The sequence below is a fragment of the Macaca thibetana genome, chromosome 8 (assembly GCF_024542745.1).
Source record: "Macaca thibetana thibetana isolate TM-01 chromosome 8, ASM2454274v1, whole genome shotgun sequence".
Lineage (NCBI taxonomy): Eukaryota > Metazoa > Chordata > Mammalia > Primates > Cercopithecidae > Macaca > Macaca thibetana.
Window position 1 is genome coordinate 103,430,561 of NC_065585.1, and position 132,939 is coordinate 103,563,499.

Below are 132,939 nucleotides of genomic sequence, written 5' to 3' on the forward strand. Positions count from 1 at the left end.
GTCTTGGAAATGAAATTCCAAAATTCATATGCTGATGGCTTTTGGAGGTCATGTCTTATGGGTGGTAATTATGATTAGATGAGGTCATCAAGGTGGATTCTCCATGACGGTATTAGTGGCTTTATAAGAAGGAGTAGGGACCGGAACTACTGTGTTTGCTCTGTCTCACAATTTGATGTCTCCTGCCATGTCATGATGCACAGAAAGGACCTCACCAGATGCCAGCCTCATATTCTCGGACTTCTCAAGCCTCCAGCACCATGAGTTCAATAAACCTCTCTTATTCATTACCCAGTCTGTGGTATTCTGTTATAGCAACAGAAAACAGTTTAAACTAGGTATGCTTTAATTTCTTACTTTTTAATGTTTTAAACTTTTGGTTTTTGCTGTGTGGTTACCGTGAGGCCTACATAAAACATCATCTAGTTATAATAGCCTATTTTAAGCGCTTAACTTTGATTTGAATTAAACTTAACTTTGATTGCATAAAAACCCTACCTTTTTATTCCCCCTACATGTGTTTTGATGCCACAGTTTACATCCTTTTATATTGTGTTCCTCTTAACAAATTATTATAGCCATTTTTTTGTAGGTTTTCTCTTTTAACCTTCTTAATAAAGAGATAATTTACATACCACCATTGCTGTATTACAGTATTCTGAATTTGACTGCATACTTACTCTTATCAGTGAGTTTTATACATCTCTGTGTTTTTATATTACTAATTAGTCTCTTTATCTTTTCATCCTGAGGAATTTCCTTTAGTATTTCTTATAAGGGTGGGCTAGTGGTGATAAACTCATTCAGGTTTGCTTGTATGGTAAAGTCTTTATCTCTTCTTTATTTCTGAAGTATAGCTTTGCCTAGTGAAGTATTCCTAGTTGACAGGTTTTTGTTTTTTTGTTTTATTGTTTTTTGTTTTTTGTTTTTTTTTTCTTTCTGGCAGTGCTATGAACATATCATCTCACTATTTTCCTGGCCTGCTGCTGAGAAATCTGATATGTAACGTGAATTTCTTTTGTATGTGATGTGCTTCCTTTCTCTTGCTATTTTTTGGATCTTCTCATCTTTAATTTTTGACAGTTTGATTACAGTAAGTCTTGATTTAGTATTGTTTGGATTGGATTTGACTGGATAATCTTGAGTTTCATCTACTTTGATATTTACATCTTTCTTTAAATTTGGAAAGTATTTGTCATTATTTATTTAAATAAGCTCTTTCCCCCTCCATTTCTGTGTTTTATGAGCATACCCTTAATACTTTCTTGAACCATCGTTATACTAGATTTGATAACACATTCACAATCATAAGCTGAGGACAAACTGGAAGATTATGTTTTCCTAATGCAGAGACTACCACTATAATTTTTCAAACTAGAACATGGAAAGAAAGTAATTCAAAAAGCAGGGAAGAATTTCAGATCCTGGGAAACTATAAAATGATCTAGTCTAACACAGACTCACAATATGAGGAGCAGAGAAAATAAGATAGGGAAAATATATAAAGAGAAAATATTTGAGACTTTGAAAAATGGATAAAGGATATAAATTCACAAACCCAAAAAACACTTCACATTCTGCGATAACCAACATAAAGGAATTGCACATCTAGGTATATCATAATCAAACTGCTGACAACCAAAGATAAAGAGAAATTATTTAAAACAAGCACAGAAAAAAATTTGGGAGGGAACGACATGAAGAATGATGTTAGACGTAACAGAAGGCGAAGTCTAGTTCTCATTAGAAGCAATGGAAGGCAAAAATCACTGGAATGAAATGCTTAAGTTACTGCGAAAAAAATACCTGTCAATGTAGAATGTTATACCCATCAGGAATACACTTCAGAAATGAAGACAAAATTGAAAACAATTTTTATAAGCTAAGAGCAGAGAGAATTTATCTGTATAAATATAAACCTGTAAAAATTGAGACTGAAATTATTTAAGTAAATAAAATAGTAATATAATATTTCGTGATAGAGATGTAGATATAGTAATAAATCCCATACAATGAAATATTCAACACTAAAAGGAAATGAGCTATCAAGTCATGAAAAAAAGTAAAGGAACCTTAAATTTCTTTTCGATTTTGTTTTTTTGAGATGGAGTCTCATTCTGTCGCCCAGGCTGGAGTGTTGGCATGATCTCGGCTCACTGCAACCTCTGCCTCCCGGGTTCAAGCGATTCTCCTACCTCAGCCTCCCACGTAGCTGGGATTACAGGTGCCCACCACCACGCCTGGCTAATTTTTGTATTTTTAGTAGAGAGGGGGTTTCACCATTTTGGCCAGACTGGTCTCAAACTCCTGACCTCAAGTGATTCTCCCACTTCAGCCTCCCAGAGTGGTGGGATTACAGGTGTGAGCCACTGCGCCTGGCCAGGAACCTTAAATTTCTAAGTGAAAGGAGCCAAAATGAAAAGGCTATAGTACTGGTGATTCCATTATTACATTCTGGAAGAGGTAAAATTATGGAAACAGTAAAAAACATCAGTGGTTGGCAGGGAGTCAGAGAGAAAAGAGGGATAAATAATTGCAACACAGAGCAAGGAAACAATTTTGATTGGCACTATAATGATAGATGCACATCATTACACATTTGTCAAAACTCATAGAATGTGCAACACAATTAATGTAAGCTATGGATTTGGTTGTTAAGGATGTGTCCATGTGTACAATGTTCATGGATTGTAACAAATGTACCATACAGATGTAGGATGTTGACAATGGGAGATGCTGTGCGTGTGGAGTTAAGGATATGTGACAACTCTCTTTTCCACTGGGTATTTTTCTGAACCTAGAACAGCCCTAAAAAAAGCCTATTAATTGTACATATATGTATATATGTAAAATATGTGGCTATAAAAGTAAATTAAATTGAATTATCTTGTTGCAATATTCTTACTTTGTTTATTATGGGTATGTGGAATGCAATATGTTGAAGATATATAATATAATCTCTAAACACTAAAAAACCCCAAAAGAACAAATAGATATTTAAAAATTAAAGAGACCAGGTGAAATTAAATTTAAAGCAGCTTCCATTATTCAAAACAGGTAAGAAAGTGAAAATAAAAGACGAGACAACCAGTAGGAAAACAATAGAAAACTACTAGTAGGTGAGAGACATAAACTTAACATGTCCGTAATTACTGTAAGGAAACGGACCTAATACTTCAATTAAAGTCAAGATCATCAGACTGAATTTAAAAGTCTATATGTTATTTATACACAAATGCACATGCACAAACTTTAAGGACATGCCTTTAAAGTGAAATATTTTTGTAAAATATCCCAAGCAAATTCTAATCATTAAAAACTATCTGGCTATGGAAGTGTTAGATAAAATAAACTTAATGGCAAAAAGTCAGCATGGGCAAAGAGTGGCATTATAATGACACAAGTTCACTTCATCAGAAAGACAAAACATCCCTAAGTGAGTTTTTTAAAAAATTTATCTCCAAAATACGATAATTAAAAATTGATAAAACACAAAGGAAAAATAGAAAAGGATTTTTAGTTGGACATAATAAAAGAACAAGCATACAAAAGAATTAATAAGGATATAAGATATTTGAAAATGTATTATCCAACTTGATCTAGTTGACATTTAAAGAATAATATAATCCACAACTAAATAGTCTGCATTCTTTTACAGTTTGCATTAATTCGAAACATTCAATGTAATGAGCCATCTAATGGGCAATGAATTTTCTCTTAGTGAATTGCAATGGCTTGAAATTATTTAGGATACAATCTATGATCACAATTGGATTGAGTTAGACATCAATAAAAAAAGTAAGACATGCTCAAATATGTGGCATTTAAATAACACCACTAGACATGTGGGGCAAAAAAAAAAATCATGAAGAAAAGTAGAAAACATTTAGAATTGAATATTAATGAAAGTAAAGTATATCAAAATAAAGTATAAGCATACAATGGTGAAGTTAAAGCAATGAATAGATAGAAATTTGGAAATAGGTGGAGATTAGTTTAAAGACATAGGTTACAAAGAAGAAATGTTTAAAATAAATAATATAAACTTCCAACCGTAGAAGCTAGAAAAAGAACATTACGCCCAAAGTAGAAAAAAGGAAAAGAACACAAGAACAAAAATCAACAAAGCAGAAAACATACAATAGAAAAAGTAAAGAAATCCAAAATTGAGTTCCTGTAAAACTTAATAAAAATGATAAATTCCAAGAACTATTTACCCCGCATAAAGAGAAACATCACAAATTGTCAATATTTAGAATGAAAGAAGAGAGATGTCGGCAAGTGCTACAGAACTTAAAAAGTTGCTAGAGGAGAGGAAGGTATTAAGAACAACTTTTGTCAATAATTTAACAACCCTGAATAAACGGACAAATTCCTTCAGAAACATGGCTTTCTCAAAGCATGATTAAAAAAGTAAATAAGTCTTCTCACAAAGAAAACTCCAGGTCATAGTCACTGTATTTCTAAATGCTAAGAAACACTAAAATAATAAATATTCACAGCATTACACTATTTCAAAGAGTAAAGGAAGAGATAACAATTCTTAATTTCTTTTATGAGGGCAGCATGTCTCTGAAACAAAAATTGGTAAGTTCATTACAATGAAAGAACATTACAGAGAAATATCTTTACTAATATGAATGCAAAAATGCAAAACAAAATAGTAGAAAATCAAACCCACAAAATGTAAAAGGGTGGGACATCATGGCCAAATATGGTATATTCCAAGAGTGCAAGTTTAACACTGGAAAATCGATAATTTTATCATATTAACAAAAAATGGAGAAAACTATATGATCACATCATTTATGCAGAAAAGGCATTTGATAAAATTCAACATCTGTGATAAAATAGGTACCATTGAAAACCTCATCACATTTGGAATAAAATAAAATTTCTGAATAAGACTAATTTATATCTACAAAACTCTATTAAAAGTGAAAAAGCAAGCCCCGGTACACAAGATATTTGCAATCATTATATCCAACAAAGGAATCACATCTTAACTTCATCAACAGATTGTACATTCAGTTAAAAAGAGACAAGGCTACCTAATGAGAAATCAGACTGAAGTCTCAAAAAGGCTCTTACCAAAGAAGCTACATAAATTAGCAATAAACAGATCAAATTGTGCTGAAGTTCATTAACCACCATGAAAATGAAAATTGAAACGGAAATAACTAAAATGAAGGACAGAGAGAGGAGGAAAACAAGCGTAGGCATTGATGTGTAGGAAGTGGAATTTTCATACACTTCTGGTGGGAGCATAAATTAGTACAGTCTTAGAAAACTTGTCGGAAGTATCTACCAACACATACCCTGTGATGCGACAACTTCACTCCAGAAATATACCCAGTAGAAATCCTTACTTATTACACCAAAAGGCATGTAGAAGAATATTTGTAGTTAAATATTATTTTTAATAGCTGGAACAATAAACAAACCAAATATTCATTAATAGTAAAATGGAAAAACAAGTGGTGTTATATTTATTGAATCTGTAATATACACCGGTGAGGATAAAACAGAACTATTGCTTTGTATGAACCTTACAATCATCCGATTAAAAGAACCAAAAAGGATGAGTTCATGTCCTTTGTAGGGACATGGATGAAGCTGGAAACCATAATTCTGAGCAAACTATGGCAAGGACAGAAAACCAAACACCGCATGTTGTCACTCACAGGTGGGAATTGAACAATGAGAACACTTGGACACAGGGCGGGGAACACCACATACAGGGGTCTGTCGTCGGATGGGGGAAGAGGAGAGGGATAGCATTAGGAGATACACCTAATGTAAATGATGAGTTAATGGGTGCAGCAAACCAACATGGCACATGTATACATATGTAACAAATCTGCACGTTGTGCGCATGTACCCTAGAACTTAAAGAATAAAAAGTAAAAAATTAAAAAAAAAAAAAGAAATTTGTATCTTTTAAAGAATTTTCTGTTCATCTAAAAAAAAAAACCCAATGAAAGAGTACACAGTGATTGTTTCTACTTGCAAAAAGTTCGAAAACAGACAAAACTTATCTTTGGTTGTTTAGAAGTCGTGGTTGTGAGGTGGGAATCTGGGGATTTGGGTGGTTCTTTTTTTCATTTCTTCATCGTGGTACTAATTACACTGTTTTTTTTTTTTTCACTTGAATATTAATTGACCTGTGAACCTATGATTTATTATATACTTTTTCATTTTTTGTTTTGTTTTGTTTTGACGGAGTTTCGCTCTGTCGCCCAGGCTGGAGTGCAGTGGTAGGATCTCTGCTCACTGCAACCTCCGCCTCCCAGGTTCAAGCTATTCTCCTGCCTCAGCTTCCCGAGTAGCTGGGATTACAGGTGCCTGCCACCACGCCCAGTTAATTTTTTTTTTTTTTTTTTTTTTTGTATTTTTAGTAGGGACGGGGTTTCTCCATGTTGGGGAAACTGGTCTCGAGCTCCTGATACGTGTTTATATACATTCAATTAAAATTTTACTTAAGAAGTGTTTATGAATCTTCTTGTTCCTCAGCTGTTGGAAGTGATTTTGTTGTCGTTGTTGCCTTAATTAGGCATCACGTCCCCTGGAGTGCTTATCCTGCAAGAGGCAGGGCCCGGGAGTTCGCATGTTCCACAGCGCACCGCACCCAACCTCAGCCCACCTGGGCTCTCCCAGCCTCCTGCCTCTTCCAGCTGCGTAGCCGGGGCGTCATCTCGCGCTCCCAACAGCCCTGTAACCACCAACTGCCATTACTCCGGCTGGGACCCAGGACTTCAAGCCATGTGGCGCGTCCTGTTTCTGCTCAGCGGGCTCGGCGGGCTGTGGATGGACAGTAGTAAGTAGAAAAACTCCTTCTTTAGCCTTTTGGGACCCTCGGCGCTACTCCCCCTTTGCCTCCAAGTTACACTGGACATCCCTGGGAGGATGCTTTCCTGTGAGGTTTCCAACTCGGCAACTCCAAGCTCATCCCCAACATTGCCGCCTTCCCCAACCAAAATCCATAGAGAATAAGGGCTCTCCCACACGTCCTGGAAACCTAGGAAAGATGGGAGGTCCCAGGCCTTAAGAGGATGCTCCAAAATTGTAGTTTCAGATCCTGCTTTGCATTTTTCACGACAGTGAAGGTTGAGACCCAACTTCTGTACTCTCTAGCTGAAGAGTCCAGAGTGAGGGGCTTGAACCTATTGACCCAAGGTTACCAGAACCTACTTACAGGGCAATACTCCTAAAGCAATATACCTACTTCTTTTTTTAAAAAAAAAAAAAAAAATATGGCTGGGCGCGGTGGCTCACGCCTGTAATCCCAGCACTTTGGGAGGCCGAGGAAGGCGGATCACGAGGTCAGGAGATCGAGACCATCCTGGCTAACACAGTGAAACCCCCCCCCCTACTAAAAATATAAAAAATTAGCCAGGGGTGGTGGTGCGTGCCTGTAGTGCCAGCTGCTCGGGAGGCTGAGGCAGGGGAATCGCTTGAATCCGGGAGGCTGAGGTTGCAGTGAAGGGAGATTGTGCCACTGCACTCCAGCCTGGGCGACAGAGACTTCGTCTCAAAAAAAATAAAAAATAAAATAAAAAATAAAAACATTTAAAAAGCCAGAAAAAAAACCTCCTTGTAATTTTAGAAAGAAATGGGAAGATAATAAAACTGAGAAGCAGCGTATAGAATAGAGATTAGAGATATAGATGAAAAACTCATAAAAGAAGCTCTGAAATGATGGGTATTGTTCTAATAAAACATTTTGCACATTTTGCAGATTTTGATAGTTTACCTGTGCAAATTACAGTTCCGGAGAAAATACGGTCAATAATAAAGGAAGAAATTGAATCGCAGGTAATGAATCACTAACATTATTTACAAATTAAAAATCATGTAAATATTTTATTTCTAAGAAGTTAATCTGCCATTTTCCATTCATGCACACCTGTTGAATTTTATATTTATACCCAATTTTTATTAATACCCAATTTTCCCTGAATGGAAAAGTCCTTTTGTAAATGAACCAGGATCAACAATGTTTCACAGAAATAATGGTGCAGTGATGCTGGATATCAAAGCCCCAAGTCCATTTTCTGAATCTGTCTTCCTCTTGGATGTCTTTGAATAATCATTGGCTTGATTGTTCTAGAGATTCTGTTCTCACTCACCGTTCAGGCTGTATTTGGAGGAATTTTTTTGTCATTGTTGCGAAGTAAGCCTCGGCTTGCTTATATGGGATGATGATCACTTGAATTAGTGATGTTATATTAATGATTTTTTAGCCCTGATTGAAATATGTTAATGATTAGGACTCTTTATGTTATTTTAGATTATTTTAGTTCAGAATTATTATTCTCTTTTTAAAATTAGAATTTAAAAGCTTCTTGTCATTTTCACTAAGTTCTAGAATCCATTTCTGAAGTGGAATGTGGTTTCTTGAGACATCAATTTTTTTCTTTTTTGGTTTAGCAGATGCTTGGTAATTTAAATGCAAATATTTCCTTAGCATGTATCCATTTGTCATCCTAATACAGACATTATAGCTTAAGATGGTATATAAAACATTTTTAAATGAATGCATATCTATTAATAAAATAAATCATTTAAATAGAAAATAAGGAATGAGGCTTTTATGAAAGATTTTTAATGTAAAAGAATTATGGGGATGTTAATCATATTAGAAAATAAGCAGAGAATCTATCTGGAGACAAGTATTTCAAACAAGAATTACTTGATTGTTATAAGATAGTGATTTGCAATAAGTAAAAAAAAAATGCCCATTTTCAACTGTCAAATTCATGAGAAAAAAAATTGTCTATTTTGTTAATATCTGTATTCTTCTTGCCTAGAACAGTGCCAGATATAAAGAAACGAATTAATAGTATTTTTTAAAGCAATGAGGCTATTATGCTAATTCAACAAACACTATAAAAGTAATATGAAAATATATATTTTAAATTATTACAGTTAATAAAGACTAAAAGCCGTAAGAACATTCAACCTAAAATTACTAGATTTTAAAAATAACTGAATGCAACTTCTAAAAGTGGAAAATGCAATATGAAAATATAAAAGTCAGGGATTTAAAGTAGAACAGAGACACCTAAAGAAATGAAATGCAACATATGAAAGGCTAAGAGAAAAGGACAGAATTAGAAGCTTAAGCATAGAGTGATTGGCATTCCTGAAATAGGGGGAAAAAGAAGAAGAGGTAATAGTAAACATATTTTAACTGAGAAATGACTTTAAAAAGTTGAATCTTCAGAACAATTGTCCCAAATCCAAAACAGAGTTTATTTCTTGAAGTCCTAACCCCTGATGCCTCAGAACGTAAGCATATTTGGAGGCAGACCCATAAAGAGGTAATTAAATTAAAATGAGTTTACTAGAATAGAATGGGCTCTAATATCATATAACTGGTGTCCTTGTAAAGAACAAGGAATCTGAGCATAGACGCATGTGGATATGAAGACACCAGGAGAACAGGAAAAAGTACTCCACAAAGTCTAACATCCTTTCTTGATTAAAAACACTCAACAGTTTAGGTGTAGAAGGAAGGTACCTGAATATAATTAAGGACAGTTATGAAAAACCCATAGTCAACATCATAATTAGTGGAAAGGAACTAAAACCTCTTTTTTTTTTTTTTTTAACGGAACCTCACCCGGTTGCCCAGGCTGGAGCGCAATGGCGCCATCTTGGCTCACTGCAACCTCCGCCTCCAGGGTTCAAGAAATTCCCCTGCCTCAGCCTCCCGAGTATCTGGGATTACAGGTACACGCCACCACGCCGGGCTAATTTTTTCTATATTTTTGTAGAGACGGGGTTTCACCATGTTGGTCAGGCTGGTCTCAAACTCCTGACCTCATGATCCGCCTGCCTCAGCCTCCCAAAGTGCTGGGATTATAGGTGTGAACCGCTGCGCCGGACCAAAGCTTTTTCTTTAAGATGTGGTGCAAGACAAGGATTCCCACTCTCAACATAGTACTGATATCAAGGACAGAGAAAAAGATATAAACAGTATCCAAAATCAGAAGGAAGTAAAATATCTTTATTAGCACATGACATGATCCCATATATAGAAAACCCCAGACTCCACCATAAAACTGTTAGATCAAACAGATGAATTCAATAAAGTTGCAGGACATAAAATCAACACACACATTTCAAAATGAAAAAATAAGAAAGTATATACATTATTTTATTCATTATTTTGATTATGAAATCTAGAGTCAAATGCCATTCAAATAAATCAGCATTGAATTCTAATTTTTTCTCCTTTTATTAAATGAATGTGTTTTAGAATGTAATTATCATGAATGTAAAATGGTGGTTATCCTTTCTAACATTTTTCTCATTTTCTTTGTATTTTTACTGTGCTCTCCTGCCAGGTATCCTACAAAATTGTAATTGAAGGGAAACCATACACTGCAAATTTAATGCAAAAGTAGGTAATCATCATTATTCTATCAATTCTCTTTGTTCTACTTATAATTTTTGTTTGAAATTGTCCAAAATGTAATTTTGCATTTGAAAATATTTCTAGCTACTTGCCATTCATTCGTTCCTTACCATATGATTTAAGCCTATATGACACGTACCTAGAACTTGAATTCAGAGTGTATGTGCCCCTCTTTCTTGTTCCCAGTAGCACCAGATTTTTATTTGGTTATCCAAGAGGTTTCATAGAGGATGAATTTTGATAATTTTCTATCTCTCATAAAAAATATATATGGCTTGTTTTTAAGTTCTCTTATATTCAAGGTATATTTCAAAGAACATAGCAGATTGCTGGATGTTGTGAATCATGACACATTTTTTAATTAGTTTACATACTTTATCACAACTTATTAAGGACTTAAAATTAAATAAAATTTGTAATTAGCCAAATTCAATCTCAGATCAGTTGATGAATTTGGGGAAAACAAGCACAATATACAGAGAAATAAAGAAAAGTGAAAATTGAAATGATTCTTCAAGTGATAAGAACAGACTTCTACAAATTATCAAAAGCAGAATCCTGCAAGTGAAGTTACCAAATCAATACAAAAATAAAAAATACATCCGTATCATTTCTAGAATCCATAGCTACAATCTTTTTATACATCATAAATTTTGGAAAATGTTTTCTATTTATAAGATGGACGGTACTAGTTTGAAGAAATACCATTAAAAAAAGACTCAAAATTACTTTTTTCTGAAGAAAAAAAAGTGCTGCCTTCTGCAAGAAATACGTAGAGCAAACCCAGGTAGAATCTCACCAACAGCTGTTACTTTAGAATGCCAAGTGATGAGACTGAGAGCAAGTCAGTGACCAGTAATAAGGCCTCCTCTGAACTTACTTTCTGCATCACAGATAACAGTATTTATAAATGTTTAATATAGATCAAAATATGTAAAGTGTAATTAGACATATAAGAATATCTGAATTAAAATATAGCCATAACAGTAGATTTCTTAATCTCTTTTTTCTATTAGAAAAAATGTATAGAATATACAGTACAATTTATGGTGATGTAATGGATAAATCACATACTGTGTACCTCACAAATAATGTCATTATTTTCTTGCACACAAGCGGTGAAAAGGTACTTAAGAAAAAAAATCACACACTAAAATAAAAAAATCTTTTGAATAGTAACCATATCCTCAATGACTAGCATAATAAAATTAGAAAGTAATTACAAAGCCGTCATCAGAGAATCACCAGATATTTGTAAATTCAAGAGCAGTTGCCAAAAAACTCTTGGCTCAAAAACATTCAAAACATTATTGTAAAATATCAATAAGCAGCAAGAAATAGAATATTACAAATCAGACATTTTAGAAATGAATAACCAAATGTATAATAAAAGTAAAATTCAAAGCTTTCATTGTTTTTACATTTTACCTGCATCAGATAAGAATAAGGTGTATAATATTATGGGATGGGACAACATAAAGTGTTGTTGGGCTGCCCACGCTGGTGGAGTACTGAAGCCTTTAGTGGCTACTGTTATTGGTCTACCTCAAGCCCTGTCAGTCCCTACCCAGAGTATCCTGGTAACTAGTTAGTTTCAGGCATGGTCAACAGTTTATAGATGCTCAGGGTGATAGCAATATTTACTTTCAAAAGACAATGAGGTCTGGACTGTGTGCAGAGCTAGCACCAAACTGTATCTTTTCCTAGCAACATGACCATCTCCGAGGGCTTTCAAATATACAAAATAAGGACACCAGGAACCAATTTTATGACACTGCACAAGGTATTCTTGAGAAACCTGAGGAGAGATCCAGATTAGTAGGATATTTAGAGTAACACCAAAGCCAATGTGTACTTCTGATATCTTTTAAGATGCTGTGGTTTGTCTATGACGTGCTAGTCATTGATCTCTTTTTGTTTATATCTCTCAGGACTCTGAATTTACAGTTTGAGAATTAACATCCTTGCATCAATTATGGAGAGTCTCATCAATTTTTAAGTTTAATTGTTTCTTTTTCTCACTCTAGTAACCTTTTCTGGGATGCTACTGAATATACATTGGGACCCCTTAATATAAATTTTAGTGAATCATTATTTTGTTCTCTAAAGTTAGCCGTTTTTGACTCACTTATCTATCACATATTTCTATGTACTCATTCACATTTCCTGTTATTCCTGATTTTGTGCTTTATTCTGGAAGATTTCCATTTCACTCTTTATGTATGTCTAGTCTACTCTTCAAGAATATTTTTTTTTTTTTTTTTTTTTTTTGAGACGGAGTCTCGCTGTGTCTCCCAGGCTGGAGTGCAGTGGCGTGATCTCGGCTCACTGCAAGCTCCGCCTCCCGGGTTCACGCCATTCTCCCGCCTCAGCCTCCCAAGTAGCTGAGACTACAGGCGCCCGCCACCACGCCCGGCTAGTTTTTTTTTGTATTTTTAGTAGAGACGGGGTTTCACCATGTTAGCCAGGATAGTCTCGATCTCCTGCCCTCGTGATCCACCCGCCTCGGCCTCCCAAAGTGCTGGGATTACAGGCTTGAGCCACCGCGCCCGGCCAAATATTTTTCAATGACTATGTTTTTCATGGTTAGGATTTCTGTACACAGTGACATATTTGTGCTTTGTAAATATTTTATAGCTTTTTATCTCTGTCTTTTATCCATTTCAACATTAAAACTTCTTTATTCTTAAGTTTCACAGTTTACTTGATTATTGCTATTTTTCTACATGATTTCTCCCAGCTTTCAAGCTTTGGACTTTTCCATATGTTTGGAACCATCGCTGATGAGCTCCTTTGAGTGAACCTTATTTTCTACCATCCTCTAATCTTTTTTGTGTTGTGGAGGCCTCTCTTTGGGAGTGGTTTTATGGATGCTTCTACTTGGTTCCTGCCACGACAATTAACACGACAATTAACTGGGTCAAAAGTTTACAGTTTATCAGTTCAGGATTTCAGTGATAATAGGGCTGCTTGGAATCCATTTCCCGTCTGCCTGAGATATAGTTTAGGGTTTTCATTTCTGCACGTGATGCTATTTCTGCCTCAGTCGGTATGGGGTAGCATCCTTTTGTCCAGGGTCTGTATACAGCAGGTGTCTTAGTCTGTTTGGGCTGCTATAACAAAATATTAATACCATAGACTGGGTAGCCTATAAACAAAAGAGATTTATTTCTTACAGTTCTAGACACTGGGAAGTCCAAGATTGAGGCACTGGCAGATTCAGTGTCTGGTGAAGGCTCATTTCCTGGTTCTGAATGGCTGCTCCATGCTGTGCCCTCACACAGTGGAAGGAGCAGGTCAATTCTCTGAGGTCTCTTTCACAAGGACACGAATTCCATTCAGAAGGGTTCCAGCCTTGTGACCTGATCATCTCCCTAAAGTACCACCTCCTAAAACCGTCACATTGGTGATTAGGTTTCAAAATATAAATTCTGGGATGAAACAAATGCTGAGATGATAGAAGCAGGTATTGATTGGCCGGGCGCGGTGGCTCAAGCCTGTAATCCCAGCACTTTGGGAGGCCGAGGCGGGCGGATCACAAGGTCAGGAGATCGAGACCACAGTGAAACCCCGTCTCTACTAAAAATACAAAAAAAAATTAGCCGGGCGCGGTGGCGGGCGCCTGTAGTCCCAGCTACTCAGGAGGCTGAGGCAGGAGAATGGCGTGAACCCAGGAGGCGGAGCTTGCAGTGAGCCGAGATCGCGCCACTGCACTCCAGCCTGGGCGACAGCGTGAGACTCCGTCTCAAAAAAAAAAAAAAAAAAAAAAAAAAAAGAAGCAGGTATTGATTTTTTTTTTTTTTTTCGTTTCTATCAGCAACTTGGAGAGGAAATTTCTAGCTCTATTCCTTTCATTTAAAGGCTCACATCAATGTGTTCTGATGCTGGGCACTATTGTCTCAAATAATGTGTTCTCATGCTAATGACCAGAGGACATTAAACCACCTATTCTTAAGGTATGGTTCTGATTCAGAATCCATCTTACTTTGCACAGCTTCACCTGCTCACTCTTTCAGCTGTGGTACCAGCCTTTGTTTCTATTGCTTTGATCATTCCCATTAACCCTATAATATAATAGAATCAGGAAATATTTTGGCAAAGGGGAGATAGTAAATATTTTAGACTCTGAGCTTTATATACTCTCTTGCAACTACCTGCTGTTGTAAAAGCAGCCATAAACAGTTTGCAAATGATGGGTGTGGTTATTTTGCAAAACCACTCTATTTTCAAAAACCGTCTATCAGCTGGATTTGACCTATGGGCCAGTTTATTACCCCATTATTTACAGTGTAGTCCTGTATTTGAAAATTATTATTGTTCATCAGTCATTTCAATATCAAGAGTGGCAATGGAAACTGGGAAATAGGTCTCCTTTCTGTCACAAAATCACTGTCAATTATCTTTAAAAATTTTTAATGTTCATTGCATAATAAATTGGCATAAATTAAAATATAAAATATGTTTATGCAGTTAAGTAAGTGTCATGAAGTGAATATTTATGTAACCCTCTGACTTTACACATATATTGACTGCACTCAAGAAGTTGTGCTGTTTATCATTTCCTGTAATAGCCCCTCAGTCCTTCTCACTACTTTTCTGGATTGTTGTGATATCCATTTTCCTGATTTTATTTATGATTTATTATCCTAGCTAATGTGGTTTCATTTTGTCTGTTTTCTAGCTCTAAATAAATGAATTATAATGATTTTTCTAGTTTCAGTCACTCAAAATAATGTTTGTGAGGTTTTTCAATGTTGTTGCAAGAATTCCAATTTATTCATTTTTATTACTGTATAGCATCCAATTTCATGATTATACAACAATTTATATCATCTTATGTTGAACATTTTGTTTCTGTCTAGTTTGTATATTAAAATATATATTATTTTGGACATATGCACAATATTTTGTAGCACATATGACTAATAGCATACTGATGGGTTAAGCTACATGCATTTTCATAATTACCATACGTTTCCTCCAAAGCATTATACTAATTTACACACCCCTCTGAATTATATATTCTATTAATAGTGGTAGATGTTTTAAGTTTTAAGTTTATAATTATATACTTATGTCCTACTGTGATTTAATATGTATTTCTCCAACTGTAAATAATTTCTCTAACTTTTTAAATACAGCAGTTAGCCATATGGAATTTCTCCCCTGTGAAGTGCCTGTGTAAGACATTTGTTCTTTGTCAAAAGATATTTCTAATCTGACCTTTTCTCTCCCTGTGTTTTCACACTTATGGTATTTGGCAAAGATAATTCTTCCATTATGGTAAGTTATATTTGTATCTTGTATAAATCCTTTCTTATTCAAAGACCATGACTAAATCTTATATAATCCTCTAAAATATTTTTAGTTTTGCCTTTCACATTCGGGTCTTTTTTGAAACAGAAATTGGCTTTTGAATATGCTGTAAGGTAGACAACCAATTTAGTTTTTCTGTATGATTTTTCAAATGTTTCAAGAGCTTTATCGAATCTTCTGTCTTTCTGTACATGTCTTCTGTGTGACGATGGTTATATATTATACATTTATATATGGTTTTATCTGTTTCCAGGCTCTTGATTAAACTTTTTGGTCTATTTGTCTGTTTATGATAAATCTTGATAGCCTAAATATAAAGCCTTTTCACCTTTTTCCTCATCATAGATGCTTTGGCAATTATTTTTCTTTCAAATTAGCATTCAGTGGACCCAGCACAATAAAAAAAAAATGATATTTCTTCACTCCACTGTAATGTAATCTTTTTTATAAATTAAATGACTGTATATAAAGGAGTCTCTGGATTCTTTGTTCTCTTCTCTTTACGTAAATGCTCATTCTTAAACCCTGTCTATTTATCTGTCCAAATGTCATAGTTTTAACTACTATGACTTTATAACAGGTGTTTATAACCAAACTTGTCCTTCAGTTTTAAGGTGTGCTTACTCTTCTTGATTGTTTAAATTTTCATGTGATTTTGGAAACATTATTTTTTCTGTTTGATCTTTTGTTTTATATTCCTCTTTTTTCTTCATTGCCTGTATCTGATTGAATCTACTAATTTATATTACACATTATTCCTCAATTAAATTCTTTGTGATACATTCTTTTACTCTTCTTTTAGTAGTTCTCTATGTTAACATATCAACTCTTGAGTAATTGAATCTATTACAAATTATTCCTACTACAAATTACCATATGTTTTTAGATCCTTAAATCTCTAACTCCCTTTACCCTCTGCTTCCCCTTCATTATTTTTTTACACATCACAAGCCTGTATATTTTTACATTTCCATGAAGTATTACTATTTTTTATAAAGTCAGTATTCATTTTAATTTAACCAAAATTTACCAATTCTGGTGCTCTTTAGTCCTCCCTACATTTCTGTGCTTCTATCTGGAGCTAATTTTGATATATCTCAGGAATTCTTAATATATTTCTATTATAAGACTGCTTGTTTTAAATAATATGTGTTTTTTTTTGTCTTTATATCTTTATTTAATTATATTCCTCTCCTTCCAGTTATATAAAGGTCTAATTGACAGAAAAAATTATATATGTTAACAGTTTGCTACATATTTTTAGATATGTATAGATCATGAAATGATTAAGCTAATTAATATATCCATCACTTCAAATACTTACCTTTTTTGAGGTTGAGAATACTTGAGATCTAATTTCTTAGCAATTTTCAAGTATAAAACATTACTAACTACACTCAACTTGTGTGCAAAAACTCTCCAGAACTTATTACTTCTAACTGAAACTTTATTCTCTTTAACCATCATCTCCCATTTCCCCACTCTTAGCCCTTAAAAGCCATCATTCTACTCTCTGCTTCTATGAGTTTGAATTTTTTAGACTCTCCATATAAATGAGATCAGGTAATATTTTTCTTTCTGAACCTGGCTTATTCTGCTTCACATAATGCCCTCCAGATTCATCCAGCCTGTAACAAATGAAAGAATTTCTTTTGTTTTTATGACTGTCTACTATTCCATTATGCATATATACCACATTTTCTTTATCCATTTGTCCATTGACGGACACTTAAGCTTGATTCCATATCTTGACTGTTGTGAGTGCTACTGCAATAAACCTGGGAGATGTTTATTACAGATATCTCTTCAACATACTAGTTTTATTTGCTTTGGATATACGCCCAGTAGAGGGATTGCTGAATCATACACTAGTTCTATTTTTAGCATTTTGAGAAACCTCCTTATTATTTTCCATGATAGTTATACAATTTACATTTCCACCAACATCGTGTAAGTATTCCCGTTTCTCCACGTCTTTGCCAACACTTGTTATCTTCTGTCTTTTTGATGATAGCCAATTAAACAGGAGTAAGCTGTTATCCCATTGTGGTTTTGATATACATTTTTCTGATGATTAGTGATAATGAGAATTTTTTCATATACCTTTTGGCCATATGTGTGTCTTCTTCTGAGAAAGTCTATTTAGGTATTTTGCTCATTTTCAATTTTTTTTTTTTTTTTTTTTTTTTGCTATTGAGTTGTTTGTGTTCCTATGCATTTTGGATTTTGACCCCTTATTAGATGCGTAGTTGGCAAATCTTTTCTCCCATCCTTTAGGTTGTCTCTTCGTGGTGTTGATTGTTTCTTTTGCTGTACAGAAGCTTTTAAATCTTATGTACTCCCATTTGTCTAATTTTTATCTAATTTTGTTTTTGTTACCTGTGCTTTGGTAGTCATATCCAAAAAATCATTGCCCAGACCAATGTCAAGTTTTTCCTCTTTGCTTTCTTATAGTAGTTTTAGCATCACAACGATTATAGTTAAGTTTTAATCCATTTCGAGTTTTTTAATATGGTGTGTTATAGGATGCAATTTTGTTTTTCTGCATGTGGGTGTCCAGTTTTCTTTATGGGATTTCATTGAAGAGACTGTCCTTTCCCCATTGTGTCTTCTTAACATTTGTCAAACACCAACTGACTGTAAATTCGTTATTTTATTTCTCTTACATCTATATTGATCCATTGGCCTATATATCTATTTTTATACCAGTACCATGCTCTTTTGGTTACTATGGCTATACAGTATAGTTTGAAGTCAGGTAGTATGATGCCTCTAGCTGTGTTCATTTTGATCAAGATCGTTTTGGCTATTCAGACAAATTTAAGGAGGTAAAAGATCTGTACACTGGAAACTATAAAACATTGTTAAAAGAAATGAAGGAAAACAACAAATAAACTGAAAGATATACCATGTTCATGAACTGGAAAAATAAATATTGTTAAAGTGTCCATAATACCCAAAGAAATCTACAGATTCAGTGTAAACCCTCTCAAAATTCTAAAGACATTTTTCACAGAAATGGAAATAAAAAACGATGCTAAAATTCATATGAAACAACTTAACTATATTCTTACAAATTTTTGCTGGAATAAATGTTAAGATGTCTTTGAAAAAGATGTCCTTTGCCTTTTAAATAATCATTACATTGTTTTCTGGCTTTTTTTTTTTTCTTTTCTATTGATGAATTAGCTGGATTATTTGTTAATTTGTTTATTAAGAATTATTTGTTTCTTCAAAAGCAACATCCTTTATTCTTTTTTTTTTTTTTTTGAGACGGAGTCTTGCTCTATCGCCCAGGCTGGAGTGCAGTGGCCGGATCTCAGCTCACTACAAGCTCTGCCTCCTGGGTTCACGCCATTCTCCTGCCTCAGCCTCCCGAGTAGCGGGGACTACAGGCGCCCGCCACCTCGCCCGGCTAGATTTTTGTATTTTTTAGTAGAGACGGGGTTTCACCGTGTTAGCCAGGATGATCTGGATCTCCTGACCTCGTGATCCGCCCGTCTCGGCCTCCCAAACTGCTGGGATTACAGGCTTGAGCCACCACGCCCGGCCACATCCTTTTTTCTTGAAACTTTAAAGGTCTTTAAAGTTTATCTGGGTTTTTGTTAGTCTTTTGTTTTTCTTTTGATGATATGTTTATATCTGACTTTTATTTCCCTTTATCCTACTTGATTTACATACAGGTTTTTTGATACTGTGTCATCAATTTTGAAAAAAAAAATGCTCTGATCTTCAGAGATTAGCTTAATTTTTTATGTAACTTTAGCAAACAATACTAATGCTTGGGGTGCATTAGTATTAGTAACAACATAGATACAAATCTCTGAGTTTATATTATTGTCAAATGAGATGAATAATTATATAATAAATACATAGAGTAGAAAGAATGTGAGAAAGTAATATATGCTTGAGCAAAAACTATAAAGTTAGAATATGGTTCATTTAAATATCCTATGCTTTGGTGATTGAACTAGTTGACATTTTAAATAAAATTTTCAAGATAAATCTCATTGGGAAGTTGATGTATAAGCAAAGACTTGAAGTAGATGGAGAACAATGAACTATGTTGAAGAACTTTCCAGGAATAAAATGGTACAAATATCCCGAGGTCCAACGTTGCCTGTTGTGTTTGGAAAACAGCTAGGAGGACGGAGTAACGATAGAGTAAGTGAAGTCTAAGATGTTTGAGTAAAATTTCGAACAAAATCCATACATTTAGAAAATATCCCTCTGTTTCTCTTGCTCTTTCTGTGTCAACCTATGTATCTATAATTAATAAAATAAATTTTTCAAAACAAAAAGTTAAGAAACAAATTTTTTTCATTTTATCTTCATTTTACAGAAATTTTTTATCCCATAATTTTAGAGTTTACAGTTATAATGGCACAGGAATTATGAAACCACTTGACCAAGATTTTCAGGTATGTTTTTTTTATGATCTCTTTTATTTTTGTCATGTGAGTTTCTATGATCACCTTATTTAGTGTCCACATATTAAGAGTCTAAAGGGTTGGGTCATGGCTTTGTGGCATAAGTTTAATGTTTTCCTGTTGATGATGTATACTGATGTACTGAGTTAGCCCTATCAAACAGATGATTAACCAAAAAGACATGATTGTAATGTTTCTAAACTACTTAGAAACATGCTAAGGGCTTATGTACCTTAGGTGATAGGCATTAAATATGTTGTGAAATATGTAAAATGAAAAACCATGACTTGTATCAGGAAAGCTAAATCTGAAGAGAAAATAAGAATCGAATCTTCTTTGAACTATGTTCAAGGACGAAATAAGTACACATGAAATTTCACACATGTTTAGGAGTATACTAAATTTTCATCTATTTAGAACATGTAGAGCTTAATTTAATATTATCTACAGTTTGTTATAAAAATAGTAAAGAAGAGTGAATAAAATTGCCGAGATTGCTCATGCCCAAAAAATCATGTTTTTTAACCTCAGCTCTGCTCTACTAATTGCTGTTGTGTTTTCCATTTGCATTCCTGATTTTTATATAGCGACTCAATCAAGTGTTTTGAAAGTAAAGCATTTTTAGAAAGGCTGGGATTTCAACAGAAGAAATAATAGATAATGGTCAGTTGCTTTAAGTTTTGCACAAGAGAGTACACAACTCCATGAGTCAGTTAGAGAGTAGTCTATACAAATATATAACTAAGATAATGTTACACAGTGTTATATACACACACATACATATATGTGTGTGCGTATGTCTGTTTGTGTTTGCATAAATGAGAGAGAGGAGAGAAAGAAGACAGAGTGAGGATCCAAGACAGGGGCACAGGAGATCACAATATCCCACACCTGTATTTTGCATCATTCTTCCATATATAACTCTGCTTCCTACCTCCCAAGAGGTAACCATGAAAGATAAATGTACAGTTAAAAAAAAAGCAAGAATGCTACAGAGCATTCAAAGCATCAACAATCTGAATGTGGTAAGTAGTTGCATGTTGATCTCAAATGTAGTAAAAATATGCTGCCGTGAAAATAAATTACGTTTGCCAAGGTTGCAGGCCTACCTCTTTCCTAGGAAAAAGCTCATTAAATTCGGTTGGGAACAGGTGTATTTATTGGATTATTTATTTTTCTTAAGTCCACACATGATTCCCATTCCTAAAGTCATATTATCTTGATAAATAAAGACTTATCTACAAAAGAAAAAATAATCAGCCAACTAGATGAGAAAAGAGTTTGTTCCCTGCATCCAGAGTAGGACACGTGTAAGCCATTCATCATTGTCCTGGATTTTGTCATCTCTCCAGGACAAACAGATAGTCATCATAATTAAAAGGCAAAATTGCCAGGATGCTTAAACAATCTAAAATGTGTGTGCACATAAAAACAGACCTCAGGTCGGGTGTGGTGAGTCACACCTGTAATCCCAGCACTTTGGGAGACCCAGGTGGGCGGATCATGAGGTCAAGAGATGGAGACCATCCTGATCAAAATGGTGAAACCTCGTTTCTACTAAAAATACGAAAATTAGCTGGGCGTGGTGCCATGTACTTGTAGTCCCAGCTACTCAGGAGGCTGAGGCAGGAGAATCACTTGAACCTGGGAGGAGGAGATTGCAGTGAGCTGAGATTGCGCCACTGCACTCTTGCCTGGCGACAGAGTAAGATTCAGTCTCAAAAAAAAAAAGAAAAAATCAAAAAACAAAACAAAACATAAAAAACAGATCTCAAATCCTCAAATTATCAAAGGCAGCAATTGACGGAAATGAAAGAAATAGACAAATAATAAATTATATTTGAAGATTTAAAATTTCTCTTCCAATAATTAATGAAGTAGAAACTTTGTAAACTTCTAAATGAAGTAGAAAGAAATTCAACACATATATCAAATATATACACATACTTTTCAAGTGCAAATGTAATATTGAGCAAGAAGATATTATAGTGAAGGCAAACAATGCAAAACTGACAATGATAAAAATAAAAAATAAAAATAAACTGGGAAAGGATATTGGGTAATAAGTGAAGCTTTTTGATTCTTCCATGAAAATTTTATCCTATGTGGCTTAAAAATGACTTATTCATTCATTTCTAAGTTTCTCAATGACATCATATGTTTAAGGTTGATGTAACTTCCTGATTATTCCACAGATTTAGAAATATTATCAACATGGGCATTATAAGCCACATTTAGAAAGAAGGAGATAAAAGCTGTGGAATGTTCAAGATGTTTTTACCTTCATTATATAAAGTTTGAAGTACACCCCAATTGGTGGTAAAAATAAAAGCATAAATATTTTCACATAAAATTTTAAATAAGGTGGAAATAGAAATACAATGTATTGAGTCGATGAAGTATGGTATTTGGAAAGTGTTACAAACTAAGATTTTAGGTATCATAGTAGAAAAATGAACTATAAAGCAAAGGTCAATACAAATTCTAGGTGAAATTTGCAAATGAAAACATTTTGATGGAATTGAAAAACATTTCGATGAAATTAAAAATTAACTTTGCTTATCTACCATTATCTACCATGCAACATTGTCAGAAAAGTATGAAAAAAATAAGTTTTGAAGATGTTTACCTCACTCTAACAACTGAGAATGTCATGCTTAATTTAAAACATATAGAAATATGAAAATATACTCATTTTTTGTGAATCTGTGGAAAGTACTTAGGAAAACAGAACCATATGCTCATCTAATAACATTATAAATCAATTTTTGAAACGATGAGTGTTTGATGCATACAAACAAAACACATATATGTTTTACATATTTGAAAATTGTATCTATAACACAAACCATTCTAATGGAGATATGCATATTTTATTTTTCAGAATTTCTGCCACTACCAAGGGTATATTGAAGGCTATCCAAAATCTGTGGCGATGGTTAGCACATGTACTGGACTCAGGTTGTAATTTACTGTTTTATGAATTACAAAATAAAATATTTACTTCAAAATTATTTTAAACATTTTAACATAATATTCAGTGGTTCTAAAGTGAGGCATGACTATTGTGGGAAAACTGCCACTCACAAAGCCTGGTATGGAAATACTTAACAATGGTTCCTGCCTTTATGCAGAAGTATGATTTTTTAAATATATTTGGAAGCCATGAAATATTAATAACTAGGCAAATGCTAATAGTATTAGTACGTGATGTCACTCAGTAAGTGTGTGGATTCCCAGTAACTTTCTCCTATTTTATCACCTTAGACTCAGGTTAAAAATTATCTGCATACCATGAAAAAAAATAATGCTAAGTGACATTTTATTGGCTTTTCTACAAGGCATTATTTTACTTACTAATTTTTTTTTTGAAATTTTTAGGGGCTTACTACAGTTTGAAAATGTTAGTTATGGAATAGAACCCCTGGAGTCTTCAGTTGGCTTTGAACATGTAATTTACCAAGTAAAACATAAGAAAGCAGATGTTTCCTTATATAATGAGAAGGATATTGAATCAAGAGATCTGTCCTTTAAATTACAAAGCATAGAGGTAGGTTAATTGAACAAACTCTATGGTTATTACTATACAGCAATGTAAGCACTGAAATTTATAGTTGATAAATTATGTATTTGCACACCCATAAACACCAAAACATATAACCACGTGTATGGATACATGTACCAGAAACTTCATAACTTATATCATTAAGCCTTACTAGTTTTGTAATTTTCCAGAACTCCACTCATGACATTTTCAACTGTTAGTGGCATCTTTTTCCGTAATCTAGACCTTTATTGTCAGCAGATGCACTCTTTTCCCCACAGCCATTATGTTAAAGTTCTGGTGTGACAAACACAAATGTCATCCACATAAACAATGAAGATACATATCTAGGGTCCTGAGGAGAATCACCCCTATCTTGTAAGGGAACTACCTCAGGGGAGGTCATTATATTTTCCTCAGGAGATTCGAAGTTATTTAATTTCCTCATAAAGTGAGAGAGAGGTTGCTTCTACTAGCAAACAAGATTCACCAGCATTTAGGAGTTTTATAGCCCCAGCTTCATTAGGGTCCTTTTCTAAGTTCCCACTCCAATTTTCAGGATCCCACTGCTTCCCACTCAATGCTCTCTCTTTTATGGCAGTACCATGGGAGGTTGGGAATTCAGTTTGCACTGTAATTCATCTACTGACAGGATAAGATTCTGGGTTTGGTTTTCAATAATCTCAGTTCTATTGCTATAGGATATAAAAATTTATTTCAAGACATACAGAGAAGCTTTTGGGTAATTTATGCATCACTTGAGATGGTAATTTAAATACTTAAGCTTGTGCTCTTCTTTCTCCACTTTGTCCAGCAACATTAGGAGCAATCAATCTCATTATATTTGCTAGTTTGGCAAAAATGTTCAAAAGTATCATATATATGGTCACCAAGACCCTTGCCTTCACAAGTGTTTGATCAGAAGTATTCAGTGGTAATATTTTGCCTGTCTCTATTCATCATGCCATGAACTATCTGCTCTCTATAGAATTGTCTTTAAATCTAATCAAAGTAGAAGGCAAATTCCCAAAACCCCAGCACCAAGTCAGAAGATGTCCCCTTAAGATTCTGTTTTCTTGGTACCTCATTCCTGGCACCAACATCTGTATCAGGGTTCTCCAGAGAAATAGAAAACCAACAGGAGATATATATGTGTGTGTGTGTATGTGTGTGTGTGTTGTACATACAGAGAGAGGGATAGAGAGATTTTATGGAATTGGCTTAGACGATTGCGAAGGCTTGGTAAATCCAAAATCTGTAGGGTAAGCGGGCAGGCTGGTTATCCAAGGAAGATTTGCATCTTAAGACCAACATAGTCTGCTGGCAGAATTCCCTTTTGTTTAGGAAATACTGTTTTCTAAAAAAGGCTTTGATTGGATGAGATTCACCCACATAATGAAGAGTAATGTGCTTTACTAGAGCTTTACCAACTTAAATGTTAATTTTGTCTAAAAGTCACCTTCACAGAGGCATCCAGGGTGATGTTTGACTTAATATCTGGGCACAGGGGCCCAGCCAAGTTTACAGGTAAAATTAATTATCACAACAATATCACATCATTTATTCTTATGCTTCTTCTAAATGTTTCATTCTTTAATCTCATTTTGATATAAGATACACTTTAATATTTTGTATTGGATGAGGTAGAAATTCAATTTTTTTTCATATCAATATCCAGCTGTTCTCACACCATTTGTTGAAGAGATTATTTTTTCCCCATTGAACATTCTTGATTTTTTTTCAAAGATCAGTTGACAATAAATGCTAGGGATTATTACCACACTTAAAATTATAGTCCATTAATCTTTATGTCTACTCTAATGCCACTACCACATTTTCTTTACTACTGAATTTTTGTGGTAAGATTTGGAATTGATAAGTGTACGGCCTTCAATATTCTTATTTTCCAAGATTCTTTTGGTTATTCTGGCTACTATGCATCTCCAAACGTATTTTAAAATTTATTTTTAATTCCCATAAAATAGCACCCAGGATTGTGTTGAATCTGTAGATAAATATGAGGAATATTGCTATATTAACAATATTAACTCTATCCATGAGCAGTAGGTAGCTTTTATTTTTGAGATATTCTTTAATTTATTTCTGCAATGTTTTATATATTTAAGTCTAAGTCTTCAGTAAAGCTTCTTTTGTTATTTATAGAAGTTTTATTATTTTAGATGTTATTTAAATTTTTTATCTGTTTGGATTTCTCATTATTAGTATTTGGTAATTAGTAAATTTTCCATACTGGTTTTGTATTCTGCGAACTTGACAAACTTGTTTATTAGTTGTCTATTGAGCTCTGTGACTTTTTATGAACATGGTCGTGCCATCTTGAATAAAGATAGTTTATCTTGTTTCTTTCCAATTAGGATATCTCAAATTTCCTTTTCCTTACTTAATTGCCCTGATTACTACTTCCATTATAATGTTGAATAGAATAGGTGAGAAGAGATGTTCTCGTCTTTTCCCACTTTTAGGGAGAAAAGATTCAGTCTGTCACCTTTAAGCATAATGTTATTTGTAATTTTTTCACAGGTGCCCTTTATCAGGTTAAACAAGGTTTCATCCAATGTTAGTTTGTTAATGATTTTTGTTTTGTCATTAAGGGATTTTGGATTTTGTCAGATATTTTTTTCTGCAACATCTGCTGAGATAATAATTTCATTTTTATCGTTATTTTGTTAATGTGGTATTCTGCATTAATTGACTTTTGATTATTAAACTAACTTTGTGTCCAGTCTCTCTTTGTTACAGTGCATAATTCCTTTTACGTATTCCTGGGTTCAGTTTGCTGGCGTAATTTTGAAGATTTTTTCGTTTATATTTATAAAGAATATTGCTTTATGGAATTGTTTTCATATGATATTTTTCTCTGTCTTTGGTATCAGGGTGATACAAACTTCACAAAATGAGTTGGGAAGTGTTGTCTCTTCTATTCTGGAAGACTGTGTAGGATTGGCTTAATTATTTCAACATCTGTAAAATCCATCTGGGATTGGACATTTTTAGAGAATGATTTTTATTAGTAATTAAATTTTCTCTCGTAAGTCTATTATAATTTTCTAATTTTTTTGGAGTCGATTTAGGTAATTTGTGTGTCTATAGAGGTTTTTCTGTTTTATTTATTTATTTCTTGGCATATTGCTGTTTGTAGGACTCCCTTGTAGGTCTTTAACTATCAGTAAGATTTTTAGTAATCTTCTTTTTCATTTCTGATTTTATTAATTTAAATATTTTCTTTTTTGTGTGGTCAGAGTAGCTAATAATATTTTAATTAAAGTGTATCTCTTTTAAAGCACATATTACTAAGTTTTAAACATTTTAAATGACATCTGACAATTTTATTTTTGACTGACAGATAATAATCACACTTATTTAAGGAATACAGAATGATATTTTGATACGTGAATAAAAGGTGTAATGATCAAATCAGGGTAATTAGCATATTTATTACCTTAAACGTTTATCATTTATTTATGTTGGGAACATTCAAAATTCCCTCCTTAAGCTACTTGAAAACATACAATGAATTATTGTTTATAGTCACCCTATGGTGCTATAGAACACTAGAACTTTCTCTTTCTATCTAGCTGTACTTTTGTAACCAATAGCCAACCTTTCCCCATCCGCTTCTCCCCTGACCCTTCCTATCCTCTCATGACCACAGTGTCACTCTCTACTTCTATGAGCTCAACTTTTCTAGTTGTCAAGGTTATTTATTGCCTCTACTTTTAATGCACACCCTTATATAATTTAGATTTAATCTACCACTTTGTCATTTCTTATTTGTCTTATATGTTCCTTATTCCTTTATTCTTTCTTCTATCTAATCTATTTATTTTTTTCAGGGATTTAATCATGCTGTTACATCTTTTTTATTAATCAAGTATTTTTATTTTTCTCCTCTAATGAGCTTTTACATTATATATTGTTTCATATATCTTGTTATTATATATTCTATAAATACAAAACAATTTTTACAACATAATAATTTTAGTGGTTAGTCTAAACAAACTATGGCCCTCAGGCCAAATCTGGCCCACAGCCTGTTTGTATAAATAACATCAATTACTGCTGTTCTATATATTGTTTATGTATACTTTCATATTATGGTGGGAAAGTTGAGTAGTTGTGACAGAGACTCTGTGCCCTACAAAGAAACTTTATAACCATGGCAGTCATTCTTCATTCTCCTGCCTTCCTGGGAAACTACAAATCTATTGTTTTAGATATAGACTTGCCTATTCAAGATATTTTATGTAACTAGAGTCTTACAATATCTTTTGTGACTTCTTTCACTTATAAGGTGGTCAAAGTTCATCAGTATCTCATTTATGTTTATGGCTGAATAACATATGCCTGGGTATAAATATACCATTCATAAGCTAATGAACGAATTATTTGTTTCTACTTTTTAAATATTATAATATTGCTAGGAACATTAATATATGTTTTACATGGATATATGTTTTTGTTTCTCAAGGTAGTTACTAAGATTTGAATTGGTAGGTCATAGACAGACTCTGTGTTTCACATTTTGAGTGGCTGCCAAATTATTTGTCCAAGGTGGCTGACAATTTTATATCTCCTGAAGCAACATCTGTGGATTCCAATTCCTCCACATTTATTTATTTATTTATTTTTTATTTTTTATTTTTTGAGACGTAGTTTCACTCTTGTTGCCCAGGCTGGAGTGCAATGGCATGATCTCTGCTCACCGCAACGTCTGCCTCCCAGGTTCAAGTGATTCTCTTGCCTCAGCCTCCCGAGTACCTGGGATTACAGGCGCACACCACCACGCTCGGCTAATTTTTTGCATTTTTAGTTGAGACGGGATTTCAACATTTTGGCCAGGCTGGTCTTGAACTCCTGACCTCAGGTGATCCACCCACCTCAGCCTCCCAAACTGCTGGGATTAAAGATGTGAGTCACTGCGCCTGGCTTCCTGCGCATTTTTTTTTGAATATTTATCATCAGTCATTTTGATTATAGCCATCCTATTATATGTGAAGTGATACCTAATTGTGGTGGAAGTATTTAAAACTTTAGAAATTCTACTTTGTGCTATCATATTTTTGGTTTTATTTTGTTTATAAAAACATATATGTTTTTATTTTTACATATCATATACCTCATAGGACTACTACTACTATTATTACTCACATTATTGTTTTAAATAATTCATATATTTTCTCATTCTGTTCATTCCCTCATGCTGGTTTATGCTGTCATCACTTTTGAAAATAAAAATTATTATCATTTAAGTATTCTTTCTGCTGTATTTAAAAAGTCATAAACTTATTCATTTGTTTTGATTAAAAATTTCATATAATTCCCTACCCCATTTCCCAAAATACCGAGAAGCTTCTACCAGGAAGTGCTTACCAAGTTGATTATTAAGTTCATTTACAAAATATGAACAAATAAGCATATTCAAAGAAACACCTGAAAATGTAGAGCAATGGGGAAATCACAGTTCTCAACCATCTGTATTCCTATCCCTCCTAGACCTTCTATTTCATTTTATTTGCTAGCCTCATTTTGTCCTCCTCCTACTTCCAACATAAAAATGTAATTCCTAAATTTGAATATCTATTATTTTCTCTCACTTAAGTTCCATTCTCATAATTCTAAACAGAAAGATCCTATAACCTTATTCCATTAATCATCTTATTATATGTAATATTTTGAATTATCATCTATGGTTCCTTCATTATATGAACATAATCATATCTCCTTAATACTAAAAATAGATTTTAAAATAAACAAAATAAAATCGAATCTATTATATACCTACCACTTTCCATTTCTTCACATACCAGCTTTACATTAGAGTAAGTGGAACTATCCATCCTGACATCTCACTAACTATTAATTTCACAAAAATGCAGTTTCTGTCTCCACAAATAATCAGTGGTGATCCATTGTTAAATTGGCTTTTTGAAATATTGAGATACATTTTTAAAGAGTGAATGTAAAAATTCCCTAGAACTTTGTAGTCATCTAATTTTCTGCTATAATGCTGTCTCTTGCTTCTCATTCTTTCTTACTTTTTCTGACTTTTCCTTATACATTCACATTTCAAATATTGATATTTGCTGTGTTATATCTCATGTTTGAGCTTGTTAGCATCACATATACTATATATATAGTACATATATATCTTTTATATATATACATATGTAGTTCTATGGCTTTACCTACTGTGACCTACAGATATTCAATCCCAGTCCAAATTTTCTCCTGAGTTGATAATGCAATATAGGACATGTTGGTTGTTCAATTGAAACACACACACAGACACCTGCATCCACACACCCAGTATCTATCTATCTTTCTATCTATTGATTGATTAATCAGTCATCTACATTTTCCTTCCAACTTCCTGAATATTTTTACCAAGGACCTTTGACGTTTTAAAATCTGAATATTTAATTCATACATATTGCAAGTGGATCAGTGTAGTACTGTGTATTCTCTGATATTTCTGGCTAGATCCAATTCCTTAGTCTTTATTTGGCCAAGGCAACCTTTGTCCTGAACTTGGAGTCCTCTTTCAATATCATATATGTAAGCACTTTTGTCTCCTTCTAGGGCTACTTTGTCTTAATAAAATGGCATGGAATTTGTGGAATTTTTTTTTTTTTTTTTTGAGACAGAATCTCACTCTGTGAGATTCTGTCACACAGACTGGAGTGCAGTGGTGTGATCATGCTTCACTGCAACCTCTGCCTCCCAGGTTCAAGCGATTCTCCTGCCTCAGCCTCCGAGAAGCTGGGATTACAGGTGTTAGCCACAATGCCCAGCTAATTTTTTGTATTTTCAGTAGAGACAGGGTTTCACCATGTTGGCCAGGCTGGTCTCGAACTCTTGGCCTCAAGTGATCCACCCACCTCGGCCTCCCAAAGTGCTGGGATTACAGGTGTGAGCCACCACTCCTGGCCTGTGGATTTTTAAAATTGGCATCTGCCCACCTTTTTGCCACACACATTTCCTGGCATTCTCTCATGCATCTGCGTAGTTTTCTTTTTTTTTTTCTGCCCACCTTTTCAACACACACATTTATTTACATAGACTTATTTAATTTATTTTATTATACTTTAAGTTCTAGGGTACATGTGCACAACATGCAGGTTTGTAACATATGTATACACATGCCATGTTGGTGTGCTGTACCCATTAACTCATCATTTACATTAGGCATATTTCCTAATGCTATCCCTCCCCACCCCCAACACCACGACAGGCCCCGGTGTGTGATGTTCCCCACCCTGTGTCCAAGTGTTCTCATTGTTCAATTCCCACCTGTGAGTGAGAACATGTGGTGTTTGGTTTGGCTGCATAGTATTCCACGGTGTATATGTGCCACATTTTCTTTACCCAGGCTATCATTGATGGACATTTGGGTTGGTTCCAAGTCTTTGCTATTGTGAATAGTGCCTCAATAAAAATAGTTGTGCATGTGTCCTTATAGCAGCATGATTTATAATCCTTTGGGTATATACCCAGTAATGGGATGGCTGGGTCAAATGGTAATTCTAGTTCTAGATCCTTGAGGAATCACCACACTGTCTTCCACAATGGTTGAATTAGTTTTCAGTCCCACAAAGAGTGTAAAAGTGTTCCTATTTCTCCACATCCTCTCTAGCACCTGTTGTTTCCTGACTTTTTAATGATCGCCATTCTAACTGGTGTGAGATTGTATCTCATTGTGGTTTTGACTTGCATTTGTCTTACAGCCAGTGATGATAAGTGTTTTTTCATGTGTCTGATGGCTGCATAAATGTCTTCTTTTGAGAAGTGTCTGTTCATATCCTTTGCGTACTTTTGATGGGGTTGTTTGATTTTTTCTTGTAAATTTGTTTAAGTTCTGTGTAGATTTTGGATATTAGCCCTTTGTCAGATGGGTAGATGGTAAAAATTTTCTCCCATTCTGTAAGTTGCCTGTTCACTCTGATGGTAGTTTCTTTTGCTGTGCAGAAGCACTTTAGTTTAATTAGGCCCCATTTGTCAATTTTGGCTTTTGTTGCCATTGCTTTTTGTGTTTTAGTCATGAAGTCGTTGTCCATGCTTATGTCCTGAATGGTATTGCGTAGGTTTTCTTCTAGGGTTTTTATGGTTTTAGGTCTAATATTTAAGTCTTTAATCCATCTTGAATTAATTTTTGTACAAGGTGTAAGGAAGGGATCCAGTTTCAGCTTTCTACATATGGCTAGCCAGTTTTCCCAGCACCATTTATTATATAGGGAATCTTTTCCCCATTTATTGTTTTTGTCAGGTTTGTCAAAGATAAGATGGTTGTAGATGTGTGGTATTATTTCTGAGGCTCTGTTCTGTTCCATTGGTCTATATCTCTGTTTTGGTACCAGTACCATGCTGTTTTGGTTACTGTAGCCTTGTAGTATAGTTTGAAGTCAGGTAGCGTGATGCCTCCAACTTTGTTCTTTTGGCTTAGGATTGTCTTGGCAATGTGGGCTCTTTTTTGGTTCCATATGAACTTTAAAGTAATTTTTTCCAATTCTGTGAAGAAAGTCATTGGTAGCTTGATGGGGGTGGTATTGCGTCTATGAATTACCTTGGGCAGTATGGCCATTTTCACGATGTTGATTCTTCCTATCCATGAACATGGAATGTTCTTCCATTTGTTTGTGTCCTCTTTTATTTTATTGAGCAGTGGTTTGTAATTCTCCTTGAAGAGGTCTTTTATATCCCTTGTAAGTTGGATTCCTAGGTGTTTTATTTCCTTTGAAGCAATTGTGAATGGGAGTTCACTCATGATTTGGCTTTCTGTTTGTCTGTTATTGGTGTTTAGGGATGCTTGTGATTTTTGCACATTGATTTTGTATCCTAAGATTTTGCTGAATTTGTTTATCAGCTTAAGGAGATTTTGGGCTGAGACAATGGGGTTTTCTAAATATACAATCATGTAATCTGCAAACAGGGACAATTTGACTTCCTCTCTTCCTAAATGAGTACTCTTTATTTATTTCTCCTGCCTGATTGCCCTGGCCAGAACTTCCAACACTATGTTGACTAGGAGTGGTGAGAGAGGGTATCCCTGTCTTGTTCCAGTTTTCAAAGGGAATGCTTCCAGTTTTTGCCCATTCAATATGAGATTGGCTGTGAGTTTGTCATAAATAGCTCTTATTATTTCAAGATACGTCCCATCAATACCTAGTTTATTGAGAGTTTTTAGCATGAAAGGCTGTTGAATTTTGTCAAAGGCCTTTTCTGCATCTATTCAGATAATCATGTGGTTTTTGTCTTTGGTTCTGTTTATATGCTGGATTACATTTATTGAATTGCATATGTTGAACCAGTCGTGCATCCCAGGGATGAAGCCAACTTAATTGTGGTGGATAAACTTTTTGATGTGCTGCTGGATTTGGTTTGCCAGTATTTTACTGAGGATTTTCACATCGATGTTCAGCAGGGATATTGGTCTAAAAATCTCTTTTTTGTTGTTTCTCTGCCAGGCTTTGGTGTCAGGATGATGCTGGCCTCATAAAATGAGTTACGGATTCCCCCTTTTTCTATTGATTAGAATAGTTTCAGAAGGAATTGTACCAGTTCCTCTTTGTACCTCTGGTAGGATTCAACTATGAATCTGTCTGGTCCTGGACATTTTTTGGTTGGTAGGCTATTAATTATTGCCTCAATTTCAGAGCCTGTTATTGGTCTATTCAGGGATTCAACTTCTTCCTGGTTTAGTCTTGGTAGGGTGTATGTGTCCAGGAATTTATCTATTTCTTCTAGATTTTCTAGTTTATTTGTGTAGAGGTGTTTACAGTATTCTCTGATGGTAGTTTGTATTTCTGTGGGGTCGGTGGTGATATCCCCTTTATCGTTTTTCATTGCATCTATTTGATTCTTCTCTCTTTTCTTCTTTATTAGTCTTGCTAGCAGTCTATCTATTTTGTTGATCTTTTCGAAAAACCAGCTCCTGGATTCATTGATTTTTTTTGAAGGGTTTTTGTTCTCTATCTCCTTCAGTTCTGCTCTGATCTTAGTTGTTTCTTGCCTTCTGCTAGCTTTTGAATGTATTTGCTCTTGCTTCTCTAGTTCTTTTAATTGTGACTTTAGGGTGTCAATTTTAGATCTTTCCTGTTTTCTCTTGTGGGCATTTATTGCTAAAAATTTCCCTCTACACGCTGCTTTAAATGTGTCCCAGAGGTTCTGGTATGTTGTATCTTTGTTCTCATTAAAGAACATCTTTATTTCTGCCTTCATTTCATTATGTATCCAGTAGTCATTCAGGAGCAGGTTGTTCAGTTTCCATGTAGTTGAGTGGTTTTGAGTGAGTTTCTTAATCCTGAGCTCTAGTTTGATTGTACTGTGGTCTGAGAGACAATTTGTTATAATTTCTGTTTTACATTTTCTGAGGAGTGCTTTACTTCCAACTATGTGGTCAATTTTGGAATAAGTGCGATGTGGCACTGAGATTTCTGTAGATGTCTTATTAGGTCTGCTTGGCATAGAGCTGAGTTCAAGTCCTGGATATCCTTGTTAACTTTCTCTCACGTTGATCTGTCTAATGTTGACAGTGGGGTGTGAAAGTCTCCCATTATTATTATGTGGGAGTCTAAGTCTCTTTGTAGGTCTCTAAGGACTTGTTTTATGAATCTGGGTGCTCCTGTATTGAGTGCATACATATTTAGGATAGTAAATATGTATGATAGGATTGTTGTAAATATGTAAGATAGGATTGTTGAATTGATCTCTTTATCATTACATAATGGCCTTCTTTGTCTCTTTTGACCTTTGTTGGTTTAAAGTCTGTTTTATCAGAGACTAGATTGCAGCCCCTGCTTTTTTGTTTTGTTTTGTTTTCCTTTTGCTTGATAGATCTTCCTCTATCCTTTATTTTGAGCCTATGTGAGTCTCTGCACATGATATGGTCTCCTGAATACAGCACACTGATGGGTCTTGACTCTTTATCCAATTTGCCAGTCTGTGTCTTTTAATTGGAGCATTTATCCCACTTACATTTAAGGTTAATATTGTTATGTGTGAATTTGATCCTGTCATTCTGATGTTAGCTGGTTATTTTTCCCATTAATTTATGCAGTTTCTTCCTAGCATCAATAGTCTTTACAATTTGGCATGTTTTTGCAGTGGCTGGTACCAGTTGTTCCTTTCCATGTTTAGTGCTTCCTTCAGGAGCTCTTGTAAGGCAGGCCTGGTAAAAGAGAGAATAATATGAATAGCTTGGAACCAAAGAAAATATGGAGAATGGAAGATAGAGGAAAGTTGTTTCCTAAGTATATTAAATAATTGATTAGGGTCAGAAAAGTCACAAATAGATGAAAAAGATTTTGTGACATCTAGTGTTGCTTATATTATCTGGTTTTATTTCTATATGCAAAACTGTGTTTTTTTTAATATTTAGTTCATTAATAGTAGTGATATGCACTAAAAATACTTAAGTAATTCTGTAATTTTGATGTAAAATTTGTGGATTTTTTCAGCCCCAGAAAGATTTTGCAAAGTATATAGAAATGCATGTTGTAGTTGAAAAACAATTGGTAAGTATATTCTGATTTATTTATGTCATTTAATATTTGCAATGAGGGATTGTAATAATAATTTGGAATAAATTTTTAACAGAAATGAATTAATGATGATTTTGCCTTAGCTCTATGTTAATGCACTTTAAATTATTAGTATCAGGAGTAAATTGAGAATAAAATTTTATATAGTGTTTAATTTTATGAATAGCGATGTAAAGAAAATAATTGCTACCTCTATAATAGTTTACAAATAGTTTTAGAATTATTATAGAAACTTGTATGTGTTCTAGAACCGTATTGAATTTTAAAAATAATGCTTGACATTTTGGATATTATTTAAAAAGAAATAAAAGTTTCCCATCTGTACAGTTTTTTGGTAGACAGGAAAATAATGGCTTATACTGGGGATGAAAGGTGGTGATAAAGTATTTTAATGATAAATGTGGTAAACTTGGGTAAAATAAGTGATCAAAACGTTTATTATTTATTTTTTTATTTTATTTTTATGTATTTACTTTTTTGAGATGGAGTCCCACTTTGTTGCACAGACTGGAGTGCAATGGCATGATCTTGGCTTGCTGCAACCTCTGCTTCCCAGGTTCAAGCGATTCTCCTACTTCAGCCTCCCTAGTAGCTGGGAGTACAGGCACCTGTCATCATGCCTGGCTAATTTTTTTTTTTTTTGTATTTTTGTAGAGACAAGGTTTCACCATGTTGGCCAGGCTGGTCTTGAGCTCCTGACCTCAGGTGATCCACCCACTTCATCCTCTCAAAGTGCTGGGATTACAGGTGTGAGCCACTGCACCCGGCCAATAAGTTTACTTTTAATCATTCAAAATGTTATGTCTTTCAAGATTTCCTCACGAAATTAAATTATAATTATTTGAAATTAAGAACTCCTATTATAACTTTATTTTCTTTTTTTTCCATTTTCCCCTCTATTTTGTAGGCAAATTTCCAACTTTATCATGAAAAATATATGTTTTCTTAATGTGTTTTGGAGTTTTGCATTGTGTTTCTCTATATTCATTCCTGAACTTTCTATTCTTGTTTCATGCATGCAAAATCTTCTTTGCCTCCCTGAAGACAATATTAAAATTTTATTTCAGTACATCAGCTCTGAACATAGACCTTTTCAGTATTATACCCTTCTTTTCAGCACCTACATTTAATGTTAAACATTTTATTCAAATGTCCAGTCGTTTCATATTTAAAAGGAGGGCTGTATTGTCTTACCAGGTTCTTTGCTGTGGGGCGACTTGCACACAGTGAACAAAATACTTTGCAAGTGGCTCTACCATTTTCTGTTACCAACAGCAATATATGAGAGTTTTAATCACTTTACATCTTTGCTAATACTTGTTTTTGTCCCTTTGTTTATAATCATTCTAGTGGACATTGACTGCTATCACATTGTGGTTTTAATTTATATATCTCTAATGACTCACAATGCTGAGCATCTTTTCATATGTGTATTAACCATAGATCTATGTTCTTTTGTGAAATGTCTATTCAAATATTTTGCCTATTTCTTAATCTTATTGCTTGCCTTAATATTAAAATATAAATGTCCCTCATATATTGTATACACAGGTTTTTCAACTGAAAATATTTGCAAATATTTTTACTAGAAAATTTTTACTAGGAAATATTTGCAAATATAAAGGCATAAGTCCCATTTAATTATTGTGTATAGTGTGAAATATGGTTCTAAATTAATCATTTTGCATGTGTAAAACTAATTAGAACAAGACCAGTTGTTCAAAATGTTATCATTTCCCCAGGGAAATGCCTTGCACCTTTGTCCATAACAAACTGGTAATCAATACTTATTGAGCATTTATTTCTGGATTCTGAATTCTATTTTCACTGATCAGTATGTCTATCAAAGCACCCGTACTTGAATATCATCACTTGAATATTCTAGATTTACAGAAATTTTTGAAATCAGGAAATCTAAGTCTTACAACTTTTTTTTTTTAATTCTACTTTAAGTTCTGGGATATATGGGCACAATGTGCAGGTTTGATATATAGGTATACATGTGCCATGTTGGTTTACTGGACCCATTATGTCATCATTTACATTAGGTATTTCTCCTAATGCTGTCCCTCCCCCAGCCCCCGACCCCCCGACAAGCCCTAGTGTGTGATGTTCCCCTCCCCGGGTCCAAGTGATCTCATTGTTCAGTTCTCATCTATGAGTGAGAACATGCAGTGTTTGGTTTTCTGTCCTTGTGATAGTTTGTTCACAAGGATGGTTTCCAGCTTCATCCATGTCCCTGCAAAGGATATGAACTCATCCTTTTTTATGGCTGCATAGTATTCCACGGTGTATACGTGCCACATTTTCTTAATCCAGTCTATCATTGATGGACATTTGGGTTTGTACCAAGTCTTTGCTATTGTGAATAGTGCCGCAATAAACATATGTGTGCATGATTTATAATCCTTTGGGTATATACCCAGTAATGGGATTGCTGGGTCAAATGGTAATTCTAGTTCTAGATCCTTGAGGAATTGCCACACTGTCTTCCATAATGGTTGATCCAATTTACACTCCCACCAACAGTGTAAAAGCATTCCTATTTCTTCACATCCTCTCCTACAACTTTTATTTTATTTTATTTTACTTCATTTTATTTTATTTTATTTTTGAGACAGAGTCTCATTCTGTCACCAGTCTGGAGTGCAGTGGCACAATCTCGGCTCACTGCAACCTCTGCCTCCTGGGTTCAAGAGATCCTTCTGCCTTAGCCTCCCAAGTAGCTGGGACTACGGGCACACACCACCACACCCAGCTAATTTTTGTATTTTTAGTAGAGATGGGGTTTCACCATGTTGGCCAGGATGGTCTCGATCTCTTGACCTCGTGATCTGCCTGCCTCGGCCTCCCAAAGTGCTGGGATCACAGGCATGAGCCACCATACCTGGCCAACTTTTTTTATTTTTTAAAAAATATTTAGCAATTCTGTGTCTTTTGAATTTCCATTTAAGACTACCTTATCCATTTCTGCAAAAAGGATGATTATATTTTGATAGATACTGTGTTAATTCTATAGATCAATTTGGAAAGGATATTTATTTTAACAATTTTGAATACTCTAATCCATGATCATCGTATGTCCACCCCACTATTTAGATCTTCTTTGATTTCTCTCAGCAATATTTGGTAGTTTTTCAGTATATGAGTCTTTTGCTTTTTGTTAAATCTATTCCTATTTCCTAATCTTGTTTCTAATATGATTACTTTTCATATTTTCATTTTGATTGTTTAGTGTAAAAAAAGTTATCTGATCTTGTATCTTGTGATTTTTGCGAAAAATGTTTATTACTTGTAATTCTCTGTGTGTGTGTGTTTGCGTGTATTCCTTAAGACTTTCTGCATACAGGATCATTTTGTGATAAAACATAACTTTGTTTTAGCTTTTCCAGTGTGAAGCCTTTTTATTTATTTTCTTGCAATATTACCTTTGCTGGAATCTCCAGGACAATGTTTAAATGTAAGTTGAGAGAAGTGTTGTAGTTTTAATGTTTGTAGGAAAGTCATAGACTCACCATTTAATGTGGTAATAAATATTAGCTGCAGTGTTGTTGTTGTTATTGTTGTTTTTCTCATGAGTAGGTGTTGAGTTTTGTGAAATGTATATTCTGTGTCTGTTCAGATGACTGTGGGAATTTTTGGTCATTATATTAAGTGTCTGACATTAAAATTCCACTTGATCATGATGCATAATCATTTTTATATGTTTCTGACTTCAGCTTGCTAACGTTTTTCTTAGGTTTCCTTTGTATATATAGTGCACTATATTTATTCTGGATGTTGGAAATATGAGATCAGGGTAGCAGCATGGTTACATTCTGGAGAGGGCTCTCTTCCTAGCCTACAGATGGCCACCAAAAAGCAAGCTCTCTAGTATCTCTTCCCATAAGGGCACTAATCTCATAATGAGGGGCCCACCCCATGACCTCATGGAAACCTTATGATATCCCAAAGATACCATTTCCAAATACTGTCACAATGGGGATCAGGGTTTCAAAATACAAAATTTTGGAGAAAGATCATTTACTCCATAGCACTCCATCCCTCACTTCCCCATATTCATGTCCTTCTCACAAACAAAATGTGCTCATTACATCCTAACAGCTCCAACTCTAACATTTAAAGTCCAAAGTCTCATCTAAATATCATCTCAATCTGTCATGGGTGAGACAGGATGTACAATTCATACTGAGGTAAAATTCTTCTCCAGCTATGAAACCTGATAAGGAGAACTTTGTGTTCCATAGGGAGAAACAGGAAAGAAGCAAAGGGCCATGGCTTCCAAGCAAGTCTGAAAGTCTAGCAAGACAAATTTATTTAGATTGTAAGCTTCAAGAATAATACTCTTTGGCTTGGTGCCACTTTTCCAGGTCTACTGGGAGAGCAGTGTCACTTCCATGGTTGGGGTCATTGGGCGGTCCTGCCAGCAAGGCTACAGGCAGAGGCCATCCAAACTGTGGAAATTAAGGCAGTGGCTCTGATCATCTCTGAATCACCTTCAGGCTATCTTTTCCTCTTCTTGAATAATAGTGCTCATTTTCAGCTCATTTCAGATCTATCGTTCCATCCTGTCAAATATAAAAAATCTGGCGGCCCTCCTTCATTGTGTCCTGTCTGTATCCCCTTCAGTTAAAATAGGCAGTGTTTTCACTCATATAATCCCATAAGGTTTTTATCAAATGATTGTGCAGCCATTTTCTCAGTGTTCTCCTCAGAACAATCTTTACAACAAAGATAGGCAGGAAATCTCCAAATCTTCAACTTTTGGTTCCTCTTTGCTTTACAGTTTCTCTTGAATTTATCTCTATCATTTTGCATTTCAAGGTAACAGTCAGGAGGCACCATGCCACTCAGTGCTCTAACATTTTCTTGGAAATCTTCTCAATTAAATATCTTATTTTATCACTCACAAGTTTTACTTCCCACAAAACACTAGAACACAGTTTATATTACCTGCATTATATATATATTTATATATAATATATTTATAATATTATAATATTTATAACACAATATATTATATATAACCGTTTTGTTTTTATTATGTGTCATACTTTGTTGAAAACTGGACATTTTTAATATAATACAGTTGGGCAATTCTGAATTCTGAAATCGTCGTTTCTGTTCTTCCATTGTTTGTTTGTTTAGTGCTTTGCTGGAGCAATTCTGAAGATTCTGCCTCTTTAGCAGTGTGTCATCACTGATGTCTTTGCATTTTTTTTTAACCCCGTTTTCATTTGTTGAGCCTGGATTCCTAGTGGTTGTCCTTGGGTTGGCATATCTTAGTGGTCAGTCAGTGACTGGTCAGAGTCAACGTTCCAACAACTTGAGAAAATAAGGCTTCCACTCTTTGTCAATGGATTTGCATTTGCATTGGAACAAGTATTCAATATCCAGGCAGTTTTCACTCAGGCAAACTTTACTTTCTGTAGGACTTACTCCCATCTCCTCTACCAGTGAGTCAGCCATGAATTTGTGCATAGCTTGGCCCTTTCCGATTTCCCCTGAGCATGGATGCTACCTTGTATATACATGGAATATTCCTGACTACCATGACTATATGGGTGCTTTTGAGACCATTATGGCTGTTGTATTGTTCACAATTTCATGTTATGTTTCTGGCTAATCTTCTGGTCTGTTGCTTAAAATCATCAGTTTCACAATCTATGTTTAGACGTGATGTTGGCCTTCCCTATTCATTTGCCACAGATGACTATTGTTTTTGACAATGTACCTGAGCATGTGGACTCGCACCTGTCAGCTTCAAATCATGTCATTATACTTTAATAGGGAAGCCATTAGATTCCTGGATTGAGCTGTTATGGTAGAATTGCCACAGGCTAGAGCTAGCGATGAGGATGGGAACAGCTCAGTTAAAATGCCACAGATTCCCATTATTATTATTATTATTATTATTATTATTATTTTACCATAGCATTAATAGTTTTTCTTTAATCAATTAGTCTTAAAGTTTTGTATTCCTTTGGTCATTTTACAGAGTCTTGAAATGATTTTTGACAATTTTGTCTTGTTTTATCTTTGTTTATTGTGCAAAGGATTTGCAGAACTTATCGTTTTTACCATTTCAGGAGTCTCACTATATGTTCTAAGTTTATTTCTGTGAATTTGCTTTTCATTGTCTTTGTAAACTAGATATTTTTTATAAAACATTCTACTCCTTGTCATAGTCACCTTTAGATCCCCTAGTCATTTTTCTTGACCCATGCCTATGTGCCTAGGCATTTGACTGCCTCCTGTGCCTATCAAAACCTAATCCCCAATGTGATGGTATTAAGAGGGGGGATCTTTGAGAGGTGATTAGGTCATGAGGTCAAAGCCCTCATGAATGGGATTGATGTCTTTGTAAAACAGGTCTAAAAAGGTTTGTTTGCCCCTTTCACTCTATGAAGACACAGCTAGAAGGTACCATCTATGAGGAAATGAGCCCTCATCAGACACCAGATCCACCAGTGTCTTAATCTTGAATGTTCCAACCTCCAGAGTTGTGAGAAATAAATGTTTTTTAAAATAAGCTACTCAGCTTGTGATATTTTTGTTATAGCAACCTGAATGGACTAAGACAATCATGATTGCTCCACACATCTCAAATTCAAGGAGTAGAGAAGAAGTATACTCTAAGATACTGCAAGTACTTTAAGCAAGACATGTAAAGATATGCAATTTACCAGAATGCAAAATACCATGCATTCAGAAGCAAAAAAAAGAAGCTATTTTTAAATTTTACCATACTTATTTTTTACTGCAGTGTTTAGCATTTTGATGACTGTCCCATATTTTAATAATACTCATATCATAATTTTTTATAATTTTAATGTCAACATAAGTATTTCTTCCAGTGTCTTTACCTTTTAATTCCCTGATTTCTCTACTTCAATAGTGTTGTTCATCAAGCTGCCTCAGCCACTGACTTTCATCATTATATATTACACTTGAGGATTACTATCACATTACTCTTCCCTACTCTTATATTCAAGCCTCTCAATCTTTGAATACTCCCTCTTATATTTCTCTTTCCCATTTCCAGACTTTAATATTTTATGCCACCAAGACATTTATCCATCAATTCTACTATTTTTGCATTGTCCCTTTCCATGTACTCAGTTCTTCCATTGAAAATCACATATCCTCTGGTTTCATGATTACTGTCATTCCCCTACAAACACCTGCAACTCCCTTGCCATTTTCCCTTTAGTTTCCTCTCTGGAAAAACCTCAAACCTGGTTAAATACAAGTTGACAAATAATTTGTTCACAACTGCAATAAAGCAAACAATGATAGGGCATGTTCTCACTTTAGTTCCATAAATCCTGAAACGTCATTATGCTCTCCACTGTCTTGCCTTGCTGAGTCATATTTCGCTGATAAAAGAAATCAGAAGAGAACATCCACAAACTCTTGTCACTTTCTCAAGCACTTAGCCTGGATATTTAAACATGTACTCTGTTTTCCTTGCCATTACCACGAATGAGTTGGTGCTCCAGTCTAACACTAGAATTCCAAATGTGCACATTCACACTCAGCTCCTTAAGGATGTGGCTCTAACAATTCTTGTCCACATCAATTCTTATTAGTTCTTGGCCATCATTAAATAAGTATTCTCCCATATTAAAAACAAAACAAAACAAATAAACAAAGATAATCTTCCTTCTCTCCAGCTAATATGTCAATGTTTTGCTTTCACTTACAACGCTCCTTAAAAGGGTCATGTGTATTTACTAATCCCAGTACCACTCCTAGTATCTTTTCAGTCTAGTCTTATTTTCACTTTGATTCTTATTTCTATCCCCAAAATTAATTATGCTAAAGGACAACATTTCAACTAACTGAGTTTCAGAGTTCGAATTGGCTTTTATCAGCAATTAAATGAACAAGGCATCATCCAGTCTTCAAAATAGGAGTTCCAGGCATGGCAGAAAAGTCACCTTTTGTAAGGCAGCTTTATCAGAAACAAGGAAGAAGCATAGTGCAAAAAACGTGGATTGTTTAACATGAGATCACTCTGCTTGTACGGGATAAAACAGAGGGAACGTCATTATTTGGCTCAGGTTGACTGGGCACCTTTGGATTGGTTGCTGAGAATCCCCTATTTATTCTGAAAACTGGACCATTTAGGGATTTGGCTGTCATGTTTTCCTTGATTTCTCAGAAGGCCAGACCTTACAAGTAAACAACTTAAGTGTAGATGGTCATGTGGATTTATATTATGAATGACTCGCTTTGGGCCTGCCATGTTTTCTTTAACAGTTTCCACCTTTTGCCAGATTCCCAGTGATACCGAGCAGTTTGATCAAAATTTAGGGCATTTGTGCCACTCTCAGTCGTCATGATGCTGCAGTTTTTTATTTAGTCTCAGAGTGAAATATTTAAATCACAATTTCAGGATCCATGGTTGATCTTTTCTGTTACTCTCAATCTTGTTCTAATTATAGAATTAGATCAACTGTGTGGGGGATAGCTGCAAGCAAGCATTAAGATTCATGAGAGGAGGCACTGCACTCCAGAGACTACTAGAATAACTACTAGCAAAACTGTATCCAATAATTGGTCATAATTCTTGATTACAGAGGTTCAATTTTTGACTCAAAGTCAACTTACGCCAAATCAACTAAAATAACCAAAGAAAAACAAAAGTTGATGGCTAGAAAAAATGATTTTTTTTTTCTCTGAGTTCAGAGGGCAGTTAGTTGAAAAGATTTCCAGATCTGAGCTTAAAGCCTATTTTTTCTGGCTTGCAGTTACAATGTCCCTGGTTATAGCACCAGGTGCTTTGGTGAACTCTCTGAGTATCTTGTACATTGGGCACAAACGTTTTCTCTTGAGATTTACATGAAGTTGTTCGGCTTCAGTTTGTAAGGGCTCCAATAATAAAGGTAGTTTTCGTTTTTAGTGATTCCAAGTCAGAAAAGTGCAGAAAACTGGAGATGTGAGTGTGTAGGGTCACACACAGATATTGGAGGAAATGAGAAGAATTCAGGATTCAGGTCAGTTTATAGGTGGGTAACGAAACCTCAAAAACAATGAAGAGAGCTAGAATCTAATAATGAGGTCGGGGTGCAAGATGGCCGACTTGAAGCAGCGGCATTTGGAGGTTCCCATTGAAAAAAGCCATAAGAAGCAAGTGAATCCTTCAGCCGCAACCAAGGTATCCAGGTTCTTTCATCAAAATTGACTAGAAGGCTGGCATAACCCACGCAGAGAAGGAAGAGTGGTGTGGTGCAGCAGTGCACCCGAGAGCCACATAGGGAAGGGGAACCTCCTCCCCCCAGCCAAGGGAGGCAGTGAGTGAGCATGCATCCCAGCTGGGGAAACTGTGCAACCTATGGATCCCACTTGTGAACCCACCCATGCCTCCGAGGCCTAGCATCCCAACCATGGAACAGGCAGATTCTTAGAGCCTTTCCGCTGGAATCTGCTTAAGCCTACCTAACTCCCCAGGGAGGGGCGACCAGCACTGGCTGAGGCTGCCTGCTAAGCCATTTGAGCTCCTTGCGGGAGGGGCAGCAACCCAGCTCTGGAACTGCAACTGCTTACCATGCTGAGCTCGGGGTAAGGGCAGCAGCCATTTCTATAGCTCCAGGCTGCTCTTTCCCTGTGCTGGAGCCAGGAAGGCTGGAAGGCTTGTTCCCAAGACTTGTCCCCACTGCCCAACACATTGGCTGTGGCAGTCTGCGGCCAGCGTGCCTCTTTAGGTCTAATCCTCACCCATCCTCCTCAGTGGACAGGGCTTCCCTGTAGCATCTCTAATAACTCCAGCCAGAGACTCAGGGACAGAACCCGGATCTCTGTGGGCCTGAGCCCCCAGGGCGGTCGCAGTCTCTGCAGAGCAGCAGACTTAGCCTCTCCTCCTGGTAGTTCTGAGGTATCTGAACAGCCCAGATGAATGGGTTCCCCCAGTAAAACACACCTTCTCTACCGAGGAACAAAGTGCTTCATTAAACAAGTCCTACTCCCCATGCCACCCAACCAGGTGAGACCTTCCAAGAGGGGTTGTCAGACCCCCTATAGAAGAGTAACCCTACTGGCACCACGTTGGTGCCCCTCAAGGTCAGAGGTCCCAGTAGAAGGAGCAGGCACCAGTCTTGACTGCTTTCCAGCCTTCTTCAGTGACATCTCCATGCACAGGAGCAAATCATATGAATAGGGTCTGAAGTGAACCCCCAGTATACTGCAGCAGCCCTACAGAAGAGGGACCTGACTTTTGAAAGAAAAACAAGCCAAAAGTGGCAACAATAGCATCAACAACAGCAACAACAAAAGGCCCCCACAAAAACCTCATCCAAGGGTCAACAGCTTCAAAGACTGAAACTGGACAAACTCACAAATATGAGACGGAATCAATGAAACAATGCTGAAAACCCAAAAGCCCAGAGAGCCCCTTCTCCTCCAAATGATCACAGTGTCTCTCCATCAAGGGCACAGAACTGGCACAGAGGATCAGATGGACAAATTGACAGAAGTAGGCTTCAGAAGATGGTTAATAAAAAACTATGATTAGCTAAAGGAGCATGTTTTAACCCAATGCAAAGAAGCTAAGAACCTTAATAAAAGGTCAGAGGAATTGCTAACTAGAATAACCAGTTTAGAGAGGAACATAAATGAACTGATGGAACTAAAAAACACAGCATGAGAACTTCATGAAGCATACACAAGTATCAACAGCTGAATTAACGAAGCAGAAGAAAGGGTATAAGAGTTTGAAGACCACCTTACTTAAATAAGACATGCAGACAAGAACAGAGAAAGAAAAGGAATGAACAAAGCCTTCAAAAAATATGAAACTTCAAAAAAAGACTAAACCTAAGATTGACTGGAGTATCAGAGGAAATTGGGAGAATGGAAACAAGCTGAAAAACACACTTCAGTATGTTATCCAGGAGAACTTCCTCAACCTAGCAAGACAGGCCAACATGCAAACTCAGGAAATACAGAGAACACCATTAAATTACACCCTGAGAAAATCAACTCCAAGACACATAGTCATCAGATTCTCCAAGTTGAAATGGAGGAAAAACTGTTAAGGGCAGCCAGAGAGAAATGTCAGATCACCTACAAAGGGAAGCCCATCAGACTAACAGCAGACCTCTCAGCAGAAACTCTACAAGCCAGAAGAGATTGGGAGCCAATATTCAACATTTTTTTTTTTTTAAATTATACTTTAAGTTCTAGGGTGCATGTGGATAATGTGCAGGTTTGTTACATATGTATACCTGTGCCATGTTGGTGTGCTGCACCCATCAACTCGTCAGCACCCATCAACTCGTCATTTACATCAAGAATAACTCACAACGCAATCCCTCCCCCCTCCCCCCTCCCCCCTCCCCGTGATAGGCCCCAGTGTGGGATGTTCCCCTTCCCGAGTCCAAGTGATCTCACTGTTCAGTTCCCACCTATGAGTGAGAACATGCGGCGTTTGGTTTTCTGTTCTTCAGATAGTTTGCTGAGAATGATGGTTTCCAGCTGCATCCATGTCCCTACAAAGGACACAAACTCATTCTTTTTTATGGCTGCATAGTATTCCATGGTGTATATGTGCCACATTTTCTTAATCCAGTCTGTCACTGATGGACATTTGGGTTGACTCCAAGTCTTTGCTATTGTGAATAGTGCTGCAATAAACATACGTGTGCATGTGTCTTTATAACAGCATGATTTATAATCCTTTGGGTATATACCCAGTAATGGGATGGCTGGGTCATATGGTACTTCTAGTTCAAGATCCTTGAGGAATTGCCATACTGTTTTCCATAATGGTTGAACCAGTTTACAATCCCACCAACAGTGTAAAAGTGTTCCTATTTCTCCACATCCTCTCCAGCACCTGTTGTTTCCTGACTTTTTAATGATTGCCATTCTAACTGGTGTGAGATGGTATCTCATTGTGGTTTTGATTTGCATTTCTCTGATGGCCAGTGATGATGAGCATTTTTTCATGTGTCTTTTGGCTGTATGAATGTCTTCTTTTGAGAAATGTCTGTTCATATCCTTTGCCCACTTTTCGATGGGGTTGTTTGTTTTTTTCTTGTAAATTTGTCTGAGTTCTTTGTAGGTTCTGGATATTAGACCTTCGTCAGATGAGTAGATTGCAAAAATTTTCTCCCATTCTGTAGGTTGCCTGTTCACTCTGATGGTAGTTTCTTTTGCTGTGCAGAAGCTCTTTAGTTTAATGAGATCCCATTTGTCAATTTTGGCTTTTGTTGTCGTTGCTTTTGGTGTTTTAGACATGAAGTCCTTGCCCCTGCCTATGTCCTGAATGGTATTACCTATGTTTTCTTCTAGGGTTTTTATGGTATTAGGTCTAACATTTAAGTCTCTAATCCATCTTGAATTAATTTTTGTATAAGGAGTAAGGAAAGGATCCAGTTTCAGCTTTCTACTTATGGCTAGCCAATTTTCTCAGCACTATTTATTAAATAGGGAATCCTTTCCCCTTTTCTTGTTTCTCTCAGGTTTGTCAAAGATCAGATGGCTGTAGATGTGTGGTATTATTTCTGAGGACTCTGTTCTGTTCCATTGGTCTATATCTCTGTTTTGGTACCAGTACAATGCTGTTTTGGTTACTGTAGCCTTGTAGTATAGTTTGAAGTCAGGTAGCGTGATGCCTCCAGCTCTGTTCTTTTGACTTAGGATTGTCTTGGCAATGCGGGCTCTTTTTTGGTTCCATATGAACTTTAAAGCAGTTTTTTCCAATTCTGTGAAGAAACTCATTGGTAGCTTGATGGGGATGGCATTGAATCTATAAATTACCTTGGGCAGTAAGGCCATTTTCACGATATTGATTCTTCCTATCCATGAGCATGGTATGTTCATCCATTTGTTTCTGTCCTCTTTTATTTCACTGAGCAGTGGTTTGTAGTTCTCCTTGAAGAGGTCCTTTACATCCCTTGTAAGTTGGAGTCCTAGGTATTTCATTCTCTTTGAAGCAATTGTGAATGGAAGTTCATTCATGATTTGGCTCTCTGTTTGTCTGTTACTGGTGTATAAGAATGCTTGTGATTTTTGCACATTAATTTTGTATCCTGAGACTTTGCTGAAGTTTCTTATCAGCTTAAGGAGATTTTGGGCTGAGACAATGGGGTTTTCTAAATATACAATCATGTCATCTGCAAACAGGGACAATTTGACTTCTTCTTTTCCTAACTGAATACCCTTGATTTCTTTCTCTTGCCTGATTGCCCTAGCCAGAACTTCCAACACTATGTTGAACAGGAGTGGTGAGAGAGGGCATCCCTGTCTTGTGCCAGTTTTCAAAGGGAATTTTTCCAGTTTTTGCCCATTCAATATGATATTGGCAGTGGGTTTGTCATAAATAGTTCTTATTATTTTGAGATACGTTCCAACAATACAGAATTTATTGAGCGTTTTTAGCTTGAAGGGCTGTTGAATTTTGTCAAAGGCCTTTTCTGCATCTATTGAGAAAATCATGTGGTTTTTGTCTTTGGTTCTGTTTATATGCTGGATTACGTTTTTTGACTTGCGTATGTTGAACCAGCCTTGCATCCCAGGGATGAAGCCCACTTGACCCTGATGGATAAGCTTTTTGATGTGCTGCTGGATCCGGTTTGCCAGTATTTTATTGAGGATTTTTGCATCAATGCTCATCAGGGATATTGGTCTAAAATTCTCTTTTTTTGTTGTGTCTCTGCCAGGCTTTGGTATCAGGATGATGTTGACCTCATAAAATGAGTTAGGGAGGATTCTCTCTTTTTCTGTTGATTGGAATAGTTTCAGAAGGAATGGTACCAGCTCCTCCTTGTACCTTTGGTAGAATTCTGCTGTGAATCCATCTGGTCCTGGACTTTTTTTGGTTGGTAGGCTATTAATTATTGCCTCAATTTCAGAGCCTGCTATTGGTCTATTCAGGAATTCAGCTTCTTCCTGGTTTAGTCTTGGGAGAGTGTAAGTGTCCAGGAAATTATCCATTTCTTCTAGATTTTCTAGTTTATTTGCGTAGAGGTGTTTATAGTATTCTCTGATGGTAGTTTGTATTTCTGTGGGGTCGGTGGTGATATCCCCTTTATCATTTTTTATTGCATCTATTTGGTTCTTCTCTATTTTCTTCTTTATTAGTCTTGCTAGCGGTCTATCAATTTTGTTGATCCTTTCAAAAAACCAACTCCTGGATTCATTGATTTTTTGGAGGGTATTTTGTGTCTCTATCTCCTTCAGTTCTGCTCTCATCTTAGTTATTTCTTGCCTTCTGCTAGCTTTTGAATGTGTTTGTTCTTGCTTCTCTAGTTCTTTTAATTGTGATGTTAGAGTGTCAATTTTAGATCTTTCCAGCTTTCTCTTGTGTGCATTTAGTGCTATAAATTTCCCTCTACACACTGCTTTAAATGTGTCCCAGAGATTCTGGTATGTTGTATCTTTGTTCTCATTGGTTTCAAAGAACATCTTTATTTCTGCCTTCATTTCGTTATGTACCCAGTAGTCATTCAGGAGCAGGTTATTCAGTTTCCATGTAGTTGAACGGTTTTGATTGAGTTTCTTTGTCCTGAGTTCTAGTTTGATTGCACTCTGGTCTGAGAGACAGTTTGTTATAATTTCTGTTCTTGTACATTTGCTGAGGAGTGCTTTACTTCCAATTATGTGGTCAATTTTGGAATAAGTGTGATGTGGTGCTGAGTAGGATGTATATTCTGTTGATTTGGGGTGGAGAGTTCTATAGATGTCTATTAGGTCTGCTTGGTGCAGTGATGAGTTCAATTCCTGGATATCCTTGTTAACTTTCTGTCTCATTGATCTGTCTAATGTTGACAGTGGAGTGTTGAAGTCTCCCATTATTATTGTATTGGAGTCTAAGTATCTTTGTAAGTCTTTAAGGACTTGCTTTATGAATCTGGGTTCTCCTGTATTGGATGGATATATATTTAGGATAGTTAGCTCTTCCTGCTGAATTGATCCCTTTACCATTATGTAATGGCCTTCTTTGTCTCTTTTGATCTTTGATGGTTTAAAGTCTGTTTTATCAGAGACTAGTATTGCAACTCCTCCGTTTTTTTGTTCTCCATTTGCTTGGTAGACCTTCCTCCATCCCTTTATTTTGAGTCTATGTATGTCTCTGCATGTGAGATGGGTCTCCTGAATACAGCAAACTGATGGGTCTTGACTCTTTATCCAGTTTGCCAGTCTGTGTCTTTTAATTGGACCATTTAGTCCATTTACATTTAAGGTTAATATTGTTATGTGTGAACTTGATCCTGCCATTATGATATTAACTGGTTATTTTGCTCGTTAGTTGATGCAGTTTCTTCCTAGCCTCGATGGTCTTTACATTTTGGCATGTTTTTGCAATGGCTGGTACTGGTTGTTCCTTTCCATGTTTAGTGCTTCCTTCAGGGTCTCTTGTAAGGCAGGCCTGGTGATGACACAATCTCTAAGCATTTGCTTATCTGTAGAGGATTTTATTTCTCCTTCACTTATGAAACTTAGTTTGGTTGGATATGAAATTCTGGGTTTAAAATTCTTTTCTTTAAGAATATTGAATATTGGCCCCCACTCTCTTCTGGCTTGGAGAGTTTCTGCCGAGAGATCTGCTGTTAGTCTGATGGGCTTCCCTTTGTGGGTAACCCGACCCTTCTCTCTGGCTGCCCTTAAGATTTTTTCCTTCATTTCAACTTTGGTGAATCTGGCAATTATGTGTCTTGGAGTTGCTCTTCTCGAGGAGTATCTTTGTGGCATTGTCTGTATTTCCTGAATTTGAATGTTGACCTGCCCTACTAGGTTGGGGAAGTTCTCCTGGATGATATCCTAAAGAGTGTTTTCCAACTTGGTTCAATTTTCCCCCTCACTTTCAGGCACTCCAATCAGACGTAGATTTGGTCTTTTTACATAATCCCATACTTCTTGCAGGCTTTGTTCATTTCGTTTTCTTCTCTTTCTTTAGATTTCTCTTTTCACTTCATTTCATTCATTTGATCCTCAATCACTGATACTCTTTCTTCCTGTTGATTGAGTCAGTTACTGAAGCTTGTGCATTTGTCACGTATTTCTCGTGTCATGGTTTTCATGTCTGTCCATTCGTTCATGGCCTTCTCTGCATTAATTATTCTAGTTATCAATTCTTCTACTTTTTTTTCAAGATTTTTAGTTTCTTCGCGCTGGGTACATAATCCTTCCTTTAGCTCTGAGAAGTTTGATGGATTGGAGCCTTCTTCTCTCATCTTGTCAAAGTCATTCTCCATCCAGCTTTGATCCATTGCTGGCGATGAGCTGCGTTCCTTTGCAGGGGGCGATGCACTCTTATTTTTTGAATTTCCAGCTTTTCTGCCCTGCTTTTTCCCCATCTTTGTGGTTTTATCTGCCTCTGGTCTTTGATGATGGTGACGTACTGATGGGGTTTTGGTGTGGGTGTCCTTCCTCTTTGTTAGTTTTCCTTCTAACAGTCAGGACCCTCAGCTGTAGGTGTGTTGGAGATTGCTTGAGGTTCACTCCAGACCCTGTTTGCCTGGGTATCAGCAGCAGAGGCTGCAGAAGATAGAATAATGCTGAACAGTGAGTGTACCTGTCTGATTCTTGCTATGGAAGCTTCCTCTCAGGGGTGTACTCCACCGTGTGAGGTGTGGGGTGTCGGTCTGCCCCTAGTGGGGGATGTCTCCCAGTTAGGTTACTCAGGGGTCAGGGACCCACTTGAGCAGGTAGTCTGTCTGTTCTCAGATCTCAACCTCCATGTTGGGAGATCCACTGCTCACTTCAAAGCTGTCAGACAGAGTCGTTTGCGGCTGCAGAGGTTTCAGTTGCTTTTTGTTGTTGTTGTTGTTTAGCTGTGCCCTGTCCCCAGAGGTGGAGTCTACAGAGACAGGCAGGACTCCTTGAGCTGCTGTGAGCTCCACCCAGTTGGAGCTTCCCAGCTGTTTTGTTTATCTACTTAAGCCTCAGCAATGGTGGGCGCCCGTCCCCCAGCCTCGCTGCTGCCTTGCCGCAAGATCGCAGACTGCTGTGCTAGCAATGAGGGAGGCTTCGTGGGCTGGAGACCCTCCCGGCCAGGTGTAGGATATAGTCTCCTAGTGTGCCTGTTTGCTAAGATCCTTGGTAGAGCGCAGTATTGGGGTGGGAGTTACCCGATTTTCCAGGTGTTGTGTGTCTCAGTTCCCCTGGCTAGGAAAAGGGATTCCCTTCCCCCTTGCGCTTCCCAGGTGAGGCGATGCCTCGCCCTGCTTCAGCTCTCACTGGTCGGGCTGCAGCAGCTGACCAGCACTGATTGTCAGGCATTCTCTTGTGAGATGAACCCAGTACCTCAGTTGAAAATGCAGAAATCACCTGTCTTCTGTGTTGCTCGCACGGGGAGTTGGAGACTGGAGCTGTTCCTATTCGGCCATTTTGCTCTGCCCCCTCAACATTCTTAAAGAAAGGAATTTTCAACCCAGAATTTCATATCCAGCCAAACTAAACTTCATAAGTGAAGAAGAATTAAAAGCCTTTCCAGACAAGCATATGCTGAGGGATTTCTTTACCACCAGGTCTGTCCTGCAAAAGCTCCTGAAGGAAGCACATAACATGGAAAGGAAAAACCAGTACCAACCACTGCAAAAACACACCAAAATATAAAGACCAATGGCACTACAAAGAAACTGCATCAACTAGTGTACAAAATAACCAAATAGCATCATGTGACAGGATCACATTCACACATAGCAATACTAACATTACATATAAATGAGCTAAATGCCCCAATTAAAAGACACAGGTTGGCAAATTGGATAAGGAGTCTGGACCCATTGGTGTGCTGAACTCAGGATGCCCATCTTACTTGCAGAGACACACAGGCTCAAAATAAAGGGATGGGGGAAAATTTACCAAGCAAATGGAAGAGAAAAAAAAAAAAAAAAAAAAGCAGGGGTTGCACTCCTACTCTCTGACAAAACAGACTTTAAACCAACAAAGATCAGAAAAGACAAAGAAGGACACTACATAAGGGTAAAGGGAACACTTTGACAAGAAGAGCTAACTATTCTGAATATATATGCACCCAATAGAGGAGCACCCAAGTTCATAAAGCAAGTTGTTAGAGAACTACAAAGAGACTTAGGCACAATAATAGTGGGAGACTTTAACACCCCACTGTCAGTATTAGATCAAAAGATAGAAAATTAACAAGGATATTCAGGAGTTGAACTCAGCTCTGGACCAAGTGGACCTAGTAGACATCCACAGAACTGTCTACCCTAAATCAACAGAATATACATTCTTCACAGTGCCACATGGAACTTATTCTAAAATCAACCACATAATTGGAAGTAAAATACTCCTCAGCAAATGCAAAAGAATTGAAATCATAACAGTCTCTCAGACCACAGTGCCATCAAATTAGAACTCAGGATGAAGAAACTCACTCAAAACCACACAGTTTCATGAAAATTGAACAACCTGTTCCTGAATGACTACTGGGTAAATAATGAAATTAAGGCAGAGATCAAGAAGTTCTTGGAAACCAATAAGAACAAAGAGACAATGTAACAGAACCTCTGGAACACAGCTAAAGCTATGTTAACAGGAAAATTTACAGCACTAAATGCCCACATCAGAAAGCTAGAAAGATCTCAAATTGATAGTCTAACATCACAATTAAAAGAGCTAGAGAGGCAAGAGCAAAGTAATCAAAAAGCTCACAGAAGACAAGAAATAACTAGGTTCAGAGAAGAATTGAAGGAGAGAGAGACATGAAAAACCCTCCAAAAAAATCAACGAATCCAGGAACTGGTTTTTTGAAGAAAATTCACAAAATAGACTGCAAGCTAGACAAATAAAGAAGAAAAGAGAGAACCAAATAGACACAGTAAAAAATGATAAAGGGCGTATCACCACTGACCCCATGGAAATACAAACTACCATCAGAGAATACTATAAACACTTCTATGCAAATAAACTAGAAAATCTAGAAGAAATGGATACGTTCCTGGATGCATACACCCTACCAAGACTAGATCAGGAAGATGTTTAGGCCAATATCCCTTATGACCATCAATGCAAAAATCCTCAATAAAATACTGGAGAACCAAATCCAGCAGCACATCAAAAAACGTATCCACCAAAATCAAGCCGGTTTCATCCCTGGGATGCAAGTTTGGTTCAACATACACAAATCAATAAATGTAATCCATCACATAAACAGAACCAAAGACAAAAACCACATGATTACCTCACTAGATGCAGAATAGGCTTTTGATAAAATTCAACATCCCTTCATGTTAAAAACTCTCAATAAACTAGATATTGATGGAATATATCTCAAAATGGTAAGAGCTATTTATGACAGACCCACAGCCAATATCATATTGAATGGGCAAAAGCCGGAAGCATTCCCTTTGAAAACTGGTACAAGACAAGGATGCCCTCTCTCACCACTCCTATTCAACATAGTGTTGGAAGTTCTGGCCAGGGCCATCAGGCAAGAGAAAGAAATAAAATGTATTCAGATAGAAAGAGAGTAAGTGAAGTTGTCTGTTTGCAGATGACATAATTTTATATTTAGAAAACCCCATAATCTCAGCCCAAAAGCTTCTTCAACTGATAAGCCACTTCAGCAAAGTCTCAGGATATAAAATCAATGTGCAAAAATCACAAGCATTCCTTTACACCAACAATAGGCAAGCAGAGAGCCAAATCATAAATGAACTCCCATTTGTAATCACTACAAAGAAAATAAAATACGTAGGGATACAGCTAACAAGGAATGTGAAAGACCTCTTCAAAGAGAACTAAAAGTCAAGGAAATAAAAGAGGACACAAACAAGTTGAAAAACATTCCTTCCTCATTGATAGGAAGAATCAATATCATGAAAATGAACATACTGTCCAAAGTAATTTATAGATTCAATACTATACCCATCAAACTACCATTGACATTATTCACAGAATTAGAAAAAACTATTTTAAATTTCATATGTAATGAAAGAAGACCCCATATAGCCAAGACAATCCTAAGCAAAAAGAAGAAAGCTGGAGGCATCAAGCTACCTGACTTCAAACTATAGTACAAGGTTACAGTAAGCAAAACAGCATGGTACTGGACCAAACAGACATACGAACATTGGAACAGAACAGAGACCTCAGAATTAACACCACACATCTACAGCCATCTGATCTTTGACAAACCTGACAAAAACAAGAAATGGGGAAAGGATTCCCTATTCAGTAAATGGTGCTGGGAAAACTGGCTAGCCATAAGCAGAAAACTGAAACTGGACCCCTTCCTTACATCTTATACAACAATTAAGTTGGATTAAAGACTTAAATGTAAAACCTAAATCCATAAACACCCTAGAAGAAAACCTAGGCAATACCATTCAGGACATAGGCATGGGCAAAGACTTCATGATGAAAATGCCAAAAGCAATCACAACAAAAGCCAGAATTGACACATAGGATCTAATTAAACTAAAGAGCTTCTGCACAACAAAAGAAACTATCATCAGAGTGAACAGGCAACACATAGAATGGGAGAAAATTTTTGCAATTTACTCATCTGACAAAAGTCTAATATCCAGAATTTACAAGGAGCTTAAACAAATTTATAAGAAGAAAAAAACACTATTAAAAAGTGGGCAAAGGATATGAACACACTTCTCAAAATAAGGCATTTATCCAGCCAACAAACATATGAAAAAAAAAAACTCAACGTCACTAATCATCAGAGAAATTCAAGTCAAAACTACAAAGAGATACTATGCCACACAAGTCAGAATGGTGATTATTAAAAAGTCAGGAAACAATAGATGATGGAGAGACTGTGGAGAAATAGGAACACTTTTACACAGTTGGTGGGAATGTAAATTAGTTCAGTTATTGTGGAAGACAGTATGGAGATTTCTCAAGGGTCTAGAACCCAAATCTCATTTGGGTTTGTTTGACCCAGCAATCTCATTACTGGATATACACCCAAAAGAATATAAATCATTTTACCCTAAAGACACATACTCACGTATGTTTATCACAGCACTATTTACCATAGCAAAGACATGGATCTAACTCAAATGCCCATCAATAGTAGACTGGATAAAGAAAACGTGGTACATATACACCATGGAATAATGTTCTGCCTAAAAAAGGAATGAGATCGTGTCCTTTGCAGGGACATGGATGAAGCTGGAAGCCATCATCCTCAGCCAACTAGCACAGGAACAGAAAACTGAGCACCGCATGTTCTCACTCATAAGTGGGAGCTGAACATTGAGAACACAAGGACACAGAGAGTGGAACAACATATACCAGGGCCTGTTTGGGGGTGGGGGCTGAGGAGAGAGCATTTAGAGAATGAGTCAATAGGTATAGCAAACCACCATGGCACACATATACCTATGTAACAAACCTGCACATTCTGCACATGTATTCCCCCCCCCCTTTTTTTAGAAGAAATAAAGGGAAAAAAAAGAATCTAATGAGTGTATATACTCTATTTCTGAAACAGATTCTTTTTCTCTCTATAGCTTCCCTTGTTTCTATTAAAGATAAAGAAAGACCATTTGGTTTGCAGAATAAATCTAGTCTCATTAAACTTGGCCTAATTATTATAAAAGTGCAGGAGAAACATGTGTTTCTTCATGGTACAATTTTTCATGTTTATTTACAAATCCAAATATTTTTAGCTTCTTTATACCATATAAAAACAAGATACCAAAAGTATATAAACTTTTTGAACCACAAAGTATCTGAGACAGGTACCAATGAATTTAGAAAGTTTATTTTGCCAAGGTTAAGAACATGCCTGTAACAGCCTTAGGAGGTCCTGATGACTTGTGCCCATGGTGGTTGTGGTACAGCTTTCTTTTATGGATTTTAGGGAGACATAATACATCAGTTGATACATGTAAGATTTACATTGGTTCAATCTGGAAGGACAGTAAAAATTGAAGCAGGATCTTCCAGATGGTAGGTATAGTTAAAAATTTTCTGATTGTTAAATGGTTGAGTGCTTTCTATCAATAGAAAGAAATGTCTGGTTTCCAACTAAGAGTTGTGGAGACCAAGGTTTCATCATGCACATAGAGCCGCCAGGTAGCAGGCTTCAGAGAGAATAGGCTGTAAATGTTTCTTATCAGACTGTGGTCTGTGTTGTTGTTAATGCTTGTTGTCTTTTCCTGAATTCCAAAAAGCAGGAGGGTATACTGAGGCATGTTTGACCCCCACCCCTCTTCCCATCATGGCCTGAACTTGTTTTTCAGGTCAATTTTGGAATGCTATGGCCAAGAGGAGGGGTCCATTCAGCTGATTGGTGGCCTTAGAATTTTATTTTGAGTTTACAGCTTAAACATATGTTCAGAAATTAATGTTTCACCATTTACTTTATTTGAAAATGATCTAGATAGTCCATAATTATCTATTCTTCAACTTAACTTAGCAAAACTTTAAAAGTGTAAATTACCAAAGATATTTAGGAATCTATTTTTTTTTAGTAGATAAAGTATAACACAAAACAAAGATATTCATCATTGAATTATTTTTCTTGTTTATGAATTGCATAATACAGAGATAACATGAGCTTATTATATTAGGAAACCTAGGTAGAACATGCCGACAACTCCAAAGACTTGTCTATTTTAAATAAACCAGCACGGTTTAGCTAACTTTTCATTCATTGACGTTATCCACAAACAAGTGAACATGAAAAGCATTTGAGTTCATTCCCATATTTCTAGCAGTTTTAGAAATATTTCATTTATATAAACACTTATTTTCTTCAAGTTAATTAAATAGAGATCCTTAGCATATATTCATGTTGGCAATACCATTTGAAGATAGAAAAATACCCTGTATATATTACATACAAACATACATATATATTACAAGGCATACATCAACATACACAGAAGCAGATCCTGCAGTATTTAGTTTAAAATTTTAGCCATGTGCCTGATGCAGTGACACACGAAACTCACTAGTTCATAAAAGCACATGCAAATCTGGATCAGAATTATATTTCTAGCTAATGGAACAAGATTATTCACCCAGATGGCTAAGACAGACTTTTAAGATTTTTTATTTGCCACTTTTCCAATTGTCCCCGCCCTCTTCCTTTTTAGACAACAAATCTTCCAAATTTCCATTTCACTTCTGTATCAAACTATTTCTCTGACGAGGCTATTTCTACCCATTGTTGGACATTATGAGCTATATAGACTTTCCTTAGTCTGAGGAAATGTGACTTGGCAGACTTATGTCCCTCAAATAGAAATTCACTAGTTTGCAACCTATCAATCCTTATATTTTTATGTTCTCTCAATCAAATTGTAGCCCAAGTGAGGGCTTTACCAATAGATTTTGGCACCACAGCACATGAGACTCCCATATCAAGGAGTCGGGAAACTTCTTTTGCCCTGACCCTTTTACCTACTCTTATGCAAAAGACTTTGAGTCCCTACCAGTGAGTTGAACCAAAGGACCCTTGTCCTTTTGTCAGTCTTTATCTTGATTAACCTACCTGACCTTTGCCTCAAGTGGTTACAAGTCAGGTTTCTCATTGTAATCTCTGCCTTCTAGCTTGAAAAATTCTCCCAATGGATAAATAGGGCAGACTTGTTTAACACTCTTTAATGTTAGGGAAGTTGCCAAGGTGTCCCTTTGGTCCATCCATCCCTTGATAATGTTACATTAAGACTTTTGTTTTGTTTTAACCCAATTAATGTCCATTTTATTCATTCCTTTTCTTAATAACCATCTACAGATGGCTACCCTCATTTTGCATTTCTTTTTTTGTTGTTGTTGTTGTTTTGAGACAGAGTCTCGCTCTGTCGCCCAGGCTGCGGTGCGGTGGCGGCGATCTCCACTCACTGCAAGCTCCGCCTCCCGGGTTCACGCCATTCTCCTGCCTCAGCCTCCCGTGTAGCTGGGACTACAGGCGCCCGCCACCGCGCCCGGCTAATTTTTGTATTTTTAGTAGAGACGGGGTTTCACCGTGTTAGTCAGGATGGTCTCGATCTCCTGACCTCGTGATCCACCCGTCTCGGCCTCCCAAAGTGCTGGGATTACAGGCGTGAGCCACCGCGCCTGGCCTCATTTTGCATTTCTAAAGGAATGGCATTTAAGTATGATAAGGTAAAGAATTGACATTTAAAAGGCACAGAATGCAGACTTCAGACCTAAATACTATCATTTGCTGAAATAAATAAGGGTGGGGGTAAAAGTCTATTAAGACAACATGATTGTGAAAAGCATCTTAAACATAAATACAAGGCTTGCTATGTAGATTTAAGCCAATGCCTTTTCTCTAATGTAAGAGTTTGTATAATTTTAGTCCTGGCGCATGGAGGGAGGATTCCCTAGGCATGGAGATTTGATGCAACTTTTTCTTATGAAAAGGTCTCAAAATAACTGACTAGAGTTAGTCATTGTGCCATAAAGGCATATTTTGGTTGTATCAGTGTCTTCCCAACACAGTTTGTGTTTTTTAACTAGATTACTGAATTCAGAGTTAAACCTATTAACACGGAGGGCAGAAAAAGCATTTTCTGTGTCTGGACTCAACATGCATAGACCAGAATGTTTTAAAAATAGTGCTTTTAATCTTACCTTATAGTTAGAGCCTGGTTCATTCTTTTTCTATTTATAAAATTGACTTGCAGTCCTTTCACGACTGTTTTTTTTTTTTTTGAGAAAATACTTTGGGGATGGTTTCTTGGGATTTTCTAGAACAGCGATGCCTTTAACCACTGCTCTGAGCTCAAGATCTTGACCAAGATATAAAGGTGCTTAAAGAAGCACGTCTGATTGATTTGAAGGCCTAACTTTACAAGGCATTTATCTACCTTTATTTTGTTCCTTGAGGAGGGAAGCCAACTAAGTGAAAAGGTTAGTAGGCAGAGGAGGAAAGAGAGGGACAATAGGGGTTTCATCAGTCTTACAGTCTTTTGTAATGAATATTTTAGTGAAGTTGTTTTAGAATCCTGAGGTCTTATAGAAACTACTTCATATCAATGAAAATAGATGTACCATTCTCTATGCCTAATTTGGGAGTGCTTATTTTCATGTGCACCTCTTAGATGGATGATTTTGTGCAATTGTAGCATTCTTCATAAAAGCCATTGCAATTCTAAATTATCTTTAGTAAGGTCTTGCCATTTTTTTTTTTTGGAAGATATTTACAACTTCCAGGAACATACATTTTGAGCATAAGAGAAGCAGGTATACCAGAAGATAGAGTACTGGATGCTTTAGAATGTAAAGATTCCATTCTTGTATTGTGTCTTGGGTTTCTTGGAGCAGAGAAAAAAAAGCCCAAGATGATAGTGCTACACTGTTGGGTTGTATGATATTTTATAGTATTCTTCACTGAATGGAAATTTTTCTTGAAGCTGGCAAGTGGCAAGTACACTAGTGTCAAGCTAACCCATTCTGTCACCAACTTATCCTAACACAGGAATCTTAGTTTTAGGTGGCAGACACTTTAACAGCTTTTAAGTGTTTGATCCATGCTCATCAGTCAAGTTGTGGCTCATCTCTGAGATTCCTTTGACCAATCTAGTCAATGATTTTCCTCACCTTTGCATATAAGACAAGAAACAAGAAGGAGAGAAACAAAATCCCTGTGAATGTGGCAGCAGCTATCCTTTACCTCTAAAGCTGCAGCCCTTTTCTGTCTGATGGATCACCACAAAACACCCAAAGGTCATATGCTTTGCTACAGCACAAAAGGACCTTGAACTGGAAAGCCAAAAGTATCAGGGAACTCAACTAAGAGAGTAGAGCTGAAATTCAAGAGGAACTTACTGACAAATTCTGGGTTTGGTGAGGAAGACAGAGAAGTCTAAAGGAGCCAGCAGTCACCTCACTTGCATACCTCATGGGTTACAGGGATAGCCACAAGGCTCCTTCAGATACTATCTTCAAAGACTGTCAAAGAGCAGAATCCTAACAAGCTGAGTTTCAAAGATCTAACTGATTTTAAATATAATTTGTGAACCAGGCAGCACCCAGTAGACATAAGCTGTGTTAGGTAAATTTATCAGAAATGAGGAAACAGCAATAGTCCAAAAACAGATTTGTTAGCATCAGGCTACATTCTTTATATGGGTTAAAGCAGAGAGGACTTTCTTATTATGCTAACTTAGGTTAACTGGGCCCCTTTTGATTGGTTACTGAGAATGTTCTGTTTTTTTGAAAACTGGCCTGCTTGGCTATTATCTCTCCCCTGATTCTTGAAAGGTCAGATATTTCAAGTAAACAATTTAGGTTTTAGTTTATTGACATGAGACTTTAGCATAAGTCACCCCATTCGAGGCCTTACATCCTTTTCTTTTTAAAAAAAATTGTAACTGTTATAATTATATTTCAATATTTAGTCGTTAAAATCAAAGTTGAAAACTGTTTAGATGCATGGGATTTTCAAGTGGGGAGAACTCTGCTCTTTCTTTGGGTAAACTCTATATATTCATATTTTTGTTGTGGGGGAAAAGCACTATTAATAAAATATGTGGTTGGAGTGTTAATTGGGGACATTAAAATATTACATTTAATCTCTCTCTTTTCAGGAGTTGTTCCCTTTCAAAAGGCCCTTTACTATAACCTACTTACAGTGGAGAGATGTACCACTGATCTCCTTGAAAAGAGGAGAAGATTTGGAAGTTCTAACTCCTTTTTTTGATGTTGTTTTTAAAAAGCTTTATTGAAATGTAATTTACATTTTATGATGTTAAACCATTTGAAATGTAAAATTCCATGGTTTTTAGTATATTTACAGATTTGTGCAAACAATAATAACAATAATCTAATTTTAGAATATTCATCACCTTACAAAAAGACTTTGTATCCATTAGCGATTACTCCCAATCCCTCTGCCTCTACTTTCCTGTACCATAGGCCAAGCAATCACTAATTTATTTTCTGACTGTACAGATTTTTCTATTTTGCACATTTCATTTAAATGGTATCATACAATATGTAATGATTTATGACTTTATTTTTTCATTTACCTTAGTGATTTTTAAGTTTATACATGTTATGGCATAGATTAGTACTGTATTTCTTCTTACTGTAAAATATTATCCTATTGTATCACAATTTGATTACCTATTCATTAGCTGATGGACATTTCACTTTTTCCACTTTTAAGCTATTATGAATAACATTGCTGTAAACATTTGTGTACAAGTTTTTGTGTGGCCATGCATTTTAATTCGTATTGGGTAGGTGTGAAGAATGAGAACTGCAAATTGTTGGATTATAAGATAACTCCATTTCACGTTTGACAAACTGTCTTCAAAAATGATTGCTCCATTGTATATTTCCATCAGTATGCACAAGAATTCCAATTTCTTCACATCCTCACCAATACTTGTTATTGTGTGTCTTTTGAATTACAGTGATTCTAATGGATGTGAATTTGTTTCTCATTGTGGTTTTGGTTTACATTTCCCTAATATGCAATGAAGTTGAGAATATTTGCATTTGTGTATTATTCATTTGCATATCTTATTTGGAGATATGTCTATTCACATTATTTGCACATGTTTTAATTAGGTTGCCTTTTTGTTGTTTAGTTGTAAGTGTTCTTTATATATTCTATATACTAGATCTTTATGGGATATAATATTTTGCAAATATTTTTACTATGTCTGAAGGTTGTCTTTTTGTTTTCTTGATGGTGTCATTTGAAGCATAAAGTTTTTAATTTTGAAAACTTAATATTTCTCCATTTGATTTTCTTGGATTCTTCTTCAAATATTAATTGACTATAAATGTTAGAATCTATTTATGGGCACTCAATTTCACTGATCTGTAAATCTAACAAAAGGTCAGTAACAAACTGCCTTGGTTACTGTAGTTTATAGTTAGTTTTGAAATTGAGATATGTGGGTCCTCCAACTCTGTTCTTATTTAAAATTGTTATGGACATTCTGAATCATTTTCATTTTTCTACACTCTATTTCTGGATCATGTTTCATGGGCACTTAAAAAGAATGCATATTTTGCTGTTTTATAGTGAAATGTACTATAGATATTTATTGCCTTATAATTTTGTTATAGTCTTCAATATCTCTGTTGATTTTTGGCCCAGGTATTCTATTATCGAAAGCTGTTTACTTAAGTCTTTAAATATGACTGTTGAATTTTCTATTTCTCCCTTCAATTCTGTTGTTTATTACTTTGTGTAATTCTCTGGCTCTGTTTTTGGATGTATACATGTTTATAACTTTTATATCTTCCTGATATAAATCCTAGCTCTCTTATTATTGCTGTTTGTATGGTATATCTTTTAAGTTCCTTTACTTTTACGTGAATTGTATCTTCAAAAATGTGCTATGTCTCCTATAAACACATCTAAACATTACAGTTTAGAGCTGAAACTTTCTTTTAATAATTATTATAATTATTTTATTGATAGTAGAATTATACCTTTTTAAATAATGTTTACAATTTTTAAATTTCTATGGAAAAAATATAAATTCCAATTCATATTGTTCAGTTTTTTTACTAAGCATATAACATATCATTTGTATAAGAAAATAATGTCTAAAACTAACATGTTTGTAATTTAAATAATTTCTTACTTCACCAAACTGAATTTTAAATGAAACAATAACAATCATTAAACGTTAAACAATATATATTCATATCTAAAAGATAATTATGTTTTACAGTATAATCATATGGGGTCTGGTACAACTGTTGTCACTCAAAAGATTTTCCAGTTGATTGGATTGACGAATGCTGTAAGTGTTTGCTTCTTAGTACTTTCGCACTTCTTGTGTTACTAAAACAATTTCTATATCTCCTTATGACACTACGTGAATCCGCATGTTGTGTAGTGTCAGGGAAATTAAGTTTTATTTTAAATTCTACTTATCTGAAGTAGGAATAATAATAATTGTATGCACCTAATTTGGTTACTGTAAGACTTAAATTACATAAAGCAGAGGGTATGGGGCTTCCTTAAATGCAAGCATTATAAAATCTCAAGTATTACTTTTATTATTAGTAACATTTTAAACTTACTAATATACTTTAAAAGATCAAATGCAGGCTTACAGTTTAGTTGCTTAATATTTGTCATAAATTTGTTTTCAAACATATATATCTAATTTTTAAAAACTGTGACGTTCAAACATATTTTTGTGTTTTCTATTTTAGATTTTTGTTTCACTTAATATTACAGTTATTCTGTCTTCATTGGAGCTTTGGATAGATGAAAATAAAATTGCAACCACTGGAGATGCTAAAGAGTTATTACACACATTTTTAAGATGGAAAAGATCTTATCTTGTTTTACGTCCTCATGATGTGGCATTTTTACTTGTGTAAGCATATCTTGACATTATATAAAGTTTACCTGAAGAAAATATATGCAATTTGACCCAGTATCTGACAGTTGATAAATGTATATTTAAAAATCTATTTTTTTCTTACATACACCATTTAAATATTTTTCACAACATGGTATTTATAACAGAATTACAGATATCAATGTGTTTATTGGTTTGAAGTTAAAACTCACTTGTCAATCTTGTTCCCATATTACTTCTTTCCCAAGAGTGTATACCACCTTCTTGAATATCTCACACAATGCATAAAATTTTCACAATATCTATTCAGAGAAACATCTGAATTCTATCAATACAGTAATTCAGCCTTCTTGTTATGATTTGTTGTTATAAATTAAAAAGTAAGCAAAGAAATTGAAACACTATGTTTTAATATCTCTAATATGTCTGCCTTGTGCTTAAGGTTTTAGTACATTAAACTTCCTATTTAATAGACTCTGTTTTTCTTTTATCAATATTCAGAAGATATATATATGTGCGTATATAGGTATATCTATCTATCTATCTATCTATCTATCTATCTATCTATCTATCTATCTATAGAGAGAGAGAGAGACAGAGAGTTTTAAAGATTATACATGGAGTTTTAAACATTTTACTTTTTATCTTCTGTCCCCTAAATATAACATGCCTTTTTCATGTCTCTGGAAGGCTAATTTTGTCTGAATAACTAGAGACTTTTGTCCATAGAGTGATTCTGCTCATTAACCAGTTGCATTACTTTAGCTTTTTACTTTTAAGGAGTTTTATTTATTTTTATTATTTTTTGTTTTTTCCTTCAGTTTTTCTGTTTTAGATTTTAAAAATCTACTTAAATCTTTGTTATGTTACAGAAATCCATATGAAAATACACTTTTCATTATTTGTTCTTAAAATCTATTTTATTGTTTTTAAAAGAAGTAGAAAGATTTAGTCACATCTTACGCTATGCTACATTAATGTTAGATAGAAATATTAATGATATCATAAATGTAAAATTTGTCTTATAAAAATTCATATTAATTTTTACAAAATTATGTGATTATGATCCCTTTTTAAACTTAAGTTACAGAGAAAAGTCAAATTATGTTGGTGCCACCTTTCAAGGGAAGATGTGTGATGCAAACTATGCAGGAGGTGTTCTTCTGGTATGGTATGGTTATGTATAGAAAGTATGCTTGGGAGGCCGAGGCGGGCAGATCACCAGGTGAGGAGATGGAGACCATCCTGGCTAACACAGTGAAACCCCTTCTCTACTAAAAAATAAAAAATAAAAATTAGCCAGGCGTGGTGGCGGGCGCCTGTAGTCCCAGCTACTCCGGAGGCTGAGGCAGGAGAATGGAGTGAACCCGGGAGGCGGAGCTTGCAGCGAGCCGAGATCACGCCACTGCACTCCAGCCTGGGCGACAGAGCGAGACTCTGTCTCAAAAAAAAAAAAAAAGGAAAGAAAGAAAGTATGCTACATAAATTAGTATACAGTTATGCATTTTCATAGTTAACTTTTATGTATATTAAAATTTGCATTGTTTTAAGTGTCTTTGTCACTGTTGCTGATAGAAATGTTTAAACTATAAGAAGTGCTCATTGAATTCACTACATATAAAAATTTTTCAATTTCCTATCATGAGTTCAAGATATCCTTTCTAGAAAGTTAAGGTAGTGAACTTGTTTACTTTTACTGTAAAGTGCTCTTCAAGTTTTCATAATCTTAATATTTAATAATTAACTTTGGCTAAAACTTAGATTTTGTATGTTTTCCTAATTATATAGCGAACATAATTATGAACCAGATTTAAATAAAACATTTGAAAGTATCAGTCGCCCTAAAATGCTTCATAGGGTATAAGTAAAGAATAAAGCAGAACCAAATGTCCTAATTGACATTAATTATCTTAGAGAATGTTAGTGTATTCAAAACTGATATTTTTTGCTGTTATTTCATAATACTATCACTATTCTGACAAACAGAACTTGCCTTTTTGTTGTGTGAGTGTATAATATCTACTGGAGTTTCACAGAGGCAATGAACAAATGAAGTGAAGCTAAGTGAAGCAATAAAGAGATGAATCAATTAAATGGAGATAAAAATAATTTCAACTTCTATTTTAGATTTAGGGCATACATGTACAAATTTGTTACCTGGGTATATTGCAAGATGCTAAGGTTTCATATATGATTGATTCTATCACCCAGGTACCAAGCATAGTACCCACTAGTTAGTTTTTCAACCCTCCCTCCAACCCCAGGTAGTTCCTGGTTTCTAGTGTTACTATCTTCATGTCTAAGTGGACCCAATGTTTAACTTCCACTTATGAGTGAGAACAGGCAGTATTTGGTTTTCTGTTCCTGCGTTAATTCACTTAGAATAATAGTCTCTAGCTGCATCCATGTTGCTGCAAAGGATATGATTTCTTTTACGGCTGCATAGTATTCCATAGTTTATATGTACTACATTTTCTTTATCCAATCCACCATTTATGGACACTTAGGTTGATTCCATGTCTTCGTTATTGTAAATAATGCTGTGATAAACATGTAAGTGCCAGTGACTTTTTGGTAGAATGATTTTATTTTCTTTTTTTCTGTCTTTTTTTTACTTTATTGAGACAGAGTCTCTCTCTGTCACCCAGGCTGGAGTACAATAGTACTATCTCAGTTCACTGCAACCTCCACCTCCCCAGGTTCAAGCAATTCTCCAGCCTGTCTCCCAAGTAGCTGGGATTACAGGCACTCACCACCAAGCCCAGCTAATTTTCGTGTTTTTAGTAGAGACGGGGTTTCGCCACATTGGCTAGGCTGGTCTCGAACTCCTGACCTCAGGTGATCCACCCGCCTTGGCGTCCCAAAGTGCTGGGATTGATTTATTTTCTTTTGTATATATACCCAGTAGTAGTATTGCTGGACTGAATGGTAGTTCTGTTTTAAGTTATTTGAGAACTCTCCAAACTGCTTTCCACAGTTTCTGAACTAATTCCAGTTCCCCCTAACAGTGTATAAGCAGTCCGTTTTCTTCATACCTCATCAGCGTCTGTTGTTTTTATATTGTAATAAGAACCATTCTGACTGGTGTGAGATGGTGTTTCATTGAGTTTTGATTTGCATTTCTGTAATGATTAGCTGCTTAACCATACAGAAGAATAAAACTAGATGCCTTCCTTTCACCATATACAAAAATTAACTCAAGATGGATTAAATATTTAAATGTAACCCCTCAGACCACAAGGATTCTAGAAGAAGACCTAGGAACCACCATTCCGGACTTTGGCCTTGCCAAATAAAATATGACTAAGCCCTCAAAAACAATTGCAACAAAAGCAAAAATTTACAAGTGAGATGTAATTAAACAAAAGAGCTTCTGCACAACAAGAAATATCAACAGAGTAAACAGACAGCCTACAGAAAGGGAGAAACATGCACAAATTATGTATCTGACAAAGGCCTAATATCCAGAATCTATAAGGTAGTGAAACAATTGAACAAGCAAAAAACAAATAACCCCATTAAAAAATGAACAAAAGACATGAACAGACACTTCTCAAAAGAAGACATACAAGTGGCCAACAACATATGAAGAAAATGCTCCAACAAAAATTGATCTTCAATATTTATAAACAAGTTTGGAGAATGTGGCTTATACTTATGGTCAAGTGAGTCATCTGGTCTCAAATGCTGGAATTTGACTTGTTTATTTCATCACATGCCATAGTAAGAAATCATAAGACTCTCCCATGGAGAGTGTAAGGCCTTCATTGATTAACAAAGAGGAGAGCAGAACTGATTTTCTCTACAGGGCAGGATTCCAGCATGGGCAACATAGTAAGAACTCATTTCTGCAATAATTTTTAAAAATACAAATATTAGCCAGGCATGGTGGAAGGCCCCTATAGTCCGAGCTGAGGTAGGAAAATCACTTGAGCCTAGGAGTTCAAGGCTACAGGGAACTAGGATTTCACCACTGCACTCCAGCCTGGGCAACAGAGCAAGACCCCGTCTCAAAAATAACAATAAAATTTTTAAATTAAAGACAGGCTAGCTACCAGGAAGAAGAAAATGCCATAGTTTACTGGACAGTTTATGCCTCATGGGCAGAGAAGAATGGTCTCTTTAGTGACGACAATTGGAAGAAAGCTTTTCCAGTATTCTTTCTTATTCTCCACAGTTATTTTGCCTGCCCATTTCACTGGAAAAATCAGCTATAGCCAATGTCCACAGAAGTGAGATGTTGAAGAAAATAGTTGAAGTTCTGCCTTTTGATGTTTAAATTTCCACCACCCTTTCTACCCAATCCTGCAGGGCTATAGATTGCAATTTAGAGTCTGTATACTTCTGATGCTGCTCCTTCCTAAAAGTTTGTATGTGAAACCACAACACAACTGGTTTTTGGTTGAGTACAAACAAGAAAGAATAATCAGCATATGATTTTTCACTTAAATTTTTTTTTTCTTTTTTTTGAGACAGATCTCGCTTCTGTTGCTCAGGCTGGAGTGCAGTGGTGCGATCTCAGCTCACTGCAACCTCTGCCTCCCGGGTTCAAGCGATTCTCCTGCCTCAGCCTCCTGAGTAGCTGGGACTACAGGTGCCCGGCACCATGCCTGGCTAATTTTTTGTATTTTTAGTAGAGACGGGGTTTCACCATGTTAGCCAGGATGGTCTCGATCTCCTGACCTTGTGATCCGCCCACCTCGGCCTCCCAAAGTGCTGGGATTACAGGCATGAGCCACTGTGCCTGAACTTAAAATATTTAATTGACAAACATCATATATATTCAAGGGGTACAATTAGACAATTATGTATCTTTAGATATAGTCATGTTAGGGGTCACTGTTTCAATATATGAATTTGGAGTGGGAGGGACACAATTTAGTCCATAGCAGTAGTCTTAAGGCAGGATGTTCTAGAAGAAATAAAGAGGAATATGTAATTATGATGAACTTTTGAAGGGGAAGATAGCAATCATAATGTTGTATGCATCTAATTACATTGCTTCAAAATATATACAGCAAATGTGAGAGAATAAAGGAAAAAGAGATCCATAATCGTATTTAAGAATGGAAAAAAAACAACCTACCTCAGCAATGTAATTTTTCATTTCATCAAAGTATATATTTCTAAAATATTATACCAAAGAGCAACATAATACTAATATAGAGTATTTACCAAAACAAATAATATGGTGAGAAATAAGGCAGTATCAGTAAATTTTAAATGATTGAAATCTTACAGAGAAAAGTGTCTGACAATTGTGGATTTAAATGAGAATCAAATAGTAGAAAAATCACTTAAAAATCTCAAAAGATTGGCAAATAAAATAATGAGATAACTCATTTTGAGCTAAGTGGCATTAAAAATATAGCATATCTAAACTTATGGGATCCCAAAAAGGCAGAACTGAGAGGTAATGCATTTATAGCTTTAATGTATAAATAAAAATAAAGTTAGTTTGAATGTAGATGATCTAACTCCACCTCCAAAAAGCATATAGATGGTGAGTTAAGCTAAGAGACGCTAGAAAGTAGGAAATAAGTTTTAAGGATAATATTGGCTATCAATGAAATGCAAAATATAATGAAGAAAATCATCAAAGATCAAACTAATATTTTTGATATGTACAATGTATAACAACCTACCAAAACAGGTATCTTATTTCAAAAAAACTGAAAAAACAAATTATCCAAATATTAGTTGAATAAAGGGACACATATTGTACACATAAGATGGCATATCCTCAACCAATTAATGGCAATAAATATGGATAAAATTTTATGAATAATAAATTTTCTCAAGTAAATAGAAAAGTAAATCTGAATCACCATTGAACCATTGGCATAGTTGAGTCTATCATTAAAACACTTTCCTCCAAAACAAACAAAAATTCTAGACCCACATGATTTCCATAAAATTGGCTCCAAAATATTTAATGCTTGTAATAAGTTACTTTAGATAATACAAAAGGAGGGGCTAATTCTCACCTTGTTTTATGATTTGAGATTTATGTTAACAAAAAGAATTCTGCAATATATCAAAATGGATGACATGGTGAACACATAGAAATTATTCTAGGAATACAAGATGAATTTTATATTTGAAAATCAATCATTATAATCTACTTTATTAAAAAATATATACAGAAAGATACATTTGTTAAATTTAGAACCTACTCATGACAAAAAAAGAAAGATTGAATACTCCCAACAAACTTAATGTAAAAAGAGACACCTTCAAGAAATGTTTGCCCATTCTAAGATCATGAAGCTATTCTATCCTCTAACACAAGCCTGATTGATTTGCCTTTCAATTGTAGATGTATAACCCACATTAAAGAAATGTGTTTGGTGTAAAATGGGGGACAGAATCAGTTACCTCACATTGGATAGGTAATTGCTTCATAACAATTTATTTAAAAGATTAGTTTTCCTCCAAAGAAATACAGTTGTGCCTTTGTTATAGAGATCAACTTGCCATATTGCTGGCCTCTTTCTGGAATCTTTTTATGACCATTGGTGTTTTGTATGTCCTTTCACCAACACCATGTTGTCATAATGACTCTACCTTAATAGTGAAACATCGAAAATGGTAGTGTAAACCCTACTAGTCTGTTATTCTTCAAGACTGTTTCAGGTATTCCAAGTCCTCTGCATTTCCATTTTAAAATCAGCTTGTCAATTTCAACAAAACTGTTTGAGTGTTATTGCTTTTTATGGAAACTTTAGATCAATTTCAGGGAGATTAGTATCAACAATATTGAGGCATTTTATCCTTCAAATACGTAAACATATTGTGGAATATCCATATCCTGTAGTGCACTATGCAGAAATTAAAAGAAGTACAGTTACACTCAAAATTAATGAATTTCCAAAACTATATTTTTAGAAAAACTAGCCAGAAATAAAATAATACTTAATGGTGCCATTTTTATGAAGCTAAATTGCAAGTAAAGATAAACCACTGTAGTGAGATCAAAATAAAGATTATATTTTATGGGGAGGTAATGCCTGGAAACTTGCTGAAAAGAACCTCCTGAGTGATGAAAGTATTTTGTATCTAGTACAAAGTAGTAGTTATATAGGGTCATGTGACACACACACATGCGTACACACAAGTACACACATATGCACTTTCCCAATACATGTGTATATATGTGTTTTCACATAAGTATACATAAATTATATGTACATGAATGTGTATAATGTGTACAGAAATACACATAAATATATATACACACATTGATATGTATATGAAACTGTATCAAATCCAAAACATTATTTAAAAGGTATGAAAGCACCACACAAAACAAGCTTTTAAATAATTCCAAAGGACAATAATCAAAAGAGATAAAAATGTTTTAATTTCAACTGTAAAAGGCAAAGATCATTGGATTACATTTTCTCTACAAGTTTCAAACCCATTTGTAAAACCACAGGAATTTTAACCGCTAAAGGGTAAGAGACAGACCAAAAAATAACAACCATAGGTCAATTTATGTATCAATATTAATATAAAGCAGCAAAATATTCTTTAAATAGAAATCCATATGTATTTGGTTTCTATTACTTAAGATGAAACAAAATCTTAGTAGCATTATATAATGATCCTGAACATATAGTAGGTATATACTAAAAATCTACTGAAATAGAGTGCAAACAGTGAAAAGCTTTGAATATAGGCAAAAGAGATTATTGAGTGCTCTTTCAATGCTATTCTGGGCTTGACTTTCAATTGACTGGGCTGTTTGCAATTATTTGGTGGCAGAGATTAATGTGCAGATTTTTGTCTGGTAGAGATGCAAATAATTTCTCTCTGGTGGACTAGATAACCCACATATTCTTTATTATTCTCTAAAACACTAATCAGTTTTGTATCTAAAACCTACAACTCTATCCTAACATGTTTATTAATATACTCCTAGATTCTCAAATGTTCTTTGATATGGTTTGGCTGTGTCCCCACCCAAATCTCATCTTGAATTGTAGCTCCTGTAATTCCCATGTGTCATGGGAGGGAACCAGTGAGAAAATTGAATCATGGGGGTGAGTCTTTCCCAAAGGGGAGATCCCATGCACACATTCTCTGGCCTGCCACCATGTAGGATGTGCCTTTACTCTTCTTTCCTCTTCCACTATGATTGTGATGCTTCCCCAGCCATGTGAAACCATGAAACTGTGAGTCCATTAAACCTCTTTTTCTTTATAAATTACCCAGTCTTGGGTGTGTCTTTACTAGCAGCATGAGAGCAGACTAATACACTCTTTGAATTGGTGTGAACATCTTACTAGTTCCTTGACTAAATAATGAGTTGAACAAAACATAACATGTGTTCATTAAAGAAAAAAAAAGGCATAGATAGAATGTTGACACATAAAATTAGAGACAAGAGTGTTTTTTTAAAAAAACTTATATGGAATGCACATTATAGAGAATACTCACATGTTATGCAAAAAAACAGTCTCAACAAATACCCACCTGTTTACAAATTTCTCAGTCTGGTGATTGGCATATAAGCAGCCTAATAAAGGCTTGTTGCTGTTATTATTTGAAAACTATGGTTCTAAACAGGTATACTCACCAAAAGAAGATTGTCTGCTTTGTTGAAATTTTTTGTCCCTAAATATACATTTTTTAAAATTCAGTGTTAAATATAGTTTTGCTTTATTGTCACTTGGCTTTCAAATTAGAGATAATAATAACAAGGGTCTCTAGGAAATTCTCTTACTGCTTTCCATAGCTTTAAAAAACTTTCTATGCTAGTCTGGACTGAACTGTGTCCCCCCTGAATTCATATGTGGAAGCTTTAACCTCCAATGTGATTATATTCAGAGACAGGACCTGAAAAGAGGTAGTGAAGGGTAAATAGGTCATGGTGGAGGGGGCGGGAGGTGGGGCTCTAATTCAATAGGACTGCTGTCCATAGAAGAGGAGGAAGAGACACCAGAGATAAGGCTCTCCATGTGCACATAGAGGAAAGGCCAGCAAGAAGGCACTCTAGTACAAGCCAAAAACTTTTCAGCAGATGCCAACCAACCCTGCGGGCACCCTGATCTTAGACTTCTAGAACTGCGAAATTCCACAGAACTGCAAGGAAATAAATTTCTCTTGATTAAATCATCAAGTCTTCTTTGGCATTTTGTTGTGGCAGGCCAAACTGATTAAGAGAAATCCAAAGCGAGATGATCACAAACAAAATGTGAAGAAATGTCATCTCAAATGTAAAACCATGTCTTTGATCCTATAATGATCAAAGACATTTGAAAGCGTCTTTGAAAGGAAATACAATAAATGGAAAGATCCAAATATATGTACTAGTAAGAATACAGGGAAGGCAAGAGCAACTGAACATGAAGGAAAAAAAGAACCCTGCTTTTATACAAATGCCTAAAGTGAAATCATTGGATGTTGTTGTCTCCATCTTAGTGAATTATAAGAGATGACAGGAAACAGGAGAAAAAGAGAAAAGTATAAAGATGCATTTATTGGTCAATAAGCCTTTTCTATAATATCTCAAAAACAAGGTGGTTTAAAATAACAGTACCGGTATTGATATACTACTACAGTATTTAGCCTTTTGAAATTTAGCTGAATCCTTCAATTTATTCCCTGTAGAATCATTCTCTCTCCTTTTCCCCCTTCTTCTCCTTCTTCTTTTCCTTCTCCTTTTCATTCCTTTCTTCCTTCTCCTCCTTGTCCTTCTTCTTCTTCTTCCTAACACTGTCTCTCTGAAAGCAGATGAAACATTAAAATGTGGAAATTTGATAAATGGAGTATTTATTCATGTCATGCAAAATGTAGAGCCTTTACAGTACCTCCATGCAAGTATTAAAGAACTTTAATTGGTACCAAGTGTTGATGGAGGGAAGGGAGTCATTTTGTCAGAGTCACAGACAGAAGGTAGACCTCCCGTCAAGGGTTCAAAGAGACATAAGCGTCATTGCAATGATGTAATAAATACTTCAGTTTCATTCACATCTCGTTCTCTTCTCTCCATTAGAATTAATCAAGACAAAACTTGAGGGCAAAGCATCCCTCTGACATAATCCATTTGTGTCATCTTTTTGGGGTAGAGGGCAAGGTAGAAAATGATGGAAAATTGACTTACAGAGGCAAACAGAAGAAACCAAAATGTATACCTAGAAACCTATCATGAAGTATATTCATCAAAATGTTATTAGATATGTTTGAAGGGGTAGCAGGGTATGTGAATTTTTCCCAAAATTCGTGTTATAGTGTGATCAAAATGCACTATAATAAACATCTTACTCTTACAAAAACAGAAATTATAAAGGTATTTTAGTTTTCCCAATAAAATTGAAACAATTGAAAAGTCAGAATTCTTATTATCAGTCATTATTACCATAATATTAATTAATTCAATGGGTTAACTTATGAGTTTATAAATACATGTATGAAATGGTTATATAAAATATTATCTTTGAAGAATCAACTTTTAAATTTTTAATTGTATTATGGGTACACAGTAGTTATATGTTTTTATTGGGGAGATGTGATGTTTTGGTACAGGTATACAATGTGTAATGATTAAATTAGGATAATTGGAATATCCATCGCCTCAAGCCTTTATCGTTTCTTTGTGTTAGGAGCATTCCAATTCCACTCAGATATTTCAACACATACAGTAAGTGTTGTTAACTGAAGTAACACTATTTTCCTAGAAATACTAGACCTTATTCTATTTAATTGAGTTTTTCTACCGTTAAACCATCTCAACTTTATCCCCCACTTTGTACTACCCTTCCCAGCCTCTGGTAATGACCAAATTTCATAACTTGACACTATGTTTTTCTATGCATTTATCTTTAAATATTATCTTTTGTGAATATAAATATGACTGTAATTGTTGTTAGACATAACTAACAAATTCCTGGGGCAATATTTTTTTCTTTGAGATCACCAAATGAGTCATCTATTTACATACTAGTAAAACTTCAGATTTTATTTTTCATAATTTTCTTATATTTATAATGAATTAGGCCAACATGGATGCCACTTTTGGGGATAACAGATGCCCCTATTCTATTTTATCATGTGACTCTTTAATAATTGCATTGTTCTCCAAGTAAACAAAATAATCTCCCAAAATGTGTACATCTATTTTTTTTTTCTCAGCACCCCAGAACCATAAGTCTGGAATCTCTTGCAGTTATTTTAGCTCAATTATTGAGCCTTAGTATGGGGATCCCTTATGATGACATTAACCAATGCCAGTGCTCAGCAGCTGTCTGCATTATGAATCCAGAAGCAATGTAAGATTTCTGACTTATACTTTACATATATAGTTTAATGTAATTTTAATGTATTTAATTGAAGAAAGTTTAAGTTGTTAAAATAAATAATAATGGCTATCAGCTGTGACCGAGGACTCCAGGACCAAAATGTGTATTCCAACGCCCATGATGCATATTTATCTCAATATCACTTGTAATCAAATGTCACACTGGCTTTCTCACATGTGATCGATTACTACATTTATCAATATGTTTACTTGTATAATTTTACAATTTGATGCATGATTTGATAAGTCAAATGCAAGCTTGAGATCACTACACGAAACATATTTATTAGTATGAACTTGTCTGCATGACTGTCCTTCACCCTGCCTTGGTTCAGCCTAAAGTCTCAGCATCTGTTGATTTCAGAGATGCTGCTGTTCAGCTTTTTCTTTGTCATGAGAGAAAGTCTTTTGCAGTATTCTAATCAGGCCTTAACGATCTAGTGATTTTTTTTTTCTGATATCAACATTATTCTTATAGTACATTATGAATTTTTGTAGAAATAGGATCAAATAGCCAGGGGATTTAAGGAAACCAGGCAGTAACTGGAGCCAGACTCTTGTCTTTCTGATGGATATTCTTGGAGGCATTCTTTGTTTCTCAGATGTGTTAAAAAATCAAGCCTCATCGCCTGCAGCAGGAAACATCTCACTGTCTTCATTCCCTCACTCCTGCTCCCTAAAATATTTGTGCTTAAGTTCTTGTCTCAGGCTCCTATTTTTGGGGGTGGCAGGAGTGGGGAACCTGTCCTAAAATAGTTACCCCAGAATGACTTTAGAAAACAAACCTTTATGAAAGGATTGTCACGGTCTGATACATGATCTGATAACAACAAGGGCACCTTTGCCAAAAGATAATGTGAAAAGTGCACTGCAGCAGGTCCAGGCTGTGGTGCAAGATGCCTTGTCTTTGGTTCTTGTGATTATTTCAATACAATGATACTAAGGATATTCCTGGTAGATTACATACATGTGGAATCTCTGGCAAGTATCAGTAGGAGATTTGCAGTGCAGACCTATAGTTCTGCTATAGCTTCCGATGGGCTACTGGGCTCTTGTAGCCTTGAGCATGCATCCAGGAAATAGTAAGTTGCTATGTTATTGAAGTTCACTATGTTTATCATAAATGGGGTGTTTTAGAGCCACAAAAAATATGTATAAGCTTAATCTATCTGATGACCAAAATGGTAAATCTGGGAGCTGGCTAGAGGAGGTCCAGATAGTACAAGTAAATAAGGGAACAGGGATCCCAGATTCTCATGTCACCTACATCTATTTCACCAATATTTCTCAGTCACTACACACTAATAGCCTCGTAGGGATTTTCTAAAACTGATTGATGGAGGGAAAAAACAAACAAACCTCAGTCTATTTTCAATATGTTAGTTGAAGTGTTTTTTAAAAGTCAGTTTCATATAGAATCCTATTAGATTTAGACCTAAAGACTGTGAGGATGGTAAATGTCCCCATGCCCCATGGGCATATTTGCAAACAATATATCGGATTTTCCACCTTGTATGAGAGAAGTGTCGGAGATTGGAATCTACACAGATTCCTATGTTGTGGCAAATAACTTGAATACTTGGTCAATGATCTAGATGCTGTGAAACTGGACATTTAAAGACAAGAAAGTGTGGGGAAGAAGTATGTGGATTTATTTAGAATGGGCACAACACATTCAGATGTTTATTTTCAAGTTCCACCAGAAAAGTGTTTACTTCAAAAGAAGCATTCAAGGACCGGGTTTTTGACATCTATGATGGTCAGCCAGCCTTTTTCCTAGCACACCCTAAAAGAAGTCTTAAAATGAAAGGCATGCACTCCTTCCCTAGGAGCAAACTTCAGCCACCTTAGTGAAACACCAGATTCCTGACCAACTAGGGGAAATTTTGTAAGTATTCTGTACATTTTTCTGTGGGCCCAGCAGAAAGAAGTCATTATTGCCATCTCAATAATACATGCTGACATTGACTTTTCCTCCTCCTCTCTTTCTTCATCCTTACACCCTTATTCCTGCTTCCTAGAATCACCTCCCACATAAAATTCCTACAGTCAAGTTCATGCTTTAGAGTGTTTTCTCATGGCCAATCCAAACAAACACAGATGACATTTATATCGTTTGTATTAATAATGTTGAGTATTATTTATAAAACTTTTATTTATCTCAACCACAATATAGTTGTTTACAATGATGATAATGATATATTGCTCATCATGTTGATTATAATGACTGCAATAGTTGTGATGGTAAAAAAAAATGATGGGAAGGATAAGAAAATCACAAATATAAGAAATTCTTTGGGCTCTCCACATCCTCATGCATAATGTCAAAGTATTCTCTGTTCAATTTTGAAACAGGTAATTTTGTTAGGATGCCTGAAGAGTTATTCCCATCATGGTTGGAGCCCGTTCCTTAGTTTTTTATTTTCCTTTGGAAATAGATTTCTTATTTTTTTCTAATTGCACCATGTTTATAAGACTATGAAATTTGCAATTGTTTGTGACAAGTATATAGAAATGATTTTGATTAACTTTTATTGAGCTTGTATCCTGAAGCTTTGCTACACTAACATATTCATTCTGGAACTTCTAATTTAGTCTCATGAGAATTCTATTCATATGTAATTATATATTATAAATACATCTTCCTTTTTGATCTTTATATTTTTAAAACGTCTGTATCTTGCCTTATCGCAGTGCTTTGGGCCTTGAGTATTATTTAAAACTGAAGTTTGATGTGTGGCTGTCTTTGCTTCACTCTGATTTAAGGGCAAGACTTGTAACTTTTCACCAATAAATACATTAACTGAAGGTTTTACAGAGAGACTTGTAATCAGATTGAGAAAACTTTGTAACCCTCATTTATCAGAGTTTTCATTATGAATATATTTTATCAAATATTGAGATGCTCATGTGTTTCTTCTACTTTATTCTGTTGATACACTGAAATGTATTTTATTCATTTTTAGTTGTTTAAATAATCTTGCTTTTCTGGGATAAACTGCATCGAGGAATAATGAATTATCCTTTTAATGTATTGATCCTTTGTGTAGATGCATTTCCCCCCTAATATTGGCAAAGTTTATTTGCCTGTATATTAATGAGTGACACAGATCTTTAGTAGTAATTCTCTTGCAATTCCTTTGACTGGTTTTAGTATCACAGTTACATTGGTTTCACATAACTTTCTAAAAGAGATTTTGTACTATTGGTATTATTTCTTTCTAAATTGTTTTATAGCATATATCATTGGAGCTGTCTGGACCTGGATAACTCTTTTTGGAAAGGTGTTTAACTGGTCATTTTTGAGATATTGGGCTATTTAGATTTTGGTTAGTTTTCTTCTTCTTCTTTTTATTATTATTATTATTATTATACTTTAAGTTCTAGGGTATATGTGCATAACATGCAGCTTTGTTACATATGTATACATGTGCCATGTTGGTGTGCTGCACCCATCAACTCGTCAGCACCCATCAACTCGTCATTTACATCAGGTATAACTCCCAATGCAATCCCTTCCCCCTCTCCCCACCCCATGATAGGCCCCGGTGTGTGATGTTCCCCTTCCTGAGTCCAGGTGATCTCATTGTTCAGTTCCCACCTATGAGTGAGAACATGCGGCGTTTGGTTTTCTGTTCTTAAGATAGTTTGCTGAGAATGATGGTTTCCAGCTGCATCCATGTCCCTACAAAGGACACAAACTCATCCTTTTTTATGGCTGCATAGTATTCCATGGTGTATATGTGCCACATTTTCTTAATCCAGTCTGTCACTGATGGATATTTGGGTTGATTCCAAGTCTTTGCTATTGTGAATAGTGCCGCAGTAAACATACGTGTGCATGTGTCTTCATAGCAGCATGATTTATAATCCTTTGGGTATATCCCCAGTAATGGGATGGCTCAGTCATATGGTACTTCTAGTTCTAGAACCTTGAGGAATCGCCATACTGTTTTCCATAATGGTTGAACTAGTTTACAATCCCACCAACAGTGTAAAAGTGTTCCTATTTCTCCACATCCTCTCCAGCACCTGTTGTTTCCTGACTTTTTAATGATTGCTATTCTAACTGGTGTGAGATGGTATCTCATTGTGGTTTTGATTTGCATTTCTCTGATGGCCAGTGATGATGAGCATTTTTTCATGTGTCTGTTGGCTGTATGAATGTCTTCTTTTGAGAAATGTCTGTTCATATCCTTTGCTCACTTTTTGATGGGGTTGTTTGTTTTTTTCTTGTAAATTTGTTTGAGTTCTTTGTAGGTTCTGGATATTAGCCCTTTGTCAGATGAGTAGATTGCAAAAATTTTCTCCCATTCTGTAGGTTGCCTGTTCACTCTGATGGTAGTTTCTTTTGCTGTGCAGAAGCTCTTTAGTTTAATGAGATCCCATTGGTCAATTTTGGCTTTTGTTGCCGTTGCTTTTGGTGTTTTAGACATGAAGTCCTTGCCCATGCCTATGTCCTGAATGGTATTACCTAGGTTTTCTTCTAGGATTTTTATGGTATTAGGTCTAACATTTAAGTCTCTAATCCATCTTGAATTAATTTTTATATAAGGAGTAAGGAAAGGATCCAGTTTCAGCTTTCTACGTATGGCTAGCCAATTTTCCCAGCACCATTTATTAAATAGGGAATCCTTTCCCCATTTCTTGTTTTTCTCAGGTTTGTCAAAGATCAGATGGCTGTAGATGTGTGGTATTATTTCTGAGGACTCTGTTCTGTTCTATTGGTCTATATCTCTGTTTTGGTACCAGTACAATGCTGTTGTGGTTACTGTAGCCTTGTAGTATAGTTTGAAGTCAGGTAGCATGATGCCTCCAGCTTTCTTCTTTTGACTTAGGATGGTCTTGGCCATGCAGGCTCTTTTTGGGTTCCATATGAACTTTAAAGCAGTTTTTTCCAATTCTGTGAAGAAACTCATTGGTAGCTTGATGGGGATGGCATTGAATCTATAAATTACCTTGGGCAGTATGGCCATTTTCACGATATTGATTCTTCCTATCCATGAGCATGGTATGTTCTTCCATTTGTTTGTGTCCTCTTTTATTTCACTGAGCAGTGGTTTGTAGTTCTCCTTGAAGAGGTCCTTTACATCCCTTGTAAGTTGGATTCCTAGGTATTTTATTCTTTTTGAAGCAATTGTGAATGGAAGTTCATTCATGATTTGATTCTGTTTGTCTGTTACTGGTGTATAAGAATGCTTGTGATTTTTGCACATTGATTTTTGTATCGTGAGACTTTGCTGAAGTTTCTTATCAGCTTAAGGAGATTTTGGGCTGAGACAATGGGATTTTCTAAATATACAGTCATGTCATCTGCAAACAGGGACAATTTGACTTCTTCTTTTCCTAACTGAATACCCTTGATTTCTTTCTCTTGCCTGATTGCTCTAGCCAGAACTTCCAACACTGCGTTGAATAGGAGTGGTGAGAGAGGGCATCCCTGTCTTGTGCCAGTTTTCAAAGGGAATTTTTCTAGTTTTTGCCCATTCAGTATGATATTGGCTGTGGGTTTGTCATAAACAGCTCTTAATATTTTGAGATATGTTCCATCAATACCAAATTTATTGAGCATTTTTAGCATGAAGGGCTGTTGAATTTTGTCAAAGGCCTTTTCTGCATCTATTGAGATAATCATGTGGTTTTTGTCTTTGGTTCTTTTTATATGCTGGATTACATTTATTGATTTGCGTATGTTGAACCAGCCTTGCATCCCAGGGATGAAGCCCACTTGATCATGGTGGATAAGCTTTTTGATGTGCTGCTGGATCCAGTTTGCCAGTATTTTATTGAGGATTTTTGCATCGATGTTCATCAGGGATATTGGTCTAAAATTCTCTTTTTTTGTTATGTCTCTGCCAGGCTTTGGTATCAGGATGATGTTGGCCTCATAAAATGAGTTAGGGAGGATTCCCTCTTTTTCTGTTGATTGGAATAGTTTCAGAAGGAATGGTACCAGCTCCTCCTTGTACCTCTTGTAGAATTCAACTGTGAATCCATCTGGTCCTGGACTTTTTTTAGTTGGTAGGCTATTAATTATTGCCTCAATTTCAGAGCCTGCTATTGGTCTATTCAGGGATTCAGCTTCTTCCTGGTTTAGTCTTGGGAGAGTGTAAGTGTCCAGGAAATTATCCATTTCTTCTAGATTTTCTAGTTTATTTGCATAGAGGTGTTTATAGTATTCTCTGATGGTAGTTTGTATTTCTGTGGGGTCGGTGGTGATATCCCCTTTATCATTTTTTATTGCGTCTATTTGATTCTTCTTTCTTTTCTTCTTTATTAGTCTTGCTAGTGGTCTATCTATTTTGTTGATCTTTTCTAAAAAGCAACTCCTGGATTCATTGATTTTTTGGAGGGTTTTTTGTTCTCTATCTCCTTCAGTTCTGCTCTCATCTTAGTTATTTCTTGCCTTCTGCTAGTCTTTGAATGTGTTTGCTCTTGCTTCTCTAGTTCTTTTAATTGTGATGTTAGAGTGTTGATTAAAATATTTCCAGCTTTCTCTTGTGGGCATTTAGTGCTATAAATTTCCCTCTACACACTGCTTTAAAAGTGTCCCAGAGATTCTGGTATGTTGTATCTTTGTTCTCATTGGTTTCAAAGAGCATCTTTATTTCTGTCTTCATTTCGTTATATACCCAGTAGTCATTCAGGAGCAGGTTATTCAGTTTCCATGTATTTGAGCGGTTTTGATTGAGTTTCTTAGTCCTGAGTTCTAGTTTGATTGCACTCTGGTCTGAGAGAGAGTTTGTTTTAATTTCTGTTCTTGCACATTTGCTGAGGAGTGCTTTACTTCCAATTACGTGGTCAGTTTTGGAATAAGTGTGATGTGGTGCTGAGTAGAAAGTATACTCAGTTGATTTGGGGTGGAGAGTTCTATAGATGTCTATTAGGTCTGCTTGCTGCAGAGATGAGTTCAATTCCTGGATACCCTTGTTAACTTTCTGTCTCATTGATCTGTCTAATGTTAACATTGGGGTGTTGAAGTCTCCCATTATTATTGTATGGGAGTCTAAGTCTCTTTGTAAGTCTCTAAGGACTTGCTTTATGAATCTGGGTGCTCCTGTATTGGGTGCATATATATTTTGGATAGTTAGATCTTCCTGTTGAATTGATTCCTTTACCATTATGTAATGGCCTTCTTTGTCTCTTTTGAACTTTGATGGTTTAAAGTCTGTTTTATCAGAGACTAGTATTGCAACCCCTGCTTTTTTTTGTTCTCCATTTGCTTGGTAGATCTTCCTCCATCCCTTTATTTTGAGCCTATGTATGTCTCTGCATGTGAGATAGGTCTCTTGAATACAGCAAACTGATGGGTCTTGACTCTATCCAGTTTGCCAGTCTGTGTCTTTTAATTGGACCATTTAGTCCATTTACATTTAAGGTTAATATTGTTCTGTGTGAATTTGATCCTGCCATTATGATATTAACTGGTTATTTTGCTCATTAGTTGATGCAGTTTCTTCCTAGCCTCGATGGTCTTTACATTTTGGCATGTTTTTGCAATGGCTGGTACCAGTTGTTCCTTTCCGTGTTTAGTGCTTCCTTCAGGGTCTCTTGTAAGGCAGGCCTGGTGGTGACAAAATCTCTAAGCATTTGCTTATCTGTAAAGGATTTCATTTCTCCTTCACTTATGAAACTTAGTTTGTCTGGATATGAAATTCTGGGTTTAAAATTCTTTTCTTTAAGAATGTTGAATATTGGCCCCCACTCTCTTCTGGCTTGTAGAGTTTCTGCCGAGAGATCCACTGTTAGTCTGATGGGCTTCTCTTTGTGGGTAACCCGACCTTACTCTCTGGCTGCCCTTAAGATTTTTTCCTTCATTTCAACTTTAGTGAATCTGGCAATTATGTGTCTTGGAGTTGCTCTTCTCGAGGAGTATCTTTGTGGCATTCTCTGTATTTCCTAAATTTGAATGTTGGCCTGCCCTACTAGGTTGGGGAAGTTCTCCTGGAGGATATCCTGAAGAGTGTTTTCCAACTTGGTTCCATTTTCCCCCTCACTTTCAGGCACCCCAATCATACGTAGATTTAGTCTTTTTACATAATCCCATACTTCTTGCAGGCTTTGTTCATTTCTTTTTCTTCTTTTTTCTTTAGATTTCTCTTCTTGCTTCATTTCATTCATTTGATCCTCAATCGCTGATACTTTTTCTTCCAGTTGATCGAGTCAGTTACTGAAGCTTGTGTATTTGTCACGTATTTCTCGTGTCATGGTTTTCATCTCTGTCAGTTCGTTTATAGCCTTCTCTGCATTAATTATTCTAGTTATCAATTCTTCCACTTTTTTTTCAAGATTTTTAGTTTCTTTGCGCTGGGTACGTAATTCCTCCTTTAGCTCTGAGAAGTTTGATGGACTGGAGCCTTCTTCTCTCATGTCGTCAAAGTCATGCTCCATCCAGCTTTGATCCGTTGCTGGCGATGAGCTGTGTTTCTTTGCAGGGGAGATGCGCTCTTATTTTTTGAATTTCCAGCTTTTCTGCTCTGCTTTTCCCCCATCTTTGTGGTTTTATCTGCCTCTGGTCTTTGATGGTGGTGACGTACTGATGAGGTTTTGGTGTGGGTATCCTTCCTGTTTGTTAGTTTTCCTTCTAACAGTCAGGACCCTCAGCTGTAGGTGTGTTGGAGATTGCTTGAGGTCCACTCCAGACCCTGTTTGCCTGGGTATCAGCAGTAGAGGCTGCAGAAGATAGAATATTGCTGAACAGCAAGTGTACCTGTCTGATTCTTGCTTTGGAAGCTTCCTCTCAGGGGTGTACTCCACCGTGTGAGGTGTGGGGTGTCAGTCTGCCCCTAGTGGGGGATATCTCCCAGTTAAGCTACTCAGGGTTCAGAGACCCACTTGAGCAGGCAGTCTGTCTGTTCTCAGATCTCAATCTCCGTGTTGGGAGATCCACTGCTCTCTTCAAAGCTGTCAGAAAGAGTCGTTTGCGTCTGCAGAGGTTTCAGCTGCTTTTTGTTGTTGTTGTTGTTTAGCTGTGCCCTGTCCCCAGAGGTGGAGTCTACAGAGACAGGCAGGACTCCTTGATTTGCTGTGAGCTCCACCTAGTTGGAGCTTCCCAGCCGCTTTGTTTACCTACTTAAGCCTCAGCAATGGCGGCGCCCCTCCCCTATCCTGGCTGCTGCCTTGCAGGTAGATGGCAGACTGCTGTGCTGGTAATGAGGGAGGCTCCGTGGGCATGGGACCCTCCCAGCCAGGTGTGGGATATAATATCCTGGTGTGCCTGTTTCCTAAGATCCTTGGTAAATTGCAGTATTGGGGTGGGAGTTACCCGATTTTCCAGGTGTTGTGTGTCTCAGTTCCCCTGGCTAGGAAAGGGGATTCCCTTCCCCCTTGCGCTTCCCAGTTGAGGGGATGCCTGGCCCTCCTTCAGCTCTCGCTGGAAGGGCTGCAGCAGCTGACCAGCACCGATTGTCCTGCACTCCCTAGTGAGATGAACCCAGTACCTCAGTTGAAAACGCAGAAATCACCTGTCTTCTGTGTCGCTTGCACTGGGAGTTGGAGACTAGAGCTGTTCCTATTCGGCCATCTTAATTTTCTTCTTCTAATAAATGATTTGTTTCCTCAAAATTGATTAATTTTTCATAAAAATTTTTAGAGTCTTCATTTATTTTCCTCTAAAAGTCAATGGGATAATTTGTGATATGGCTTCTTTTATCTCAGATACTGATCATTTGAGTTTCTTTCTTTCTATAATCACTGTAACTTAGATTTTATCAAATTAATTAATTTTTTTCAAAGAACCATATTTTAATCACATTGACTCTTTCCCATGGCCTATCTACTTTGTTCTCCTTTATTTCTACTTAGTTTGTGGTAAATTTTTTCATCCTTTTTTCTAAATTTTTAATGTAAAATTCAAATAACTGATTTTAAACCTCCCTTCTTTTTGTGCAAACCCTTTAAAGCTCTGCATTTCTAATCACAAGTTCCTAGAACTTGACCTTCAATTACACACTACACATTTTTAATATTTTGTGTTTCATTTCCAGTTAATTGAAATATTTTCAAGTTTTTGTTGTTTCTTCTTTGTTTGCTATTTTAGATGTAGGTTAGTTGATTTTCAAATATTTGTGGATTTCCTAAATATCTTTTTGTTATCTGATTTAATACCTGCTGTTGTCCAAAAATATACTTTCTAGATGTCTATCTTTTGCATTTCATGAGACTTATTTAATAATTGTTTTTATTTTTGTCTTTCTTTGTTTTTCATTTTTTCAAATTGATTCTTTCCATCATGTACAACAGAATGTGAGAGAATGTGTTGAGGTGTTATTTTTCTGTTTTCAGTTAGTAATTAAGATGCCTGTAGTAATTCCTTCAAAATTATAATTAAATATAGGTTTTATTAATGTTGTTCCTAGCGAATGGTACTTCCTTTTTAAAAATACAAAATATTAGACACATGTTTTGATGTTTTGATTATGAATTAAGGAAAAAGATGCTCCATACTTTTATTTTCTATTGTATTGTCACTAGAATATTTCATTCTTTTGCAAATACTTTGTAATTTTATAGTGAGAAAATGAATGGTTGAAATGTGGTTGATAAACAAATATTTTGATTGAAATCTACATTGGGATTAAATTTGTATTTAGATTTTGCTGCAAGTTACAGAAAACACAAAGGAATAACAGCTACAATGAAAGAAAAGTTTATTTTGAGAAATTACCATTCTATTAATTGTGTGATATTTCACAGTATAATTTCATGCTATATTTCTACACAGTGGCTTCCATTCCCAAAATAATCTCATATCCCTAATGGAAGTTTTTATTACAACAATTAATCAAATTTAAGGTGACCAATAGGATAAAGGAGCTTACAAAAACATGTCTATCTCATTACCTCCTAGAACTTGAACTTATGGCTCGTCTTAGGTCAATCAATTGACTTCTATATATTTTCACTCATTTATTAAAAACTGAGAAATTTAGGCATTGTACAATGAAGTCATGCATTCAACTAACAACCAGAGGCTCCATTATCAAGAAAAAAAATGAGAGAATAGAGAATAAAAACATCCAGCAAATCTCTATAAAGATTCAAGCTGCAAAACAAGTACTCTAATCAGATGCAATTCTGCTTGATATTTTACTTTCTAATGACAATGTTAATTTTATTACCAGAAAGTGTATATTCTATAAACCAGTTCACACATGGTAAACATATCTTTCATTGCCTGGGTCTCAGTAATATTAAATTTCTATCAGTTTTTTTTTTCTATATGGTTTCTTGTATTTAGATAGTAATCATTGAATTCTCGGCAATTTATAATAACTCCATTATTTAAGGTTGATGGAACTGAAGGGAATGTTCAACCAGGTTGTGATCACAAAACACGTCATACTAACACTGTTAGTTTGTTCAAAAATTCTAAATTTATTCGAGGTCTTCATGTGAATAACATTTTCCCTTGAAAATCCAAATGACTGGAGTTTGATACCATCAAGTTTATTACCTTAAAACTCATCACATTCCTTTTAACATGGTTAAATGTATAAATCTCTTTATAGAGATTTGCTGGATGTTTTCATTCTCTATTCTCTCATTTTTTTCTTGATAATGGAGCCTCTGGTTGTTAGCTGAATGCATGACTTCATTGTACAATGCCTAAATTTCTCAGTTTTTAATAAATGAGTGAACATATATAGAAGTCAATTGATTGACCTAAGATGAGCCATAAGTTCAAGGATCAAAATATAGATCCTTGTGATTATAATCTTTTTAAACATTGTTAATACTACTTAGAATAATCAAAATTATAACAAAATTAAACTTAATCTATTATTTATAGCAAGTGATTTCAATAGTACACACCTTTAAAAGAACTAGCAGAAGATAGTTATTGAATGATTGAATTAGTAACATTCAGTTTTTGGTAAACATTCTGAAGTAAAACAAATGTCAGTAAGGGGAATAAAGGGTAGTAAGGAAGTGGTATTTTTAAAGTGTGCTTGGAAATATCTGTTTGCGTAAATGTTGTAGAGACATGTGAAATGAATGAAAGGGAACCATGCATGGATACTAAGGAATCATTTTCCGGGCAGAGGAAATAGTTGAATATTTGATGGAGAGGACAGTAAGAGATCCACCTATTTGAGCAGAGTGAGTTGAGGTTGATGAGAAGGACCTCTGATGAGAGAGACAGGAAAGTCTGTGAGTAGATAGTTGTTATGGGGAACACGTATTGAATATATAGAGAGTAGACAGATTTGACAAAATTTCTTGGCAGATAAGGAGTTTGTGAGAAATATAAGATAACCTCAAGGTTTCTGTCCTGAGCAACTAGGTGGTTGGAGTTTCCCTGTAGTGAATTTTAAAATATTAGGAGTACAAACTATGCATAGGCACAGTTTTTAGTACTTTACATGTATAATACTCTCACAACTTTATGAGATAAATAATACATTTATCTTCATGTTGAAAGGAGGACACTAAAATGCATATAATTTTAAAATCTTTTACAAGGCAACCAACCTGTAAATGGCAAAACCAAGATTTTTAACTCATTTGTTTTGATGGGCCACAGAGTCCACATTCTGAAACACTGTGTTATACTTTGTGAGGGGTGGTTTTGGGGAGAAGACTCAAGAGTATAGGGAATTTATATTTAAGGTGCCAATAAAATACACTTAAGAAGAAACACTGAATAAAGCATCAGACTCTGGACTGGAGTTCAGGTGATAACGCTAGAGAAACAAGTATTAGAGCTATTGGGCATAGATGCTATTTGCAACTATAGACATGGATACAATAACCTATGAATAAATATAGATTTCTTAAAAAAAAGAAAAGCCTGGGCCGGGCACCTTGGCTCATGCCTGTAATCCCAGCACTTCGGGAGACCTAGGTGGGCAGATCACGAGGTCAGGAGTTCTAGACCAGCCTAGCCAACATGGTGAAACCCCATCTCTTCTAAAAAAAAAAAAAAAAAATGCAAAAAATAGTAGGGCGTAGTGACTTGCGCCTCTAATCCCAGTTATTCAGGAGGCTGAGGCAGGAAAATTGCTTGAACTGGGGAGATGGAGGTTGCAGTGAGCGGAGATCGTGCCATTGCACTCCAGCCTGGGTGACAGAGCAAGACTCCGTCTCAAAAAAAAAAAAAAAAAAAAAAAAAAGGAAATCCTGTTTTCTTTATTAATGCAGGGGTGTCCCAGCACTTAGAAGTTATAAAAAGAAAGAGCACAAATGAAACAGCAATTGGGGCACTTTGGAAAATAGGAGCTTAAACAAGAGAGAACAGTGTCATGAGTGTCATAGGAGAGCCATTAAAATTTTATGGATTAGTAATTTACTTCCACTAAAAGATTTACTGCTTGCACAGTTGACTTCTCATGCACAGAGATGGAAAGCTTTGACACTCACAGACTTGGGAATTTGGTCTGTTGTGGAATGCTATTATATAGGTTTATTCTAAGGGTAGGTAATTTATGGAAATCCTTACATTAAAATTTGAAGTTTGATGTGTCTTTAGTCATTTCAGTGGTGTGAAGATCTTTAGTAACTGCAGCATCGAAGACTTTGCACATTTTATTTCAAAACAGAAGTCCCAGTGTCTTCACAATCAGCCTCGATTAGATCCTTTTTTCAAACAGCAAGCAGTGTGTGGTAATGCAAAGCTGGAAGCAGGAGAGGAATGTGACTGTGGGACCCAACAGGTTGGTACTAATTTGGGAGGCTATGAACTGAAATTGCAGCAAAAATTACTTATTAATTCAAGTGTGAAACTGCCATTTTCCTTAATTTATCAAGCTAAATTTTCTGCAAATGATTCAGGAGGCTGTGTAGGTGTTATAACAACTAATGAGTGCACTTATATATATTGGTATAGTGGTTCAGTGCTTTGTAGATTTATGTGGATTTGTATGAATATACAGGTAATTTTCCTTTATTTATTCCAGCTTTCTTGAGGTATAGCTGACAATTTAAAATTGTATATATTTAAGTTATATAACTTGATGATTGAGTATATGAGTACATTTTGAAATGCCCACTAAAATCTAGATAGCTAACATATCTGTAATCTCACCATAGCATTTTATTTTTTCCTTTTCTTTTGCTTTTTAAAAATTTTCCTTTCTGGTGAGAACACTCAGAATCTACCTTCTTAGCAAAGTTCAAGTATATGATACAATATTGTTAACTGTAGTCATGTTTGACCTCCAGAACCTGTTCATCTTGCAGAATTGAAACTTTATACCCCTTGACCGTCATCTCCCTGTTTTCCCCTCCCTGAAGTCCCTGGTAAGCACCATTCTAATCTCTCATGTAAGAAATGTTCAAGGCCACTAGTTTCACAACTGAGTTGATGTAGGTTCAATCTCTTCCTCTTCAGTATAGACTTTCCTAGTTTTTAAGCCTAAAATTTAAGCCTAGTATTTAACCTAAATTCCTTTGTTGTTCATAAAGAGATACTTTAAAGCTTTCACTATGGAGCAAGAAAACCTAGGGAGCACATTTGTGGCTTTTGAATATTTTAATCGGGGTCAATATTTAAGTCAAAAAGATTTGTAACATACATAATTAAGAACAGCTAGTTTTCCCAAACCACAGAAATCTTAGAGAAAGCGCCTGGGTTGAAGGGAGGTGAGGAGAGCAGAGATAAAGGGAATGAAATGAGGGGGAGGAGATACTGAAACTCACAGCGAATGGTACAGGCTCAAAAGGATCACAAAGACTAAGTAGACTTCATTGTGCCCTACAGTAGTCACTCATGTAGCCCTCCAACCAGAAAGGTATGTTTATAGATCCTGAGATATGTGATATGTTTTTAAAAAAATTGTTCCTCATCACCCACTTGTTTTTGCTTGGTTGGGTTTGAATGGAAACATCTTGAAACTTTCTTCTTCAATTTGACAGTCATGTATCTAAGCTCTCTAAATGTTATATAATTGAGGCTTAAATCACTAAGATATAACTTTCTCCTCTAGAATTACAGTAAATAGTAATGACAGTGACAATTCTTAGATAGAATAACTGTGAAAAATACTGACTACTCTGTGCTTTGAGTAAGTATCTTGCTATAACTCATATGAAGACTACTAAATCCATGATTTATTTTTGTGTGATTTATCAAATTTCTTTTTCCAGTTTATCCTATTTTAAATTTCTGGGTATTTAAAAAATGTGTGTGTGTGTGTGTGTGTGTGTGAGAGAGAGAGAGAGAGTGTGTGTGTGTGTGTGTGTGTGAATGCATTGTCTTTTAGCCTTCTTATCTATTGCTTTTACTAACTTTAGTAATAGAAGTTTTAAAAGCATATTCACTGGGCGTAGATGAACTAAAGCATAAAACTAAAGCATAAAATTATGCCTTATGAACTAAGGCATAATAAGATATGAGTGAATGATATAAAGGTGACAACTTCATTATTCTCGGAAATAATATCCTTTTTCCAGAACTTAGAGAATTAAAAATGAAATAAATCAACAATATACCACAAAATGCAGAAACTTGTTAAAATGTTAGATTCAGAAGGCTCTAATAAGTAGTCACTACAATAGAATTTTTAAAGTATAACTTCTGTTTATTTTACATCTTGTATTTAACTATCGCTATCTACAAGAGCCAGCTCTTCTCAATGACTTGACTATGGTGGACCCCAGGGCTTCAGAGAATCCTTTTATCAGTGTAACCAAACCTATTCTAAGCAATATGAGCAACACATGGTCTGACATTTAGTAGGTAATTAATAAATGTCTGTTAAGTAAATGAGTAAGTGGTTTTATTTTTCTGTTTGCAAACATGTAAGTTAAGCATCTATGTGTATGTTATATAATATGTTGTCATTATGAACATGTCTATAATATGAATACAAGTTGGAAAATACTCCAGATCATTTGATTTGCCTTACAGAATTGTTTCCTTCTTGGAGCCAAATGCTGTGATACTGCCACATGTAGATTTAAAGCCGGTTCAAATTGTGCTGAAGGACCATGCTGTGAAAATTGTCTAGTAAGAGCTTTTTGAACAATTTCAGTATTACTTACATAAGTAGTTATCATTATTATGCTTATGTATTCTCATTCTGCTTAATTCAATATCATTTGCCTCATCCCTTCAGTTTATGTCACAAGAAAGCGTATGTAGGCCTTCCTTTGATGAATGCGACCTCCCTGAATATTGCAATGGAACATCTGCGTCATGTCCAGAAAACCACTTTATTCAGACTGGGCATCCGTGTGGACCGAATCAATGGGTCTGTATAGATGGAGTTTGTATGAGTGGGGATAAACAATGTATGGACACATTTGGCGGAGGTATTTATTATCATTTGATTTCTCATATATGTGTTTTTTCTGGAAACTGAACAGAAATAGATGCTGATACATGACTGTGATTTTTAAAATGTCACATTTAGTTTAAATATTCTAAAGAATTATAGAAAAAGAAGAATATGGCCAGGTGTGGTGGCTCACGCTTGTAATCCCAGCACTTTGGGAGACCGAGGCGGGCAGATCATCCGAGGTCAGGTGTTCGAGACCAGCGTGGCCAACATGACGAAACTCCGTCTCTACTAAAAATACAAAAATTAGCCATGTTTGGTGGCACACGCCTATAATCCTAGCTACTCAGTAGGCTGAGGTTGCAGTGAGCTGAGATCACACCACTGCACTCCAGCCTGAGAGAAAGAGTGAGACTCCACCTCAAAAAAAAAAAAAAAAAAAAAAGAGAATACTGCCAGAAAAAATATCAGTAAAATATCAGTAGCTAGAAATTAAAAATTAATTTAATTAAAAGTGAAATCATTATGTTGTTAATGACTTTCATCAAAATAATAGAGGGAAAGATTTAAAGTCTATGGGACTTCTGACTTCAAGACAGAAGAAAGTAGACTGAACACAAACTATACTTTTACTTCATATTCACCATTTTTTTTTTTTGGTAAATATAGAATAAGTAATATGACTATAGACAGTAAAAGAATTATAAGTTGTCATATAAATACAGTTTAAACCACATATGTAGGCACACACATTCAGGTGCACAAAATCACCTGTGGAAACAATAAGGAAGTTTCATGAAAATCCAGGGACTCTGAAGTTATTGAGGCATGATGTACACTGACGTTAAAAACAAAAAAGAAAACTGTGGTGCAAACCATATACAAAATTGTTGGCTAAATAATATGGAAACAGCAACAATGCCAACAGTATTTCATCCCTATATCAGAAAAAATATTGACAGAGGAAATATTTAGGATGTTCATAGAAACAGATAGGTGGGGCACCTTTATTCTCAACTGGAACAAGTCACAAGTGTAACTCTGATTTCTGTGTAAAAAGGGATTGCAAGGCACTTATCTATAACCAAAATGAACATACAATTAGGAATGACTGTTGGTTTGAAGAAAAACAAAACAAAGATGCAAATAAAGAAACTTACAAAATGAAAAAGTGTTCTCCTGGGAAAATGGGTAATTTGGTACCACAATGTGGATGATTTTCAGATTAAAGAAGGAAAGTAGAGACAGAAAGAGAGAGAAAGGCAGAGAGAAAGAAGAGAGAGTGAAAGACAAACTTTTTTATTACTGATTTAATTTCCTCAATCATTGTTGGTGTATTTCAATTTTCTATTTTTTTCATAATTTAATATTTGTAGGTTGGATGCATCTAGGAATTTATTTTTTCTGTTATCAAATTTGTTGGCATATGGTTGTTCTATTTATATATGTCTCCTATAATTCTTTATATCACAAGGTAACATTGTAGTATCAGTGGTAATGTTTTCTGTTTCATTTCAGATTTTTTATTTGAGTCTTCTCTCTCCATTATATGGACCCCAGAGTGCTTCCTAAGGAGTACTCTACATCCGCAATATTTAGTGGCTGCCAATAGTCTTTCAGATTTCTTTTAATGCCTTAGCTATATGTTTTCTACCCTATGCCAAAAGTATCTCTGTGAGAAGACAGATTCAAACTTCAAGCAGTTTATAAGACAGCCTTAGCTTTTACTTCCTGCTTGTGCAGGACGTAAACATCATAGAGTTAGGAATGACTAGAAAACTCTGTTCTCAGAACTCTTCTAGGTATGTCTGCAGCTACTTTTTATTATTATTATTTTTTTATTTTTTGGAGCTGGAGTCTTGCTCTGTTGCTCAGGCTGGAGTGCAGTGGCACAATCTTGGCTCACTGCAACCCTCACCTCCCAGGTTCCAGTGATTCTCCTGCCTCAGCCTCCTGAGTAGCTGGGCTTAGAGGTGCACACCACCATATCCGGCTAATTTTTGTATTTTTAGTAGAAACAGGGTTTCATCATGTTGGCCAGGCTGGTCTCAAACTCCTGACCTCAGGTGATCTGCCTCCCTCAGCCTCCAGAAGTACTGGGATTACACACTTGAGCCACCGCACCTGGCCTGTGTGCAGCTTTTTAGATCCAGTTACACTGTTACCAAGCAATGAGTTCACTTCCAGATGTGCATAGAGGCCAATACTAATAGCATCAGCTTCCAAGAAAAGAGAAAGCTTTATTGTGAGGTCCACCAGCAAGGAGACAAAAGGCAATGCTCAAATCTGTTTCCTTAAGCTGGCGTCTGGGGGCAGGTTATATAGGCAGATGGTAACTATGAGACAGATGAGAAAGGCTCTGATTGGGTCATGCAAAGAGGCAGTGCCAGGTCCTCAGCTTTTAAATTTTTACTGCAACAAAACAGGACTCAATAGGTTTTAAATTTTTACTGCAACAAAACAGGACTCAATAGGTTTGAGTTATTCCGTTTCATATACAGGACTCAATAGGTTTGAGTTATTCCGTTTCATATAGTCATCTAACTCTCCAGGAATTTCTTTAAAATTTCCAGTGAGCTCTTGTTTGTCTCAACTGAAATCACAGCCTTAGGCACTGGTGATGTTGGTAGCAGATGTATATTATTTCAGTAATGCCTTTGTTGTCAGTGAACCGGTTCAGATTCTTTACTTCACTGCACAAAAGAATTTGAGAGCAAGTCCAAAGGGAAAGTAAGTAAAGAAGTTCATTGCAAAGCAAAGTACACTCTGATAGCTGCATCAGAGCAGACTGCACAAGAATAAGAGGGTCAGTTGGCATTGAGGAACTTCCCTTTATTGGAGTCTAACATGATTATTCATAAGAGCGTGGGCATGGGCACTGTTGTTTAGCATGTCGTGAAGGGTCTCCTGAATGCACATGTGCTATTGCTGTACATGCTAGTACATGCATCACATTTCTCATTAGCATTTTAATTCTCCACCCAAGGGTGCCTTTTTCACTGTTATAATGAGCATAGGTCACTCCAAGGACACAAATCATGGGTTTCTGTGCTTGAACCAATTTGGGCGTTTTCCCTTATGTTCCTTTATCTCCTTGCTGCAGGATGTTCTAACCAGTATCCCAGGATGCAGTTTGTGCACTGTTGGGAGGTTTATTCTCGCCATCTATTTTGCAAATTTGTTCTCATTTAAGGGATGCCATGACCGACCTATCTAATTTACCTCACTCTGAAAGTGAAGATTTTTTTTTTCTCCATTTTTTTTTCACTTAACTGAGCTCTAAATCAAATCAAGTAGCCCCAGCCACCTGGTAGTAGAGATTTTTCCAGGGAATTGAAAGTTTAGATAAGATATTTTGGTAAATTATTGACTGCCTCTGGGCATAGTGCTTTAACAGAGCTCCAACAGAGATGTGACGTCTTCATTAACTGTAAGCCTGCTGGCTTTCATCTATCATGAGACACTCAGAACAAATGAGAATATGCCCAAGTTAAAACATCACTGACCCCTTTGTTTATCAATTCTATCAACCAGAACTACACCAGAGAAACAGAATTCTTTGGATATGTAATTCTGCACTCTCTCTTCCTCTCTGTAGGTAGATAGATATAGATATAGAGATATTTTATTGTATATAGAATTTTGAATGCGTATCTATGCAAATAATTGGCAGATGAGATTGTAGGGCTGGCTAGGCAAGCCTGAAATCTGTAGGGCAAGACAATTAAAAGGGCAGAATAGAAATTTTAAGCATAAATTGAAGTTCACAGGTAGAATTTTTTTCTTTTTCAGGGAAGCCTGCTCTAAAGGTCTTCCAACTATTAACAATTAAATCAGGCCCATCCAGATTATCTAGGATAATATTTCCTAAATAAAATAAACTTATTGTAGACTTCATTACACCTACAAAATACCTACAGAGCAATGCCTAGATTAGTGTTTAATTGAGTAATTTGGGACTATAGCCTAGTCAAGTTGACACATAAAATGTATCATCACACTGCCTTTCAGTAGTTTCTCTTGGATACCTAAAATTCATTTTGATCTGTAGATTTTGGCTTTATTTCTCTGTTTTGGCCTATTTTTTGTCTACCAGCAATGGTTTGCTACCCTAGCCAAGGTTAAAATTTTGACCTCTTACCCATAACCAGCTTTGCAAATGACCTCTGGGACAAAATGAACTGTTACTTTTCAGTTCACTACAGCATCTGTGGGTTGCTGCTGAGATCTGAGTCTGTCCACTCTGTTAGTGAGACTTCACTCAGCCTCCCGAGTAGCTGGGACTACAGGTGCCCACCACCACGCCCGGCTAATTTTTCTTTTTGTAGTTTTGGTAGAGATGGGGTTTCACTGTGCTAGCCAGGCTGGTCTCGATCTCCTGACCTTGTGATCCACCCGCCTCGGCCTCCCAAAGTGCTGGGATTACAGGCGTAAGCCACCGTGCCTGGCCATGTAGGTTGGATCTTATGATAATTAAAATTATACAGATTATGCATGTGGATTTGATGATGGGGGGGCGAATGAATCAATTGTGACTCCAATATATTTCTGGTCTGAGGAAATTATGATGTAAAACATAAGATAATTGGTTAGTGGTTTGACTTGAAAAGACATTCATGCTAAAACTGATAATGGACAAATAAATCAATATGGGAAAAAAGTTTCCTGCCTGCTAATAGATATGATATGCATTTATAGACTTACTATGATTAGAGGCTAAACTGAATACAGTGGTTAACTCTGGAGTATGTCTAGGATATGTCTTTGGACAGCATACCAGAGTCCTTTCAATTTTTAAACATTTCATTGAAGTGGTTTTGTGTGATCTTAAATCTAGTTTTTATTTTGATTGTTATAGTATGATCTTATTTTGTACAATGAATATGTTAAACCATTTCAGAATTTTAAGTGTATTTGTTATTTATTTTTAATTAATATAAGTTTGATATGACTAACCACACCTTTTTATTTTCAGAAGCAGAGTTTGGTCCTACAGAATGTTATTCTTACCTTAATTCAAAGACTGATGTATCTGGAAACTGTGGTATAGGTGATTCAGGATACACACAGTGTGAAGCTGAGTATGTTTTCAGAAATCTGTCTTAGACCTTCTATTTATCACCTTATATTTGAAAATAACATCAAACAATTAAGTTTATATGTAAGCAAAATATCCCCTGAACATAAAGTAAGACCATGTTTATTCAAATTATAAATATCATAGACACATTGCTCCTCTCCTGTACCCAAATTATCCCTTGTACTTTTCCACAAAGTGCTTAATTTTCATACAGGTACATTAATTACCCATCAGTAATCATTTTTATTATACATGCTATTACTTTAATTTTCCTTTTTTTTCTTTGAGACGGAGTCTCACTCTGTTGCCTAGGCTGGAGTGCAGTGACGCTATTACTTTAATTTTTACAAAGCATGACAATTCTCCTAGTAACGAAGTTAAAATACATGAATTAAAAAGCAAAGCATGTTTTTCTTTTTTTCTTATTTCTTTTTTTTTTTTAAGGAATCTCACTCTGTCGCCCAGGCTGGAGTGCTGTGGCGCGATCTCGGCTCACTGCAAGCTCTGCCTCCCGGGTTCACGCCATTCTCCTGCCTCAGCCTCCTGAGTAGCTGGGACTACAGTCTCCCGCCACAACGCCCGGCTAATTTCTATGTATTTTCAGTAGAGACGGGGTTTCACCATGTTAGCCAGGATGGTCTGGATCTCCTGACCTCGTGATCCCCCTGCCTCGGCCTCCCAAAGTGCTGGGATTACAGGCGTGAGCCAGCGCGGCCGGCCAGAGCGTGGTTTTTAAGAATATGTGCTCTACAGCCAGACATTTTGGTTTTAAATCCTAACTCCACTCTTTACCTATTCGTGTGACCTCAGGCACGGAATTTCAGTTATTTTTTATATGTAAAATATGAATATTAATAACATCACCAGTTTGGTGCCAGTGGGAAACATAAATGCTGTATGAAAAACACTTAGAGTGGTGACTGATACGTAGTATGTACTATATGAGTGCTAACTATTATCTGTTACTATTATTTTGTAAATTAGAACTAGAAGACCGGGCGGAGTGGCTCACCTGTAATCCCAGCACTTTGGGAAGCTGAGGCGGGTGGATCAACTGAGGTCAGGAGTTAAGAGACGAACTTGGCCAACATGGTGAAACCCCATCTCTACAAAAAATACAAAAATTAGCCGGGCATGATGGCGGGTGCCTCTAATCCCATTTTCTCAGGATGCTAAGGCAGGAGAATCACTTGAATCTGGGAGGCAGAGGTTGCAGTGAGCCGAGATTGCGCCACTGCACTCCGGTCTGGGCGACAGAGCGAGACTCCACCACAAAAATAAATAAATAAATAAATAAATTGGAACTAGAATGTTACTGATACCCATTCCTTTGTTGTAAAATTTTATGTTGATATTATTTCAAAAGTAAAGTAAAACTTCTGTAACAAATTTCTAGTTTTCATGAATAGTGCAAGGAATTCCCATGTACCCTTTGCCTAGGTTTACAGGTTGTTTACATTTTTCCTACTGCTTTACCCTTCTGTTGTTCTAACTTTTCTCTCCTCTCCTCTCTTCATAATTACGTTTCTGAACCGTTTGAGTGTAAGATGAAAACTGTGCTTGTTTATTCCTCAATATATCAGTGTGTTTATCTTGAAAATAAATACATGTTCTTACATAACTTATTATAGCTATCAAACATGGTTCATATTGAAATTTCATTCATTGTTCTGAGTAATTTTAGGCTATTTTCCTTGTTCAGGAACAAACCCAGTGTCAGATATTTATATTTACTCATAATGTATTTTTAGAGTTCTTTCATTTGGAACGTTTTTGTTTTTATTTGTTTATTTTTATTAGTTTTTTAAAAATACTATCAGTTAAGTAATTTGAAGAGTTTTCCCACAATTTAGGTTTCTTTGAAATTTTTCATAATTATATGTAAGTTATACATTTTGGCATGTTTGTCACTGAAGTGATGTTGTTGTACCCTGGTTTTTTAAAAGGTATGTGCCATTTTCTTTCAGTATTGGACATTTTAGGTTAAATGTTTTGATAAAGTCATTATTCTCTAAATCTTTCAACTGTGAAATTACTGTTTTCTTTTTGGGTTTAACATGTAATTTTGGAGGAGTTGTATTGAGACCCTGGGCGTATTCTGTTTCTCCTCAAACTTTAACTAGTTTTAAAATCCATTAGTGATTTTCTAACTGTATTATTGACTTTGCCTTTATTAGCTAGAAATGTACTGTAGGAAGAAGCAGACACTTCTATACTTTTATTTATTTACTTATCTATGTATTTATGTGTATCAGTTTAGACACAGTAATTGTTATTTTATTTAATAGGATAGAATACATTACTATCGTTATTTATTTTGATACTTTCTCAAATTATCTTAATTTTGACTATTGAAAATCCCTTTGAGTTGGTTAATGTATCCTTTTCAAAAGTCTGTATGACTTTTTAACAACTTCCAAATTTTTCCAGCACATGAAAAGATGTTATAGGCTGCATTGCGCTTCTTCTACTTCTGTTCTGGATTCAGCTATTTATCCAAGAAGCCTTGATTCCTTTTCTTAGAAGACGGTATTTGAAAATAAATACCTAAGCACCAGTAGTTTGCATGTCTACTGTTTCTCATTACCTCTCAACCTTCTCAGTCAACAGAGCTAGAACATGCATTTCATATATGCACATACATGTAGCACATATTCATTTATTTAAATCTCTGAATTTAAGACATGAACTTAGTAATAATTCAAATTCTAATTAAGTACCATAAAGTACATCTTAGTATACAAGTTGCTTCCTCATATACTCACATTCCAAATGTACAGAAATTTGCTTTGTAACTGCTAAAGTATATACTTACTAAAGGAAAACGTCTAGCTATTCTGACTACATTTTCCTTTGCATCATTGATCCTTTTTATGTTAGCTGCGCTAAAGGGCTTCTCTGCTGAATGCAATGTCTGGGTAGTATTGGTATTGATATCTAGTAATTTATTTGCCCTCTATGTTATATTTCACTTTTTCTTTGTATGTTTAGCATATGTTTAACTTTGTATCATATAATATGACTATTATATAATAGAAATTGCATTCACTTCTGCTTTTCTGAAGGCTAGAATTTTGTAATGGAAGGGATTTAACATAGCTGGACTCAAACTATAAACCAAACCTGTCTCTGCGCAGGAACTGAAAACATTGTTCATTTCTTTATGCCTCCAGGAGATGCCTTTTATGTGCTCCCTGGATTCTTCACCACACATGCTTAATTAGTTCAGTAGTCATCCAGGTTTCAGGCTGAATATAAATCTGAAATTTATATTCAGATTTTACTTCTCAGTCTAAGTTTCCAGTCAACTAACTGATATTAGGCCTGTATTTTAGTTATGTCCTTGGATTATTGAAGCTAAGAATCTTCAACCTTGGATGTGCTTTCATAAATTATTAAACAAAGCCACATCTACAGAATATCTGGTGCTGCAGTTCCCATTCTTAAAGCTCAGTTATATAGTCCTTCTCTTTCTGGTTACATTCCAGTGCCTTCAAAGTGTAAGCATGTGTGTTTTAGATTACACTTCTACCTTACTACAATGCCTTCCAGCCAAAGACCACCAAGAAGGCAGCTGAAGCTGAACAAGTTGGGTTTTTTTTTACATGTTGGGTGGTGAGAATGCACATTATGAGAAATTGTGGAGCGTGCCAGTTCTAGAGATTCGGACTTGAGTTAGGTGATTTTTAGGAAGGTTTCAGGAAATAGACATTTGCTGTAAATTAGATGTTTTAAAGTAGAGATATTAATAATTGTATGATTGTGTATCTTAATCTTATATATGAAGAGGGAAGACTAAAGTGAAGCTAAAGCTGTAATTGCTAAAGAAGCAATAGTCACACATGTTAGTTGAATGTCCAGTAAATTTGTGGCTTGGACAATGTTTCTCATCTGTGTTCAGACATGATCTATGAAGTGAACTTGCTTATTTTCTTAATCTTTCATGGTCGCAGAATGGCTTTGCCTAAGGTTGATGTTCTATGAAATTACTTAATGTTTAACAGGTGTGTGCATGCACTATAAGTGTAGAACAACTTTTATCAACTCCAAGTCCTTGCTCAATGATGCCTGACCACTTCAGGGGCTGGTTTGCCCATTTTCGTTGTCTTCTTTTGACCAAAGGGAGAAAAGTTCAGACCATAGAAAACTACTCGAAGACATCTAGATTTTCATCACTGTTGAGATTTTGCTGATTAGGAGGCTATTTAGATAACATATGTTGTCTAGCTCAACATATATAGTTGATCTAGGGTTAGTCACTCTGCCTCCATGGTTTCCTGAATCTTCTGATGTAGCAATGGTCATGTGGTAGCATTTAAGATTCCAAACAGGATGCAAGGGCCAAATAAAAATCTTATGGTTTATAGCATGTACTATAGGCAAATGCTGACATTAATCTGTAGGACATACTACCTTATGTGATATATATAGTGGTAACCCTGTAGTATTAATCAGTGATTATTTTCGTTAATTAATGTGAGTGACCTTGAAATCTTCATTTTTAAAATCACTCAAAAGGTGAAAAGATGTTAAATTCATTTGAACTTGGGTTTGATTTTGTTTCAGTTTCAAAGGAAAGTGAAGGAATCACAAAAAAACTTGTCAGGCTAACTAGGGAATATTAGGTTGGTGCAAAAACGATTGTGGCTTTTGCCATTAAAACTGTGGCAAAAACCACTATTAGTTTTGCACCAACTTTAGTTCATAATTACTAAAATGTTCAGTTATTATTGGCAATTTAGGCAAGGCCCTTTTTTTGTGTGTGTTTTAAAATGAATTGCATATATTCTCTTGCAAACCTTGAATACTTTATTTAAATCTATTTTAGAAATTATATTACTGTAATTCTCTAAATTAAAATTAATAATTTTTATTTATGGATAAATTATAGCAATCTGCAGTGCGGAAAATTAATATGTAAATATGCAGGTGAATTTTTATTACAAATTCCAAGAGCCACTATTATTTATGCCAACGTAAGTGGACATCTCTGTGTTGCTGTGGAATTTGCCAGTGATCATGAAGACAGCCACAAGATGTGGATAAAAGATGGAACTTCTTGTGGTTCAAATAAGGTAGGTAGTCTTTTATTTCCAAATAATTTCCTAATATTTTAGACTTTGTCCTTTTTTGAGACGAATGTCACTCTCGCCCTGGCTAGAGTACAGTGGTGTGATCTCTGCTCAGTGCCTCCTAGGTTCAAGTGATTCTCCTGCCTCAGCCTCTTGAGTAGCTGGGATTACAGGAGGTACCACCATGCCCGGCTAATTTTTCTATTTTTAGTAGAGATGGGGTTTTGCCATGTTGGCCACGCCGATCTCAGACTCATGACCTCAGGTGATCCATTCAGCTCAGCCTCCTAAAGTGCTGGGATTACAGGCATGAGCCACAGCACCTGGCCTAGACTCTGTTCTTAAATGATACATAATTAGTATTTTTTCTCAGAATTTAAGTGTATATTCAATACAGAAAATCAGGAAAAAAACAAACTTTAAAAGAATAAAATATTTGCAATCATGCATAGATGACATTGCTATGACTATTTCATTGGTTATTTAGTACTTTTTTCATTGAAATGTGTGTACTACCTGAATTGAGAACCGCATTGTTCATTTACTGCATTTTATTAAATTATCTCATATTACACAGAGAATACAGCTAATGTCATAAATTATCTTTTGGTATAATTATTTTAAAATAGCCATTAAAATAATATATGCCCATTTTACTGATGAAAATAATAAACAAACTCACAGAATAAAGAAAAAATCAATCAAAGTCACATATCTGAGATGTAATAACTTTTTATTTTTAGGAACCTTCCATCAATTTTTCATAGACATGCACACACACATGGAGTTGTAGAATATTTATCTATCTACATATCTATCTTTCTTACTTTGCATTCAATATGGTAGCTATGCATATATATCATTAGTTTTTGCCTTCTGAGATTTTTTTATTATACGAAATATGAACTACTTACATACAAACACATATATACATAAGGAGGTGCAAGCTCAAATTAGTGTCATGTTTAAATTATAAAGCCTCTCTGGCTTAATAAGTAACAGAATACAGTAAGCCCCTTAGTGAAGAAAGGAGGGAAAGGAAAACTATACTAACTTTACTAATATTCATTTAGAAAATTAGAAAGTAAGAGTGTATACAAATAAAAAAATTGTCATTCCAAATTCTCGCACAAAATGTAAGTCATTTAAAAAATTGTGCAACACATTTGCTTTCATTAAATTTAGTTTGAAAACTTCTTACTAAATTAATGCTCAAGACTATCTTACATTTTAAATTCTCCATTGTTTCTAAACAGGTTAAAATATGTTATGTGAGGTAGGAATTGCACAGGAAATGGGAACCACCAAGAGTGGCTTAAATAGTTGGTAGTTATTTTTTTCCCATAATACAAAGTAATTTTGGAGTTTGTCCATCCAGTGCAGTTACTGGGTGCCATTATGTCATCAATGATCCAGACTCAGTCCAGTTTTTAGCTATAGATCTTGTTTGTGACCCTCTTCATATTGCCTTCAAAATGGTTGATTGGAACTCCGGTTATATCCACAGTTAGTGAATGGGATGAAGAATGTATGACAGGCAATACCCTGCCACAGTGTTCATGACAAAAGTGATGTCTCATCAAGTAGCCATTTAGGAACACTAGGATGAGGATGGGATGAGTTGGAAAAATAATACATTTTAAATCAACCATGTATTTGAGAAACTAAAAAACCACACACAGGCCTAGGAAAGATGCATGCTCAGAAAGGATCTGGGATGACCATAAGCTTTATATTCAGGTCGACCCCAAAGTTCAGATAATACTAAAGAAATTAGTAAAGAACTTCTACAGAACAGAGCCATTCTACAAACTTGGGCAAGGTGGCAGGTTGTTTAATTGCCCCATTTTCATGCTATTTCTTGCCTAAATACCTTGTTTTTCTTTGTGTGTGTGTGTGTGTGTGTGTGTGTGTGTGTGTGTGTGTTTTACTGTTTTATAGGTCCTGTGAAATTCATGCTTTAAGGAGGTGGTGGATTTACTATTCCGGTGGATTTACTATTACTTGCACCCTCTAAAGCTATGGGCTGAGCTGTACCTTGGACCCTTTTAGCCATAGCTAGAGTAGCTGGGATGCAGGGTGCCAAGTCCTGAGGCGGTATAGAGCATGGGGACCCTGGGCCCTGCCGAGGAAACCATTTTTCCCTCCTAAGTCTCTGTGTCTGTGATGGGAAGGGCTACCATGAAAGTCTCTGATATGCCTTGGAGACATTTTCCCCACTGTCTTGATGACTAACATTTGATTCCTCATTACTTATGCAAATTTCTGCAGCAGACTCTAATTTTTCCCCAGAACAAGGGCTCTTTTTTTCTATTGCATCATCAGGCTGCAAAGTTTTCCAACTTTTATACTTTGCTTCTTCTTGAATGCTTTGCTGCTTAGAAATTTCTTCTGCCAGATAGCCTAAATCATCTCTCTCAAGTTCAAAGTTACACAGATTTCTGGGGCAGGGGCAAAATACTGCCACTCTCCTTGCTAAAACATAACAAGAGTCACCTTTTCTCCAGTTTCCAACAAGTTCCTCATTTCCATCTGAGACTACCTCAGCCTGAACTTCATTGTTCATATCACTAAGCGCATTTTGGTCAAAGTCATTCAACAAGTCTCTAGGAAGTTCCAAACTTTCCCACTTTTTCCCATCTTATTCTTAGCCCTCCAAATGATTTCAATCTCTGGCTGTTACCCAGTCCCAAAATTCCTTCCACATTTTGGGTATCTTTACAGTAGCACTCCATTCCTGGTACCAATTTTACTGTATTAGTCTGTTCTCATGCTGTTAATCAAGGCATGCCTGAAACTGGGTAATTTATAAAGAAAACAAGATTTAATGGGCTCACAGCTCCACATGACTGGGGAGGTCTCACAATCATGGCAGAAGGGAGGAACAAAGGCATATCTCACATAGAGGCAGGCAAGAGAGTGTGTGCAGGGGAACTGCCCTTTATAAAACCGTCAGATCTCATGAGACTTATTCACTATCAGGAGACCAGCATGGGAAAAACCTGCCACCATAATACCTCCCACCAGGTCCCTCCCATGACACTGTGGGTATTATTGTGGGAGCTACAATTATGTCTCCACCATAATCTCTTGCCCCAGGTGTCTGCAAATGTTACTCTCCCTGCAGCTTTCCCTAGCAGTCTATACTGCTTCTTTCCATCTGAGATTTGAGTTAGGCAAATCAAAAACCAGTCCTTAAGGCAGCTACCAGACAAGTTAGAAGATTGCCAATAAGATCTGTGCTTCATCCTTCAGTTTGAGGGAAGGGATTGAGAATTTAGCTGCTGCCTCATTCAGACAAAAATGCCATAAAATTTTCTACCATTTTGACTGTGACAATGTGTTCTTCAGTATTTTACTGGTTGCTACAGACCTTTGATTGTTGCCGGAGCTCCTATAATGTTATTTCAGCCTGATTTTGTTTTGTTTCCTATATCACCATTTTTCTGATGTACCTCCCCAGACTATTTATTGAAAGTTTGATATAACCTGCTTGGAATTCTGCCACTGTTGTAGGTTGCAAATGATCATTTAAATCCAAAATGCTTGGTCATTGGTGGCCACTGGAGGAGTGCTGCCTTCAGTTTTAGTTGCTTTTGTGGAATCACATTGTTTCACGTTTTCTGAACCTAAAAATGATTTTTATCTCTGGCACAATTATGCCTTTAAAAAAAAGAGTATGAGCCTGGCCAACATGGTGAAACTCCATCTCTACTGAAAATACAAAAATTAACTGGGCATGGTGGCACAAACCTGTAATCGCAGTTACTTGAGAGGCTGAGGCATGAGAATTGCTTGAACCCAGGAAGCATAGGCTGCAGTGAGCTGAGACCATGCCACTGCACTCCAGCCTAGGCAACAGACTGAGACCGACCCTAGCTCAAAAAAAAAAAAAAAAAAAAAAAAAGATAGTATGTACAGATTTTATTTCACTTAGTATTTTAGTCCCTCGATAACAAGAGGGTTTCTGTAGGAACCTATTCTGCCTAATGACAATAAAAGAGGCTGCATTATGAGTCTTATCTCAAAACAAAAATAAATCTGTTTTAGAGAGTTTGGTGAAGAATAAAAAAGAATTGTATTTTTTATCTAATATTACTATTGCTATATGGTTATAAATATTTTTAATTTTTTTTAGCTAGTTTCTTAATTTGGATGCTATTTTTCCCTAGCGAAACTTCCTGCATGATGCAACTGAAGTTAAGCACTCTGCCACAGGCATGTTAAAGCAAAAACAAACAAACAAACAAAAACCAAACAGACAAAAACAAGAAACCACAACAACACTTCATTGCAGAAAAAGGGTACCAGTAATACCAACAACCCTTCCTCAACTTTTGTTTCTCTAGACAGTTAATATATTCAATGGTTCTGAGAATTAGGTTTACTTTTTTCTGGACAATGGCTCTGCAAATTATATCTCTAACTTCTCTATTTAAGTTGTAGTTAGGTGTGAAGGAAGCATGCTAACAGAATAGATTTATAACTACAGCAGCACTAATCTGTATACAGTATCCAGAGCTAGTACTTTTTATACTAGTACCACAGCCATCCAAGATAACCTGGCCATCTATTCATCATTAGTCCATTTCCCTGTAAATCTTAAACAGAGGTATGCATTGCCATAACTCTCCAACACAAAAATGTATTTTTTCATACTCAATAATATTGGGCAAAAACTATGTGAACAGATTAACTCTCTGACTTTAAAAGTTAATGTGTTATGATCCTTTATTATAAGAGAAAAAAATCTCCCAAAATATTGCCAATATTCTTTAGCAAACTTTTAAAATAAAAAATATTTCTAATTACATGTTCTTGGGCTTACCATTAGTCGCTTTGGGTGTTTGTATGAGTTCATCAAACATTTTTTGTTCTTTTGAAACATAGTATTATTTGATATAGGTCGAAAGTGATCTCTGAAAACAATTACTAAACCTTTGTCTTTATGCTTAACTTTCCTTATCTCAGTTGATTTAACTACCAGCAAGAGAATTAAACAAGTCAGATTCCTTGGTGTCATTCATCCATCTCTTTTTACTACGTATATTACTCCAGCTCAGCTGGTTTAAACTTTCTATCTCAAATACATCTACTGGTTTCTATCCTCATTGCCACTCAGTTTCACTGTATGGTTATCATTTTTGTGGACCACAGCAATGACATTCTAACTTTGTATCTTCAGGCTATTGCCCTTTCCATTCTCTTTTCCAAAACCTACTTTTATCAGCTTTCCCTCTTCCAATATGTAAATACAGCAAATTGCTGTAGTTGGCCAACTTGCTCATGAAGAGTATAAGATTCTACACAATCATGACATTAAATATCTCCTGTCATATAATATCAAGTGTTTTGTTTGTTTCTCTCTCTTTGTTATGATATGAACAAGATGAGATTCGTGTTGTTCACTGATGCCTTCTTGGGGCCAGGTACATTTGTAGGACTCAAATATGTATTTAATGAATGACTGAATGGCCACACTGCCCTTTAGATTTCTCAAAGATTCAATATATTCTTCCAAGGCAGAATCATTTTAAATATTATTTCTTTTTTATAATACTCTGTCTTTTACTTCTATACCAATTAATTCTGATCTATCATCAGGGCTCAATGAGAAGGTTTTACTGTTCTCAAATATTTGACACATTTCCTGTATTTTACGCTTTCATAAATCAATGTTTTCATTACAGCACTTATTACATGCTTATTTGTGTTTTACTCATTTCATATTTGTACCTGCTATCCCAATCTAAGCAGGGAAGAAGCTGTTATTGTTTTGTTTACTCCTAGGTAATCAGTGTCTCATCTAGTGCTGGAAAGATAGTAGCTCAATACATTAACTATTCATTGTTAGTATTCTAATTCTTGTTGCTAAGAATTATTAGTCCATGGTAATATGGTATGGTATGGAATGCTTTTAATTAAATGGCAACTCTAGATGGCATGTCAATTAATTTATTTTTGCTCATCCTTTTTAGGTTTGCAAGAATCAAAGATGTGTGAGTTCTTCATACTTGGGTTACGATTGTACTACAGACAAATGCAATCATAGAGGCGTAAGTAGCGTACTATGAGGTGAAAATAGAAATCATTGAGTCTAATTTTAGGAAACTAAATGCATTGCTACACACACACACACACACACTCACCACACACAACATATAGGAAAATTGGCCTTATCTGACATACATATTATTTTATAATTCTACTTGAACACATATAAATCTAGTTGCTTATCTTATAAGGTGATATTTCTCCTTCTTTTAGGTATGCAATAACAAAAAGCACTGTCACTGTAGTGCTTCATATTTACCTCCAGATTGCTCAGTTCAATCAGATACATCGCCTGGTGGGAGTATTGACAGTGGCAATTTTCCACTTGTAGCTGTACCAGCCAGGCTCCCTGGTAAGTATTAATAATAAATCGAAAATATAATTAAAACATAATTTGAATTTATTAAATTTAATAACATAATATTTTGTCTACCAATTTATATCTAGACTATGTTTGGACATTAAACTGCATACCAATATGTATGTTTTACTTCCACTTCCAGAGAGTAATATATTACAACATATGTAGCATGTGTTATAAATATGATATATCAGTCAGAACCCAGGCATAAAGATAGAAATCACTTTAGTCTTTCAAACAGAAAGAATGCAATGTAAGGCATCTGGTAATTGCATAGATGAGATGATAATCAGAGAAAGGTGAGGCAACCCAGAAAATGACTACCACTTTTTAGGGTTGGAGGGACAATAAAAAGAGGTGGTATTACTAGAATCAGAATCTGGGCTATTTAGCATGATATATAACTCTGGTCAGGGATATATAGCAGGATTGGAACCACAGGGAGAGTTACTGTCCAACATGAACTGGAGGTATAGAGAATATACAGTCACTGTTGGTGATGCTGGTGAGGAAGGGGGAGTAATATCAGAGCTATTTTTACTCTTCGAATCCTCCAAATTTTACTCAGTGATTCCCAGTGATAAAAACTGACTGGAAGACAGCAGATCAAGGAACTCAGGCAGTGTGGCTCCCTGTGATATTGATCAAAGCAGAGGAAAAGCCTAGATGAATTTTAGAGAAAGCAAGAAGTTAACTGGCATATCCAATGATACTTAGGGCCAAGAGATTTCTTTGACATAAAAATCTAAATGTACACACAATTAGGGCCATTTTTCTAATTTTGAGTCATAGGTAGTTTCCACATTAATTCCAGTATCTGGAAATATTATATTTTATGTTATATAGTAATAGATTAGTAAGTTTAAAACTTTGTAATTAATGTAATTCAAGCTATTTCCATTTTACTAGCAACAATTAGCTTATCTTCTCATTGGCTGCAATTAATTGTTTCTATTCATGCACACACATGCCATTTCCCAATGAGCAGTGGAGACCACTCCTTTCCAGATTGATTTTAGTGGTATGATTGATCAACAAAATGTGAAGAACTAACATTCTAGGACTCTCGTGGTCTTCCTACAGACCCTATCTAGGTATTTTGGAATCCTTACTTCTCTCATTCCTGGAAATCTCATTCTCTCATTCACTTCTTGAAAATTATCAGCAATATCTGAAATTTGATTGCACTCAGAAACAAAAATACAACCATCTAATAAGCCCTCCTCAAATTCATAACCAACAAAATTGTGAGCAAAATAGAATGTTTTAAGTTACTAAGCATTGAGGTAATTTCTTACACGACAATAAATAATTTAAAAAATTTAGCTACTGCTATGTTGTGTAATAGAAATCTAAAATGTGGCTTTAACTTTGAAATTGGATAGTGCATGAAAGATAGAAAGGCAGGAAACTACTGAAGTCTTAGTACATGTTGAAGTTGGTGAGCAATTCAAGGACAGTTTAAAAACACGTTGCAGAAAGTGAAACCATTATTATGAAGTGGTAAATTGTTAGGCATCACTGCTGCCTTTGGTAATGTGGAAAATTGAACTCATGCCTACTATGAAATGACTGGAAAAAAACATTAATGAGACTTTCTAGGACATTGGTCCATGCAAGGATTTTATCGGTTTGAAAGTAAAACTAATTTTCATTCTCCGCAAGTTTCTTAAAGTAAGAAACAATGAAAGGCCAAATTTGAGATTAGAGCAATAAAATTTTATATCAAATCAAAATTAAGCAAGGCCTTTGACTGTAAACACCTCTGTTAAAATCTCAGGAAAACCTAAGTTGATATCTCTTAGAGATTCTTTCATCCATACAAAAGGCCTTCTAAGTATTTTATGTAAATGCATCATAAAAACTTTCAAACAATAAGGCTACTAAGAGTTTTAAACTGGTAATTTCATAACAGCCTCACAGGATCCAACAGAGAAAGGCATATGTCAAAGAGATTTGTGAGTGTGGCCTTTGTTTAATGGATTGTGGTTTTATTTGATACATGAGAAATTCAAAGGAATTATATTAGCTCAGATTGAAAGTGATCAAGGTAGCATATATGTTCATTGGTCCACAATAAACTACAGGCAAGAAACAGGCTGATAAAGGTAGTCAGATGTGAAAAGGACTATTTGGATTATAAACCAAAGGGCATAAACAAAAAGTCAGAAACCACACTTCTTCTTAATCTGTGGGATTATTTTTTAAATCACCATCAAAAAATAAATAAATAAATAACAACAACAAAAAATTGTAGGCATAGATGGTTTCACAGGTGAACCAAACCAAATTCTTGAAAGAAAGCAATATTATTTTCAGAAAACAGTAGTGGGGAAGTTCCTGTCAACTCATTGTATGAGGAAAACATAATCCTGATGCCAAATTCAAACAAGGAACTCAACAAAGAAGAAAATCACAAAACAATATTCTTCATGAATAGAGATATAAAAATCCTCAACAAAATATTAGCCCATGATATATAGCTATCCATTTTAAAAAGAGTTACAAGAGTCACTTTGGGCACTTATGTTTTCAAGCTATCTATTTCATATAAAATATGTTAATTTTAAAATTATTAAATTGTTCAAAGGTTCTATTCTGCTAGACTTAGTAAAATACAGAAATATCTTTACTATATTTCTGGTGCTTGCTTTCAAATCTTTGATTTCTTTCTTTCCTAGAAAGGCGCCACATGGAGAACGTTTACTATTCCAAACCAATGAGATGGCCACTTTTCTTATTCATTCCTTTCTTTATTATTTTCTGTGTACTGATTGCTATAATGGTGAAAGTTCATTTCCAAAGGAAAAAATGGAGAACTGAGGACTATTCAACCGATGAGTACATTGATTTCATATTTAAGATTTGTTATTTGTATAATTTATGAACATAGTCAATAAATAGCAATGTGGTAGATGTAATGAGTAAGAATTCAAATTCAGTTATTGTCTTTATATGAGAATTTAATAACTCATATATGAATAACTAATGGCCAGCGGTGGTGGCTCACACCTGTTATCCCACCACTTTCTGAGGCTAAGGCGAGTGGATCACTTAAAGCCAGGAGTTCAAGACCAGCCTAGGCAACACAGTGAAATCCCATCTCTACAAAAAAATACAAAAATTAGCCAGGCGTGGTGTCATGCATCTATAATCCCAGCTGCTCGGGAGGCTGAGGCAGGAGGATCACTTGAGCCTGGGAGGCAGAGGCTTCAGTGAGCCAAGATTGTGCCACTGGACTCCAGCCAAGGCAACAAAGAGAGACTGAGACTCAAAAAAGAAAAAATTATACACACACACACACACACACAAACACACATACACATACATATATACATATATAATAATTGCAATTTTGGGGGCGTGCCCAAGATGGCCGAATAGGAAGAGCTCCAGCCTCCAGCTCCCAGCGTGAGCAACACAGAAGACAGGTGATTTCTGCATTTTCAACTGAGGTACTGGGTTCATCACACTGGGGCATGTCGGACATGTGCAGCCTGACCAGCGAGAATTGAAGCAGGGTGAGGCATTGCCTCACCTGGGAAGCCCAAGTGGGAAGGGAATCCCTTTTCATAGCCAAGGGAAACTGAGACACACAACACCTGGAAAATCGGGTAACTCCCACTCTAATACTGCACTTTACCAAGGGTCTTAGCAAATGGCACACCAGGAGATTATATCCCACACCTGGCCTGGAGGGTCCCACACCCTTGGAGCCTCTCTCATTGCTAGCACAGAGGTCAGAGATCTAACTGCAAGGCGACAGCGAGGCTGGGGGAGTGGTGCCCGCCATTGCTGAGGCTTAAGTAGGTAAACAAAGCCCCTGGGAAGCTCGAACTGGGTGGAGCCCACCGCAGCTCAAGGAGGCCGGTCTGTCTCTGTAGACTCCTCCTCTGGGAACAGGGCATAACTAAACGAAAAGCAGCGGAAACCTCGGCAGAGGTCAATGCCCCTGTCTGATAGCTTTGAAGAGAGCAGTGGATCTCCCAGCACAGAGGCTGAGATCTGAGAACGGACAGACTGCCTGCTCAAGTGGGTCCCTGACCCCTGAGTAGCCTAACTGGGAGACATCCCCCACTAGGTGCAGACTGACACCCCACACCTCACATGGCGGGGTACACCCTGAGACGAAGCTTCCAGAGCAAGAATCAGACAGCAACACTCACTGTTCAGTAATATTCTATCTTCGGCAGCCTCTGCTGCTGATACCCAGGCAAACAGGGTCTGGAGTGGAACTCAAGCAAACTCCAACAGACCTACAGCTGAGGGTCCTGACTGTTAGAAGGAAAACTAACAAACAGAAAGGACACCCACACCAAAACCCCATCAGTATGTCACCATCATCAAATACTAAAGGCAGATAAAACCACAAAGATGGGGAAAAAGCAGTGCAGAAAAACTGGAAATTCAAAAAATCAGAGTGCATCTCCCCTCCAAAGGAATGCAGCTCATCGCCAGCAACAGAACAAAGCTGGACAGAGAATAACTTTGACAAGTTGAGGAAGAAGGCTTCAGTCGATCAAACTTCTGAGAGCTAAAGGAGGAACTCTGTAACCAGTGCAAAAAACTAAAAACCTTGAAAAAAGAATGGATGAATGGATAACTGGAATAATCAATGCATAGAAGATCTTAAAAGAACTGATAGAGATGAAAACCGTAACACGAGAAGTACGTGACAAATGCACAAGCTTCAGTAACCGACTAGATCAACTGGAAGAAAGAGTATCAGCAATTGAAGATCAAATGAATGAAATGAAGAGAGAAGAGAAGTGTGGAGAAAAAAGAGTAAAAAGAAATGAACAAAGCCTCCAAGAAGTATGGGATTATGTAAAAAGACCAAATCTACATCTGATTGGTGTGTCTGAAAGTGACGGGGAAAATGGAACCAAGTTGGAAAGTACTCTTCAGGATATCATCCAGGAGAACTTCCCCAACCTAGTAAAGCAGGCAAACATTCAAATTGAGGAAATACAGAGAACGCCACAAAGATACTCCTCAAGAAGAGCAACTCCAAGACACATAATTGTCAGATTCACCAAAGTTGAAATGAAGGAAAAAATATTAAGGGCAGCCAGAGAGAAAGGTCGGGTAACACACAAAGGGAAGCCCATCAGACTAACAGCAGATCTCTCGGCAGAAACTCTCCAAGCCAGAAGAGAGTGGGGGCCAATATTCAACATTCTTAAAGAAAAGAATTTTCAACCCAGAATTTCATATCCAGACAAACTAAGTTTCATAAGTGAAGGAGAAATAAAACCCTTTAGAGACAAGCAAATGCTGAGAGATGTTGTCACCACCAGGCCTGCCCTACAAGAGACCCTGTAGGAAGCACTAAACATGGAAAGGAACAACTGGTACCAGCCATTGAAAAAACATGTCAAAATGTAAAGTCCATTGATGCTAGGAAGAAACTGCATCAACTAGTGAGCAAAATATCCAGCTAATATCATAATGACAGGATCAAGTTCACACATAACAATATTAACCTTAAATGTAAATGGACTAAAAGGTCCAGTTAAAAGACACAGACTGGCAAACTGGATAAAGAGTCAAGACCCATCAGTTTGCTGTATTCAGGAGACCCACCTCACATGCAGAGACACACATAGACTCAAAATAAAGGGATGGAGGAAGATTATGCAGAGACACACATAGGCTCAAAATAAAGGGATGGAGGAAGATCTACCAAGCAAATGGAAAACAAAAAAAAAAGCAGGGGTTGCAATGCTAGTCTCTAATAAAACAGACTTTAAACCATCAAAGATCAAAAGAGATAAAGAAGGCCATTACATAATGGTAAAGGGATTAAATCATCAGGAAGAGCTAACTATCCTAAATATATATGCACCCAATGCAGGAGCACCCAGATTCATAAAGCAAGTCCTTAGAGACTTACAAAGAGACTTAGACTCCCATACAATAATAATGGGAGACTTCAACACGCCACTGTCAACATTAGACAGATCAACGAGACAGAAAGTTAACAAGGGTATCCAGGAATTGAACTCAACTCTGCACCAAGCAGAGCTAATAGACATCTACAGAACTCTCCACTCCAAATCAACAGAATATACATTCTTCTCAGCACCACATCACACTTATTCCAAAATTGACCACATCGTTGGAAGTAAAACAGTCCTCAGCAAATGTACAAGAATAGAAATTATAACAAACTGTCTCTCAGACCACAGTGCAATCAAACTAGAACTCAGGACTAAAAAACTCAATCAAAACTGCTCAACTACATGGAAACTGAACAACCTGCTCCTGAATGACTACTGGGTACATAACGAAATGAAGGCAGAAATAAAGATGTTCTTTGAAACCAATGAGAACAAAGATACAACATACCAGAATCTCTGGGACACATTTAAAGCAGTGTGTAGAGGGAAATTTATAGCACTAAATGCCCACAAGAGAAAGCAGGAAAGATCTAAAATTGACATCCTAACATCACAATTAAAAGAACTAGAGAAGCAAGAGCAAACACATTCAAAAGCTAGCAGAAGGCAAGAAATAACTAAGATCAGAGCAGAACTGAAGGAGATAGAGCCACAAAAAACGACCAAAAAATCAATGAATCCAGGAGCTGGTTTTTTGAAAGGATCAACAAAATTGATAGATCACTAGCAAGACTAATAAAGAAGAAAAGAGAGAAGAATCAAATAGATGCAATAAAAAATGATAAAGGGGATATCACCACTGACCCCACAGAAATACAAACTACCATCAGAGAATACTATAAACACCTCTACGCAAATGAACTACAAAACCTAGAAGAAATGGATAATTTCCTGGACACTTACACTCTCCCAAGACTAAACCAGGAAGAAGTTGAATCCCTGAACAGACCAATAGCAGGCTCTGAAATTGAGGCAATAATTAATAGCCTACCAACCAAACAAAGTCCAGGACCAGACAGATTCACAGCTGAATTCTACCAGAGATACAAGGAGGAGCTGGTACCATTCCTTCTGAAACTATTCCAATCAATAGAAAAAGAGGGAATTCTCCCTAACTCATTTTATGCAGCTAACATCATCCTGATACCAAAGCCTGATAGAGGTGTAACCAAAAAAGAGAATTTTAGACCAATATCCCTGATGAACATCGATGCAAAAACCCTCTATAAAATACCGGCAAACTGAATCCAGCAGCACATCAAAAAGCTTATCCACCATGATCAAGTGGGCTTCATCCGTGGGATGCAAGGCTGGTTCAACATATGCAAATCAATAAACGTAATCCAGCATATAAACAGAACCAAAGATAAAAACCACACGATTATCTCAATAGATGCCCTTCATGCTAAAAACTCTCAATAAATTTGTATTGGTAGAACGTATCTCAAAATAATAAGAGTTATTTATGACAAACCCACAGCCAATATCATACTGAATGGGCAAAAACTGGAAGCATTCCCTTTGAAACCTGGCAGAAGACAGGGATGCCCTCTCTCACCACTCCTATTCAACATAGTGTTAGAAGTTCTCGCTAGGGCAATCAGGAAAGAGAAAGAGATCAAGGGTATTCAGTTAGGAAAAGAAGAAGTCAAATTGTCCCTGTTTGCAGATGACATGATTGTATATTTAGAAAACCCCATTGTCTCAGCCCAAAACCTCCTTAAGCTGATAAGCAACTTCAGCAAAGTCTCAGGATACAAAATCAATGTGCAAAAATCACAAGTATTCTTATACACCAGTAACAGACAAACAGAGAGCCAAATCATGAATGAACTCCCATTCACAATAGCCTCAAAGAGAATAAAATACCTAGGAATGCAACTTACAAGGGATGTAAAGGACGTCTTCAAGGAGAACTACAAACCACTGCTCAGTGAAATAAAAGATGATGCAAACAAATGGAAGAACATGGCATGCTCATGGATAAGAAGAATCAATATCGTGAAAATGGCCATACTGCCCAAGGTAATTTATAGATTCAAAGCCATCCCCATTAAGCTACCAATGCCTTTCTTCACAGAATTGGAAAAAACTGCTTTAAAGTTCATATGGGACCAAAAAAGACCCCGCATTGCCAAGACAATCCTAAGTCAAAAGAACAAAGCTGGAGGCATCACGCTACCTGACTTCAAACTATATTACAAGGCTACAGTAACCAAAACAACATGATACTGGTACCAAAACAGATATAGACCAATGGAACAAAACAGAGCCCTCAGAAATAATACCACACATCTATAGCCATCTGATCTTTGACAAAGCTGACAAAAACAAGAGATGGGGAAAGGATTCCCTATTTAATAAATGGTGCTGGGAAAATTGACTAGCCATAAGTAGAAAGCTGAAACTTGATCCTTTCCTTCCTCTTTACATGAAAATTAATTTCAGATGGATTACAGACTTAAATGTTAGACCTAAAACCATAAAAACCCTAGAAGAAAACATAGGTAATACCATTCAGGACATAGGCATGGGCAAGGACTTCATGTCTAAAACTCCAAAAGCAATGGCAACAAAAGCCAAAATTCACAAATGGGATCTAATTAAACTAAAGAGCTTCTGCACAGCAAAAGAAACTATCATCAGAATGAAGAGGCAACCTACAGAATGGGAGAAAATGTTTGCAATCTACTCATCTGACAAAGGGCTAATATCTAGAACCTATAAACAACGCAATCAAGTTTACAAGAAAAAAACAAACAACCCCATCAAAAAGTGGGCAAAGGATATGAACAGACAGTTCTCAAAAGAAGACATTCATACAGCCAACAGACACATGAAAAAATGCTCATCATCACTGGCCATCAGAGAAATGCAAATCAAAACCACAATGAGATACCATCTCACACCAGTTAGAATGGCAATCATTAAAAAGTCAGGAAACAACAGGTGCTGGAGAGGATGTGGAGAAATAGGAACACTTTTACACTGTTGGTGGGACTATAAACTAGTTCAACCATTGTAGAAAACAGTGTGGTGATTCCTCAAGGATCCAGAACTAGAAATACCATTTGACCCAGCCATCCCACTACTGGGGATATACCCAAAGGATTATAAGTCATGCTGCTATAAAGACACATGCACACACAGGCCGTATGTTTATTTTGGCACTATTCACAATAGCAATGACTTGGAATCAACCCAAATGTCCATCAGTGACAGACTGGATTAAGAAAATGTGGCACATATACACCATGGAATACTATGCACCCATAAAACCGGATGAGTTTGTGTCCTGTAGGGACATGGATACAGCTGGAAACCATCATTCTCAGCAAACTATGCCAAGTACAGAAAACCAAATACTGCATATTCTCACTCATAGGTGGGACTTGAACAATCAGATCACTTGGACACAGGAAGGGGATCATCACACACCAGGTCCTATTGTGGGAAGGAGGGGAAGGATAGCATTAGGAGATGTACCTAATGTAAATGACGAGTTAATGGGTGCAGCACACCAACATGGCACATGTATACATATGTAACAAACCTGCATGTTGTGCACATGTACCCTAGAACTTAAAGTATAATAAAAAAAAAAGAAGGTTTGTCAACCAATTATACTTAGGAAGTTAAGCAAATATATTACATGTGATGAATAATGCAATATGAAAAGTTTAAAGGAGTTTAAGTTCATAAATGAGACCAAAATTGATTAGAACCTTTTAGAAGTGATTGCTAAATTTTCTAGATCTATAATTAAAATAATAAGTTATTTAAGCTGAAATTAAAAGTGAAAGGACAAACTAGGTTTTTCCTTTTATTTATAACTTTAATAAATTGAATATTAATTTTTTAAACTTAAAAAAATTGCAATTTTAATTGCATAAGAATCTGGACTTTTTAGGGGCAAGATTAGTTAAAGTTTAGCTGTCCCTTAAAGTTTATCTTTAAATTTATCTACTTTCTTTTATTATTTGATCTTGTTAAATATGTATTTTAACTTAATAATACTTAAATAACTTTGTAATATTTATATATCTTAGTGAATTTTTATCCTATTTTAATGAAACATAATAGGAAAACCCAGGAAAGTAATTTAGCTTTTTTTTGGTAGTAATGTAAATGGAAACACAAGCAGTTAGAAGTAGAAAAAGATTAAAAATTAATATGTAATAAAAGATAAAATCTAGATAATAGCCACATCTATTCTACAGAAAATATAAAACAAATAACTTTTTATTAAAAATAAAAATATCTGAATATATGCTACAAGAATACAAGTAAACATTAAAACTAGATTATTTATTTTCAAGGAAAATGCTATAAAATGATTTCTGCCTAGGAGTTATATAACTATGTCCTTCATTTTACTTGAAATGAATTGAATTTCGTTAAAATACTTAAAATAATATGGCAATGTAAATGAGGAGGGAATATATTTTAAAAGTTGATTTGAAATTGCTGAAATAATATACAGCACCTAAACTAGTCATAACAGTCAATACTTAAGTATGCTAAAGTGGTTTTCTTATATTGGATAACTATTGTGGAAAAACTGATATCAAATATCTTTAGGGAAGAAAACATAGCTAGTAAAATGAATAGAAATTAATAGGGTTGAAAACGAATGGCAAAAGAGTTTAAAGATACTTAACCAATAATATTATGAATATAAAAGTGATCTAAGTTTATTTTCAGGTAAACATATATCACTGTGCTTTTTTTCATATTCAGTGATGCAAAGATGTGCATTATTAGTCTTGATTACCAGGGCAGAGATGTTCTTAGTGATAGGGTATTTTCAAATAATAGGTGAACCCAGTTCTTAAATAAAAATTCAGAACTGTTTCAAGACTCATAGATAATACAGAGGTTTGTAAAATCATCCTGAAGAAAGTATAATATTATTTTTATTTTTAATATGCAGGCAACCTGAAAGTGAGAGTGAACCTAAAGGGTAGTCTGGACAACAGAGATGCCATGATATCACTGTAAGTTTCTTTCATTTTTTAAAATTTAATTTACTTGAAGTACTGGGATACGTGTGCAGACTGTGCAGGTTTGTTACATAGGTATACATGTGCCATGGTGGTTTGCTGCACCTTTCAACCCATCATCTAGGGTTTAAGCCCCATGTGCGTTAGGTATTAGTCCCAATGCTCTTCCTCCCCTTGCCCCCAACCCCTGACAGGTTCTGGTGTGTGATGTTCCCCTCCCTGTTTCCATGTGTTTTCTTTATTCAACTCCCACTTATAAGTGAGAACATGCAGTGTTTGGTTTTATGTTCCTGTGTGTGTTTGCTGAGAATGATGGCTTCCAGCTTCATCCATGTCCCTGCAAAGGACATGAGTGAGTTCCAAATATTTTAAGGATGGGGGGTTGGTGGGGGGGAGGAAGAGAGAGAGAGAGAATGCATAGATGAATACATATTAAGTAGTGACAGTTCTATAGCTATATATAATAAAAATAAATTGAAGAATATTTTTCAGAATTATATTTTTCAGAATTTATAATAGACATGATCAAGATATAAATGATACTGAAATTTTTCACTGAAAAATTTCTTACAGTGTTATTTTAAAATTCTTTTCTCTAGTTAATTTTACTTCTTTAGCATTTGTGTATTTAAAATGTTGGCTAAAAATAAATTGCATGATATAGGTCTACTTTGCAATAAGGTTACTTGCATGCTATTTGTTGAACTAGCTGTCATTGTAACTTACTTGTTGATAAAGGTGACTTTTTTCATTTATTCAGTCTTCTGGAGTAATTATCTGCGATGGATGGACACAAAAAAGTGGAAAATAAAAAAAGAATGTACATTACCTGCTTTCCTGGGACTCAAACCTGCATATTGTGATTTTTAATTTGACCAGAAAATATGATATATATATTTGTATAATTTCACAGATAATTTACTTATTAAAAATGCATGATAATGAGTTTTACATTACAAATTTCTGTTTTTTTAAGTTATCTCACACTATTTCTGTTGGTCAGTAGACACTAATTCTGTCAGTAGGGGCATGGTATAAGGAAATACCGTAATGTAATAGGGTGGTACCATCATTAAAAGCCACTGTTATATTTCAAATTGCAATGGTATGTTGTTATGTTATAGTGTCATGGTCTGTAATCAATCAAAGACAATGATCCTAAAATTTGGAAAAATTTTTCACCATATGCTGCTGAAAGAAGATACATTTTCAGGTATATAAACATTCAAAGTAAAGGATGAACAAATATACACCACAAGAACTTTCTACAAAATAAAGCAAATAGACTTTAAGTCTAACAGCATTAGTAAAGATAAAAGAAGAATGTATCCTAATGCAAAAGGTCAAGCTATTATGAAGTTATAATCATTATAATTAAAATATTTTGCAACTTTTAATATAACTTCAACATGTACGAAGCAAATATTGATAGAACAAAAAGAGAAGTAGAAAAATCATCAAATATAGTTAAGGATTTGAGCAACACGATTGACAAAAATGATCTATTAGATATACACAACTCCAAAATACATAGTTTAAGTCCATGTGAAAGATTTACTGATATATTTCACATGCTTGGGCATAAAACACGTCTAAACAATTTCTCATAACTGAAATATTTCAGATTATGTTCTCTAACTAAAGCAAATTTAAGATAAATATATTATAAAATATAAATTCTCCAAGTATTTGAAATAAACAATACATTTCTAAACAATTCATGGATCGAAGAAGAACATTCAATGGAAATTTAAATATACTTTGAACTGTATGCTGTAAAAGTATGGAAAAAAGAATGACTGACGTAGCTGGTCCTTGCTTAGTGGGAATCTGAAACTACTTGAAGATGTTAAAGGAAAATTGAATATGAGCCTATAACTATTTTTAAATTAATTAAATGTAAGAAATAATATAGAAAAAGGAAAAATGTAATGAAAATTAAATAAACTATAATATTAAGAATAAACAAAGCCAAAGTTATTTCTTTGAGGAAACCAATATAATTAATAAACCTTTAAGAATATACTAATACTAGAGAAAAATTTTGAAGGCACACATTAACAATATCAGAAGTGAAAAGGCACACACTCACAGTCACTATTAATAGTAAGAAATTTAAACATTTAAATGAAATAGAAGTATTTCTATTTTCCGAAATTGACCTAAGAAGAATTTAAATATCTGCATGTAACTGTAATTTAAAAGCAACTGTAATCAAAGTCAAAAAGTGTTTAATAAAGAAAATTTAGGTTTTGATGGCTTCCTCTTTGCAATCAAGCAAGTACTTAGGAAGATACAACTTCAGTCCCACACATGCTGATTCCTTTTATGAGGTCAGCAAAAATTAGTAACAAAACATGGCAGTCATTATTCAGCCTGAAAAAAGAAGGAAATCTTGTTATATGTAGTAACATGGGTGAAATTTAAGGACATATGCTAAGTGTAATAAGCGAATCACAAAAAGGCAAATATTTCATGATTCCATTTATATGAGGGATCTAAAATAGTCAAACTATTTGACTCAATTCTCTGATTTATAAGCATATACACACACAAGACACACAGATTTTTAGGTACTAGAAATAGATTTGAAGTGTTTTAATCTGATGAAAGGGATCAGCAAAACATATATAATGAAAATAATTAATATTGAATTTTCTAGTCTTTCCTCCTAATATTGTGAAGACATTTAGAAAATTCACTATTAACATTTTTCTATATCTGTGGAAATAGTAGTCAGTAAGTATGGCTAAAAAAAAATAAAAAAAAATACACTTTAAAAAGGAATCTTTATCCAAAGAAAACCTTATAATATAAACACAGAAAATCTAAAATAATCTGTAGATAAAATATTTTAATTACCAAGTGAATCTGAAAAATCCATTGGGTGTAAATTTAATACACAAGCATCCCATTTACATATAAAATAAAAAAATGTAAAAACTAGAATATTTAAAAGAATATTATTTACATTAGCACCAAACATATTAAATCCTTGGAAATAACCATTCTAGGAAAACTATGACACCTATACATACAAAGTGACAAATTACTATTAAAAGAAATTAAAGATAGTGTTAGGCCATTCTTGCATTGCTATAAAGAAAAACCTGAGGCTGGAATTTTTTTTTGAGACGGAATTTTGCTCTTGTTGCCCAGGCTGGAGTGCAATGGCGTGATCTCGGCTCACTGCAGCCTCTGCATCCCAGGTGCAAGCAATTCTCCTGCCTCAGCCTCCTGAGTAGCTGGGATTACAGGTGCACACCACTACGCCCAGATAATTTGTGTATGTTTAATAGAGATGGGGTTTCACTATGTTGGCCAGGCTGGTCTTGACCTCCTGACCTCAGGTGATCCACCCGCCTTGGCCTCCCAAAGTGCTGGGACTATAGGCATGAGCCACTGCGCCCAGCTGAGGCTGGATAATTTGTAAGTAAATCACACTACCTAACTTCAAAACGTGCAAACACCATGGTGCTGACATAAAAGCAGACACATAGACCAATGGAACAGAATAGACAGCCAAGAAATAAATCTATGCATTTACAGCCAACTGATTTTCGACAAAGGCACCAAGAATACATACGAGGAAAAGTTTCTTCAACAAATGATGTTGACAAAACTGGTTACCTACATGCAGAAGAATGAAATTAGATCCTTATGTCTTAGATATATAGGATCTAATATATAGATAAATTATCTCAAAATGAATTAAATACTTAAATATAAGACCTGAAATTGTAAAAGTATAAGGAAAAAAAAAAAATAGGGGAAAAGCTCCAAGACATTAGTCTGGGTAATGACTTTTTAGAATAGGACCTCAAAGTACAGACAACAAATGCAAAAATAGACAAATAGAATTGTGCCACACTAAAAAACTTCTGTACAGCAAATGAGACTCAACAGAGTGAAGTGACAGCCTGCAGAAAAAGAGAAAAGACTGGCAAACTATACATCTGATAATAAGTTAATCCTCAAAATATTAACAAATTCAAACAGCAAGAAGACAAATAGCCTGATTAAACAATGGACACAATAAACGAATAGACTTTCTCAAAGGAATACAAAAAAATGGCCAGATTAAACAATGGACACAATAAAGGAATAGACTTTCTCAAAGGAATACATACAAATGACCAACACATAAATTACAAAATGTTCAATATCACCAATCACCAGAAAATGTAAATCAAAACCACAATAAGATACAATGGAGATACAATGTTAGATTGGCTGTTATCAAAAGATAAAAGATAATAAGTACAGATGAGGATGCAGAAAAAACAGAACACTTATACACTGTTGTTGGGAATATAAATTAATACAATCATTATAGAAAACAGTATGGAGGTTCCTCAAAAAATTAAACCTAGAAGTACTGTATGACTCAGCACTCCCACCACTGGTTATGTATTCAAAGTAAATAAAATCAGTATGTTGAACAGATGTCTGCACTGCCTGGTTTACTGCAGCACACACAGTAGGGTCAAGATATGGAATCAAGCTAAATGTCCATCAACTAATGAATGAATAAAGAAAATACAGTACATATATACAATAATTCAGCCATAAAAAGAGGAAATTATCTCATTTGCTACAACATTTATGAACCTAGAGGCCATGATGTTAAGTAAAATAAGCCACAGAAAGACAAATATCACATCATCTCACTCATGTGGGATCTATAAATGTTGATTTCATAGAAGTAGAGAGTAGAATGGTGGTTACCAGAAGCTGAAGTGATTAGAAGACAAAAGCGTTTGGGGAAATGTTGGTCCAACGGTACATATTTACAGTTAAATAGGGGGAATATTCTCAAGAGATCCATCATGCTGACTGTAGTCAATGACAGTGTATTTTATTATTGAAAAACACAGACAGTGGATATGTGTTTGCACCACAATAATGTTAACTATTTGAGATAGTGAATTTATCAGTTAGTTACATTTAATCGCTCCACATTATGCTATACATGATAGGTACATACAATTTTATCTGTCAATTGAAAAAAGTGGACTTAATACAAAAAGGAAAAGATAAAGTAGACATAACAACAGGCCCACTGATTAAAATTATTTCATTACTTTTAAATATGCAGTTAAAAAAAGAAATAAATGAAGTTTCCACTAAGAAGTTGGTAGCAATTTATCAATATTTGAGAGCTAAGTGACCTGTTCCAACCCCAACCCCAACTCATAGACCAATGGCATATGAAATTTATCTATTCTAGTCCAGTGGAGTTCAGATCTAATCATGAGGATTGTAGTTTAGAACAGAAAATAGTTAAAGAATGAGCTGAATTTAATAACTTATTTAAAGCCATAAATCTGAAAAAGACTGATAGGGAGACCAAAATATGTTGGTCCAGACTTTTTTGGGGGAGAATCAATAGTTTGAGTAAAGTGGCCTGAGTTGGCATGCAAATTATCTTAGAACTGTTAGTTACAGGAACTCAATGTACCGTAATCCCTCCGAGAGACAAGCAGGACCTAAGATGTATGTGAGTGAAATGGAAATACCATAGTGGAAATGGGAAATTACAGATAGTATAGTTTGATTCTAAAGACTGTACCGTGGTTACTTTCTTTGTACCTGAGCATATAATTGGTATGAGTGTTCCGTGTGAGTGGGGTGTGTTGTCCTTTTCATGGGAGGACGGCAAAGGACATTGATTAAAGTTTATCCTTTAACTAATTTTTGCAGCTATACTAAATGAGAACCTTTAGAATGGTCCATGCCCTCCTCAATATCAAACATTAGGCAATAAAGAATTCCACCAGGGCAATAAGAGATAATTACTTTAATTAAGGAAATGGTTGTGGTCAGAGTTTTAATTCTAATTTTCTTTTTAAATGCACTGTTTGGTTAGATGCAAAGCTGAGTATGAAGTAAATTTCCTTTCTCAGAAACTTTTGTGTCAGTAATAATGTATTTATCTATCTATCATCTATATCTATCTATCTATCTATCTATCTATCTATCTATCTATCTATCTATATTTCTACCTCCCTATCTATTTATTTGGTACTAAGCAATCTTTCACAGTCTTGAGAACTTAGAGATAATATAGGCCTTTATACTAAACAATACTAGACCATGGAATAATTTTATATGATTAATAATTGCCTCAACAAGGAACACTATAAATTTACAATACATTTGAAATTAAAATCTTTATCAGAATCTCTCTCAGGCTCATATGTTTCAAGATGAGAACATAATTTACAGACTCTGACCACATAAAGATATTTAAGATTGGATATTTGATGGACTCAAAGCCTCAGCAGAGAATAGTCACATTAAATGTTCTATTCAAAGATGAAGGATTTGGTGTAGCAAGAGAGAGTGCTGGTGAGGCCCAGGGATTCAATAGACATCCACGTGCAAAGTCCCTGGGGTTCTTATTAATATTTGTACATACAGACTCATGGCTTAATCTCTTCATGAAATAACAAAGGTTTGTGGAATAAATTCTGTCTCTAGGAAAGCTCATGGCAGAAGTTCCCAGTGGAGTCTTTATGCATTTATATATAGAAGGAAAATCCAGGTTGTATAACCAGGTTTTCCAGGTAAGTCAATTGGTCCTGGAGGTTTTCAGGGAATTATACCTTAAACAGCAAATTATTCATATTCTTTCCCTTACTTAAGTCAAGAGTGAAAGCCGAACATTCAGACATCCACAGATATAAGAATAGAGTTCTCCCAGTTTATTTGTAAAATAAATCTACCCTTCCTGTATAATCCGCCACTGACTTTCTCATCACTGGTTAGGAAGTTTTAATTATAAATTACTTGTGATCATTGTTCTTCTGCAACTTTTTTACAGTGCAGTTAAAGCAACAAGAACATTTCCAAAGTAGTACTTATTTATTTTATGGTCCAAAATATGATCTGTCTTGGTGAATGGTCCACGTGCACTTCAGAAGACTGTGTATGCGGATGTTGGGTGTCTGAATGCCAATTAGGTCAAGTTGCTTGATGGCTTTCTTCACATCATCTGTATCTTTACTGATTTTCTTCCTAGCACTTCTAACAGATATTGAAAGAGGAATAATGAAATCTACAACTATAATTGAGGATGTGTCTGTTTCTCTTTTCAGATCTGTCAGTTTTCCAGTTTATTTTCAAGCATACACATTTAGTATTGTTATGTCTTCTTAGAGAATTTTCCCCTTATAATTTGTAATGTCCCCTTTTTCTCTGAAAACTGTCTGTTGGAATATCTATTTTATCTGAAATTAGGATAAGTACCTGGACTTACTTTAATTAGTGTTTGCCTGATACATTTGTCTTTTTACCTTTGACCTATCTAAATGTTTATATTTAAAAGAGGTTTATTATAGAGGCATACAGATGGACTTTGATTTCTAATTCAATCAGACAATGTCTATCTCATAACTTGTATTTAGTCCAGTAGTTAGTATATATTTTTTTCTGTAAAGAGGCAGATACTAAATGTTTTTGGCATTATGAGTCACATGGCTTCTGTCACAAATCCCCAAATCTGCTGTTACAGTGTCAAAACGACAATGCAACATTTCTTTTCTTTCTTTCTTTTCTTTTTTCTTTCTTTCTTTCTTTCTTTCTTTCTTTCTTTCTTTCTTTCTTTCTTTCTTTCTTTCTTTCTTTCTTTCTTTCTTTCTTTCATTTTTTTTTTTTTTTTTTTTCTGATACAGAGTCTTGTTCTTTTGCCCAGGCTGCAGTGAAGTGACATGATCTCAGCTCACTGCAACCTCTGCCTCCCAGGTTCAAGTAATTCTCCTGCCTCAGCCTCCCAAGTAGCAGGGATTACAGGCACCCCCCGCCATGCCTGGCTAATTTTTGTATTTTAGGTAGAGACAGGGTTTTACCATGCTGACCAGGCTGGTTTCAAACTCCTGACCTCAGGTGATCCACCCACCTCGGCCTCCCAAAGTGCTGGGATTACAGGTATGAGCCACCACACCCGGCCAAAAATGTAACATTTCATTGTTACACCACTTTTGTAAATAAAGTACATTTCATTCATTTATTATTATATTTTTATTTGTTATATATCAGTTGACAGACATTTGGACTCTTTCCACTTTTTCACTATTATGAATAATGCTGCTATGAACTCTAATGTAGGTTTTTGTGGATATATGTTTCTATTTCTCTTGGATATTTACCTAGAAGTGAAATCGTTGGATTGTAAAGTAATGCTGTTACAGTAGCCATTCAATTTGTCAATTATCTCCATTGGTTTACTTCAAAAAATATTCAAACTTTGACTACACTGACCATTCCTAGTTGAACCACCATTGTTACTCTCCTTGACTATTGTTACAGCCCCCATACTTGTTTCATTTACTTTTCCCCTTGCCTATCTATAATCTATTTGCAAAAAATAGTCTTTTAAAGTGTAAGTTATATTGATTGACATTAAGACCTAATACTATAGTTTGCTGTTTGTTCACTCCAAATATCATGTTGAATTTTGATTTCCAGTATTAGAAGTGGGTCCTAATGGGAGGTGTTTGGGTCATGGGGGCAGATCCCTCATGAATTACTGGGTGCCATCCTCATGGTAATGGGTAAGTTCTCTCTTTATTAGTTCCTGTAAGAGCTGGTTGTTAATAAGAGCCTGGCACCTCCCGCTACGTCTTGCTTCCTCTCTCACTGTCCGGAGCTGCATGCCCCGGCCATAGCGAATAATAATTAAGGATTAAATGCCTGAGCTATATTCATTTCCACCCCACACCTTCTCCCTATCTTTGCCTTTTTTCCCCTGTACTAATACCTCGTTAAAGATGGCGCTCTTCCTGCTTCTTCTTCACTCACTTTTCCCGCGCCGGGAAAATTGTTACTTAATAGCGCAAGCGCAACATGACCTCCAACCGGAGAAACCGAAGCCTATCTGGCCACGCCTTCCGCAATGAGGTCATTTCCGCCTTAGCCCAACCCCTTCCCCTCCAAGTGTATATAAGGCAGTGCATTACCGCCATTAAAGGAGACTTGATCAGAGCACTGTCTTGTCTCCATTTCTCGTGTCTCTTGTTCCCCAAATTCCCACCCCCTCCTCCAGGGCCTACACTGACTATCCCGAGGGCCGGGATATCTCACCATGTGATCTCTGCCCATGCCTGCTCCCATTTACCTTCCACCATGAGTAGAAGCAGCCTGAGGATTTCACCAGAGCTCAATCTTGCATCCAACAGAATTGTGAGCAGAATAAATCTTTTTATAATAAAAAACGTTCCAAGTCTCACATCTTCCTTTATAGCAACACAAAACAAAGACACCTTACATGAGATTTACTTTTCTGACCTACACTACAACAACCCTCTGGGAATAACTCTGCCAAGAAGTTCTCTGACATACTCTGGAGACGTTTTCCCCATTGTCTTGATGATTAACATTCAACTTCTCATTACTTGTGCAAATTTCTGCAGCAGACTTGGTTTTTTTCCCCAGAAAATGGATTTTTCTTTTCTATTACATCATTAAGCTGCAAATTTTTCAAACTTTTCTGCTCTTCTTTCTCTTGAGTCCTTTGCTGCTTAGAAATTCCTTCCACCAGATACTCCAAATCATCTCTCTCAAGTTCAAAATTTCACATATCTCTAGGGCAGGGGCAAAAAGCCACCAGTCTCTTTGCTAAAGCACAGAGTCAACTTTTCTCCAGTTCCCAAAAAGTTCCTCATCTGCATCTGGGACCACATCAACCTGAACTTCATTGTTCATATCACCATCAGCATTTTCATCAAAGTCATCAACAAGTCGCTAGAAAGTTCCAAACCTTTCCACATTTTTCTCTTTTCTTCTGAGCCCTCCAAACTGTTCCAATCTCTGCCTGTTACCCAGTTCCAAAGATGCTTCCACATTTTTGGGTATCTTTACAGCAGCGCCCCTTTCTACTGGTACCAATTTACTGTATTAGTCTGTTCTCATGCTGCTTATAAAGACATACCCAAGACTGGGTAATTTATAAAGAAAAAGAGGTTTAATGAACTCCCAGTTCCACGTGGCTGGGGAAGGCTCAAAATCATGGCAGAAGGCAGAAGAGGAGCAAAGTCATATCTTACATGGCAGCAGGCAAGAGAGAGCATTTGGAGGGGAACTGAACTGCTCTTTATAACACCATCAGATCTTGTGAGACTTATTCACTATCATGAGAACAGCACAAGAAAGACCCAGCCCCATGATTCAATTACCTCTCACCAGGTCCCTCTCATGATGCATGGGAATTTTGGGAGTTACAATCAAGATTTGGGTGGGGCGCAGCCAAACGGTATCACTGTATCTTTGTTCTCATTCTTTTCAAAAAACTTCTTGATTTCTGCCTTAATTTCATTGTTACCCAAATGTCACTCATGAGCATGTTTAATTTTCATGTAATTGCATGGTTTTGAGTGATTTTCTCAATCTTGACTTACATTTTTATTGCACTGTGGTCTGAGAGTGTGTTTTGTATAACTTTTTTTTTTTTTTTTTTTTGCATTTTCTAAGGATTGCTTTATGTCCAATTATGTGGTTGATTTTAGAGTATGTGCCATGTGGCAATGAGAAGAATGTATATTCTGTTGTTTTCTGGTGGACAGTTCTGTAGATGTCTAATAGATACATTTGGTCCAATGTTGAGTTCAGGTCCTGAATATCTATTAAATTTTCTGCTTTGATGGTCTACCTAATGCTGTTTGTGGAGTCTTGAAGTTTTCCACTATTATTGTCTAGAAGTCTATGTTTCTTTGTAGGTGTAGGCTGCAGCCTCGTAGGTTGATCTCAGACTGCTGTGCTAGAGTGAGCAAGGCTCCATAGGCATGGGACCTGCCAAACCAGGCACGGGAGAGAATCTCCTGGTCTGCCAGTTGCTAAGACCATGGGAAAGCACAGTATTTTGGCGAGAGTGTCTCATTTTTCTAGGTACAGTCTGTCATGGCTTCCCTTGGCTAGGAAAGGAAAAATCCCCTGAATTTTTGTGCTTCCTGGGTGAGGCAATGCCCCGCCCTGCTTCAGCTCACCTTCTGTGGGCTGCACCCACTGTCCAACCAGTCCCAGTGAGATGAACCAGGTACTTCAGTTGGAAATGCAGAAATCACCTGTCGTCTGCATCTATCACACTGGGAGCTGCAGACTGGAGTTGTTCCTATTCAGTCATCTTGAAATGGACCCTCGGTTTTCTCTATGTCTTATGCCTTTTCTCTTCCTTTTTTTCCTCCATTACTGCTTTCTTTGAGTTAAATGGATATTTTCGAGTTACTATTTTAATGTTATTTTCTTTAACATATATTTTTGAATTGTCTCCCTAGTGACTGGCCCGCGGTTTACATTAATATCTTAATTTATAACAATCTATTTTGGAGTAATGCCAATTTAATTTCAATAGTATACAGGCTTAGCTTACGGTCTGTCCTCTGCTCCAGTATACTTTGTGTTATTGTCACAAATTACCTACTTACTATTGTGTACCAGTCAATTTAGATTCATAATTATTGCTTTATGCAGCTGTCTTTTGAACAACATAGGATAGGAAAGACACAACCAAAATAAACTTACGTTGTCTTTTATATTTACTGTCATAGTTACACTTAATGGTGCCTAATTTTTGTTCATATGGATTCACTTCTTTTATAGGGTAGGTCTGCTAGTGCCAAATTCTTTCAGTTTTTGTCTGAGAATGTCTTAATTTCTTTTTCATTTTTGAAGGATGGTTTTGCTCAATATAAAATTATTGATTGATCATTTCTTTCCTTCAGAACTTTGAATATTTCATCCTACTGTCTTGTGGCCTCCATGGTTTCTAATGATAAATCAGCTATTATTCTTATTCAGCATCATTTGTATGTGACAAAGTTATTTGTCTTTTGCTATTTTCATGACTCTCTACTTTTTTGTTTAATGTTTCTGGAGTTAAACATCTTTTCATGTGCTTAGTTGGCCATTTGTCTTCTTTGGATAAATGTCTATTCAAGTCCTTTTGAACTGTTATTATGGCATTGAGTTTTAGAAGTGGCTGAATTTTAGAAGTTGTATATCTATTCTGGATGTTAATCCATTTTAAGTTGTGATTTATAAATATTTTCTTTTATTCTGTTGGTTGCCTTTTTACTCTTTTTTTTTTTTTTGCTTAAAAGTTTTTAATTTTTATAAGGTCTGATTTGTCTATTTTTTTCTTTTGTTATTTGTATCTTTGATGTCATGTCAATAAATCATTGCCAAATTAAACATCATAAAGCTTTTGGCCTATACATTTTTTCTAAGGCTTCTATAGTTTTAACTCTTACATGTAAGTCTTTGATATAGTTTGAGTTAATTTTTGTGTGTGGCCTTAGGAAAGGGTCCAACTTTGTCCTTTTGCTTGTGGAATCTAGTTTTCCCAACATGATTTGTTTAAAAGACTGTCCTTTCCCTATTTGTCTTGGGTACATTATTGAAGTCCATTTAATTATACTCGTGAGGGTTTGTTTCTGCTCTTTCTAGTCTGTTACTTTGGTCTATATATCTGTCTTTACATCCAACTTTATTAATTTCTGTAGATTTTTAGGTAATTTTAAAATCAGAAAGTGTGAGCCTTCCAACTTTGTTCTTTTTCAGAACTATTTTGGCTAGTCAGAATCCTTTGTGATTCTATATAAATTTTCTATTCCTGCATGAAAGCCATTAGGATTCTGATTGGGATTTCATTGAATCTGATCAATTTACATAATATTGGCATCTTAAATATAAAGTCTTCTAATCCATGAACATGGGATAACTTTCCATTTACTTATGTCTTTACTTTCTTTAAACAATATTTTGTAGATTTCATTGTACATGTCTTTCAGCAGCTCTTTGGTTAAATTTACTTGTAATTATTTCATCCCATTTAATGCTATTGTTTAATTTTTTAATTTCCCTTTTAGACTGTTTATTGTTAGTATAAATAAGTGCAACAGTTTTTTCTTTTTGTTTTCCAAGATGAGGTCTCGCTTTGTCACCTAGGCTGGAGTGCAGTGGTATGATCACAACTCACTGCAGCCTGAACTCCTGGGGTTAAGCGATCCTTTCGCCTACAAGTGTGCCATCAGGGCCAGGTAATTTTTTTAAAAAATTTATTTTAGAGATGACTTCTTGCTATTTTGCCCAGGTTGGTCTTGAACTTCTTCCCTCAAGCAATCCTCCTGCCTCAGCCTCTCAAGTAGCTGGGATCACAAATGTGAACTATATGCCTGGGCAAAAGCAACTTATTTTGGGGTGTTGATTTGGTATCCTGCTACTGTGCTGAATTTATTAGTTATAACACGGTGTGTGTGTGTGTCGGGGGGGGGTCATTTGTGTGTAGTGTTCTCTATAGATAAGACTCTACCACTGGGAACAGAGATTTTACTTTTTCTTTCTAGTTTGAATGCTTTTTTTCTTGCTTAATTGCTCTAAGTAGATCTTCCAGTACTATGTTGAATAAAAGCAGTGGAAATGGACATCATTACCTTGTTCCTGATCTT

At 35.7% G+C, this 132,939-nt stretch overlaps 1 protein-coding gene across 2 annotated transcripts; it reads left to right on the plus strand.

Annotated features, from left to right (window-relative positions):
- Window positions 1-6,666: 6,666 nt before the first annotated feature.
- On the plus strand, window positions 6,667-120,594 carry ADAM2 (ADAM metallopeptidase domain 2). 2 transcript variants are annotated; one of them, XM_050801319.1, is made up of 21 exons: window positions 6,667-6,817; window positions 7,739-7,815; window positions 10,353-10,408; window positions 20,082-20,160; window positions 23,054-23,130; window positions 23,551-23,719; window positions 35,188-35,244; window positions 63,861-63,932; window positions 64,351-64,517; window positions 65,587-65,668; window positions 75,639-75,775; window positions 89,276-89,459; window positions 91,655-91,753; window positions 91,863-92,058; window positions 97,000-97,105; window positions 101,996-102,179; window positions 108,155-108,232; window positions 108,444-108,582; window positions 111,273-111,432; window positions 119,428-119,491; window positions 120,258-120,594. In XM_050801319.1, exons 1-20 carry the CDS (start codon window positions 6,763-6,765, stop codon window positions 119,459-119,461), a joined length of 2,208 nt encoding a protein of 735 aa, XP_050657276.1. In that variant the 5' UTR covers window positions 6,667-6,762; the 3' UTR covers window positions 119,462-119,491; window positions 120,258-120,594. The 2 variants fall into 2 exon arrangements, with proteins under 2 accessions (XP_050657276.1, XP_050657277.1); XM_050801320.1 differs by having other exon boundaries at window positions 6,712-6,817; window positions 20,106-20,160.
- The last annotated feature ends 12,345 nt before the right edge of the window (window positions 120,595-132,939 follow it).

Bases quoted from the DNA above. Each gene is read 5' to 3' on its own strand.
- ADAM2 (XM_050801319.1), top strand. From the start codon at position 6,763: ATGTGGCGCGTCCTGTTTCTGCTCAGCGGGCTCGGCGGGCTGTGGATG. The intron at 97,106-101,995 runs GTATGTTTTCAG...GATAAATTATAG, and splicing joins TACACACAGTGTGAAGCTGA to CAATCTGCAGTGCGGAAAAT. The intron at 108,233-108,443 runs GTAAGTAGCGTA...TCCTTCTTTTAG, and splicing joins ACAAATGCAATCATAGAGGC to GTATGCAATAACAAAAAGCA.